A 133,987-nucleotide genomic window follows, 5' to 3' on the forward strand; every position below is an offset into this window, starting at 1 on the left:
AAAGCCAGGCAGAGCCCGAATATTAATATATTTCAAAATGAAAAACATTGAAATTCCTTTTAGAAAAACTCTCTCTGTTATTAAACTGTTAATGCGGAGCCTCTTTCCTTTTCTATTATTACCATAGCTTTCGTCATCATCCACCGTAGCTTCGATTAAAAAGAAGCTCCTCTCTCACTTCTATTAGAAGATTCTTCAAATCATAAACAAATAGTTCTAAAAATTGAGTTTCTCAAAACATAAGATATGTATTTGTCTTATGAGACGCAACAATGTTCCGTTGTATAACCTTCTTCGCCTCACTACTTTTTAATTGCATTTTCATCTCTCGATGCTTCACTGCCAATTCAAGTCCGCAGGAGTGGCAAGAGCTGTCCTGCAAACATGTATACCTTTAAAATATAATTATTCAAATCCATCTCAAATTTATTTAAAACTTCTATTTTATTTTTTATACTCCTTCCAAATACAGTCAGTATTAATCTTATATCCAATAATTTGATTACATTTTATATTTATAAATATACTTTGTGGATATAGTGAGTATTATATCCATTAAAACTCATCCATGAAAATAAATTTCAATAATAAAAGTAGATACTCACTTAGAAAACTTATTTGATATATAAATATTTAATAAAATAAAAAATAAAAACTAATAAAATAACTTATTATTGTGAAACAAAAATACTATTAAACAAAAAAATTTGAAAATCTTATTAATCAAATAGAAATTATAAATATAGATAAAATATTAATGTTAAATAAATACTTGCTCCCAACATATATAACAGTCGAATGCTACTCGTACCTCTCACAGGTATTCAAAAAAATTAAATCTGAATTCAATTATATACTTTCTAAACTCATCCTATTAGGACTTGATAGAATAAGGCACCTAAGAATATATGACTTATAGTCATTCGTGCAAATTTGTTTTGTAGATTTTCGCCATTCTAGCATCTTGTGACAACGATAACAATTGAATTTCGACTATGTTTATAACGCAGTGGTATTAAAAAGTCTAAGCAAAGACATTTTTATAATATGAGTGCCAACACATTTAAAATTAACTGGCTCTGCTGGTGAAATATATGTTGGATAAAAAGACTTAAAAGTTGAAACAAGAAAGATAAACAAAAATGGTGCTATGAAGTTGCAAAGTAAAAGCAAGGTATATTAAATTTAAATTTAAAAATTAAAAACTATTTTTTATATAATTTACTAATAAAACATTCACCTACCTGAATCTTGAGTCCGTGATTTACAAATTCTTTGACTAAAGTTTGATTGATTTGGCACTTAAACAGAAGTCATTGAATTGAACTATTTGATGAAAGCAGTTGAAATCTAATCTATTTGATCTCTTCATAGAAGTTCAGGGAGCAAATTGACCTTTTATCCACTTTTATTTGGAATAGTGGAGAACTTTTGATAGGACCCTAACGGCAGAAATGAGGAAAGTTATCTATCTCATTGTTTTATCATGAAATGAAGTTATGGAAAAGGGAGTCGCTCTTAAACAAGTAGATGAGCCATGTGAAAGTGTTTGGATCAATCATGATGCTGCTGGTTACCAGTTGGCAAGAAGAATCTTTTGTTATTATCACCAAAAATCACTTACTTCCTTTACTCTGCTTTTTGAAAACTAAGCTGGGATACAAGCGAGAGAATCCCTTTGCTCTTTTGCATTATATCATTTTATTAATGATTCTTCAAAAAAAAAAAAAATCTCCGTGAGAGTGATATCAGTAATGATCGGTTTGTTAGTCATTCCTGCCATTTTCTCCAAACCTAGTTATATAATAATGATAATAATTCATAAAAAAAAATAGCTTAATTATTAATTAAATTCTAAATTTTATATTTTTTAATAATTATGTTCAATTATTTTAAAAAATTTAAATAAATATTAGATTTTTAATTTATTTTTAAATATAATTTTTAATTATAATTTTTAAAATTTTATAATAAAAAATAATATAACAATTTAATTATACTTACTAATATAAAAATTAACGAGTCAATAAAGATTTTATTACATTTAAATATAAAATATAATAAACTATACATATATGAAATTTTTAATGGTTATATTATTAAGTCTAACATAAAATATTTTTAATAATTCATAGTTACTAAATTGTTATTTTTTTTAGTAAGTATAATAAATGTCTCATATATTAACTTGAAATTTTAAAAATTATTAGAAATAAATTTTAAAAAATAAATATTATATTAAAATTTTAAAATTATTAAATAAAATTATTAAAAATATAAAATTCGCATACAGCCCTTTTTAGCCCAACAAGAGTGACGAGACAGTCACATCCATAGAAGAAAATCGATGTTGGTGAGTGACCTTCAAGGTGATAGACCTACCGCCTATCAGTCATAAGACTCTGAAACCTTTTTAGATGACACGAAAATAGTAAATACTAAAGAATTTCTCATCACTTTTTGATCGGAGAATGTAAAATACGGCCAACCAGCAAGAGAATATCAACAGCAATTTTTACTACGTAGATTATCTTTTGTGATGTCCAAACAAAATATTACTAGTAAAAGAGTTTGTAATTGGACGGTAAGATTGAAATGGGAAGATACATTTAGCAATCCACAAAAAAAGGGCCTAAACTGCAGTCATCAAGTATTCCTCCATTACATCTTAAACAAATATCATAAGCACAAAGAAAAATATCTACCAGGAGAAGTTCAACATATAACCTATACAACCAATCCAGAAAATACAGATCTCCTCACATCCTAAAAGAGGCTAACATAAGGGGAAAGAAGTAACCTAAAAGACCCCGTAGAGAGAGATCTGCAAGATGGATCATCAGAACAAAGGCTAACCAATTTAGCAAGACAAATCCAGTAATATTGGCAGGGCAGGATAGCTCCACTGAAAGTTGAGAAAATTAACATTTGAAGCCATGACAAACGGATAACACTATGATAAGAATCAAGGCAATGATGATACCCAAAACAATCAACTTTATCTTCATATTCTGAATCCACATCTTCCTTCTCATCTTGGTCCCCTGTTGTCTGAAATCCTGAGCCTGCAACATCATATCAGCCCAAACAAATGATATATCACTGTATCAGAGAAGAAACTGCACTCGTGGAAACAAATAGATGATACCCAAACCAAAATGAATGATAATTCCATCTAAGCACTACAGAAATTTGGACTAACCTGGGAACGAAGATTCTCAGTTTTATCCACCAGCAGCTCAATCTTTTCACCACGATCAAGAACCTGCAGAAAAGAAAATTCTTGATAAATATCAGAAAATACTTGTCTTTTTATGGTTAGTGTCGATACTATTACCCACTTCCATGTGGAAACATGCACCTCATAATAACCCAGGTTCTTTTGACCTCCAAACAAACATTTAGAGAAACAAAAGAAAAACCCAGTAGCAGTTCTGTACCTTCTCAATATTTTCCATCATCACACCCTTCACTTCAGAAACCTGAGCCTTCACTTTCGCAAGCTTGCTGATTTCCTCTGGATGATCCACGCAATACTGCATGTGCTCCTTCAGTTTGGACCTATAACATAAACAGATAAGGACAGCATGCTTCAAAAGAAATTCAAATTCGTTTGATTTAATTTGAAAATAAAAAGATGCAAATCTATACCCAAACTCTCTGTTCAGGCCATGGGCTTGAGCAGTTGCAGCTTTCCCTCCACCATATCTCTTGTTAAAGTCTTCTTTAACCCGCTCCAGAAAGGCAATTGGAATTTGTCTTCCGGCAGATTCAACTGCAACCACACAGTAGGCTGCACCAACCAATACAAACCAACAGAGTTAACACAAAGGCTGGTGATCATCAAAAGCAACAAATAAGGCATAACTATTGAACAATGAAGCCTTCACTTCCAGCTCAGAAGAAACAAATTCGCCCTAAGGAAATAACTCGCAAGCCATCCATAAAATGCCCTTGACTATTCAAAAGAACTCTAGCAATTGAGTTGGTCAACCCAAATAGTATTAATGAGAAATAAATAAAATAAAGCATAAAATGACAAAATATATTGCAGGCCAATACTAGCACTCATCATTTATCTTGCCAAACATGTTTGAAGGCATACTCATTACTATCAGGAAAGACATAATCCAAAAAGAGATAATGCAAAGCAAATAAAGTAAGCCATCCAATATAGAGTCATTAAACTGCAATGGCATTGGGATCTCATGTTTCTGTCGATAACTAAAGCTTCCTATGCTATTTTCCATAAATTATTCTTTTTAAAGCTCTGCCATGTGATCAGGAGCGTGAAGAGGTTTATTTACTAAACTTAAAATAGAAAGAGTTTGCATGAAGCATCAGCTTGTAATAGACACTGAGGAGACCAACATTCTCTAACTGAGACTCATGTATATCACCACTCACCTAGCTCACCACACTACAGTTGCTTGACATGAATAATTCATATGACACATAGAACAATAATCTCATAGGTCGTCTATTAGCAACCATCATATACTACATGTTACCAACAATAACACAATAACTCCCTAATTAGCTAAGGGACATATACCAGTCTTTGAAAAAAGACTAGAAAATCGAAAACTGTTCAATGAAGCAATTAAATGATACGTAGATTTGTAGTGTAAACTATCTATTAATCTTGCAAAAGTTTCTAAAATTGACACTAATCAAAACCTTGAATGATTTACAAAAGCAAAAACAACAACAAAGATAACAGTAACAGTTAAATAGAGCATAATTAATATTTCAATCTAATAACATATTATAAACATAAGAAATCAGTAAGAACAATAATATTAATAATCTAAATGCATCAGATTTGATAATTTGTATCGACATAAATAATTAATTTAAAGCAAAAATAACAAATCCGTGTCCAGAAATGAAGCATATCTAAGCCATTAACATTACATTTCTAATAAGAATCACACGGTCAAAACAAAAAGAACGCACAGATCACTGGAAAAAAAGCCAACAAAATCAATAAACCTGCTAAATAGAGATCTAAATAAAAAAAACTAATCAAGCGCACATACACAAAATAATTTCACAAAAATGAAACAAATACCAAGAGTTGATCCAGCTCAGAATTTCAAAACTAAAAACAAACAAAAAAGAAAGAAACTTACTGAAGCCGTTCTCAACGAGGTAATTGAAGGTATGACCATCGCAATTGTAGGTAAATTTGTTGTTAGAAGCAGGTAATTTCTGGAGACATTGAGATGCGATGCTTGTGAAATTACCAGTAAACTCTGTATATTCAGCAAGAATCACCGTGCCTCTTGCCACAAAACTGTAGATCAACGATTGTTGCCCCATCTCCTTCTCTTTATATATCTATATACGTGTATATATATAAAACCCTAACCCTAAAAACCAATCAGATAGAAAAATCAAAACAAAGAAAAAGAGAGAGAATCGATGAGATCGGAGAAGATAAATATTAAACGTTAATTTATTTTCCTCTCTATTCTTTTTTCCTTTCTTCTCTTTCTTTCTTTCCTGTGTTGTATTCGTGTTCTGGTACTGCGTGTTGGTTAAAAATTCGTTCCGTTTTATTTAACTTATTTATTTATTGAGTTATATAAAACAATGGAGGAAATTTGTGGAAAGAAAGAGGGACTTACCCGGAAAAAACAGAAGTGTAGAATGGATGAAAGAGAGAGAGGGGACATAGAAATTGAAAGGAGAGAAAGAGAGTTATAGAGGAAGAAATGTATAAATAACAATTTTGTAAGATGCGGCTGCTCTCACGCGGTATTTTTCTTTTGAAACTTTTTCTCTCTTTCTTTTTTTCAGATTGAGAGAGTTTTTCAAATTGGAAGTTTCTATTTTAGTTATTTTGATTCTTAGTCCACCGCTTGACATATAAATACATATCGTGTGAATTATTTTTATTATTTTATTTATCTGGGATGTGCCCTGCCCATCACGAGTTAACAAAGTTTTTGAGGCTAATTTGTGCTTGAACGTTGGTTTATATGTGACTCGATTGACCGGTTGAGCCGTTGATAAAAATTGGGACTTAGACGGATATATTTAAACTCTAATGGAGATACATCCAAATATATACGTGTATACAACAATTAATTCAGATGTTTTAGTTTTTACGTAAAGAATATAAAATTTTATTTAAATTGGGTCATGCCCAGCTGAAAATTAGATCTAAATTGGATAAATTGAATTCTCTTTTATTTATATTGTATGTTTAGAAATAAACTTATAGAATATCTCTAAAAGTATTAAAATTATATCACATAGTCAAATAAAGACTTTCTGATCGATTATAACAAGATTTTGGCTGAATTAACAAGATGATGAATTTTAGTATATGATTATAAAATAATCAATTGTAAGTGTGAAAATTTTAGCTTGTTTTTAGGCTAATCCCACATGTGTTTTTTTTTTTTTTTTAATTTGTTTCACTTCGTTCCTATCCATCTATTATATTTTTAATAATTCATAAGTTTCTATTTTATAATAATTAAATCTTAATTGACAGATGATGCAAAATTGATAAAGAGCCATTAAATAATTTTCATATATTTATAATATGCTAAAACTATTTTTATTATCACCAAGGCAGATTAGCAGTTGAAGCATGTCTGGAATTGGATTCAGTTAATGTCAAAGTTTGTATATAAAACCATGCGGTACAAGTTCGTGAGAGTTACCATTTGGTAATGGATGATATTAGGGGTGCACAAAAATTAATTAAATCGATCAAACCGATTTGATCTAATTTAATTTAAACCAAAAATTATAGTTTAAATTGTGTAATGATTTGTTATGGTTTTAAAATCTTTATAAACTGAGATTTTAATTTGATTTTAGTTATAAAAAAAATCTAATTAAACCGAATAATAAAATAAAACTATGTTATTTTTTAGATAATATATACTATGGTCTAATAATTTCTAATTTATTTATACTATAAATTCTTTAACTACCTACCACTCTCTAAAAAAATTATTTTCATTCTAACTCAATTCATCGCTTGTGATTCATCATATTAATAAAACATGTGTTAATTGATTTCTTTTAGATACTTTTTATTGCATAGTTATTAATCTATTGTATTGAACAATTGATATTATGTTATTTTGATTTTTATTGATTATTTATGTTAATGTTTATTAAATTTATATGATATTTTCAAATATTTCAATTATATATCTATTATTTTTATCAAACCGACCAAACCGATTATTCAAAACAAATTCAAATATCTTTAATTTAGATATATTTTATTATTATTTGATTTGATTAAGAGTTAAAATAGTTTAAAATCGATTTTATTAGTTTGGTTAACAATATTTACTTTAAACCGACTAAACAAAACAGAAACATAAACATTCATAAATGATACTCATATGGAAATAAGGATTCAAGTCGGATTTTGGTTTTCGAAATAAGTGACAGGACTAAGACTCATTTGATAAATGATTATAGTTGAGATTATTGAAAGTTAAAAAAAAAAAAAAGAGTATTGATAGGTTCTTTAAAATGAAGAAACATCGAAAATTCATTTTATATAAAAATAAGTAATTATGTTTTTTATTGATGATAATAATAATAATAATAATAATAATAATAATAATTACAGATACAATTTTTATATAAATAATTGTAGCAACAAAAGTATAAAATAACTTTAATTTGCATGACAAAGCATTACTAGAAAAATATGCTTTGAAAGCATTCCTAGAGGTTTTTAATGTTGATTGGTGCCAACATTTTAATTGTTTCTTTTTTTCTCTAAATAGGTGCAACGTAAAAAAGAAAAAGAAAAAAAGAACACGTGCTAACGTGGATAAAGCTTACTTTTAATAATTTTGAAAGCCATTTTCTCGATACTTTTTCTGTATATAAAAGAAAAACCATCATTCTTTCAGAAAAAAGAAAACCATCACAATAAAAGTTGAATAGAAGAATTAACACTTTAAAAATATATAAATAAATAAATAACTTTTGAAAAAGAAAGTCATTGGGCATGCCTATTTGATAACGCTGGTCATACATTAATTGTCCCCCAATATATATTTTGAGTATCATTGTTTCAGGCTATGTTTGTTTGAAATAATAGGGATTTGAATTTTAAAAATAATATAATTTAGGAACAAAATAAGAGAGAAATGTAATTAGGTTTTGACTTTGAGACCAGCAGTTTTGAAGGAAGAATATGCAGAAAGCGTTGACATTGATAAGATTTTAAAAATGTATTATTGTGTTTTTAATGAAAATGACTAACAATTTTTTAATAATGTACTTCAATTTAAAGGGAAAATAAAAGTAAATATGCAATTGAAGTTTCTTTTTTTAATATAACAACTAAAGAGGTAAGAAATTGTTTAAGGATACTAATTTTAGATGAGAATTTCAAAAATGTTATTTAAAAAAAATCATATTATTTAATAAAAATATAATAAAATCAAGTCGAGTCGAGTCAAATCAAATTTTAAAAAATTTAAATTTGAGTTCGATTCTAAATAAATATGCTTAAATTTGAGTTGAGCTTTGAAAAGCTTAAACTTGAACTTAAACTCAAACTTATTCAAATAGAGTGAGCCTAATTGAGTTTAAGTAATAAATTTAATTTTTAAACAATTTTGATATATGAACTATTTTATTATTAAGTTAATTAAATTATTTTATAACTATCAATATATATATATGATTATTAATATTTATATAAAATTATATATTTTTAAAGTATCTCTAATATATAAATATTATAAAAAATAATTAATTCATAAAATATAAATATAAAAATCTTATATTAATTACATATAAATTTGTATTGAAATTAAAATATTTTATTAAATATTATATATTATGATGGAATTAAATTAACATCTATCTATATTTAATTTAATGAATAAGACTTTTATATATTTATATTGAAGTTGTGAGCTGAGCTTTTATTTTTGCACACTATAATTAATTTTTCTAAAAAAATAAACTCCAAATTTGATTAGACTCGCAAGACGGCTCGACTGAATTTTATAGAGCTCAAGCTCTGCTCATCAAGCTACGCAAGTAAATTGAGCTCAAGCATAATTTGATTAATATTAAAGTCATTTCGAATATTTTATGGGTGATTCAAATAGCTCATGAGTTGGCTCAACTCAATTACATCATACTTTTAATAAATTTTATAAAAAAAATAAATCATATAATTCATAATCATATAGTTCATACTCATACGAAACCTAATTAAATATATATTATCGTAATTAATTATAAAAAATAAATTAAATTGGCACCATTTTTCGAGGGTCATTAGAAAAGAAATTAATATATTTAATTAGATAAAAAAATAAATTTTAAATATTTAACAATATCTAATCAAAAATTAATATTTTTAGAATATTGTCGAATCCAAAAAAGCTCTTATGACTTTCTGTATTCAATCAAATAATAAATAATAAATTATTTTTCAAAAGTATGTTGAGAAAAAATAATTCTGCAAAGAGAAATAGAAGCAACCTAAGAAACAATTTTTTTTCTTTTTTCTTTATCAAGTATAATAGTATAGCTATTTATTTATACACAATAATTTTTTATCTTATTTTACTTTCTAAGATTTTATTGGACAATAGAATATAATTAATATTCTATAATTGATAAACATGAAAAAAAAAAAACAACCACTGGCATATTAGAAGACTTAATAATAATTGAATTACTAAAAGAGAGGAATATAATATTAACAGAAAGTTTAAACACTCAAGCTTAATTTTAGTTATTTATTGAGCATTATTCTATTTTTTTGTTTTGAAAGAATTCTTTTATTTTATAAATAATAAAACTACGTACAATGACTTTGTTTTTAAATATCAAAAATCAAACTGTAAGAAATAACTTCGTTTCTAAAATAATATATTAATTTTAAGTAAAAGTTTACTCTTGATAGGAAATTATTTTCTATGAACTACTTCTTTGGAATCCCCCTAAACTAAGAAAAATGTAGAAAATGTTGATTCTAGAAAATATTGTTTTCTTTTGGCACTTAATATTTAATATCCCAACAGTGAATAATCCGAGGGCAGTGTTGGAACCAGAAACTTACTTTTGCCGCGTTTTTCCTTCATTTTTTCCCGCCAAAAATACAGATCCCTCGCCGATCTTCCTCTCACTCAATCCCGCCTAACACACTGATCCATCGCTAATCAAAACACCGAATAGTAGACATGGATATGGACATCCCTGATCCAGAAGAGCTCGAATGGCTCGAATCCAACTCTCATTTCCAAGAAGAAGACCATTCCGATTATAATTCCTATCCTTACCCGCCCGATGAAGACCTCAAACCACAACAACAACAAGAATCACCTCCTCACTCACCTTCATCACCACCACCACGTAAGCGTCTCCGATCTGACGGTCCTGGTTCACCTATTCATGAAAACATTGATAGTATCGCATCTGATGAGAAACGAAGTAAAATCGACGATGTCGAACAAGAGGTTGACGAGGACTGGCTCCGATACTCACCACCGCCGCCGCCGCCGCCGCAGGAGGTGGAGAGAATGGAAGTTGCTGTGGAGGAGAAGATTATATCAAAATACATATCTGAGATTGACGGTGATTTTATTCCAATTACGGCGCCTAGTGGTGGTGATAGGGTTTATGCTAAGATATGTAGAGTCGAGACTGAAGAGAGATTAAAGAAATTGGATATGAAATCGCAATCAAATGGTATATAATAATTTAGCTTTAGGCCTTGTTCGGAGTGCAAGATTTTAATTGATGTGAATTTGCAAAATCATCTCACTTTTGGCATGATTTCATTTCTTTGTAATTTTTTTTCCTTTAAGTTGAAAGAAATGAATTCTAGCAACTATAAGCTCTCCAAACAGAATACTTGACAAAATTAGAAACATTGATTCTAGTATTTAGACTTTCCTAACACAATCTTACTAAATAAATAAATTCTCTTTGCAGGTCTCATCTCGGAGCCTGTCAATGTTCTTTTGCAAAGAATGGAGCAAGAGGCTTTCACCAAGGTAATATTGCATATCTAGTCTTCCTAAAATTGTGTTGATCAACCGTAGCATGTTATCTCTATGTGTATGTTTGTAATATAGGTCCATGTTTGCAAAGGTGCATAAAATGTGGTAAGTTTTAAACATAAGGATCGTATTTTGCTCTTTGGGTTTAGGAGCTTTATGTTAGTATAGTTTACTGATCCAGTAAATTAAGTCATGTAATGTGAAACGATATCTTATCATATATTAACTCATTATGGGCATGTGATAATAATCATCAAAACCAAGTTTACTGTTTTATGGTTTTCAGTTACCTGAGGTGTCCAATCTCCTTTATCAGAAGATTCTTGCTAGTGATGAACCAAAGAAAATAACCTCATTAACCAATATATGGTTTTGTAGACGATCTGATATTATATGATTATTGCCTGTTTATGAGTTTATTATGTGGGTGCTTTGCTTCTTTCGCGTGGTATCAAATGGTATAGATGAAAAACTGGTGATTTTCTGGGATGCTTGTAATTCGGTTGAGTATGCCTAATGTATAATCCTTTTCTAGATCAATGAAAAGGCCCATATTATATGATTCTCACCCATTGGTTTTGTGGTGCTGAAGGCCTTGCATGCTAGTTCTGAAGGTCAAGCTGATGTGGTTCTTACTGGAACAGAAATGATGCATGAACAACTTTGGGTGGATAAATATGCTCCAAATTCATTTACTGAGCTACTTAGTGACGAACAGACAAATCGTGAGGTATAAAATAAACTTTGGAAAGATGGTCTTCTGAGAATGCAATAGTTGTGAGGTCAAAGTTTCTTTGAACATTTATTTATTTTTTTTTTAATTTTATTTTGCTTAAATGGTAGATGACTGATCTGTTGCAGGTCCTCCTATGGTTGAAACAATGGGATTCTTGTGTTTTTGGATCTGAAATCAGGAGTACGTCAGATGACATTCTATCTTCTTTGAGACGCCATTCAACTGTTTCTCAGCATCAAAAACTTTCTCATTCAAATTTCCCTAGAAGGATAAAAGGTCATGGATGGACTAATGGGAATTTTAGGCATTCCAACAGTTTGGACAATGAAAACAGTAATGTGAAAGGAATTCAGGACTTATGGAGCAAGAAGTCCAGGCTTACTGGTCCACCAGAACAGAAGGTTAGAGAAGGATTGTTCAAAACAGAAATTGGGGTTTAAAAATGTGATTAAGTTCATAAATATACGTGTGTGTATATGCCGCTTTGCATGCATTTATAACGTGCATAGATGTGCAAGTTGATGAATTTTAAATTTGAGATTAGTGAAGATTTCGACATAAATATCCTTTGGGTTTTCATGGTTTTCAAGATTGTTATTTATTACTTCATCGCTCTCTTTTGTGGATTTGTTGTGAATCAGTGTGCAAGTGTTAACCAATTAGATTTTCTTAAGCTAGTTCCAGCAAGAGTTGCTGTCAATGCTTATCATCTTTGTAGTGCAAAACTGCAAAACCATGATGGTCAAACAGAAATCAAGCTACAAATGTTAAGGCTAAAAAATTTGAATCTTCTCTAGTAATACCAGCACCAATCATCATGTGGGTCTTGCAAATTTTGCTGCCTTTTCCTTTCCTTCTTTCTTTTTCTCTTTTTTTGTGGGGTCAGGGGGTTAGCTGATAAACCATTTTGGCATTTGCAGAAGCTAGTAAGCATTTAAAATTTTGTTTCATAATAACTAAAGTCTAAAGTCTAAATCATGTGGAGTTATAGTTGTATTTCCTTGTTATTTGTTTATTGTTAATTTGTAACCAACTTTTGGAAGTGAAAAATATCAGTGACTGAGTCTTATGAATATTTCAGATCCTTTTACTTTGTGGGCCCCCAGGTCTTGGAAAGACCACTCTCGCACATGTAGCTGCTAAGCATTGCGGATATCGAGTTGTGGAGGTTTTGTTTTACTTATAAGTCATACTTGGATATGTAAGCACAAACACACACACACAGATCTTGATTGCTTAAGGCCATATATTCTGGGCTTTCAATTGTTATGGAAGTTTCTTCACCTTTTTATTACCTATAATTCAACACGTTTGTCTAATTTAACAGCTGCTTTTATATTCTTACTTAGTGTTTGGATCTGTGCAGGTTAATGCAAGTGATGATAGGTCCTCGTCTACAATTGAAGCTAAAATCCTTGATGTGGTTCAGATGAATTCTATAATGGCCGACTCCAGGCCCAAATGTTTGGTCAGTTATGTTTTTCTTAAGCTTTTCCACCTTTCCTAAAATTGGACCTGGATGACTAATTAATATATGTTTATTAGGTGATTGATGAAATAGATGGAGCTCTTGGTGATGGCAAAGGTGCTGTGGAGGTTATTCTAAAGATGGTATATTCGTGATGTCTTCTTGTTTTATAAAGTGTACTTGGAGCTGTGCTTGCCATTTTTTTCCTCTATGGATTAATTGCATTGCTTAATATAAATGTACTTCTTCTGCCTTCAGTGTCCTTGTTTGTACACTTTGCTCTTTTAGAATTTGCTTGTCAAATTGATTGCACCAGGACCATTCATATTGTTTTCCTCTTTGGTTAATAGTTAAGTGTCAGGTCAACTCATTTCTTGTACTTCTGCAGAAAATTCTTCATGAAGCATATGTTGCGTTAGTACTGTCTCCAGAAGCATCTTTTGCATCTGCTTTAGCTCTCAGTTCTCTTTAAAGATATTGAAAGGACTTAAGGATCATACAATTCAGCATCTTGGCAGAAATTCCTTGTTGATTTTTATCCCTGTGCTTAATCATCACTTCTGTAACATAGTTTTTCTAGAGGTCCCATTAATGTTAGCTCTGAGGATTTTATCATCTATAATATCAGTCATTTTGATATAGGTTTCTGCTGAAAGAAAGTCAAATACTGGGAAGGAAAATGTTGCTAAAGGAGATCAATCAGGAAAGATATCTGCAAAAAAGGGGCGGAAGACAGTGTCACTTTCAAGACCTGTAAGTTTGGATTTGTACATGATTTATTTGGTAATATCTGTATTTTCCTTTTGTTCCTTTTATAAGCTATGATATTAAGTTGGCTGTCTTTGCAGGTGATTTGCATATGCAATGATCTGTATGCACCCGTCTTGAGACCATTACGCCAGGTAGCAAAGTAAGTCCTAGTATAACTGTTCCATTCTTTTGCTAAATTCTATAAGGTCATTCTATGCAAGTCTAGTTCTCTTAAATTCTCTGAACATAGGACAATTGAAAGTGTATTATCCCGGAATGGAAATAACATATTTAGTAATTTAACCATAAACTCTTTACCTGAGCTGAAAGGCGAGCTTTATATTAAATCTCTTTTAAGTTATGGTTTTGGTCAAAACATAGCTGGGACATATTATACCTGTGCCATACAAGGTGATTTCACATGGATATTGGATGCAAATACTATCTGTTTTGTGTGTTTCTTTTCATGATTTCTATTATTTATTTTTGATTTAAGGTTCTTAAGATTATTTTGCTAATGAGTGATTTCTCTTATAACAGGGTTCATATATTTGTTCAACCAACAGTTAGTCGTGTGGTAAACAGGTGATATTTGTATTTAATGAAATTTTTCTGCAACATTTTTAAGTTTGCTCATTATTTTCTACCAGTACTTTAGCCTTTGATGTTCAATCATTATATCCGAAAACGTGTCATTATAGGCTCAAATTTATTTGTAAGAAGGAGGGAATGAAAGTGAGTTCCATCGCCCTCACTGCTCTGGCAGATTACGCTGGTGAGTTATATTTCCTTCTATTGAGAGTTTTTGATTAAAATATGAACCTTAGATGTTTCATATTTACATTACTTTTGAATTTAGATATGCTTCTTGCATTTATATAAGTTTTCTGACTCCAGCTAAGTACCTTCAATGTAAATTCTTAGTCAGTTCATAATATGAATTTCCCACGGTATATTCTTGGCTATATTTTCTTTTTAACCTGCTCGTCTACTTTGTTTTAATTTCTTAGAATGTGATATACGCTCATGCTTGAATACCCTCCAGTTTCTCCACAATAAGAAGCAGTCTCTTCATATGGTAAGCCTTTGGTGTGATAATATTGATGTAATCTGTTTTTTGCTTCAACAAACACCCTCCAGTTTCCCAAAGATATCCTTGAGGAAGTTTAGGCCTTTGTAATGACACTCATAGCAGTCATTCCCACTATTTATCTGTTTGTTCCCCCACCCTCCGAACTGTGATTACATATGCTTTTGCTCGACTGACAATAGCCCAATTTTGCTGGTCGCTCAGTTGGAGATTGGATCTCAGGTGGTTGGTCAAAAGGATATGTCTAAAAATGTTTTTGATATCTGGAAAGAGGTAATGTCAAAAATTATATTCCACTAAATGTCTTTCTTCACCATTGACACTAAATGTCTTCACCATTGACACTAAATGTCTTCACCATTGACTCATTTCCAGCATCTCAATATGTGAGCCTGCTGTTCTATCTGCAGATTTTCCAAAAGAAAAAAATGAAGCGGGAAAGAAAATCCAGTACTGGCAGCTTGTCCCATGAATTTAACTTCTTGCACTCCCTTGTATCCAATCGGTAACTAATTCTTGTGGAGATCATATGTTCTTCCCAAGTTTATGTCCTGGCTTTCTAGCTCACTTGGTCTATGAATATGCAGGGGTGATTATGATGTGGTTTTTGATGGTATTCATGAGAACATCTTGCAACTCCAATATCATGATCCACTGATGCAAAAGACAGTATGTCTTAACTGCATTTATACAACTATATTTTAGCTAATTCTGTCACTACAACAAGATGTTTAACTATGCTATTTGCAGGTCAAGTGCTTCAATAGTCTCGGAGTTTCTGATCTAATAAACCAATATATTATGCGTACCCAGCAGATGCGTCTTTATGGTACATATGTGTGACAGCCTTTTCTTTCTGGAATACTCTCTGAAAGTTGAAAGCATTGAAGTAATTAGTTTCCTTTACCTTTCCTTATCTTTTTTTTTTAAGCAGCTTATCAGCCTCCTCTTGCAATAATTGTGCACCATCTTGTTGCTCAAGTTCAAAAACCAAATATTGAGTGGCCAAAGTCTTATCAAAGGTATTTCTGATTCAACTTTTGACTTAGCTAGAACTTGTTGCCAAATATGGCAAACTCACTTTTCCTTGATATCATTCTGTGTAAACCTTCAGATACCGAACAATGTTGATGGAAAAGACAGACATTTTGAGGTCTTGGCGAAGCAAAATTCCACCATTCATTTCAAGACATTTGTCAATTGAGTCCCTCGTAGAAGATTCAATTTCGCCTTTATTACATATTCTGTCACCTTCAACTCTTAGGCCGGTAATTTGTTTGCATCTCCCTTTAGTTTGGTATGCAATTTATATATTTGCATTTTATACATGTCTTATGTTTATGATTAAGCTCTAGAAAAAAAGAAATAGAAAGTAGTAATACTGTACTAGTGTTTTAATAAGTTACGGTCCTGGAAAACAATTCAATGTTTATAAGGGGGAAAGACGCCAATTTTAAGGACATCTGCTTCTGACGCAAAAAAAATTGTCTGAGCTTATCAATCCAATCTTCTAAACTTCACCGTCACTTAATAGTATTTGGGTTTGGTCAACTGCTAAAATTGTAGGTCTTGCTGAGTGAATGGTGTGATGTGCTTTCGTTGCCCTCGCTGCTTCCATAATTAATGTGAATAACAACAATGAAACATATTATAAGTCCCACACCATGAAACTATTCCTGTTATTACTTTACTACTACTGTTATTATTCCACGTTTTGCTCATTTCTACTTGTGTTCTATCTCCTTTTTTCTCCCAAGGACAATTTTTATTTGGTTATATCTGCGATCTCATCATGTTTAAATTTTCTTTTTTCTTAATCTCAGGTGGCATTTCATTTACTATCAGAAAAAGAGAAGAATGGTCTGGCTCAGTTAGTGAGCACTATGGTATCTTATTCTGTAACATACAAGAACATGAAACCCAATCCTCTTTCCTCTACACAGGAATTTGAAGCAGCTTTAGATGCCTCAGCACTTTCCTTTGATCCTCCCATTTGCGACTTCATTAAGGTGTGTAGACTTCCATTAAATTTGGTTAAAGAAAAGATTTTTATCAACTGAATTTTACCGAGCCTCTTTTAATAATTTTTAAATTAAGCTGAGTAAATAAGAAAGCTGATCAAACGTTTCAGTTTGGTTTCTGTTACTGATTAAAAATTACATAATTCATGTATTGTTGATGAAAAGCTTAAATTTTTTTAACATCCGCAGGGATCAATTTTATGGTTTCTTTTTTCCATTTGGTAGTTTTTCAAATTGCAAACTGACAACTGAGAATTTTATAATAGTAACCAAACTGACTTGAAAACTGAATTACATCTCTTCAATTCAGCTTTTCAGTTACAACTGAATTATGCTTACCCCTAATTGTTTTGCTATCTCACATTCTTGCTTGTATTATCTTTCTGGAAATAAACAGGGCTATAACTCTGCTCATTATGTACTTCCCTTAGCAGTGAAACAAGTTCTTGTTCATGAGGTGAGTAATATAGCTTATAATGCTTTATCTTCATATTCTTGGTTTTCTGATGAATCATTCTATATCTAAAAATCACAGGAAAAATGCCCAAGTTTGTCTCTTCTCTAGATGGTTATAACTAAGTCGTGGATCTCATTTTTTTTCTTAGTACCACTAGATTCATCTGCAACAAATTTTCAATTATGGCAGCTGTACAGGTTGTTTCACATTTTAGGGTTTCTATTGAAGGCAAGTGTTCTTAAATGGAGCAAAAAACTAAGAGTAAGAAAGCATTTAATTTAACTTAATGTGGATAAAGGAAAATCTTCATATGGGTGTACCTCCGTTAAATACATTCAATATAAATATTTTTACCAAATAGCCCCTAAACTTGTGGTCAACAGTCAAATATATCCAATTTAAATTTCTTAAAAGTAAAATAATATTAGATCTTTAAATTTTAATTTAATTATAAAAATTAAAAATAATATTTATTATATTAATTTACTGATACAATATATAGTGATATACTATACAAGAGCGTGTTTGATAAAATTTAAAATTCGAATTTAATTTACCTAAAAATGATAAGTTATGAGCCATTTATTAAGAAAGTTAGAATTTGATTTATTTAATTTTTAAAAAATTAAAATTTGACTTATTTAATTTTTAAAAAGTTAAAATTTGACTTATTTAATACTTGTCATTTTTGCGTCAATTAAATTTAAAATTTAAAATTTTTTAAATACGCATTACTAGATAAGTATTAGTAAATTAATGAAATAAATATTATTTTTAATTTTATAATTTAATTAAAATCTAACTTTTTTTAAAATTTTTTAAATTAGATGTATTTGACCTTTCGACATAAGTTCAGGGGCTATTTGTTGAAAAAGTTTAAATTATGTGTATTTGACTCTTGGATTTAAGTTTAGGGGCTATTTTCTGAAAAGTTTAAATTTAACGTATTAGACTATTGGGCATAAGTTAAGGGGGCAAATTGACTCTCTGTCCACATATTATGTGTAGCTTACTGTACATGTGCTAGGTGGGTGTTTGTCGCACATACCATTGAGCGATGCTACCGTTGCACAACTGAACTGTTGTTGCCTATACGTACAATTAATAAATTAGAAAGCCATAATTGATGTCTAGTCAGGTGATATACTTGCGAATATAGGAACTGTATACAAATATAGCAATAAGATACTCTGAGGTTAAACTCTCAAGCAGTCGTAGTATCAAATTCTTAACCAACTTATCGATCACCAAATAAAACAATCACTACAAAAATTAACCTAAATACTCTGAACCGAGCATTGGGTCTTGTTAAAAAATGAATTAAACTAAATTAAGAGATTAAGAATTAAAATGCTAAGCAAATAAAGTTTACGAGTTTAATCCTATATAAGTGCTATAGGTATTTAGCTTCACTACTCACCTTGTACTAATCGTTGGCTTAGGAAATTAAGTAAAACATTAAGAATGCAATGTGATTACAAAACTTAATTATCCAACCTACTGAATCAATTATTGGATTCAATTTAATATTAAGTTAAATTGTAGATGATGGCTCTAATAATTCAACCTTAATGATTTTCATCTCAAGCATAAATTTCAGTTGTCAATCAATAATTAACATCTGAAATTAAAGAGTAGATAAAGTAACCATACATATTATGAAAATTAAAAAATAAAAACTTTAAAATAATGAATGTTATTTTTCCAAAAATTCTTGAACAATTATGATCTTCAGGTCCTAAAACCTTGAATAGTAGACAATGCAAGCAATGAATGTATAAATGAATTACAACCAATTGAGGGGAAAACCAAATTTTGTATTTTGTTCTTGATTTGGAAATCTCGTCACACCATGCAACAGACACCAGAATTGACATTCGAAGCATGTTTATTTGTGATCTTGGTTAGTCGGACCTGTTTAAAGCAATTGCATTTTCTCTATCCCTCTACAAAATCTGCTCTGCTTGATGTGCTTCATACTGAACCTTTTAAAATAAATCCAATTTTCAGGTTGAGAAGGAAAAGATACTGCAAGTAAGCAGATCTGCGCATTTAACAGATGGGGGCAGTAAAGAGAACCTCGACTTAGCAAACGGAAAGCATAGCAAGTTACAGTCTGCTAATGACTCTACATCTTTATCTGCTTCTAAAATTGAAACCAGAAATAACTTGTTAAATCGACACCAATGTAAAACTGGTGACTCAACAAAGCCATCAAACTTGGATTTCAGTAAAAGTTCCACATCCAGCATGAAACTAAAATCCCCAGGAAATTCAAAGCCTTGTACTGGCTCCACCAGCTTCTTCGACAGGTAAACATCTGTTTATTTGTGCTATCATTTTCAGTGTTCACTTTTAGGATAATGTACTAGCGTATAACATGCCAGGTTACTTGGCAATTAGTAACATGTTGCAAGCTCTCCCCTTTAGTGTCTAATCTATATGTCTTTACTGTCAAACCAGGTTCAGGAAAGTGAGTAGTAAAAGTTCCCCAAACACAGACATTGCCGTACAGAAGACGACCACCTTAGAAAGAGATTTACGTCCTCTGCTTTTTAAGTTTAATGAGGTGAGCTAGTCATGAGACTTCAATTATCTTTTAAACAATTATTAGCATGATGATGGTTATATTCATCTACACGACCGCCATAGATGATGATTGAGCAGATAATGCAAGTACTGTGGCTATATATAGAAAGAACTCACTTTTGATATCCTAGAAAATCCTTTTTAATAATTACAAATATTGAACGTCTTATGAATCACTCCAACTTGTTCATCTTTAGTATCAAGTACAAAAAGATGCTAGTTTCTTGAGATGGCACTATGTACTTGAGGAAATAAATCCATCCAGCCTGCCTATATGCTTAGTTATCCTTCAAGGGGTCTAACCTAATCATATTCATAATAAGAATACAAACTTTACTTGTTGCATGTGCACTCTGAAAAATAGGTTGAAACGTCCAGATTTCGTTGTAAACGTTATCCAAAGAAGAATGTTTTAGCATTCCGTCTTGCTGGAACCTTGTTATTGTAACTATTGAGACAACTAGAAAATTTGGGTATTGACATATTGTCATTGTTTAGTATCATGGGCTATTGTTTCGAGCTATTATTATTGAAAAAAAAAAAAACATCAGTAATTGTCCTATCAGTTACCATCATAAATTTCATTGCAGATTTGGTTATGGCGGCTCTTCAACGAAGATATGTGGAAAATTCGGATCCATGCTGACTAATACTAACTTCCTTATCTACTTGTGTATGCAGGGTTTTACAAACGCTGTAAAAAGGCCTGTCCGAATGCGCGAGTTCCTGCTATAATTAATATTTGATTATTCACTGCTTGGAACACTGGCAGTGCCATTTGTTCATAGCAGCACAAAAGTTCATATGTTTATATTCACAATTTTTTAATATTCTTAAAACCTTATCTTGCATTTGAAAAGGAAGCCACAGATATATAATTTTAGGGGTCCGGAGAAGAGAGAGAACCAATTGTCCGATGCTGCATATGTTCTCAACTGGCAAATACATGAAATGATTCCAGTGTACTTGTCATAGTGTCTCAGTGAAAGATGGGTGGTTCATTACGTGTCTAGAATACAAGTATTTTCACTGTTTATATCCTGGGAGCCAAAGCACAACCCATAATTTACACTAAAAAAAGAAATTTTGTAGGATATAAAATCTGATAGTGCCTTGAGATCAATTTCTAGTTCCTGGTAACTATACTTGAAGATTTCCACCGGAAGAACTCGAACTATCAGTAGGGGGATCAATTGATATCATGAGCAAAGACACTGTAATCGAGAGAATACCTGCCCAGACATATATAATAGTTGGCACTCTTCCTCTCCTCCCTAATAACCCTTTAATAAAAGGGTACATGTGAGCCAATACCCAGAAGCTGAAAAAGCATCCTCCAATTAGCTTACCCCATTGTGGTATAACACTGTATATTGTCCTCGACACCCCAATAACAATGGCAATGATATTACAAAGTATGATTGCTAGAGGCATTATGAAGAGACTAGTCCATTTGACCATATATAAATCAGCAAAAGCATCATCCTCGTCTTCTCCTGCAGACTTTGAGGTTAACTTGAAAGAAATCTCAATACCAGCTATTACCTTTAGAAGCCCTTGTAGCACAGCAACAAAGTGGGCGCTAGTGCCTCCAATTGCCCAAAACTGCTCATTTCTCCACCACTCCTCTAACCCTATTCCTGACCATTTTACTTCAAGTAGGGAGATGAGAGTTAGTGTTACCGTAATGATCAGAAGGTAAGAAAGGAAAGCAATATTGAGGGATGAAACAATGAAGTGTCCTGAGATGAGGGAAAGTGCTGGTAGGAAGCAGTAGGTCACCAAGAAGAAGGAAGTGAAAGGGTACATGCCAACATTGAGATAGGCAATACGTTGTAGGAACTTTAGGCGCCGGCTTGCAAGAAAGGCATTGTTCTTGGAGAAAAATATTTCGACTGAGCCAGTGGCCCATCTAAGCACCTGGTGAAGACGATCAGTAAGATTGATCGGTGCTGAGCCGCGGAAGGCATCTCTCTTTGTTATGCAGTATATAGACCGCCACCCTCGGTTGTGCATCCTGTATCCCGTCACCACATCTTCTGTGACTGAACCATAAATCCAGCCTATCTTTTCCCCCCATTCTGTCTTGTCCTCATACCTGTGTTCCATAGTAATAAATAGCTATTCTTGAGTTTTTGTAAATTTCATGGATAATTTTTCTTTTTATTCAAATAATTTCAAGAACCCTTCATGCAAGTTTGAATCATAATTTTGTATTTCACAAAAACTGATAAAATAATATGGATGTGATTAATGATCGTACAGATTTGAGTAAAGGAAAATTACTGAGATATTACCAGCAGGAGATGACAGCAACTGCCTCTGCAACAGTGGGTGCATCAAGTGGAGGACGGGGCACGAGCAGTGCACCAGGAGGCCTCCCATTCTTAACTGAAACATGATCGGCAAGCGGTCGTCCTTGGTATTCAGCTACGGCTATGGACTCATTGAACATAACTGAGTTCCCAAACTTCTTTGGCAGGTTCAAGTCAGGATGCGAGGTCAGGGGCTGTGTTTCTGAGTCGTCATCAGATTGAGCCTGAAGTCTAGAAGCCTTCGCCTTTTCTTGGCCGAATATTCCTGAATACTCATTTGCTCTTGGGGGAAGGAACCCATATAGTGCATATCTCCTAAACATGCACCCAGTTCCTACATAAACTGGACCTTGAAGACCATCAAGTGCTCGCATACTTCCTGTTTGTTGCAAGAGAGTGTTCAACATAAGAGCCAAATGGATATTGTTAAGTGCCAGCACGTAAAAATTTAAGGGGATCATGGAACCTTAATTTTCAGCATTACCATCAAAGAAGACAAAGTTATGATTGGCATATCTATCTGACGGATCAATCCCTTCAAATCTTTGTGGAAATTGGATGTAGCAAATACGATCACCACCTCTATCCATCATAAAGCACATACCCTCCCGTATAGCTTGACAATTATAGATGTAATGATCACAATCCAAATTGAGTATAAATGGTCCATTGGACAATATAGCTGAAGCTCTAACCATGGCGTTCATGGCTCCTGCTTTCTTGTTATGGTCATAACCAGGCCTCTTTTCTCGTGAGACATATGCAAACATTGGTATCCTGATATCAACCCCTGTAAAATCCAACTTCTTCTCATCAGGATGGCCCAGCACTGGGTCACTTTCCGGGACCTTACTCATTATCTGCATAGTAATAGCTTCACATATCAAGAATTATTAACAGAATCTGACAAGTAGCATAGTAAAGCAAAAACTTAAAGCATCAAAAGGGATTCGTAGTGGACATAGTGGAAGATACGATTAAATGCTGAAATTTTATATAGGTTGTTAGCACATGCGGATTGAATCATCACATCCTTTAAGCATATATGCAACAAGAACCAAGTGTGATCACCTGCAAGATGCCAGCATGATCTCCCTTTGCATGATCAGCTGTAGGATTTAGCCAAGTGCCAGGCCAGTGGGTGCCATCAGCCATCCAACTAGCCTTGGGGACAGTGACACCCTCTGCTGGCAACATGCCACCATTCTTCTCGCGGGCTAGTGATTTCTCCTTTTTCTCCTCCTTTTTGTTATACGAATCGCTTCGCCTACGTATAGTTTCAGGAAGACCATTAATCCTCACCTTGAACTCATCATACTCCCTCTTGATCCAGCGACGGTCCTTGACAAAATCAGGCCGTTTCTTGTTCTTGGTAGGATCAGTTTTCAGGTTGAAATAACTATCAGGATTTCTTGGCTCGATGTCGTGTTTTCTACAAAATGGCACCCAAACCTAATCATAAAAGCAAATAATGCATTTGTTATACGATCTGGCTACAGTAATTCAATAGCTGAAGGCATTTCACAAGAATGGTTACAATTACTTCTCGACGAGAAATTGAGATCCACCATTAAAGAATATCTCACTGAATGGTAAAAGGAGAATCTGCGCTTTGCAAATTTTCTCTCCAAATCATTTCCTTTTCAATAACTGTTCTCATCTTCACATTCATGAATGCGAGAGGAGATTTCACTGGTATACCGAGTATATTAAGAAAAACTGTTTGCATAAATTTGATAGTCAAGAATGTAATAAAACCTCAGCAAAGCGTACGGCCTCAGCCATGGCCTCAAAGGTGAGTATGGCGCCACCGTCATCAGAAATGTAACCTGAGACCTTCTCCACCGGGTAGTCAACTGCAAGGATTGACAAAATGGTGTTGGCAGTGACCAATGGAGGTTCCTTCTCAGGGTCGGCGGTGGATATGAAGATGTCAACACCGGGAAGGTCTGACCTGGCAGTTGGGTTGGAAGGAGAAGGCTTTTCGAACTTGTCGCGAAGAGCAGCTAGATCAGTGGCTCGGTTGATAGGATTGAGCTTAGGGAGAATGTCTAGTATCCATGAGAATGCAAACCAAATCTCACAAACAATGGATATCCCCCATAGCCACATTGCATCTCTGTTAGGATTTTGGACCCGCCATGCTAGGAAGAAAGAGAGAACTACCATACGGATGACAATGAGTATCCTGTTGATAGAAAATTTTATGTTTGCAAAACCAGAGTCTAATTTCAGCTTTCTACTTCTTGATACGCAACATAAATAACAAGAAAGTCCTTATCTTTTCAAACTTCATAATCAGTACATCAATAGTTCAATCATTATATTATAGTTTAACCATAAAAAACAACAACTTTTTATTATGACTAAATATTACAGTCGTCAGGAGTTGAACCTCTTACCTTTGTACTACAAGACAAACACTTGAATGTTGACTATCAATATAATGACTATCATTTGACTTGGTATGCTACTGAACATCAAAAATAAACTTTTTGCATGACTAAATAATGTATTCTAGATTTGCCAAAAGTTTCAAATTCATCAGAAATGCAAAAAACACATCAACCTTTATGGTAAAAGAGAACTTGCGTTCATGCATAAAGGTGTACAAATGTACCTGTAAGGGCTGAGAATAGCTGATGAGACCTTAACCTTTCTAGTAAGCGGCTTCCAAGGTTTATCCATAAAATCTGACATACTCAATCCTGTGTCGGGACCATACGTGTCTTCTTCTGTCCAGTATGCATTTCCAACCCCATATGTTCCTTTTGTCTCAAACAACCACCTGTTATGATCAAAATCCTGCGTTTGGCTCCTCAACAACATTGATTTATTATTTGATTTCATTATTGACATTCTCCGTTCCAATTTCGAGCTATTATTGCCACCATCGTCGCTACCATTACCACCATAATTACCTTCCTCTTCTCCTATCCTTCTGCTCATTCGCTGTGACGCAGTCTCAGGCCCAAACCGACTGGTTCCTCCGTAAGCGCTGGGCCCATCAGGTTTATTATCTGAAGAGGGTCCTGCAGGCTGGTTATCAGGCGTAGGAGGCATCATAACGGTATAATTGATATAGTCATTTTGACCTGAAAATTCATTTGACATATCTAAATCATCGTCCCGTGACAAGCTCATAATCCTGCCGCTGGACGTTCTACGAGCAAACTTCACAGCCTGAGGTGGCCTGCCGGCACTCGATGATTGCGATGATAATGATTTTTCTTTTGGTCTTGATGATGAGGTTGCCATGCTAATGCTGCTGTTCTTGCGTTTTCTTCAGAAAAATCATTTATTTTCTTGAAAAACAAAAAAGAAAAATATGGTGGCAATGGAAGGTAATTTCTTTTTGGGTTACACGAAGGGAAGAACAAAAAAATAAAAATAAAAGGGGGGATTAGAGAGAGATAGTTTGAAGAAAGAAAGGCCAAATTGAGTTGATAGGTTCAATGGTGTGAAATTTAATTCCTATTATTAGTTTTACTGCAGCGGATTTTACGTACGCCCTTATTTTAAAGCTTAGCCTTTCCTCTCTCTCTCTCTCTCTTTGCATTAGTCTCTGTGGACTAATTGATCAGTTACAACTTTCAAATATAACATGAACAGCACAGAGTGCTAATCTTATACAGCATGCCATTTTTTCCAAAGAAAATGTTGCCTGGAAATTAGCATTACTCTTCAAGACTTGGAAGCAGCAACTTGGACTTGGCTCTAGGGGTGAGCACAGTGAAAAACACTGAACCCACACCAATAATTTGGTTTTGTTTGATTTGTATATTTTAAACAAAATTTAGTTTATTGGGCTCGGTTTGATTACAAGTATAGAAAAAAAAGGTTTAACTGAATTTTTAACTTTTAATAAAATAAAAATATATTACTAAATTTAATTTATTGAATATTCTTTATGTAACCTTTTATTCGATTCAGTTTAATTTTTTTTTTATAAATTTAATTTATTTGATTTGATTTATCTGATTCAATATTTATTCCACATCTATAAATTTTTTAACATATTTGATAGGTTTTATTTAATTTGATCCAAACCCGTTCAATGCTCACTCTTAATTGGTTGAATTAAAAAAGAGGTACATCTACCTAAAAACTTCTCTTTTAGCATTAACATCATCATCAATATATATTGCCTTAGAGCTACCATGGTATAATGCAACTAATTTTGAGATTAACACCATCAATAGTATTCTAATCAGTCATTAGTATATTTCTCGTATTTAATAATATATTTAAAATTTATTAACTCATAATATATTATTTAACTGTTAAATCGATATTATTAAATTAATAAATTTCTCATCGCCTTCTATTAATTAAATAAAAAAATTAAAAATTATTAAATTTTAAATTTACATTATCAAACATAAGAAATACAATAACGGTAGTTGATCAAAATCATTGATAGTTGAATCCTTCTTAAAAATTAAAATTTTCACACAATCAACTATAAAATAGTTTTTTTTATAATAGTCTATAATTTGAAATATAGAATATTACAATTTTAAGATTTAATTAGCTTTAAAATATAATTAAATTTTTTAAGTAAAAACAACCAATACTTTATCAATAAGAAAATGCACCACTAATGTTTTCTTTTTCAATTTTCAATAAATTGCAACAGCAAAGTAATTTCTCAAGTTTTTTTAGGCAACCAAATCATATATCAACAACAATGCATAGTCGTAGCGCGAAAACTTGAAATGAAAAAAGATTCAAATATTCAGGCGCGAAAACTCATGAAACGAAAACATGAAAACTAAAATGTTTACCGACCAAAATGGAAAATCAGAAAAAGTTTTCTGCAAAAAGAATTGCAAAATGAAATCGAAGCATAATGAAATTAGGGTTTTAGGTCAGCGCTCTATTCCTCTTTCCTTTTTTTCTGGATCATCTTCAAATCTGTAAGTAACTCAACCCTAATCCTAATTTATATTTTATTTTTGATTTTTTCTTTCGTGACTTAATTTTTTTTGTATGAAATTAGAGGTAAGGATTCAAAGGATGATGTGTTAAAAGAAGGTACATGGAAAAATTCCAGCATTTCATTCTCTGATTTCCTTGACCAGAAGCTGCATACCGATCATGTAGTTAACAAAACTGTTAAGGTAATTTTCTTTTTTAATTTGTTAGGTTAGCTAGACTTCACTATGAGGTTTTTGATTGGCATTGTAAAACAGCAGTAATTTGATTATTTTTGTGCTTCGTAATTCTTCTTGGAGACCATAGAGGGATTTCTTCTGTTTGTTTTATGATTGTTATGCACTTATGGATGCTTAGTTATTTGTTGCATGTAGCTTGTATTCACCTATTGCCCCCTGTTTGGCTATAAAGAGACTACAAGTTAACTGTATTTAGCTCGCTTTAGTTTGAGGTTTTATGCTCTTTGGGTGTTAAAGAATGGAGGAAACTTTAAAGATAAGAAAATGATAACACTCTTCTTCTTCGTCTTAACAAAAAATTTACAATGGGACATGCATTGATTTTAATTTGTTTGGATAGAAGTATTTGATTTGTTGCAATTTACAATGTGCATTATGAAGATAAGGGATTAATTCTTGACAGGGGAAGTCAAGGCCTTTTAAGTCACCTCTGGGTTCTAGAGATGATTGTGGGTCTATTAATCACTTGATTGGGACTAGAAAAGTAGAAGAAGTAGAAAAGAATTCTGCTATTGATCAAGTGGTATTTGAGCAGTTCAAGCCAACTAGTGCAGAGAAAGGAGATAATAATATAGGTTCAGGTGATGGTGGTGATGGTGGTGATGTTGAACATGCAACTTCTGGCACAGCAGTGGGTGTAGACTTGTCTCTTGTTGATAAAATAGGAAGTTCTAACTCAAATAATGAGCATGTTACAAGAAAAAGGAGGAACCCCTTTGAAGGTATCTTATATCCTGGACAATAAATTTGAACTGTAATTAGTCTCTTTAACACTTATTTCTAATTGATATTTTACCTTCTCTTTGATGTAAGCATACAGTAAAATGTTATTTTCTCTATATTCGCCTGCATAATAAACAAAGCTTTTTCTATGCATTGTATGATAAGTTTGTTTGAGCTGTTTGCGAAAATCAAATTTGGTTGACAAGCATAAATATTAGCTTAGATGGAAATGCGCCTTCTATAGCTTCTTATGGTTACTGTTTATGAACTTTACGTGTTACTTTTGGCTAGATGGTGATAGTAAACATACAACTCGAAAGCATTTATTAGTTCTAGGAGATGATCCAGAATCCAGGCAAAAAGCAGGGAGAAAGAGGTTCCTTGGCAACAAAAAAACAAGATCTTCATTTAATCATTGTACGTATTTTTTTTTCTTTAAGTAGGAAAAAATGCAAAAGGTTCCTATTTCGTCACAATCAGTGGAATCCTAAATTTGTTAATTATATGTGCAAGCTTATGCATTTTCTTTATCTTTAACCAGAGATTTTGCTTCTTCTTTGCTTGCAGATGGAAATGGTTGTGGCTGGTGGGATTGTGACATGGAAGGTGTTGACACTGAAGAAGTGGGCTTGGGTGATGTTTGGGAAGGAGTGGGCTCTACAACATTTGGAGTCATAGACTGGCACTAAGTTCAGTCTTTTTTTCTTTTTTTTCTTTTTTGATGGTATGTTTATATAATACTTCTTTTGTTTGGGATGCTCTTCACTCATGGTATGGTGAACTCATTAATGTTGTCTATCCCTCTTATCAGCATGTTAGTCTGCTAGCAGCCAACCATCCCAATGATCTAACAGCTTCTCATAATGCTTTTGAATATAGTTAATAGGAAAAAAAATTTAGTCCAAAAGAAAGAAAACACTGCAAATGCAAATCATATGGTTGTAATATGTTGGGGGCAATGCCATATGTAAAAGGGTAATAGCGTTTGCTTGTGGAGAAGTTGATACCATTTCTTCCACTGCTAATTAATGCATTAAAATATGGATGATGATGAACTTGCGTTTCGTCATCAACTTCATCATTTTGACAAAATAGATGATGAAAATTGCTATTGCTTTGTGTTGTGGTGGAGTTAATACCATTTCCTCCATTACTACAATTTATGTTTGATGATGATAATGATGGTTGATGAGTTTGCTTTCCCTCATCAACTGCTTCATCAGAGCCAGCCTGTTTAGTATTGTGGAAAACGTAATTTTTTGTATGTTTGTTGGAAAAAGATGATAGAAAAAACGGAAAAAAACGTTGGTGGGGTGAGAGAGGCTCGAACTCTCGACCTCAGGATAACTCAGAAGCTATGAGACCTACGCGCTAGCCAACTGCGCCACCACCCCATGACGTTTTTCAGCTCTGAAAAATATATATCACTGAGAAATCTTTGCTACTTGAAATAAATGTTATTCTTATCTTTTAGTCTCAATTTAGAGTTAATATCATTATGCCAATTATTAATCTAAAAAATTCGACCATAATGTTGGGACAAAACTTGTACAAAAATAGTTATTCTTTAACAATATATAGAAAGAAAAGGAAAGAAAACTAAAATACACACTTAATACGATCACTATATTATTTTCATCACATCCGCACAAATATTTAAAAGGATTCTCACTTGATGAATATTAAGATTGAAAGTTGTGATATTCTTTTGAGTTACCGTGTGAAAAATCAACGACTGAGATTAATTCAACATGTGGAACCATGAAAAGTCTTTATTTTCTAGGTGTCTTCTTTGTTTTGACTAAAGACTCTTAATTACTTTTGTTTGTCACACTTTGACAAAATAAAAGCCAGAAAGGGTCCCTAACTAACACTTTTGGTCTAATGGAACATTTCATGAAAGTGGATATTTATTTCCTATTGACTGCAAAACCAAAAATAAAAATAATAATGACATGCATTTTAGAATTAGAATTTATAGATTCTTGAAGACAACACAAACCCATTCTAGAAAGACAGTTTAATTAATCAAACTTTAATCTAATTTGTTTTTTTTTTTCTTTCTTTCTTTTAGTAGAATATAAGAATCAACTTCCCAAATAGGTCCTTTTTCTTTTTTTAATATTAAATTACCAATTGAAAGTGATGCATTGCAGAAAGGGAATGGATGGGAGACGTAGAGAAATGGTAGATAACAAAATTGTATACATGACTTATTAACATATTCCTTTCCTAATATTATTGGGAAGAATTAGATTCTCATATCCAACTTATGAATAACTTTAAATTTTTTAAGGTATAAAATAATATATAAATTAATTAAAAAAATATACATTAAGAAAAATTACGTAAATTCTTTTTATAAATTTTTTTTTTCTTTTAATTTATTAGGGGCTTAAGTGTAACGGATTCATTCTTTTCTTATAAATACATCTCAATTATTAATTTCCTAATATTGACAATAGAAAAATTCAAATTAGTGATCTTCTTTTTTCTTTATATAATTTCATAAACTCGAAAATTTCTTTAATGTCCTTTGTTTCTCTTAATCATGAAAATTATGCGGTCGCCGAGTAAAATATAATATCGTGAATGGCCTTTTTCTTTTTGTAGCTTTTTATTACTCAGGTAGTGGATGAAACAGCAGCTCATTTTACGGCCATGAGTTGCAGCCAATAGGTAAGTGCCATTTGGGGCACACGACGTCCACATATTAACCCTCTTTCGCAGACTCGAGATCGATAAAATCATAATCCATAATGGATTTACAAGTTTTTGTAAGATTGAATATTTTTAGCATTACCGTTGAGTTTTGAGGAGCCTAAACCAGTCATTTTTAATTTTCAATTCCGTCCCTGTTTAACAAATTTAGATCCTGCGGGTCCTTTTGCTTTTCATATTTTTATCGTCAAATACAATTAAATAATGCATATTAATTACAAATTATGACTCTCAATTTCAATCTTACAAAAACTGTAATTGGTCTTCTTTTTCAAGAAAAAACAATTGATCTTGTATAATAGGGGTGAATATGGATTGGTTACTCACAAAAATTCTTGACCATTCACTTTTTATTTTTCTCTTTTATTCTCTTAACCAAAAACTTAAATTAAATATTTGGTTAACCTAATTAGGTTAATCAAAAATTAATTATTTACCACATATAAATTTAGTTCTACGATCTTCTTACTAACTGATGAAAATTTAATATTTTTAAATATTATTTAAAAATATATATATATATAATGTAAATATCTAAAATTACTTTTAAAATATTATATACAATTACATAAAAATTAAATTTTATCTATATATATACGACAGTAAATAATTTTATTAAAGATATAATTGATCAAATTAACTATAAGTTTTTAAAATTAACAACCACAAACTGAACTTAACTAAATTTTTTAAATACGAAAATAAAAACTGAATAGACCAATTCAGTTAATATGTTTTTTCAATTTGATTTTCATTAGTTTGTTGATCGATTCGGCGGCTTATGTGATTTTCTTTTGACCCGATACACACGCAGGCAACATGGTTCAGGAAAGGGAATCCCACTTTGCTTTATTTGGGTGCAACCAATAATAAGATCACTGACAGTGGCTGTTAGATAAAAGAGGAGTCGAAAAAGGACTGGCCGCAGTAGACAAAATTATGCAGTTAGCCAAAATAGCAGGGTTACATGTTATCCACTGTACTTTCCCTCTTCCTTAACGGGCCTTGTCGACACAGCAGCTCACGCGGCTACATTACCTTCCTCTTTCGTCGGTCGCTCCTGCACGAGGAGTCCAACTTGGGGACTGGCGGTGAAATATTAATTAATTTCCTATACAGTAATGCTCGACAGCGTCGTCCTGGTGCAGTCCACTACACAATAATAGGAAATAAAAACGACTCAATTATGGAATAGTCTTATTAATATTTTCCCATATCATATCCTTGAATATTAAGGGGCATTGACCTCTTCTGTTTGGTCTAACTTTACCTTTCATATACAAATTTCCATCATAGCAATATAAAGCATTGCTAAACCAATTTATAATATGTATAATGTTTTGTGATAATAGTTGATTTTACTGTAAATAAACTTGATCACTTTTTCAAAATATAGATAAATCTATTATGAATTTCTTTTTCTTACTTTTAAATTAGTCTCTTGCTATTAATATTTAAGTATAATTATCTAATTTAAATATAAGTAGAGATTATTAAAAAAATTGGATGATTATATGCATAGATCTAACATGAGTACTGTATTAATAATAACCAAATATGGTTTGATCAGCCACTTGTAAAAATTAGAAGTGCCGAAATTATATTTTAATTTTTTATGGTCTTAACATTAATAAAAATTTATTAATAACATTAATATGGAAATTGGGAGCAGCCAATACAACTAGTAATATTAACCTTTTCTTTTTATTTATCCTAAAACAAAGTTGACCAATTCCAAACGAAAAATCAAAAATACATAATAATGTTTTAAAAAGTGAATTAGTGACAAATTAAAAGTAAACAAAGAGGAAAACCACAATTATGCATCATCATCATCACTAACAATTGTAGTAAACCACAAATAATAACCATCTCCCACCTGATGCATCTCTCTCTCTCTCTCATATTCTGAAACTTCTTTTTCCTTTTCTTTTTTACTCTTTTTAGAAGTTCGAGTTACGCACCACCTGGCAATCGCAGAGACGGAGTTGCTGGCGAAGTAAGGTCCAGGCGGCTGATCCTCTACTCGCCACGACACAGCAACCGCCATGACGCCCTTTGAATTTTCCATTTTTTATCCAATCAGAATCCTTCAACTTATTTTTTCATCATTCAAACTTTTCTAGCTACTTTTTTATTAATTTCCCGAACTCCGAGAATTTTGATCCTATAATTCACCGATTCGGTGCAGCTCTCCATTGATTAGATTGATTAAGTTGAGAAAGAGAAAGAGAAAGAGACGGAGATAGAGAGAGAAGATCTTTGAAGGAAAGTTAGTCTTGGCTTTTGGTGCACACTTTTACTGTCGTTGTTTGGAGTTTAAGGAAGTGTTTGGTTTGCTTGCTTTTATTAGCTTTTAAGAAGAAGAAGAAGAAGAAGAAGAAGAAGAAGAAGAAAGGAATTTTGAACATATAACTTTGTAGCGGAAGCAATAGAGAAACAGAGAGATGGTAACAAGTAATTTGTTTCACTGTAGAAAGAATTCATGGCCGCCTGAAGAGTATATCAGCAGAACCACCTTGCAATTAGTAAGTTCTCTTGCTCTTATGTTATTTATCTCTGTTTGGTTGCCGAGTTGAGTGCTTTTTTAATCATTATATTTAAGTTAATCTGGAGGAACTTTAGCTCTTTATTTGAATCGATCTTGTCATGGATTAGAACTTGTTCGTTTCTATTTTTTTAAATGATGTGCTGCAGCTTTTGAAATATCTAGAGCTGTTTAGCATGATTTGGAGTTCACTTGACTGACAAGAACTAGATTCATACAGGTTCAAATTGTTTTTTTTTTTTCTTTTTCCAATTCTTAGACTTCTTTTATAAGACAATGCAAGTGGTAAATTCTTTTCTTTATCGATATGGCTTGGCATAATGAAACTTTTCTTGGATTTTCAGAGTAAAACCAGGTTATAGTTTTGTTTCACATTAAACTTAAAATTTCATGTGGTACTATAACGTATTAAATATTGAGATATTCTGTTGTCTTAAGTTAAGCTTCCGCGATGGCATCAGTTTGATATCTTCTTCAAGTTTATTTTGATTAGGTGCATACTTTTAGAAGATTACTGGAAGATGTTTGAAAATAGATATATGATCTAAACATCCTCTAGGAAATCTTGGGTTGGTAGGTAGTGCTAGTGCATTATGTGTGGGATTATTATTGTACCTCTGAAATGGTCACTTGATTTTAGCTAAACAATGTTGTCTTGATTTTAGTCTATTTACCCAAACATTTATTTAGTTATTTTTTATTTTCCTGTTTTGTAGTTTGATTTTGATAGTGCTGCCCCGCCAAAACATGCATGGAGAAGGAGATTAAACAGTCATGCCAATATTCTTAAAGAATTCAGTGTTACATTTACAGAAGCAATAAAAATGGTGAGATTCTTGACAGGACTCTTATGTGAGTTTTGAGAGACGAGTTATCCACATTCCTGGTGCATGGTTTCCCCTTTCAACTGTTTCCTGCCTCGCTTCTTACTCTCTAACTTTGGAATTGAAAAATTAGGTCCGATTGGGCATAAGATTATGGTCATATGTCAGAGAAGAGGCATCTCATGGAAGGGTAATTCTCTCAATTTTTCTTATTACAATAGTTGTTTTTTTTTTTCCATACCTTATGATATGCATTCAAGATTAGCAGCATTACTAAAACTTCACTTGTCCTGATATATAGAAAGCACCTATAGATCCCTTCACGAGGGAAAGTTGCAAGCCATCAGCTTCTCAGGGTGTTCCACTTGGAGGAATGGGGTATGCAAAGGGTCAAAATGCATTACTTCTGTGCTTTCTATTTTTATCTAGTTTATCTCTCAGATATTGTCATTATTTCTTTGAAATGCAGAAGCGGGAGCATATCCAGAGGTTTTAGAGGCGAGTTTAGGCAGTGGCAAATTGTACCTAGCATATGTGAAGTTTCACCTGTGATGGCTAATCAGTTCTCAGTAAGCCCTACAGTCGAACCTACTATCTGCTTTGCTGTATTCTTTTCTGTTTATTTGGTACACTTGTATCTGTTTCAGCAGCAGTGTTATTTATGAGTGCTCAGTAATGGAGCCAGAAATTTAGTCCAGGTGGGGCCAATGCTAACTTCATCGTCATATCAAAGGATATGAAGAAGGGTAACCCTATCATATATAAAAATTAAATATTTTGGGAACCAAAAGTAAAATTATACAGGGCAAAAATCAAAATTCTGAAAGCTTGGAGGGGCCATACCGACCCCAACTCCCCCATTAGCTCTGTGATCGGGTTTTCTCACTGTTTTAACTGTTTGCACACAACTAGTTTTCAACTTATCTTTTCTTCAACTTTTAGCTATATGGATTGAGGGCATTTGCTCTCTTTTCTTTTAACCTAGAAAGTTAAGGAACTAAAAGGAATTTCACCATCTCTTTTTAGTCCACATGGAAAATTGGTAGCGGTACAACCTGTAAAATCTTGTCAGAAAATTCAATTATTTTTCAACATCTAGGATCTTTGTTAATATATAAATCTCGTACTGATTTATTCCCTTGCTAGTTGCTACATATCCTTCTCAGAAAAATATGCTTATGAAGGCTTTCCAATTTTTGTTGCTGGTTAAGTACAAATCTCACCAAACATGACTTCACAGATGATAATCTGATTAACCCTTGTTTGGCACTGCAGATTTTTATTTCTCGAGATGGAGGGACCAAAAAGTACGCATCAGTTTTGGCTCCTGGCCAGCATGAAGGGTTAGGGTAAGATCAAGAATTTGTAAAGCTTTGCGACTGTTTTCATGAAGGAAGTCATATGTTTGCACTATTGTGTTTTTTGAACCTTGAAATTTATAGAATTGGGAATAGAGGAGATTCATACCTTAAATTTTGGTCTAATGTTCTCACAGGAAAGATGGTGATCAGGGTATATCATCATGGGGCTGGAACTTAAGTGGTCAGCATTCTACATATCATGCTTTATTTCCTAGGGCATGGACGATATATGATGGTATTATTCTAGTTCACTCTTATCTGTTATTAGAAAAATAATGCATTCCCCTTGAAGTTTTGTTGTAATGGTGGTACTCTTGCCTTCTAGGTGAACCGGACCCTGAACTGAAAATCTCTTGTAGGCAGATATCGCCATTCATCCCGCATAATTATAGAGACAGCAGTCTTCCTACTGCTGTTTTTGTATATACGGTATATTCATATAACTTCTGGGGTCATATTCGCTTAATAACATGGATCTTTATAATCTAAAGTAAGAGATGTAAGCTACTAATTGAAGCATGAGGTGTGCAAATATTGTTACAGGACTTGGACCTGAAACGAGGTCATACAATCGTCTCACTTTATGCTTGAAGTATTATTATTTACATCTACGTACTCTCTGATTTTAATCTTTTTGTATGAAAAATGATGATTTGAAGTTGCTTGGATAACAAGTTCAGTTTCTTCTGTTCGAGTTACTCGGAGTTTAGAGTAGGGAATTGAGAGTTTTAAGTTCCCACCATACTGAATGATGAAATATATCAATGGATAACGTTGATGGAAGTAATGTGGAGGATTTGATTCTACTAGTGAACAGAAGTTGTTCACCTAACAAACATGGTATAAAGTTAAACAATGAAACATCTTTTAGTTGATATATAAGTTTTTGGTTTATTACTCAAATCAGAAACAACAGTTTTTTCTTTTTATCTTGCTCAGCTGTAGAATTTTAAGTTTGGAACTAATTGAAGGAAGAGATTGTAGATTTTTATTGGTTCAATTTCTTATCATTGATATTGTAATGCTGATCTCATTATAGGAATAATTGTTTTTGTTACTTGAAGTCCTATCAAAGTTGTATCAATTTAGGACTTTACCAGGACATATGGGTTGAGAGTTATTATTTAATCTCTGCACTCATCTAGGACAAGGATGCAGCATTGTGCAATTGAAAAACTTATTTCACAGAGAGCTAAAACTATATGATCACATTGCATCATACACTTGATAATAATTGATCTATGCATATTCGTAGGCATATGATTTATGAAACCTTTATTTTCCTCATCATATTGAGGCCTTTTTCTTTTCTACTGTAGTTGGTAAACAGTGGGAAGGAGAGAGCAAAAGTTAGCCTTCTCTTTACCTGGGCGGTAAGTGTTTTTCATTTGACTGAATCACATTAAGCTGTTCTGGCAATTTATAGACATCACAAGTGTTGTATTATTCATGCAGAATTCAATTGGAGGAGTCTCGCATTTGTCAGGAGACCATGTGAACGAACCATTCATGTTAGTTTTTTTCGTACCTGAACTTTGTCTCTCATATTTGTGCATATTCTCAAACATATATTGAGTCATTCTAATTTCTTTTGACAGAGGTGAAGATGGAGTCTCTGGAGTGCTACTACATCACAAGCAAGTGATCAAACCTTAATAGCTATTTAATGATGGTTGGTTTGCATATTTCTCTTGGTTGTTCTGATGTTTTAGAGGATGAAAACGAATTAAATTCTCCACCCTCCATTTTATTATTTAAAAAAGAAAAGGAGAGGTATTTATAAGAAAAGATGGAGACAAGACAAAACTTTCAGTAGAGATACTACATACAGTGGTAATGAAATTGAAAAATAAGATTAAAAATTATATATCTTTGCCAAAGTCAACGGAGATGATTTCTACAACATGGGCTTAAAAAGGGGGAAAAAGGCTTAAAATGGTCTAATCATCTTCTTGATGGAGTTAAATGCAAATGTCAATTTTCTTCTTTTTCTTTGTGGGGGGTGTTCTGGGGAAGGAAGTTGGGGGATTGTTGGGGTTGGTTGTTGTATGTTGTGAATTCATAGGCCAAATATTTTAACAGCTGCCACACTGATAATTGAGAGCATAATAGCAAAATTGGGGAAAATGACAGTTATAACATCTCTTAGTTTAAAAGTAAAATAGAAGAGCTTCTCCATTTAAACTTTATACGATAGTTCTGAACCTAGGCCATAGCAACAACCACTTGGTGCACTTCTATTTTGTTATCAAGGAGGAAAAAGACCTCATGGGAAGCTAAAAAGACCTCATGGAAAGTTAAGTCGAAATGAGACATAATGTGAAAGTAGGAGCAAAGAGGCCCGTGTTAGTGAACGTTGCTAGTTTGGGTTAAAGGTTAGATGAGTTGTGTCGTATTTGATTATTCTTGGAATTTTGGTTTCTTTTAGCGCTCATCTTAATTTTCCCATTATGTGTCTCGAACTATGCTCTATTAAGTTTTCAATTATAAGATATTTGTCAATTATCTCAGCATTTTCACTTCAATATTCTCTTAAAAATATCCGGCTTTTTCTTCATTTTCTCTAATTTTATTTTTAAAAGAAATATGGTTTCTTATGGCAACTGATAATGCTTGAGAATATAAGCAATATCAACATGGTCAGAGTGCTAATCTACCTTTCAATTTTCTATTTCACAGAATTAACCTTATAGATACAGTAGGTCATGTTGTACATGTACAAATACTTCAGAATTGACATCATTCAAGAAGTGGTTGTTCTATTACTTTCCCCACAATCATGAAAACTAAGATGATTGGATTGCACAGTCACACTAGACTCGATATTACCTTTTTGGCATACAATTGGCCTGAATTTACCTATGGGCTATTGCCTTTATATGTTCTTATTCCTATTCAGAAAGCCAATTCAGATCTATCCACTTTAAGTTTCATCATTTGTTGTCTGCAACTTGGATTTCAGAGATGTCGCCTTCTATCAAAATTTTCTTGATAAAGGTGATTTGTTTAGATGGTCCGGTTGAGTTTTTTTTTTTTTTATTGATGCAGTTTTACAGTTTTCCACTTCTGTGACAGTACTCTCTTGCTCTCTGAATATGTCCTAAAAGGTTTAGTGCATGATTGCTTGAATATTTGTCTTTTTCTTAAACCTTGGTGGTAGTTTTGACCATTGGCACAGGCATCATAAGTTCGTCTTTAGGATATCCATGTGGCCGCAAACAATTAACCCTTCGCTTTGGACCTCTTACTCAATAAATGGATTTTTGTTTCCACTTTGCATGTCTAATCAACTATCTTTGATATTGCAGAATTAATTCCCTGGATATTAACTGTACAACTGGATTTGAAGCTTTTCTAACAATAATTACAATGTTTTAGGACTGCAAAGGGTAACCCTCCAGTTACTTTTGCAATTGCTGCATGTGAAACTCAGAATGTAAGTGTGACTGTTCTACCATCCTTTGGGCTTTCTGAGGAAAGTCATATCACAGCAAAAGATATGTGGAGTAAGATGGTGCAGGTAATAAATCCTTTTAGTTTTATAGATAAAATATTACATGTATTATTCTGCATAGTCAAGCTTTAGTTTAGTTTGAGTTGGATATCAAAGAGAATACGCAAAGCTTGAACAAGGCAAAACTCACTTGGCTTTACCCATTTGAATGTCTGGAGTGATTTAGGTACTCCTGAAAATCATTAGCAATAGTATTGTTCCTGAGCTTCTTTTAGCATTATATTGTGTCGTTCCAATGTCCATCACCATGGACATCAACTGCCTGTAAAAGAATCAATTTAGTCCTTTACTGCATCATAAAAAATGAAAGTCTTGATCTTAACTAATTTCTTGCATCTGAAGGATGGACAATTTGACCGGGAGAACTTTGATTGCGGACCAACCATGCCTTCATCACCTGGAGAGACACTTTGTGCTGCAGTTTCTGCTTCCGCATGGGTGGAACCTCACGGAAAGTGTACTGTTGCATTCGCTCTTTCATGGTCATCGCCAAAGATAAAGTTTTCCAAGGGAAGCACATACCATAGGTAAATCTATGACAAACCTTTTTTCTTTTTCATGTTCTTCAGTGCCTGTTTAATTGTTGTTTATTGAAGAATTTCAATTTCAAACTTCATGATTCAGTATCAGAAGTTTCATGTTTTTGCTAAAAAGACCAAAACAATATTATGCAATGAACCCTAAAGAGTGAATAGATAGAGAACGACTGCCATGGTAGACACTTGCCTTTTTTCCTAGACACCAATTTGAGCCTATATACTGTCAAAAAGAATGTTTGGTAATTATGAGTAGGATGCTCTGGCTTTACATTTTGGTATTCTAGGTATTGATTTTTCTAAAAACTCCCTCAGCTTTAGCCTTAAATATACTTAGTTCTGATTTTTCAAAATCAATAATTTTTTTTCTTTTTTTTTTGTCTCTGGAATTTGGCAAAAATTGTTTGTATATGCACACATATATGCGTAATGGATCATACCTTGGGCCTTTTGTTTCCTGATCATTTAATATGGATTAAATATTGCTAGCAATATCTTAGTAATAATGGGTGAAAATCCTCATGCAATTATCTTTATCAAGGTGTTCAACCTGATGGCAGCGGTTTTTGGATATTGTTCCCTTTGTTGCAGGCGGTACACAAAATTTTATGGCACTTCTGAAAGAGCAGCTCAGAATTTGGTGCATGATGCACTGAAGAGTATGTTCTTATGTTTTTGATTCGTCTGTTTTTCGTCAACACTTATTTATCATTCTGCATCAAGAGTTAATTAGTTTCAGCAAACTTTGTTGAATCTTATTCTTTAAGATTCCACTGTTTCTTTCTTTTTGTGTTAGCATTTCCAGAATTTCTGTTTTTAAGAACACTAAACTCTAAATCTGAATCAGATTACAAGTGGTGGGAGGAAGAAATTGAGAAATGGCAAAATCCTATACTTAAGGATGAAAGGCTACCAGAATGGTAATTCTTTTGGCACCTGTGACATTTGTAACCAACATTTTTGTCTGGAATCTTAATGGACTTGTTGCATAAAAAAACTGCCTTATTGAGAGGATGGAAAAATTATTCACCTAAATATTGAATTTATCTCTTGTTAAGTATTATAGAATAAAGAAGATAGTTGTAAATATGAACGGGGGCATTATTTCTTTAATAGCAGAGACAATGTTTCCAGTTGCCACAATAGAAAAATTAGCTTCAAGGAATATCAAAGCCACTTGGATGACTTCCATGGCTATTTCTTTTCTAGTGCTTAGATTCGGATGATTTCCATGGCTATTTCTTTTCTAGTGCTTAGATTCTAATGGCAATTCAAGCTATTTGATATTTTGGGCAAATATGCCTTCTATTGGATCTTAATCATTCTGAATCCCATGCTTAATATTTGCAGGTACAAGTTCACATTGTTTAATGAGCTATATTTTTTGGTTGCTGGTGGGACCGTCTGGATTGGTACTTATCTGTCTTATTGCAAGTCCTTTCCTATATTGATAAAATACTGGGGGATTGAGGGTTCTTACAATTTTATACATGGACAAAGTTTATTTAATAATTCATTCTATTATTAGATCACTGTACAAGTCATAACACAACCTAACCAAAGCATGAAGATTTAAGCTGTAGTTGCTCTTTTTCTACAGACTCTTCCTTACTGACTGAAGATATGAGAGAGAGCCATAATCAGTCAAAAGAAAAGGAAACCATGAATGTCGATGTAATTGAAGTTCAAGTGAGCCGTCCAAAAGGTGCAGAAAAACAAATTGCAACCAATGGTTACAATGTGGCAACTATTGGACTCGAGGAAAAAGATGGAGCATCAAATGGAAACTATCCAAGCAAAGACGAATTACCAGTATCTCATGAGAATGGACATCTCAACCACTCTTTGAAGCTGTCCCCTTTGATGGAATGGCAAAATAACAGTGACGATGTTGGTCGGTTTCTTTACTTGGAAGGAGTTGAGTATATAATGTGGTGCACATATGATGTTCACTTCTATGCATCTTTTGCTCTTCTTGAGTTGTTTCCAAAAATCGAACTCAATATTCAACGAGACTTTGCTAAAGCTGTGCTATCTGAGGATGGGAGAAAAGTAAAGTTTCTGGCAGAGGGTAATGTTGGAATCCGTAAGGTCAGAGGAGCTGTCCCCCATGATCTTGGGACGCATGATCCATGGAATGAAATGAATGCATACAATATACATGATACGAGCAAGTGGAAGGATCTGAATCCAAAATTTGTGCTCCAGGTGTATAGAGACTTTGCTGCAACACAGGACATGTCCTTTGGAGTTGATGTCTGGCCTGCAGTTCGTTCTGCCATGGAATACATGGAACAATTTGATAGGGACGGGGATGCTCTGATTGAAAATGATGGATTCCCAGATCAAACTTATGATGCCTGGACAGTTCATGGTGTAAGTGCTTACTGTGGTTGTCTATGGCTTGCAGCGCTTGAAGCTGCTGCTGCTATGGCCCTTCAAGTAGGTGACAAATACTTTGCTGAATTATGCAGAAGCAAGTTTGTGAAGGCAAAATCAGCATTTGAAGCAAAACTATGGAATGGTTCATATTTCAATTATGACAGTGGATCAAGTAGTAACAGCAAATCTATACAAGCAGATCAATTGGCTGGACAATGGTATGTTGCATCTTCAGGCTTGCCTCCACTTTTTGATGATTCCAAAATCAAGAGTACTCTTCAAAAGATATATGACTTCAATGTGATGAAAGTTCGAGGAGGCAGGATGGGTGCTGTAAACGGAATGCATCCCAATGGAAAAGTGGATGAAACATGTATGCAGTCACGTGAAATATGGACTGGTGTGACCTATGCTGTAGCAGCTACCATGATTCTTGCTGGAATGGAGGATAAGGCATTCGCGGCTGCTGAAGGTATTTTCCTTGCAGGCTGGTCAGAGGACGGCTATGGGTAAGTTCCTACCACAGGAGCATAAAATATTTGTCATATAGATCTATTAATAGAGATTCATCATATTCTTATGTGTTTGATAGTTCTGTGTGCTACATTCATTTTTCTTCCATCTTGGATATTGAAGTTACTGAAACTTGTGTAAACCCCCCACCTCCCTCTTCCAATTTATGATCAAAAGCAACCGTGGCATGAAACAGCTCTGTTGTTGTCAGTCCTACCTGAACATTGGAAGATGAGCCAAGTCGTCTTCCTCGGAGCAGTTCTCATAATGGACAATTTCAATTATATATCTCTTATGTTGCGTGTTGTATTTGAAATTACATCCTCTCCTCTCCTTCCTGAATGGAGATTTTGAATATATATATATATATATATATATATATCTCACATATTCTTTTGTGTGTGTATGTATTTATATTTGAAAGGTCCACAGATACTGTGTTCTAGGATATTGACTTAAATTTTCAGTAGTTTTTGACAATAACTCGTTGATCATCCTTCTGTGACAATTACAGATACTGGTTCCAGACGCCCGAGGGATGGACCACTGATGGGCACTTTCGTTCGCTTATTTACATGAGGCCGCTTGCAATTTGGGGCATGCAGTGGGCCTTATCACTCCCTAAGGCAATTCTCGAGGCCCCAAAGATCAATATAATGGACAGACTTCTCCTGTCTCCTAGCACAAGATTTTCGCTTCATGATTCGGGAGTCAGAAAGATTGCTACTAAAGCCAAGTGCTTCGGAAACTCTGTGTTCCACTGTGCATGCTAATGACAATTGCAACTTCCCTCATCTTTCTGAAAGAAAAAGTTCACGAAATCTCTTATTAACTTCCTGTGTACACTTCCAGAAGAAGAAAGCTGGGAGAGGTTTGAGAGAAATCTCTCTTTCCGAAGGCCGGCCGGGCCATTTGTAATTTAGTTGCATAGGTAAGTTCTTTTCTTTTGGTTCCCGTTTCTTTTTGTTCCTCCAATAGGAGGATCTGTTGTACAATTCTTTCTATTACCATCATCTCCTCAATTTTCATATTGTTTCCCAACAGTCTGAATACTCCACTCGTGTATAGGATCTTAAGCTCCAGCTTGAAAGAATGAGTGACCATTTGTATACTAGTTGCCAGAGTGTGGGAGGCTGGCGCCTTGTACTTCAAATATATAGTAACATTCAGACGTTCCCGAGAACAGAAGCTTTTAAAAATACGTGGCTGTTTGAGGAAGTTCTTGATTTTATACAATTTTCTGAACACAATAGCTTATTTTCAAGGGCGGTTCACATATGTATCAAGTCAAAAATAATAGACTATATATTTTTCTTGAACAATTAAAACTGAAGTATTTACTATATTAGACGGATAGAAAATGAATGCTGTACCAGGTTAATCATTGGTCGGGTCTGCTCAGGTTTAATGACATTTGATAAAGACACGAGGGTGGACCCAACAGCTGAAAGACTGTAATTGAGGATGGCTGTCACTTGGTTCTGGTTCGCTCATCAAAGAGTTAACCAGTAGGCTTGTGATTAATGACCCATCGCAAGAAATTGCGTCACACCTGGACTTCCTCCTCTTTCGTAATTTTCCCCTGGGGACAGCTAAAAGCTGGGAGTCAGATCTCTTGTGGTCCTTTTCTCGGTTTTTTCTACTTGTCGAAGGGTGATATTATTACCATCAGACAAAAACAGGTGGGGAATCCAAAACAAAAACCAGAATACAACATTTGCTAGTAGATTAGTAATATGCTTAAAACCTCATAAATATTTAGGTTTAATGTCATGTTTAGTTTGAATTTATAAAAAAAAATTATTTTATTTAAAAAAAAAATATTAAAAAAATAATTAAGTTGAAAGAAATATCTTGACGTAAAGAAAGTATCAATGCAGTTTACTTTTAGAAATTTTATTTATTTTTTTTAGATTTATTTTAATTATAACTAATTTCACACAAATCTAATTACATAAAATACTAAATTAATTTTTATTTTATTTTAAACATATAAATTTTTAATTTATAAATTAATTCCATAACTATTATGGATCTCAAATAATAAATTTTTTTCCAAATAAAGTGTGAAAAACAGCAAATAAATTACCATTATATTCTTTTCAAGTATCATTAAATATTTAAGAATCGGAGTAGATTTCAGCTCATATAAATTGCTATGATTGAATTAGTTTGTAAGACATATGTTAATACAAAATTAAGTTTCTGGCTGTTCAGCATTTTAGGCACTTATTTGTTAATTATCTTCTTTAAATTTATGGTGTTTAAATAAAATAGAAAGAACCGAATCCGGTAATTAAATTAATTATTGTTTTTGTTGTACACTTTTAGAATTGATTATTTCAATATCAGTATATGATTGTGACCAACATCTAGGGGTCAGCCCGTCTATGTTGACCGCCTATAAAGGAAAGTTAGGTACTTGCCAAATGAGATTTCCCCCATTCCTTGGTTAAGGGATGTGGCCCTTCTCTGTCCGCATTTGTCACCCGTTTAAAGCTACGGTACACAGCATAGTTATCTCCAAAACCATAAGTTCCTCTCTTCTTCTTCTTCCAAATAATTACAAGAATCGCGAGTTAGAAAATAAAAGAATTAGAAAAAACGATTCACTTTTGGTTAGCCGTCAGAAGCTGTAAGCTGTAAGATAAAATTAGCTAATCTCTTGCAGTTCTCTAAAATCATGATTAATTATCACAAAACTTAATTAATGAAACTTTTTAATATAATTTCATGCATCCTAATCTAATTTTATAATTAATGTTAATATTTGATTGAAATTATCTAAATTTGAGAAAAATTAAAAATAAAATTAAAAAGAAATATTTTAATATTATGAGATATATCAACTATTTAATGTTGACTTTATTCAAAAAATTTATTTATTTATTTATTAGAATTTAGTTTAGTTATAATCGATTTTATACAAATTCGATTATATAGAATTTTAAATTAACTTTCACTTAATTTAGAATACATAAAATTTAAATTTATAAATAAATTTTAACTAAACATAACATAAAAAAATTATACAAATAATTTATGTTGAATTTTACTAGCATAAAATGTATACATCTCTTGAAAATAAATATATATCTGGTCTAAGATGTATATATGTATATTTTTGAATATGTTAGTAAAGAGGTGAAATATTTTAGATAAATGTTGCCTGAATGAATGTGGTCCTCATCATGGACTATATGCAAAAAGGGCATTAATACATCTTGTGTTATTTTTTTGAAAAAAGAAAAATCTTGTCGTTATTTATAGTAAATTAAATGATAAAATACTAAAATTTATGAAAAATTAAAATAAAATAAAAGTCAATGTTTATAGTCCTCGTACAGATGGAAAAACGTCGAGCCATCATTTTATTTCTAGGATTATTCTCCGGCTGCTACTGGTACTATATTTGTTAGTTAGATCAATATTACGTATAATTCTATAATATTTTTTATTGACATTATAGAAATATTAAAATATTTATTATTCATTTAATGATCAATATAATATGTGTAAATTATTTGTATGTAATTAATTAACGAAATATCATATTCTAAACTTGTAACTCCACGTCAATTATTAGTTAAGCATGCACTTGATTGACTTAATTTTATTTTCAAATAACAATATATTATTAATTCTTTTTGACATTATATATATTTACTATAGCTTATAATTTTGTTAGGAGATATAATAATATGGACATACAATTAAATCACATTTAGTTTACAGAAAAGATCTTTAAATTAAAAAAATGGCTCACACATCAGTACTTTTTTCTCTTTTTTTCCACCTCATCATGCGTATTATAACTATAACGTGTACCATGGCCATTAAAAATTGAACCGACCTTCAAAATATGCAACTAAGTTTTAACACATATAATATCTTTAATAATATAGCTAACCTATGTTATTTATAGGTAATTCACTGATTTACCTGCATGTAGAAAAAGATAGTAGGTTGCAAGAAAGGGTCTGAATTGGTTATCTATGAATATAAAACTTATATATTCTAAAATTTTTATTTTATATTAGTAAATTAATATATCTTTTAATATTAAAATATTCTTTTTAATTTTAATTTTTTAATAATTTTTTAAATGAATTAATTTTTTAAAATTTTTAACAAAATATGGCATTAGTCTTTTTCAACTCTCCTTAATAGATTTATGCCTTTGAGGAAAAAAAAAAAAAAAAAAAAGGAAAAGGATAGTAGGGAAATGAGGATATAAACTATCGATGAAAGGTCACTCAGTGTATTAGTAATAAGGAGCTGCTGCTTCGGTTTGGTCTTCTTTATACGGAGTGTGAAGTATGAAGTGTCAAAGCTGAAACATAACACAAATTAAGAAAGCTCCAAAACCCGAATCCTCTAATTAACGTAAGTGCGCAATCCACATTCTTTCTTCATTTTTTTATCCTTACCTTTCCTCTGAACAATCCATTTCAGTTTTTCTGTGGATCACCTGGTCTCGTATTAATCTTATATCATTATAATTCACCATATAAACCCTAAGCCCAGGTCCAGCTACTCGATCTCCAGAGTAGGAAAGTAGTTTACTCAAAAGGTGTGATCCGTGTTTGCATCCCGAGAAAGTGCAGGAAAATCAATCATTTCTTCCTTCTTTCTTTTTTTACAAAAAAAAACTTTATTTTCAATTCGTTTGACTGTCTGTTAGTGGCGGCTGTTTGATTTGTTTATGAATATATAGTATTATATAATATATGATTATATGTTGTTCGGTTGTTTGTGGAGGTTAATTTGCACGTTAATATATTATCGTGCATTTACGTCTGTTTGATTCGTCCTTAATCATTGTTTGTCTTTTAATTAAGCGACATAAGATCAGAATATCTACGTATTTATTATAACCATTATTAAAACCGTTCGGTGATAGATTTGTGGTTTTTATTTGGATTTCAGTTATAATTTCTGTTTAGAATCAATCATGGCAAGGAAGATGCTTATTGATGGGGAGCTGAATCAATCAAATGAGCAAGAGGCACAATTTGATTTTGATTTGTTTGTAATAGGAGCTGGAAGTGGCGGTGTTCGTGCTTCTAGATTTTCTGCCAATTATGGAGCTAAGGTGTATTATCCTCTCTTCATTTAGTGAATTTGAAAAGAAAAAAAAAAGAACTACAGAAGAAAATATTTGAATTTGTTGAAATCTAATTTATGTTTGCTAGATATTTAGGCAATGATTATGAATTTCTAATTGCTTGTACTACATCGAAATATTTGTACTTATATATTCTTATATTTCATCTTGTTTCACTTTTGTTCTTTGTACTCAAATGTATGTTTCTTGACAACCTAATTTCCACTGTGATCAATCTTTTCTCTTTATCTTTTTCTTAGAAAAAAAAAAAAATTATGTCTGGATTCTTCACTTAGGAGAGAACAATGCGCTGAAATGTGCAAGTCCTTATGTACTCGTACTTTTGATAGAGTAAAAACATTTTTGTCCAACAGTAGAATTATGTTAAAATAAAACGTGAATTCTTGGTGGTTGTAGCTTATCCTTTGTTGCCTTATGATTATGCTTTCACTGTTTAATGCAATGTGTTCATTTTGATGGTTAATTGTCCATTAATTGTTTTCTTGTTATGTTTCAAGGTTGGGATTTGTGAACTTCCTTTTAATCCAATCAGTTCAGATTCAGATGGAGGAGTTGGTGGAACGTAAGTTCAACGAACTCATGCTTCATGAAAAAAAATTGCCAATGGGCTAAATACAGTTTTTAGAGTAAGATAGAAAAAAATGGCAGGTGAGATTTGAGTCATGAGACATGCTGCTGCTACTTTATCAGATAGTATTGTTGGTTGGATATTAAATAGTCAAGGTTCTTAGTGGATGTTAATTTAATCATGGTTTTTATTATAGTTAAATTATCTTCTCACAATCTTTGATGTTTTTGCTTTTTGTTTCTGTAGTTGTGTTCTTCGTGGTTGTGTTCCTAAGAAAATCTTAGTGTATGGAGCGTCTTTTGGAGGTGACATCGAGGTGAGAATATCAAATTAATTAATAATCACATGCTTGAATCTGCTGAATGTTTAGTTGAAAGTCTTAGTAGATAGCCTTTTGTTTTAGCATTCCTTGAAATATTACTAATATTCTTGTGTGAAGTTTGAGTTGGGTGTGTGTGTACTTCTTTTTTTTTTTTTTCATTTAAGTTGGTAAAATGATTGTTGATGTTTAATGGTTTAATAAATGTACGGTGTTGATTTTGCAGGATGCCAGGAACTTTGGTTGGGACATAAATGAAAAAGTGGAATTTAACTGGAAAAAGCTGTTGCAGAAGAAGGTACGCAGACTACTTAGTTCAGGATTTTATTTGTGTTGATTGTTTCTAATCTTGTATGATCCCTTCCAATGTTACCTTTTTCATGTGCCAACTGATTCTGGAAGAAAATCAATTGAAAAATGAGTGACAATTGTTTGATGAAGAAAAAGTGCTTTGTTTGTTCTCTTTCATTGTGGTCCATTTGTTTTCCTAGAGGAGTTGCAAGTGATCCTGCAGGATCTTTGCTCCCTAAACATCCAATCCACTTGTATTCAATTCCCCTTTGATGCTTAAAATGTAGAAGGGAAAGATGAATTCTTTTCATTCAATTCTTTCTTCTTGATCCAAATGAAATCTTAAGTGTAAAGGGGTTGGCTAGGTATTTATACTTCCTGTTCAGCTAGGTCCTGCTAATGAACTAAAATGGCTTAGTGATTGTTTTATTGTTTTTTTATATCCTGATTATGTGTTCTTTTTTTCAAAATTTCAGACTGATGAGATTACCAGATTAAATGGCATTTACAAGCGGTTACTGTCTAATTCTGGGGTTAAACTTTTTGAAGGAGAGGGAAAGATTGTTGGTCCGAATGAAGTTGAGCTGACACAGCTGGATGGCACCAAATTGAGCTACTCAGCAAAGCACATATTGATAGCAACTGGAAGTAGAGCACAGCGTCCTGCTATTCCTGGGCATGTTGGTTTCCTGGTTCTCTTCATGTGTGATTGATCATTGATGCATGATAAGTTTTATAGATGACTGTGGCAACCAAATTTTAAATGGTTCCTTGTTTTGTCTCTTCAATTTATTGTTGTGATCTATCTTATTGTCTCATTTCTCTGGTTTTTGTTAATATTTTATGAGACTTTTACCTAAATGCTAGTTTCGTACTTGCATATCTTTTTAACTTGAATTGGTAAAATATTAAAAGGATAGCAACTAATAGGCTCTAGGCTCTTATGAAGTGTGTGCAAAACTAATCATTGTATTCAATACATTTCTAATTTGTGATGTTTAAGATTTATTTATTTTGAATTTTCAATTTTTCTTGCTTACTTGCCTTGTTGGTTACCTTGATCATTAAGGAGCTGGCTATAACCTCTGATGAGGCATTGAGTCTGGAAGATATGCCTAAGCGTGCTGTGGTGCTTGGTGGAGGGTAAGATCAACCTCTAGAGCTGTTTTCTATTAAGTTTTGATTGTGTAGCATATCTGGATTTACAGCTGATTATTTCCTCTTTCTGTATAGGTACATTGCTGTCGAGTTTGCTTCAATATGGCGTGGTATGGGTGCTACTGTTGACCTCGTTTTCAGAAAGGAGCTTCCATTAAGGTTGTAATTAAGGCTTTAATGTTCTGTTGCTAGTTGCTACTTTAAATGTCCAAGGTGCTTGATCTTCAAAAGTTAGCTCTTTGCTAAGTCTTGTCTGTCATGTATTGTTTTGTAATTTCAAGTCTTATTTGATTAATAATTGAGAGGTAATGTTAAAGAACCTCAAATTTTTTGTTTTTTTATGAGTGCATGGTGTGATTGGACATCTAGAAGTTTGAATCCAATAATTTCATTACTTGAGATGTTGACAGGAGGGGTGAAAGTTGCTTTTAGCTAGTGAGCTTGAGTTCTCATTTGACTGCTTATCAAGAGCACTTAATCCTTGTATACCTTTTTTTTTGGTTCCATTTGGGCTGTTACAGTTACAGATAAGGACCACCGCATAACTGTAAGCCTTTGATAATAGTGAAACATGATGGAGATTGAATAACTGTGGGTATACTCTGAACTTACATCATGGATAGTTGTCCACACATCATATTATGTTGACTGAAGATACATATTTTCTGATTTCCATCACTTAAACCCTTCTAAACCCCATACCTATTTGGTTTTATCTTGACAACATGTGCTTCCAGTTGCCTTTGTATGAGAGTTGGAAGCTAGAAATTTCTTTCTTTTTTTTTTTTTTTGTTTAATGTGTGCTTAAGTATGTTTCTTATCCAATTTTGCTACTTGTTGCAAGCAAGGAGTTTTCTCTGGCATTCTTTAACTTCACTTTAATGTCTTACTCAGATGGATTTCTCATGTCAAACTGTATGCAATTATCTATGCAGGGGTTTTGATGATGAAATGAGGGCAGTGGTTGCTAGAAATCTGGAAGGCCGGGGAATCAATTTGCATCCCAGGACCAATTTGACACAGGTATTATTATTTTCTGGGATTTTTCAATGCCACTTGCACAGTTTTTTCTTTTTCATATTTGTTTTATCTCTATTTTCTTTGATTATTTATCTGATTTCTAATCAACCTTGCACTAATCATGGTAATACAGTTGACGAAAACTGAGAATGGCATAAAAGTTCTTACAGATCATGGAGAAGAGTTCATGGCAGATGTTGTGCTCTTTGCCACCGGTAATTATAATTGCTATTAGATTGTGTTGATCTCCAAGGTTGTTACGACTTACAACTAGCATTTTATGCAATCTTGTGAATATTTTCTTTTGTCTATGCTTTGTGTGAAATCATGTTTTGAGATTGTACTGCGGATCCCTCTCCCTCCCTCCCTCCCCCCCCCCCCGGGGCATTGGCGGACATTTCAATATTTCACTCTCTTGTTTTTCTTCTTTTTTTCCCCACCCTCTGACTGTCCTTTACCCCCTTATTTGACCTCCCCTCTTCTTCTTTTTTCTTTTCTTTTTCTCTCTTGATTTATTAATCTCCTTGAACTCTTTTTCTTCAAGTATCTATTTGTCCACTTTCGCTTTTCTTGTACCGTTGATCAAAAAGACGAAAAAGAAGTGACCTAGCCCTCACAGATCTCATACCCTCCTCCCTCTTCCATGTTTCAGGGCAGAACATTGGGATTTGCAGATTCTCAGATCTAGAGACAGATTTTTATGGAGCTCCAGTTGAATTCACTATTTATATGTTAATTTTCTAAAATCAACATATTTGTTACTCCACATAATATTTTGCTACTGGATTTCCTCATTATATAATCATCTCTCTTTGTTTGTCCTTACTAACTTTGCTGTTATATATGGTCTTATAGTGTTCTTTATTTGTTGCAGGTCGGGCACCTGTTACAAAGAGGTTAAATTTGGAAGCTGTAGGTGTGGAGCTTGACCATGCAGGAGCTATCAAGGTTAATTGCTGTATCTGCTGTTATGTTTTATTTTTTGTATTAATGATTGAGTGCACAAATGAATGTAAAAATTTCAATTGGTCATTAGTGGTCACTTATTTTATCTTTTGCTGTCTTTGTTATAACTTGTAACTGAATGCAGAAACGACAGATGTAAATTTGAAATCAGTTTCCATCTGTCATGATCTTCAATGTAGATGGATTGTGCCCTTGTAGGTGATAATGTTGGGGTGTCTCTTGATTTCACAGACAATAAAAGAAACTAATTTTATTTTCATTAATCCATTGATTGAGGTGTTGAACTCAAAACTCTGCATTTCTGTGGCGAAACTCAGGTCTCTAGAAAAGGCTTATGCATGTGTTAACCCTGAATACTCTATTCTGCGTACCAGTGGTAGTGAAAACAAGAAATCATCCATCTGAATGGCAACTGTGTGCTTGGTGTGACAATGATGGTTATTTTTAATGGATTTTTTTTCTTACTATTACTAGTTATTGTGCCCCATAGTGGCATAGTAACCTTGCACCTGCACATTCTTTACATCTCTAAAGGTTATAACATCTTTTGTCTCATTCACTTGTTCAGGTCGATGAGTATTCACGCACCAATATACCTAGTATATGGGCTATTGGTGATGTCACAAACCGAATGAATCTCACCCCTGTAGCTTTAATGGAGGGAACGTGCTTTGCAGTAGGTGTTTCATGGAGAACTCATTTCATTTCCTTGAATTTGTTTTTCTTCATGCTGCCATCTCCAGGAATTTAAAGTATGATTTTTAATGTTTTTACTTTTTGACTGCCTGCAGAAAACTGTCTTTGGTGGGGAATCTTGCAAACCAGACTATACCAATGTACCATGTGCTGTATTTTGGTAACAGTTTCTCTTCTTTTGGAGCAAAGGGGTTTCTTTAAATATCTTATGAAAATTGACTAATTGCATTGGTTAAGGTGTTCATACTGAAACTGGATGAGTCGCCATAATGACTACAACTGGAGAACTTCTTCACGGGATCCAGTATAATGGTGTTCCTATGCATTGATTGGTTCATATTTGGTACTTGCATCAGAATTTGACATTACGTTGCATTCATGTGGCCTTCTGCTCAATTATGAGCTTCCATCTCTGCATCCTTTCCAAAGTCTTATAAACCTTGTTTCTGGTACCATGGTGAGCAATGAGAGGAAAATCTCTAAAAGAGAATGCACCTAGTGTGTCGTGATAAATATCTTTTACAGCCACCCAGTCTAGAAAAAAAGCGTGCCACTTTTGGCAGTGTCTGCTGTGGATTGAACAAAAGAAAACACCTATTCCTCTATTATTTATTACCAATTCCTTCATGATTCCGTAGTGAAATTGAATGAAAAGGTAATCAGCTCTGTGTATTGTACTGCCTGGGTGCTGCCCCACTTCTACTATCTTGCTCTCTCTTGCCATTGCATTTCAGGGATCTACTGAACCTTTATAGCCTGGGGTACTGGTCAGTACTATTGATTCACTGAAACAAAGAACCTCAAGATTTCAAATTTATCTAATCATTTAGGCATCTTAAAAAACCTGCGCACCTAGAAACTCTTCCGAGGGCAGAGGCTACTTTACAGCTCAAGTGTGCAGTCTTTTGGCAATAAATTTCTAAGGTCAAATTGAAGAGATGGCTGAAACTTTTATCGTTTGACTAACTTCCATTAAAGATATAGATTGATTTGTTGAAGTTGATTAATAACATCTTTTCAATTACTTGCAATCAGTTAATTGGTTTTTGGATGAATTGTTTTCTAGTTTTTGAAGATGAATTGTTTTCTAGTTTCTCAGGCTGAAGTATTAAAAAAAGAGGTTATGAGGAATTTCTGCTTTTCCATTCTTGTCATGTTGGGCAACTCATTTTTCCATGTTGATGTTTCCCTTCTCTCCATAGTTTGTTGATGCCTCTGGTTATGTTAGGACTCCAGGGCTATACTCGATACGAATTGTTACTTTGTTAGTGTTATTTGATAGCCATTACAAACGTATTGCTTTCAGCTATATAAATTCGTATTCGTGAAAGTTTGAAGACCATAAACATTAATGCTTCTGTTGGTTATCATTAATGAATGAATGACATGTAATTTGATGCTTTACAGCATTCCTCCTATGTCCGTAGTAGGCCTCAGTGAAGAGCAGGCAATAGAGCAAGCAAATGGTGATATATTGGTCTTCACGTCATCCTTTAATCCTATGAAGAATACTATTTCAGCGTATGTGCTGTGATTTTAATTTTTTATTTTCACTAATTATGTTATTACACTATGAAAGAATGGCTTACCATCGATTTGGAACTTGGGAATATGTTGCATATAAGATAAGCATGAAGAAACAGATCTGAGTCATTTCGAAATGTAAGGTGGCTAGCTTTGAAGTCTGATTTTTGTCTCTGGAGATGTTCTGAATCTCTGGGGAAATGTATTAACATGTTATCCATTTGTCGACAACATATCTATGTTGGGCAATTATAGAATATTACTGCTTCAGTTAATTTTCTGAGGTCCCATCCTTTATTAAATCTTATATGTTACATGCGTATCTTAGAGCTCTTGGTTCTCAAAGCATTTTCTATTTGCTTTATCTTTTGCTTCTAGACGGCAAGAGAAGACAGTGATGAAGCTTGTTGTCGATGCCGAGACGGATAAAGTTCTTGGAGTTTCTATGTGTGGGCCAGATGCTCCTGAAGTTGTACAGGTAGTTTTTTCTTTCTTTTTTAATTGTGAATTGTTGTTTCTGATAAAATTAAATTTCTTGTCTGCACAACTTCCTTTTGGGCCTTTTTCAAAATTTTCAGAATAAGAAGCTTAAAACTGGGGGTGAGCCTATTGCCTCATCAAACATTTGCTAGTATTTGTTATAAAATGGAACAGTTTATAGCTTCAATTTCTAGTTTAGAGTTGAGCTTTTCACTTTATTTAGCTTTTAGATCAGATCTGCCCTTGGAATTCCACGTATACAACATCATGGAATCACCTGGCACAGCATCTTAATAAAAATTTTGGATTACCATAAAGATAAGGAAAAAGAAAATGTCTGAGACTCCAGCCCCCTTGATATCAATTGTCTTGCGATAATTTCTTATTTTAGCAGGTTCAGTTTTCAATAATTGTTTTGTATTCTTTGCAGGGAATGGCTGTCGCACTGAAATGTGGAGCAACAAAGGCCCAGTTTGACAGCACGGTAAGCATTTCTGTTTTAGAGCCATCTGATGGGTTAAAGCAAGATAATGAGTTATTCACAATTTTCTCGAGGAATTTAATGCTCCCTCGGTTGAATTTTTGCCATCTATTTCGGCACTTTCTCCCAAACCCCCTATTGCGTATTACTGAGAAGGGTTTTATTTATTTATTTATTTTCTTTTGGGGTTGGGGGGGGGGGGAACAGGTGGGCATTCACCCTTCTGCCGCCGAAGAATTTGTGACAATGCGCTCGCTCACCAGGCGTGTTAATGCCGGTAACAAACCGAAGACAAATCTCTGAAATATCAGCGAGAGATTCCAAAGTATGCTTACAGTGGCTAAATATGAACCCTTAGGGATTTATTTCTCTTTTATCAACAGGAAAAGGAAAAAAAAAAAAAAAAAGCGCAGATTAATTAAAGAGCTGAAGATGAGTCTCCAATAAAATGTTTTAATATAATCAGCGGTAGTTAGAATGCTGCTGGAAACTTTGTAATTTGTTTCTTTGATTAGTATTTTATATCTTTTGAACTGGTATCCAATATCCTTCCTGATGAGTTCAGCCATATTTTATAACGGGTGCTCGAGTTATAAGTTGTTGGCATATTCTAAGAAGGGCCTCGACTAGTGCTACCTAAGTTGTTGGCATATTCTTTGTGTGACGAGAAATTTCTGTTTTTCCCATCAGTTGTAGAATAGATTGCCAGGAGTTTTGCAATGATTTCTTGCCTCTTTTAAAAAAGAATAAATAAATTCCAGTTCGTTTCAACTATTGTTCTTTCAGGTTTCAGGCCGCAAAACGGGTTCATGATTGTTCCCTCTTTTCAAGTAAATAAAATTCCTGTCATATGAAATAAATTGCATTGCTGTATTATACTTGAGATATTCTCAAGTGGCAAGGCGAGAATATTTTCTCGTGAGGAGAGGAAGTCTCCACTAGGCGAGTTATGAGTTATCACCTTTACAATGAAATAATAATCCACTCTACACTGCAGTCCTCAGTCTAGGCCTCTATTGGATAATATAAAAAGAAAAAGAAAACAAATAATAGAATGATGCAATATTTTTTCATCCCAATTGACTCGGGAAGAGAAGAAGAATGCAAGATGTCTAGTGCAAGGATGGTTAGTTACAGGATCATTATTGTTTCTCTAAACTAGTTAAAACGTACAACGGCTTACAAGATAACAATACAAGAAGACAATGTGATCATACTCTACAAATGCCTTTCCCGATCTACTAGTTGATAACATTACGTTTACCATGTTTAGTTAGTAACCCCGAACTTTTATGGGAAGCACAAATGCAACCTTGTTGATAATTAAGGCCTATTTACGAGCATAGTTCATCCACAAAATCTGTCAGATAATCAGGTGAGGTTAATGCTGACCATTGCACTGATCAATCCAAGAAAATGGATGGAAAAGCATCTCAATGTGCCATAGGACCAAAAAGAAAAATGAATGAATAAGATAGTTAACTGAATTAGCTTGCTGTTATAGTATAGGTTAGCTGATAAATATGCTTGAAATAACTGGTTTCTTGAGCTCCTTATTTTTAGGACTGTAATTTATTTTAGACCTCTTGTTATATGATCTGAGAAAAAATTATATACGATAACATATGAATATATATACCATCGTACCTATATCAAAGTTTTCCCTTCGCATACATCACATGTCGTGTATCCAAGGCCTTCACAGTATGGACACTTCATTCCCTCACCTACCCATTCCAAGAACTGCATTACAACAGTAACTCAATTGTGAGACCTATATCCAGGAGAACGCTGGAATTACAACTATAAAACTCAATGCCTATTTAGGAAGAAGATTAGAGATACAATTAATAAAAATTGTAATACCTGGGGCTCAATGTTTGGTTCGCCTGTTCCATCGCATTCTGCAAAAAGTAAAGATTAACTGGCAGTAAATAAAATTGTGGAGAGAAACTAAAGGTCTATATATTGCCCATGGTAACCAGATACGCGAACAAAGCAATTGTGATATTTCAGGATCATACAACAAGCATGAGAAACCTATTACAACCTTCATGGCGTCCATCCATGGTCACACATAACCAATGTTTGGCATCTAAAACTTCTGGACATTCACACAACTCAAACTAGTTATATCATAAACCAATGTACAGCTTGCACTGCTGTATTGCCATCATTTCAAGAATACTTAAAATGGTATATACGAGCTCCCAAAGAGTTTTAAACATTTAGAACCTGAAACCTAGCTAAGAGGTGTTTAGTGAGTGCACTTCTTTGTTGTGATTCTACAAGTCTTACTCTCAAAAGTTGCAAGACTTGCAGTTCATTTGTGACACGAGAAAAAGAGAATTCAAGATTTCATAATGATGGAGAAAGACATTCTCATGATTCGCATCATATTGTTGATGGTACCACCTTTATCAGATTTATGAAGGCAATAGCATGTTTGTCCAGATTATGTAATGCATGATAGGAAGTGTGGACCCCTTTTCCCAATTTTTAGTCAGATATTTCCTATATTGCTAGCCAGTCGAAACATTTGCAACTCATAAAATATTATCTTTGACTTCATACAACATGTTAACAGCAATGAGGTAAGGAAAATGAGAACAGGAAGTTTTAAAGTGAAAAGAACACAAGGTTAACAGCATGAAGATGGTTGATTTAGATTTTAAATTATCTTGGCTACGAAAAATAAACAGAACTCCAATTCTAGTTTGTCATGCATGGTCGGATAGAAAATTAATAAACTGAGCTCTATCTTTGGTTTCTTCTATTCATGAACTGCTAAACTAGCTAGCTGCAATTACCTGTGCACAGTAGACGGCCCTCCCCACGACAGGAAAGGCACTTTGTCATAGAATCCTTTGGTTTGCTTACACCAACTTGTTTGTCTTTGCTGACAAGCCTAGAGGGCTCTTCCCACCGATTCTCCCCAAGGAGAAACACCCGCTGTTGCGATCCCTTAACTTCTGTGACACCATCTTTCACAATTTTCTGTTGTGTTTCTGATATTTCTGTTATAGAAGCAACTGCAGCTCCATTGGCACTTTCCTAATAAACAGCATATTTCAAGTAAGCAAGCAAATTGTCTTCAAGAATTTGTGGAAATATTAGAAGGTGCTTTACATAATAAAATGAAGCAATTATTGACAAGCCACTCTCTTTTTGTTTTATTTCTTTAAAAAAGAAACTATTTGTCTTAATGGAAATGTAAAGATAATTGCTAGAACTTGAAAAGAAAAAATTAATAGAATGGCTGATTATGTAGTGCAATAGATAGCTATATGGGCACGGGAGGATCATATATAAATTGATGGATCCTAAACAAACTTTTCTGTACTGCTTTTTCGAGGTATCATATGTCACGCTAGGTAACCTGCTATAATGCAATATCAGCTTTACTAAGACTTTGTATACACAGTGTGAAGGTACTTGCCAAGTATAGACACGAGTGATCATGTGAATTATGAGATGAACAAGAAAAAAGAAAAAGGAAGTGATTTGAGCATACCTTTTGAGAAACAGTGAGAGAGCTTTCTTTCTGATCTATACTAATGGTTGATCCAGTAACCTTATTTTGCTGCCCCACGTATAACCTTTCAAGAAGTTCAGCAGTCATTATCCCATCTTCTGGGGCACCCAAACTTGCCTGTCAAACTTTTCTTTTAGTTGTATGTTTTATTAATAAGGTATTTACCCGAATATTTTTAGCAAGGCCAGGAAATTATTGAATTTAACTTTATTTGGTTGAAAAATAATAAATTAACTTCATAAATTTATGTTTTATTTTATTTATATTTAAATTTTTAATCAATTATTTATCCTATAGTTTATATCCAAGTGTTAGAGCTTAATCTGCAGCATCGAGCAGGTCAACTTACTAATATATATATATAACACTTCAAAATCCTAAGATAAGATTCTCTGATAGAAGCATAATGCAAAATTCAACATTTACTTGCCAAGTCTTCACTGCACGCTCAGTCCCACTTGAAAAACTGGAAAATTCCATGTCTTCCTCACCCGAGTAAAATCCCAAATTCAGCAATGCTTCCTGCAAAAATCGACATATTCACAGAAGACAAAGAATAGTTAATTGGACAATAATTAACACAAATACTACAGCAGTAGAGCAAAAGCTAAAAGAAAAGAAGAGAATTAGAGAGAAGGGGAGAGAAACTAAAAGATAGAAAGACAAAGAGAGAAGAGAAGAAGGTACCTCATTATAGAATATATACAATTAAATAGCTTATATGTCAAGAATTCATTTGAGGGTAGATTTCGCATTACATTTTAACCGAATACACTAAAATTTAAAACAAAACTCTATAACGATATATAAAATTAATTTATACATAGTTTATTTTATTGAAAAGCCAATCTAAACTCCCCATCCTCACCATTTTCCACTCTCTCACTCTGTTTCTTTTTCTTTGAAAAAAAAAATAGCAATCATTAAATTAATAGTCTATGGTCTAAGCATTATACTCGTCTCTTTAACTGGATAATATATAATTAATACTTATCTCTTAGATACTAAGATTAACAAATAAAAAAAAATTAAAGTAGAACACATTGCATACACAAAATTCATTTAAATACATATACAGTGACTAGACCTGCATCTCTCGCACTTCATCTCCTTCGCTTCCTTTTCTCAACGTTATCCTCCTCTTCTCCTCCTTTTTCAGAACCCCAATTACTTCTTTAACTTCTTCTACTTTCTCCTCCACCGCAATCGGATTCGGATCCGGATTTGAACTCGAAGTCGACCCGCTCTCCGCAATCCGATTTTTCTCATTCAAAACCTGCAACAAAGCCCTAACACTTGCGATATTCTCAGGCACTAAATCCACTTCTTGAACCGAAATTCTTTGTTCTAAGGCTTTAATTTGTAGCTTCAACGATTGAATCTCGTGAAGCAGCGACTCGCGCTCGCGGAGCCAGCGTTGCTCTTCCCGGAGCCACCGCTGTTCCTCTCGGAGCCACCTTTGTTCTTCGCGGAGCCAGAGGAAATCTTTACTGTCTGAAGGAGAAGGAGTGTTCGGGAGAGAGGAAGAGAAGCAAAGATGTGATTTGGAGAAAGAGAGTGAGAACGGCAGGTAGTGTTTGTAACGACGGAGGGAAACTGGAGGAGGATTTAAGGGGAGAGGAATTGAACAATACATTTGAGAGAACGATTTGAAGAAATGACGGGAAAAGATTGGAAAGGATTCAAATGAGGAAGAAAATAAAGAAATTCAACCGCGGGAAGATAAAACATATTCGCTAGAAGATATTTTGTTTTTGGGTTCACGAGTGAGTGGGCTTCTTTTTAAATATTGAGGATACGAGTTGGGTTTCAGGTTGGACCTTATTATTCTATGGCCTTCTTTTATTTTATTTTTATATTTCTTTAAAATAAAATTATATTATGTGTTTTTAAATTGTAAGTTGGTGGGTCCATTTTGAATTTAATTTTATTTGCTTTATTTAGTTGATTTTAAGTAAAGTACTAAATGAATAAATCAAATGAGAGACTTGTCTGGATTTAATTTTCCTTTCCATGTATTGCTATAGCCCTGAACTTTTCTGTTTTATTTTATTAAAATTTTAATTTATTTTATTAAACCATTGTATTTGTGCGACTTTTGTTTGTTCTACTGATCCCTTGTATTTTTATTTTTTACTTTTATTAAAGATCGTTAAATTTTCAATACAAGCAGAAATAAAATAAAATTAAAAAGTCAAAAGCTTAAAAAATATATATTTTTTTTCTACTATATTTGCACTATACATGAAAAAATGATTTTAATTTATAGAAATAGCTCTTGATATAGTAAAGTACATATATTGGCAACTAAATCATGCCTTAAGATTTATTTACCTATTTAGAAAAATCAATTTAAATAAAATCAACCATCATTTTGACTTAATTATAATATGAGGTAATTTAGCCAATCAATAAATATATGTATAGAGAGAAAATTCAGCTGGAGGTTTAAAGAGGATATGAATGATGAAGAGGAAAGTCTGTTCTGTATTTGTTCTCCTTGTGTTGGTCTTCTCCATCAAAATTAGATGTTCGTCTTTGCACCGCAGCCAATTCCCTGACTCTTTTTTATTTGGCACTGCAACTTCTGCTTTTCAGGTATAATATTCTCAGAAAAACGATTCACTACACTTGCGTTGCTTCATCAGTTGGAATGGTATCATCCTTTTAATCAAATGAATATGTGATTATGACCTTAATTATATTAATCCTACTTCCTAAAAGTATTAGGTAGATAATAAAGTCGTTCTATATCAACATGATTCATGATAAAGTGTAATTCCTACAATCTTTTTCTTCCCGCTATCATGTAATAACCATATTTCTAGCAAAAAAATAACATACAATTATAGAAAGATAGATTAGTATTTTATATTTTCTTGATAAATTTAATTAAATATGCATGTCAAAATAAGACACTATAATTAGAAATGAGAGAGTAATTTATACAGACCAGTTTAGCACTTCTTTCTTTTCTCTCTTCTCTTGCAATATTAATTCACATTATAATAGCAACATAATTCTCCAAAAATCAAAATCCATTTTCTTCTGCATAATAACTGAAGTTACTTGACAATATATGCAAACACTTTTTAGTTGGCATATCAATTCATTGATTTTATTAGTTGACTCGGGCAATATGATTCAGGAGAAAACACCGATAATTTTGGACTTTTCTTTTTATAACTACCCAGGTTGAAGGAGCATCTAAAGAAGGCAGTAAAGGTCTCAGCAATTGGGATGTATATTCCCACATACCAGGTAGGCATGTTTAAGGTAAATATGTGAAGAAAAGGGCCATGCTTAGCATTAAACTATTCCTCAACATTGACATCTTTGTAGCTCCTATAAAAATAGTTATAATACATGGCTTCCCTCTATGACTTCCTTTTGTTTCACCTTAAGTATAGTGTACATATAGATCAAATTAAGTTCAAAACTGTGAGAACTGAAGTGTGATACAATCTAAAATATCAGAGACTAAATTGCAATAAAACTTTCAATGAAGTGTATGGAAAATTAATTCTTTTTCTCCTTTTCTTCAGTGGTATTGCTAAACACATGCAAATACAAATACTAATTGACTAGTATATATTGTTATCAGGAAAAATCATGGACGGAAGCAATGCTGATGATCACTATAATTTATACATGGTATAATTCAGATTTTTTTTTCTAGGGCTTTCTCAGCTAATAACTAACTAATACCCAGTATATCTCAGGTCGGACATACACTCATTGAATTAACTGTTTATGCGATATAATTATAAACAAATTTTCAACACTTTCTTTAAAGATAATTATTATTTTATATCTTGAATTGAGGTTTTGGTATCACTAACAAAAGACAGTGAAATGGAAATTTTCTCATAGAGTGTAATCTATAAATTACAGGAAGACATAGAGTTAATGCACTCCCTTGGGGTGAATTCATACAGATTCTCGATCTCCTGGTCCAGAGTCCTTCCAAGTATATACTGTTAAACTTTTCTTCCATTAAAAGAAATTTAACTTTAAGGCATTCCTTGTTCTTTGATTAATATTATTTTAAGATGTTCATTCTATATGCTTCTCAATGCCAGAGGGTAGATTTGGTGAGGTCAATTCAGAAGGAATTAAATTCTACAACAGCCTCATTGCTGCTCTTTTGCTCAAAGGTAAAAAAGCTTACATGCTTTGTTACTTTGAATTTTTCTTCTTCTTTTTTTGTTTGCTAAAATATTTTCGTCTCCCATTACATAGGCATACAGCCATTTGTCACCTTGAACCATTTCGAAATTCCTCAAGAACTAGAAGATCGATACGGCTCCTGGTTGAGTTCTAAAATACAGTAAGTCGATTCATTGCAGTTAGTTTCTGAGTGATCATTGGTGATGTAATTGTCCCTGAATCAGATATTGCATCATATAGGGAAGATTTTGGTTACTTTGCAGAGCTGTGCTTCAAAGCTTTTGGTGATAGGGTAAAGTATTGGTTAACCCTCAACGAGCCTAACATTATGGCTCAATATGGATACTATAATGGGTTACATCCGCCTAGCCGGTGCTCTTACCCGGCAGGTGAATGTGAAGCTGGAGATTCTGAGTTAGAACCTTATATTGCTGCTCATAACATGATCCTGTCACATGCTACAGCAACTGAAATTTACAAGAAGAAATATCAGGTACACAGATTGAGGAGTGCATGACTGCATATATTATTATATATATATGTATATATGGAAAGAAATTGAAATTGCATTTGTCTTTGTATATGGCCTTTGATTAGGAGAAACAAGGAGGCAAGATGGGCATAGCATTGAACGCCTACTGGTATGAGCCACTAAAAGATGTTCCGGCAGATCGTTTGGCCGCCCAAAGAGCTCTAGCTTTCTGTATTGCTTGGTAATTAGTTAGCCTTCCAAGGTTTACACTTATAAATATGTCGTTATTACATGATATATATTTTCGTAAATTACTTGGGATGCCATTGTTTTGCTTTAAAGGTTTATCGATCCTTTTATGTTCGGTGAGTATCCACCTGAGATGCGACAACTAGTAGGTCTAAGGTTACCCACATTTTAATCAAAGGACAAGAAGAAACTGGAGAACAAACTGGATTTTATTGGAATCAATCATTATACCACCGTATATGCAAAGGATTGTATGTTTTCACCATGTGATTCTAGTAGCACTATAATTGCTGATTGCTTAGCCTCTATAACCGGAGAAAAGGATGGAAAATACATCGGAGAGCCGGTAAGATGCAACTCTCAACTCGAAGGCGAAAATCTCCATTTTAACTCCTATACGTAGACCAAAAAAGCAAGCTAAAACTAGAAATGTAACAACAGGATGATAATAGTAATTAACGTTGCTCCAAAATTTGTTTCACTCTCGGCAGACTCCAATGCCTACATTCTATGTTGTTCCCAGTGGCATGGAGAAGACGGTCATGTACTTCAAAGACAGATACAATAACACACCCATGTTCATTACAGAGAATGGTATGACCTACGGAATTACCCAACTCCATTTCCGAGTTAATAATGTATGCTACTTGCAGGATATGCACAATCTAGTGGTGATAATATTGAAGATAAGCTCAACGACACAAGAAGGGTAGAGTACATGCAGGGTTACCTCTCTTCTCTAGCTGCTGCACTCAGGTAGATTCCTTTGTTTATTCATATTCTTGAAAATCCTTTGGGTTTTCAGATGAACTTGAATCTTCTTACATAGGTCGATCATGACGATAATTTTGACTCCCGTTACAGGGATGGAGCAGAGGTGAGGGGCTACTTTACATGGTCTCTAATAGACAACTTTGAATGGTCTCTAGGGTATTCAATATGCTTCGGCTTATATCACGTGGACCGCAGAACACTGCAGAGAACCCCCAAAAGAATCTGCAAAATGGTTTCAGCAATTCCTGAAGAATGAAGCTAACTGCCTCCGTTTGCCCAAGAACGGCGGCCGAGAATCCCAGAATTTACAATCCTTGCATAGCTATTAACAGGATATATTTATATTTATTTAAGTTGTTCCTTTACAGCTTGGGAATGACATGTCGCTATACCATATATACAGCAATAATATACTCGTTTAGGAAATGTTCTGCCCTTCAGTTACTTTCATATCCAAAATGGCTTGTTTTCCATCACTGCTCCACATAGTTAAAACTCGCTAGTTATCTTTGTCTAGACTATTAGAAAAATCCCGTCAAACCGACCATCCAGCAACATCGTAGCGTCCTGTATGAGGCTGTATACGGATGAATCATTGTTAGATATTAATGGGTTCGTCTGGAGCTGTGGATTGATTGTCCATAAAGGTATCTACCAATCACCAGAATCGATAGACGGAGTCCCCCCTGCTAATCGCTAGAAAAGAAGGTCAATGAGCCAATGGACTCTTTGTCCAAATGGGTTCTTCGAGACCAAGTTAGATACCAACGGACTGAAATGAAAAGTAAAAACGTAATTCATGATTGTTGGTGATAATGGCTTGGTAAGAGAAAAACATTTCTTTTTGTTACAATCACCTAATAGCTAGAAACGCTTGGCTGCCTAGATTCTTATAATATCATTGGAAGAATTTTACATTATTTTAAAAAAATTTCCGACCTATCTAAAATTTAGGTGACTTTTGGCTCATAGATCGAGCATTACATCTTGAGGTGTATGTACCAACTCTTAGTTCCTAATCTTGATCTACAATCTTTGATCAAAGGTCATTCTATCGCATTTAGATACTATTCAAGAATTGGAGCGTTTGGGATCCCAATCCATGACCTCACTACGCAGTGAATTCAGTGGCTCAAGCAAAAGCCGCACAGTCAAGGACTGCTCCTCCTTTACGTTGTCAGCAGAGAACTTGCAAATGGAAATGATAATTATATGTTCACGCATCAGTTAGAAATTCAACAATCTCAGTAGCTTTCTTTATTCAAATGTTCCAAGACCACATAGACAGCTGAAAATGAGAATTTGAATTAACTACAAATACACAACAATATAAAAGCATTTTATTTAACAAATGCACATTATGACAGTCCACTAAATCGCCATCTATGAAATTGTTGCATAACAGGTCTTTTCTTTCACATTTCATTGCCCCACGCCCCAAAGTAGATTACCAAAAACAAAAGGGCCGTGCATCAACCAGTAAACTTTCCCATACTCTTTGGTTAAGCAGCTACCAATGCTCAAATAGCGCGCACCTGATTAGCCCAAGCAACCTACTCGATATCACACAATAATCAAGGAACGGGCTTTGCTATAAATACCCATTGGTAATAATAAAATAAAATAAAAAATCTACAAACAACCATTCACAAAAGACCCAATGCATCCTGCATCCCCTCTAGCAGTAGAAACATTCATCAACTCAGCTTTAGTCAAGCTTCACATTAGAGTACAGAAGGGTGTCCCTTGTGAGTGGCATGTTGAGCAGCAAGTATATCTGCAGCCAAAGGGATTGAAAAATAAGAAATAGGTGTTTATTTTTCCAACCATTACGAATTAATCCAAAAAATAAAGATAAATCCCTCAAAAGGTGTGTACAAACCGATAACAAAGATGAGAAACCATACATATAAGCAATTACAAAACCATAAAAGCAAATTATTTGATAACTAAAGATGCCATCTTAGTGCAAATCAACATGTAACCAACTCTAACTATATTTTTAATAAGATTTGATTCGACATTTTTCTGTTGAATCTAACTATCCATGCTGCCACATATTATATGATCTAAGCCAATGGGGGAGAACATATAAATAATATTAAACTTATGTATATCGTTGACACGTATAGGACCATAGTTTGCATGTCTTATCCAAATGCATTATGATGTGAGTGATTCCAATCTTATAATAATGGACTATAACCTCATTGCACCGCACAAGGCATTAACAATATGAAGGGAACAAAATTTCCCATGCCAATTTTGTCAGAGAACGAACATCTTCATGTGAAGGCAATTAAAGTTGATACATGGCAAGATCGCTTGCTCTAACTAGCATTAAGGTTCGTTATATTGTTCCGACAATCACTAAGCTAATTACAACCACATGATTGTGTCTCCAATACCCTCCAATTAATTCGTTGTTCCACTTTCCTAACATGGTTAGACATAAAACAACAGTTGTCTCAATGCAACTGAATGTTTAATGTAAACAACACCGAGCTCTTCATACTTCAGAAAAATATAATAACATTAGAAGATGGATGATAGTGATAATATGAGCAAGTAATAAATGTCTAAAATAAGTACCTTTCCATGTCTGCTGTTTTTAAGGGGAAAGAGTGAAGAAAGATTAAATAAAGTGCCACATATTTCATAATTAGATAATCTTACCCCTATTAGAGTAGAAATAAGAAGAATAAGTCCTGTCAACCAAGCAAGGGTCTTCCTAACCAAGGCAACTTCCATAATGGCTGTGTCGGTTGCATTTGATCCTTCTGCCTCTGCCAACCAACGCGCAGATGGCCAAGAAGTAAACATCACATTCAACAATTTTTCTGATTCCAAAGTGGATCTTTCATTAGAGATAATAACTCCAACAATTTGACCTGCCAGTTACCATTGCCAGAGTTGACAAACAGCATTAAGAATTTCAGCTTAAGCACTAGGATGAGAGGCAGTGATTACTAAAAAATAAAAACATATTTTTATCGTAAATATTGGCTCAACTAGTGAAGAAATAATTCTGCTCCGAATTAACATTATTACAAAATACATCACAAAACGCAAGTCAAGTTTTACTCCACACACTAGCATTAATGAAAGTCCATATAACCGTGAAGCAGCAAGAGAGAGAGTCTATAGAGTTTTCAACAAATGCATACCAGATCAGTTAAACTATGTTAGTGTTTTAATTTAAATTGGAATGTTTTAGCTTACAAATAAAATCATGCGGTCTTTCCTGAAAGCAAGACAACCAACCTTTGTATGCCACTTGGAATGAATCAACCATTTTAGACAATGTAGCAACCAATAACTCCAGCCCTTGCTGCACAACTTCACGGCCATATTGCTCTTGCAAAGCCTATAGTATAAGAAATAGTAAGTGAAAAGCTCAATGCATGCAAATGGATAACATCTTCATAGTTTGACAGAGAGAAAAAGGTTATCCATTTCCAAACTTTAATTAGGAAAAAAAAAAAAAAAAGAAGAAGAAAACACTACTAGTACAAATCTAACATACCAAATTATATATATTAACAATGAGATGCAATAAGGACCTGTAGACTATAAAATTTTTCCAATCTAATAAGTAATATAGTTTCTCTAAACTCATAAAACAAAATGAAAGACAATGTCATCACCTTAATGCCATGAAAATGACCCATTATTAACTCTGCAGGTCCATGAATAGCCTGTGAAAGATCTTCATGCAGTTCTATTGCTCTTTTACTATTGTGGAACAAAGTAAGGAGACTTTCTATGAATTCCCGGTCTGCTTTCTGCAGACAATAAAAATTTTAATTCTCCCAATAATATTCAGAGAATTACAAAACCAAGGGTTCAATCCCAAAAACAGCGAAGCTATAAGTAATAACAAACAAGAAACCTTTGACATGTGAAGTTTCAAATTGGCACCACTGGCCAAGGGGATTATCAACTCTCCATTTAGTGATTCCAAGCCATTGACAATGTACGATCCACCCAACCAAGATACCTACATAAATAAATTGCATTAAAGTCATGTTTACAGAAAATATGGTAAATAACTTAGAAGAAACTAGCACCAAGCACATGAGAAATAACACAGGGCAATATGAGTTGAGACTAACCAAATCACTTAATTCCTTGTCAGTGAAATCTCCTAATTTTTCATCTAAAGAAATCACAGAGACTTCTTCACCTGTACGAGATCTCATTTGACAAACAAACGATTATGAGAAATCATACTCATATACAAGTTACCTATGAACTGACTACTCAAGTCTACAGAAGGGCAAGTACCAGGAAGTTCAATTTGAGCTTTATCTGAATCAAGAGCAAATTTTCTTTTAAAAGCATTACTGGACATGACATTTTCTGAAGCCACCAAATCTGCATGTAAAAAGATTTTCAAAAAAAATGAGTGAATAATAAGTGCAGAAAACAAATTGAAGACACATGTGGTACACCTTAGAATTGGACCGAGAATGAGTAATGAAATGTATATTGAAATAAATTCCTAGATTCAAGAGATCCTATTCTTACACTTTTTGCAATAACTAAATTTGATTGTATATTTAGATAGAAATAACAAACAGAAATATAGATTAGATGTTTATTCCTACTAAATTCAAACTGTTCAAATATAAGAATGTAATTGAAAGAATTGAACTGCTCCAAGAATTGCATTCCATCCCCAATTTTAAAGGGCACCAAACATGCCATAAAAGAGAACGGATTACAACTCATTTCAAAGTTAAGAGCACTGACCATTTACGCCAGTGACTTCCAACAAGAAAACGGCGCCAGGTCTATCAAATGGATTGGGCATAAGAACCTCATTTAACTGCAAAACACAATAAATGAACAAAACTCTCTCAAAATCTAAAACTTCAAGAAACTAAAAATGCAAAAAAGCTATAGCCTATAACATTTTAATTCAATACCTTAGATGAACCAGCAGCTGATAGCGTGACAGGCGGTGCAAAACCAAGCAAGACAGACACAGCAGCACCAACTTCCACAGGCGTCATTAAGCGAGACTGAAAAATTAATTTTTTCCTAATGTTATCAACAATTGGCAAAATGGATCTATTCATTGCTAAATTTGGATTAAATAAATTAAATTAACCTGAACAACGTCGTTGCGAAGATATTGGTGAGAATTTCCATCGATGAAAAGAATTGATCCAGTTCTTTCTTTAGCCTGGATGACATAATTGAATCAAATCAATTTAAGTCAAAAAAAAAATTTATCAAAATTTAAGTAAAACAGATATGTGATTAAGAAGTGTACCGAAGCTAGTGAACAGAAAAGAGAAGATAGGATAAGAAGATTGAAAACGCTGCGTATTTGAAAATCCATCGTCTCCACAGATACACGGGGAGAGAGGGAGAGATCTGTGTTTTCTGGACAGAGAGACGATATAATGGAGAGGACGAGTCGAAGTTTCGTTAGTCTCCCGTGCAGGGATAGATGCGTCGTCGTTTATGTATAGTTTGAAACGACGTTGTTTTGTGTGGCTGTGAAACTGTGGACTTGGTTTTTTCTTTGGATGTATTCTTCTTAGGTTAGGGAACAAAGATCAATAGGTCTATTGGGCCGTGTTTATACGTATAAGCTCAACTGAGAAACAGATGTCTTTGCTTGATTGGGAAAATTTCATCTAAGTCCCTGATCTAAGCCTATTTTAGATTACGATCCTCATATTTCAATTTCTATCACGACACTATCTATATATTAATTTTAGTACCACTAAACATCCTTTTAACTATAATCCTCTAAAATATGATACTATACCACATTATTATGAATCTTTTAAACTCAAACAAAAATTAAATATATGCCAAGCTATGATGTCACATTATATTTGCAGAATTTTTCTCAAAGTTAAGCAATAATATTAAAATTAAATTATAAGTGTTTTTTTGACTATAGTGAGAAATACTTCTAACATTAGAAACTATAGATGAAATTAATCCTTATTCGATTTTACATCCTTTAAAAGTATATTTTAAGTTGTTCATCATAAAATAAGATGGATTTATTGTCATCTAAGGTTAATTATTATAAGATATAATTTATTTTGTTAAAAACAAAATGCCCATAGAGAAATATATAAAAGTAGATCCATCAATATTACCTTATTTCTTTAAGTAGAATTTGAAAGAATTGAAATAAACTCGATTGCATGTGAAAAACATGATATATTTACCTAGTATATTGGAACGAAAAATATTAAAATTTCTTTTTATTCACAATTAAAATTAAAAAAAGAATTCAGTATTAGCCCGTTAAAATTGAATTCCAAATTTTCTTTCACAAAAAAATAAGCCATATTTGAAGTATTGAACTAAGAAAATGTGCAATGGATTTGGTCATATTCTTTTCAAATTAAAAAAAAAAAAATCAATTGTGAATATATTATTTATATAGTCAAGCAAATTGCAAACCAAAAGCATATTCAATACCTCACTTCTAAGAATTGATTAATTAATTAGTGGTCTTAATAATGGTAAAAATGATGTCATGCACAGAAAATATGTGCTAAGCGCAAAGCACTTGTTCAAGAAAATGCCCAAACATCAAACAAAGGAAATTGACAAGCATTATCAATAAAGCTGATAAATAGTCCTAAAAAGAGCACAAAAGGCAAGGAAAATTAATTTATAGGATCCTCTAGCTGTATCCCTTTTGCCCTACCATTTTCACTTGCTTTCAAATGTCCTCTCCCGAGAAACTTCTCACCATATATTGACCTATACATATATTTTATATGCTTAAAACCTTTCTGTAAAAGATTTCCAGACTTTTGCCAGGAATCACGCAGATTAGTTAGTGGCCTTAAGATATGTCATTTAATTTCACATTAATCCCAGCTTTGCAGTTTGATCAGGCTGCTCATTTATAAGATTTGCATTTTTAGATGAATTTAATCAGGCAATTAGAATAATTCGGTACCTTAGTTTAATAGTAAAGTGAGACTATTTTAAGACTGGTGTGATTATGTGGCTAACAAAGTTTTAATCCTTCTTTTTGCCAATAGATAGATTTTAGAATCCATAGAGATTGAAATAGCCAAAACTTTAATTTTAATTTTTAAATGAGATTTGTAGGCCAACTAATGACCTACCCAATCGTAGTGTACTCTAGAATAGAAAAACAAACACAAAGCTAAAGGCCCAAAAATTATAAAGTTCATCCATAATTAAAACAAGAAACCCTAATTTATCAACACATTATAAAGTTCATCCAAAGATTATACAGTCTTTGCAGCCGTCGCAGCCACCGGCATATTTTGGACTCTATAACACATAATCATAAATACCCTTTATCTCTAATGGATCTTTTAAGCTTTAAAATTCTTGTTCTTCATTGATTTTCAATAAATCTAAAAAAAGTTTAATTTTTTTTGCATATTTACTAGTTAAAAGATAATGTTCTCAATTATGATTTTATAAATGACTCTGGATTTACTTCTTCGATTGCCTAACTTCATTTTTAATTAATGAAATAATTTAAGTGTTAATATGATTAAATTTTAAGGATCGTTTGATTTTGAGACAGAAAGAGTGCATCTCTAGGGTGAAATTCAACGAGGATAAAAGGCGTTTGCTCAAGAAAAATCCATGTTTGTTGTCGTATGTGTGCGTCTTTACGTGGAAAATAAGTTGCTCTTTGCCATGCATGCGAAGGATTTTCTTTTCATTGCTATTCTTTCGGCCAATATATTAGGATGCAAATCCTGATAAGTCAGCAGTCACCGCAGCCCGCAGACAATAAAGGTAGAGATATATATGAATATATATATATATAGAGAGAGAGAGAGACAGATGCTTTTCTTAGGCCGCAATCACATTGAGCTTAAAAGCTAGCCCAATTGTTATTATGTTTTTAGAATTGAATTCACATTGTCCAATCAAAATCTTAAGTCAGATTTGTAATCTTAGAGATGATTCTGTGTTGCTGAATTCTAACTTATTAAGGCTTTAACCAGTTACACTTCAATTATTATGATCTCATTTGTTTTGGTTGTCAATCATCACTTTTATTTTCTGGATTCATTTATGGCATAGTACAATTTTATGATAAAAAAAATTTGTGCCATAGTTACTTTAATAAATTATATAAATCATTTACTCCATCAGTAAAACTAAATAAATTACTCTATCAGTGTAATTTTTACCGATATAGGTTTTTTTGTTGATGTGGAATTTTTTTTATTAATATAATATTAAATAATTGAAATATATTTAGATTATTTAATATCAAAAAGTATATATTAATTGTTTTTTTTTTATGGGTACTCTTGCATAAGTGAGTATTTATTTTCAGTTATTTTGTAGAATAGGTTTATAAAGGAAGTGGGGACCCATAAATCAGATCATGGAGACAAGTCCTGAAATTTTCACAAGTAAAGAGAAGTGTAGTGATATTAAGCTTTAATTTACTTTTCAGTGTGGTTCTGTTTCTTTATTTCAAATTTTATATAACACCACCTGTTATTCTTAATTTCTTGAGTAATAACCAAAGCCACACATCTCTTTACCTCTTTGATTGCCCAGCCATCCAGATGGAATGATCATTATGCTTTTCATACCATGACCCCATACTGACCTTCTTTATTAATCTTACAAGAATTAGCTAGAGTTGCCTTCATTTCATTATTGAAAATCTCTAACCAAATTAAACTCTTATTTCAGTATTTTGAGATTGTAATTTAGGTGAATTTTCACTTTTATAATAAATTTAAAAAAAATTATACTTTGTTATGGAGTCCACGGTCGGTTAGTTCTTTTATAAATTATAAAAGATAATATTAAAATCTATAATTAATTTTATTTTTTCTAGACAAGGTCTTCACAGACATACATTATTAATCCAGCTGAATCTTGAAGCCGGTTTTTCTTTAATCACATAATTATTGATAATATTTTGGTCCTTATATTAATTATTTTATAATTTAAACTCACTTGAAATTTACTAGCAACAAGAAGGGTAATAATGGAATCACGAAAGAACGTGACAGCACATTTATACCAACCTTATTATATATGACTTCTTAATGCATCAAACAAAGAAGCCTTGAATTTTAGAACCTCCTTGTACCATATCTGCAAGATATAGCTAGCTAGCTACAACTTTATTTTCTTTAATTAATTACCTTTTTTCTTTTTTCTTTTTACATTTATTTTGTCTAGCCAGTCCCTTTTGGTTTGATTTGGTGTTTAACTGGTTCATGGATATTGATCCCTTCTGGAGTACTGGGGGGTGGTTTATAGAAATTACTGGTTCAACTTTCATGGCACCAGCTGTTCCTGAAACCTCATCGTCGACAAGATCACAAGCTACGTTGCTGTTTCTTGGCCTTTTTCTCTTCTTGGTTGTTCCTCTTCTTGCTCGTCCTCTTGATTTCCCTAAGAGATTCATGGCTTCAACTGCAGAATTGCATCCTCAACAAACAAAGCATACACATCCTTCTTCTGCTGCTGCTGTTAGCACCGCTACAATTTCTGGTTCTTCTTCAGGACAACAGTTTAAAGCAGCTGCACATGAAGTACCTAGCGGTCCAAACCCTGAATCCAACTAGTAAGCAAGAAAAAAAAAATGAAGGGTCTGGTTCAATGTTCAATTTCACAATCATCACCTTTTCTGGCCAATGTCATAATCATTAATTATCCCCATCATCATTCTCTCTCTATATATATATATGTCAGCCAAAGACATCAATGAGTTTCCCTTTATCATCATCATCATTATCTTTTTGCCTAGCTAGCTAGCTAGCATGCATGTGAATAGCAAGTAACACTTCATTTCTTTCTTGATGTGTGCAAGTATGTATCTTGATATGCCATTTAAGTGTAAGACATTTTCAAAGCAGCAAGAATAAGTTATATTTGTATATACTAAATATTCATACATCTATAAGTCAGTCTTTGCCTTTTCTTTTTTTCCTTTTCCTTTATGCTTTCCAGTGCTTTTCGGATGCATAATTAAATTTATTTAAGATTTTGCTAGTTGCTAAAAAATAACCTGCAATGTCGTTATATTATAGTCTCCTTCAGCAGGATGGTGTGCCTTGAACAATAATGGCAGACTCGATTACCAATTGAAGTACCTAAAGTATAATTAGCTTGAGCAGATTAGTGGGTGTAACTGTAAAGTAAGTGTGAAGAGATGAATGGTGTCAGGTCAGTGGTGAAGAGTGAGCAAGCAGTACATTTTGGTTCTATGCCTATGACAGTATTACTATTGAAGCGAAGAGATTATTTGATTTCTAATTTTCTTTTGCATTTGTCTGGATTAAGACACGAAGCACGAGGAAGCTGACACCAAAAAAAATAAAAAAGTCATAAGATACGATTTGATATAATCATAAAAGGAGAAACGACAATGATTGGGGCTCACCCATATATTGTTCAATCGCACTCAATATAATACACATACATTTACACTCACTTTTTCTCTGCCAGCAAAAGCGCAAACTCAATTATTTCCCTGATTACTGTTATAGCTTAAGACTACATTTGATTCTTGACCAATATCTGTTGCGGGTGAGAGCTGTGATTTTCGTTACAAATTTGGATCAGTGAATTTTAGGCTCCCAACTCTAAAACTGTAATATCGATTAGAATGGCTTTTGTTGTGGAGAAGAAAAGTGGGAGGGAGACACCCGAAGGCTAAGGCTGAGCCACTGAAAAATGGCTTTGAGGGAGATCCCAGGCCAGCAAAATAGATAATGCTGGTAGCCAATGAAGCATTATTACTGCATGTATCAGACATAAAATAAATGCAATTGAAGTCGAGTCATGAGATCGGTTTTCAACTGTCAGGGGTATATTTATTTTGAGTCCTAACCCATGTGTGTGTACAATATATATATATATACACACAGTAGGTGAGAGCTTTTAATTTTGTGTTGTTGCAGAAGCTGCTTTTATCTCTTCCATTATGATTTATTTATCACTTCTATTTTGGTACAATTTTGTCTCCTCTTTTATTCTTAAGGTTGAATATGGTTTGAATATTTTTTTCATTCCAAAGACCATGAGCCCATCAGGATAAGGTGTAGTAGACAAGTAAAAACATAAATCCTGAAAAAGCCATTCGGTACACCAAAATGGACATGCAGTTACTTGGATGTCGCGAATTACAAGCTTAAAAAACAAGCACACTCTTAAGAAAATAAAAAATACACATTACATGAAGAATATGTCAATTAGGATGTCTTAAATAAATTTTTTTCAATTGCTTAGTAAATATATATTCGGGAAAGAGGCTGCTGCTCCATTTCGCGAGTCATATAGCTAATGAATGCACCCTGAGCAGAGTATCACCCTTTTTTTTTTACTTATTGTTTCTGCTGCTAAACAGGTTAAATTTAGTGGCCACCGCCACCCCCAGCTCCAAACCCACCTCCACCGCCAAATCCAGCACCACCACCGCCACCAAAGCCTCCTCCAAATCCACCACCTCCACCCCCACCTACACCGCCACCGATACCTCCACCTTTGCCAAAACCTCCACCAGCCCCAAAGCCTCCTCCAGCACCACCTCCTCCACCAAATCCACCACCGCCACCAGCACCGCCTCCGCCTCCTCCTCCTCCACCACCTCCTGCCCCACCACCAAAGCCACCTCCTGCACCCCCGCCTACGCCACCACCTAAGCCTCCTCCACCTCCCCCACCAAGTCCACCTCCTCCTCCTCCACCACCTAGGCCCCCGCCATGTCCACCTCCTAAACCTCCACCAGCTCCCCCTCCTAGTCCACCACCACCCCCCAGACCACCACCATGTCCACCGCCTAGACCACCACCACCTCCTAAGCCTCCACCATGCCCGATGCCACCACCTAGACCTCCCCCATGCCCAATGCCACCACCTAGACCACCACCATGTCCACCTCCTAAACCACCACCAGCACCTAGACCGCCACCATGTCCACCGCCTAAACCACCACCACCACCTAGACCGCCACCATGCCCAATGCCGCCACCTAGACCGCCACCATGCCCAATGCCACCACCTAGACCTCCACCAGTTCCTCCACCTCCACCTAGACCTCCACCAGCTCCTCCACCTAAACCTCCACCTCCTCCTAGACCTCCACCAGCTCCACCTCCAAAACCTCCACCTGCGCCACCTCCTAAACCCCCACCTCCCCCTAATCCACCACCAGCTCCACCACCAAAACCACCTCCTGCACCACCGCCTATACCACCACCACCACCAAAACCGCCGCCAGCACCACCTCCAATACCACCACCACCAAACCTACCATGTCTAAACCCTTTCTTATAAATACCACGCCCCAAGCCTCCTCCTAAAGGACGATGAAAGAACAAATGCTTATCATCTTTATCATCAACACTAACATGATCATCCGCCAATACTAAAACATTGAAAAAGAAATTCCACAACAACAGAGAACCCACAATACAACGAGCATGAACACCCATTATAAGAAGCTAAACTGCGCTTACCTGTTCTGCAACGAGAGTGTGCATGATATATTTATAACTAGAATTCGCTTCAAAAAAAAAAAAAGCTCAGCTGTCACGTCTGCAAGAGTAAATGAGGCTCATCTGCCTCTAGACAATAAATTTATTGGTCCAACTGTCCTCCCCCAACAATCCCATGCACACAGGTTTTTGAAATGATGGCACTATCTATCACATGTCATATTAAAATTGCACTTGCAGGAGATTAAAGTTTTGACTTTTATTAGGGTTTCTTTGAAACCTGTTATCATGTAGTAATTATAGTGTTTTTTAATAATCCAAAAGATGGAGTCAAATTGCACTGCATTAGTTGGTTCAGTCTTGAAGATGAGGCTGAAAACTCTCCAAAAAAGGCTAAATGATAATGTGATATCATTTATCATTTAATGGCACTTTGACCTCTTCTCATTGCCATTGAGAGATCAGCGACTAAACTAGCTGGCTATACCTATAAGTGCATGCCCAGCCACAATCAGATACTTTTCTTTTTCCAACTTGCGTTGTCTTTCATACATCGAAAAATGTTGCTGTGGTCGATTAATTATTCATCATCCTTATTATTATATTATTATTATGACTTAATACATGTATAAACACCTGTATTTATAAAAATTAGTTAGATAGCACCTTGTACTTTATATTTGACCTATTAGACACTTAAATTCGATAAATTTCTAGTACTTAAACACCTATAGTTTTGAAGATAAGAATTGATATACACATCATTCAATCGAGTTGACACATAAGTTTAAATTAGTGACATGATGGACACCTCATGTTGTATGTAATCTTTTCTCCCAAATTTATCTCCCCCCTCCAACTAACCTCTCAAAATTTCTCCTAATTTTAAAATAAAATCCCTAATAAATTTTGTCAATATCCTTCGGTTTTCATTATCTTTATCTTTATCTTTTTACTTGCTAACTCTTTTTTATCATTATCTTTTTAATCATTACTTTTCATTGATTTTTTTATTTTCTCTAAATTCATTTATTTTTCTTCTTTTTATTTCCTCTTCTATTTGCCAAATTCATCAACCATTAGCACTACCAAAGTAAATGTGTGATCTGTCATTGTTTTGGCCGTGGAATCAACAAAGAAACCACAACAACTCTCTTGTAAAATGGTGCTGGTTGTCACAGTTATTATATCATCATCGAATAACAGTGACAGCAATGTACTTAAAAATTGAAAATATTTTTCAAGAATGGCTCTCCCCCTATCCATGGCAAAGTGACATTTAGATCTAGATTCATATTCAGAACTCAATGTAAAAATATCACTGGATTTATACCCAGAAGTCAAAGTGACATTTGCATTTGCCTTTGTTTTTGTTACTGTTCTTATTACGTAATTTTTTTCTAAATTTTTTTTAAATTATATAACTCATTTTTCGCTAATACTAATTTTTTTTATGTTGGATTTTCAATTTTTATGAAAAATAAACGAACAGAAAATAATTGCAAAATATAAAAAGTCTTTTGAGAAAAAAGGTGTTTGATAGGTCAAATTCAATGTATAGGGTGTTATATGACTAATTCTTATAAATACAAGTTTCTTTGTATGTATGTATGTATGTATGTATGTATATATGTATGTATGTATGTATTATTATTATTATTATTATTATTATTATTATTATTATTATTATTATATTTTTGGCATTTTGAAGATCAATTGTCTTGTGTTTTAAACTATATATATTAATGATTTTCACACGTAGATAGTGATGATATATGATATTTAATTTCAGTATTTTAATGCTAATTTATATCAATATAAATAATATATTCATAATAAATTCTTATTCAAGTTTAAAGCATACTAATTATGTTAAGTTATAAATATAGTTAACATATTAATTAATAATTTTAAAAGATAAAAAAATATTAGAAATCTTACTGCAAAAAATTCTAAGATATTAGAGAGCTTATTAGATAAAACTCCAAAATATTAGATTTTATTATGATATTTAATTATGTAATTTGTCAAATCTTTATTTTGTTTATTAAATTTATTAGTAATTAAATTTTATACATCCAGATTTATATAAAGATGCAATTTAATTTTTACAAATTACAATCAAATTATAGATGACTGATAAATTTAGTAGCTCATAAGTTTGCCGCACATCCATGTTATTTTATGGAGCGTCTGCGCTAGCCTTGCTTTTGAGTTTATATATTTTCATCTTTAGAGATTCTTATTTAGGCTTGATATATATATTACAGCTAATAGCAGAGTAATACATTTTTATAAGTATTTTATATTTTAGTATTAGATAATTGACATATATTTCATCATTTAAAACTAATGAATATGTGTCAATCATCTATCAGTTCGGTGTATAAGTAGGAACATATATCAAGTTTTTTCTTTATATCTTCTCATTTTTATGCGGTTATTAAAGAGAGAAAATGCAACATCATAGAAATCAAGTTTCAAAACTTTCTCTTGATAACTTATTTTAATATTTTCTATTTAGTTGGTTAGTTGCTGTCGTAAATAATTAAACTGGGCTCCGAAAAAGTGGCCCCTCCGTCGCAATATTTGAGCCTTATCGAGAAATTTTGAACTGAGATTTGGTGGGTGCACCAGTACCAATCAGCGCAATACATGGGCCACGCGCGATGGGCCCGTAACAAGCCATCTTAATGGACCCTTTTTATCAGATAAAGTAAATTAATCCGTTTGAGCACATGACTTGCTCATCAATATATGTATATTAAAAATGTTTAATTATTAAATAAAACCTGTAATTTAAATTTGTTTGAGGGGGAAATATAATGTCGTACATGTTCCAAAGAATCTGAAAAAAATAGAATTACGAATCCAATATTTCTGAAGAAGTTAAAATAAAAATATAAAGAAAATTATAAAGAGCTTAAATTTTTTTTAGAACCCTTAAATTCCACCATTAATGTTGAGTGGCATGCTTCGTGTTTATTTGAAAATGGAAATGTAATTTTAATTACTTAACACCTTGAATGGTTTATCCTATATTTATGGGGATTCCATAAATGTTTCATTTTATAAAAGGAAAAAGTTTGAAATTATTAGAATTTTTTAGAGATTGAATGTAGTTCATGATCTAATATGTATGAAATAAAAACTTCATTATCGATCACGAGAATTTTTATAAATTTTTTTTATTTGCTTCTCTTCGATAGAATTTTATGTTTTCTGAATGGATCCTAATTTAATAATTTGAATTTACAAATATTCACATCTGAATTATAATTTAACTTTTATTGTATGAGCCTAGTATATTTAAGGCGAGATTTATTAATGGCAAAAGGTATTATTTTATTAATATTTGTATAATGGATATGAAATATTATAATTTAAATTACTATTTTAAATTCGACTAAAGTAGTAGTTAAATAAATGAGTGACGAGCCAGCTAATACATTTGAGGTCAGATTCAATTAAAATCAAAATGACTAGAATTAGCTATATAATTATTTGGGACTTTATCTTTATAAATTTATTTGTATTTTTTATTTTCCAGTAATGTGGGATCCTTGACACTCCCTCAGATGCAATTGAAATTTAATTTTGATGAAAAGTTGTCACTTTTGAAACTAAATTTATTCCCGTAAAACTTGAAATTTAATTGGAACACAATAACAACATTGAATCAAGTTGGTGGAATTAAATATCCGAATGAAGATTTAAAAAATTAAAAAATCGAGTTAGACCTATTATGAAATTTAAATTATTTAATTAATGCGAGAGTTATACGAATGAGTTAGTATAGAGCTCAACTAATAAAATTGAGTTTGAGTTTAACCAAAATCAAAATAACTAGAATCAGAAACTTAATTAGTTGGACATTATATCTTTTTAAATTATTTGTATTGTTGATATTTTTTTAGGGATTAGATCTTTACCATGAAATATGCTCAAAATAAACCTAACCCTATTAATAATCTAACATCCATTTAGATTGCGCCACATACGTAATGATCAATTGTGCGCATCAATCATACGTTCCTATAAATATCAACCCCAGTTCTTAAAACAAGGCTTGGTTCATCCCTTCCATTTTGAAAGAACTGGATTTTAAATTAATTGTGAATTAGATCATCTTCAACTCTAATAAAAAAGAATTTCCAGCTAATACTATTAGGAGGAAATTTACATCTGCCACCCCAAATATGATTTAAAAAACTATGCCTAATTTTCCATGTCCTACGTGGATTTTAAATTGCTAGCATTGAATGCCCTAATTTTATAGTCTAAAAGCTAAACGCAAGCCATTCTAAAAATGAGAAAAATTAAAATTATTAATCACGAAAAAAATATAATAAGTGTATTTTAATTATATTTTTTAATATTTTAATTTAAAATAATATTTTAATTAACCAAAACTAATTTTATACTCTCTAAAAAATTATCTACGAACATCTGTCTAGAACTGATTTGTTTATTAAGAAAAATTTAACTGTTAATAAATTTAAAATTTATAAATAAGGTACATTAAATAACCTAGAAACAAATAGAATGGTTAGATCATGCAAAGAAACACAGCAAGTGCAAGCCTAATAGTCATATATGGGACAATTAGCCCAAAATAGGAAATTAGTTGAATAATGGATTCCTGCCTAATTGTGTGTGAGAGAGAATGTGTTGCCAAACCCATTTTTCTTGCATAAAGTATCTATTTAAATTCTTGGCCTTTTATCCATTTTCTGAATATTTTAAAACTTTTATCCTTCCTTATAAAGAAATTCCTAAAAGATTTAAAGAAAATAACCGAAAAATAAAAAGAAAGAAAAAGAAGAAGAAGAAAAAAGAGAAAATTATAGCAAAATAAGCTGTCGCACAGTTTTATTCACCTATTCTGCGATTCATCGTAAGTCCATCTGATGTGGCACAAAAACCCCACGGCCTTTTCTTAATTCCCTTTCGTCCACGTAAACACTCCATGCAGGCCGACGAATCTATTTCTATCATAATCCAACGGCTAGTATTAATCCCGCCCTTAGCTTTCGCCTCTGCACGTCGCTTAAACCGAAGAAACCCTTCAGTCCCTAACTTCCGAACCTTAGCTTCGGTTCTCCAAACCTCAGGCTCGGATCTAGCTCCTCTTTCTTCCTTTCTTGCTCTCTGTTAGAAAAATAAAATAAAAACAATAAAAATCTTTCTTGCAGCTCACTAATCCCGATTTTCTTTTTTCTTTTTTTTTTTCTTTTTCAATTTTACTCGGTAAAGGAGTTGTGTGTTACTGAAAAAAATCTAGTGTTCTGGATCGTAATCGAAGATTATTGCGTTAAGTATTAAAATTAATATTTTTATTTTGGTGATAAATTCAGAGGCAATGCTTTGATCACAATGGAGATCGCTATTATTGTACGGATTGGAGATTCTGTGTAATGCAGGCTTTTTGATCCATTTTAAATTATTATATCCTGAGGTTTGTTTGTTTAATTTTCTTAATTTTCTTTACTAAAAAATTATTTAATTAATGTAGCTTGATTGAATTGAGTGGGATAAAAATTTTGGATTTTGCAATTGAGTTTGATTGGATTAAATTTGATTGCTTTTTTCCGGAGCAGCTTTGGTTTTATGTTCTTTTCTGGAGCTGAAGCCATGGCTCAGAGTAATTGGGAAGCTGATAAAATGTAGGTGCTTTTTGCTTCTTTTTGAGTTTTTGTACTTGTTGCAATTTACTTATATGTGAAGAAATAAAGTTGAAAACTTTTCATGTTTTATTTTGATGTATGGATAGGCTTGATGTGTACATATATGATTATTTGGTGAAGAAGAAATTACATGCTACTGCAAAGTCTTTTATGACTGAAGGGAAAGTAGCTCCAGATCCAGTAGGTAAATTTTGCACTTGAAAAATATAGTTTTTAGACCACTTTTTGAGTGACGTACTTATAGTTGATATAGAGTTAAAGACATGAAAAATTAATGATGTGACCATTGACAACAATTGCTTTGCTTTGGAATGAAAAGTGAAAATTTGGCTTTTTAAGAAAAAACAAAAATTGCAGATTTTTCTTGATTGGCCACTTAAATATAATGTATAATACTATCTCAAATATGCAGCAATTGATGCTCCTGGAGGGTTCCTTTTTGAATGGTGGTCTGTCTTTTGGGACATTTTTATTGCAAGGACAAACGAGAAGCATTCAGAAGCTGCTGCAGCATATATAGAGGTGGCTTTTTAAGATGTGAAATTCTATTTTTTTAAGCTTGCTAATTATGTTTCTTGTGTTGATTTTTCCTATTTTCCTTTATTATGATCTTGATGTATAGGCACAACAATTCAAAGCTAAAGAGCAACAACAGCTGCAAATACAGCAGTTGCAGCTAATGCGTCAAGCTCAGTTGCAACGAGGAGGTCCCAATAATCCAACTCTTGGTGGTCCAGTAAATGCTATTGGTTCTGAAGGAATGCTTGGGCAATCAAATGCCAGCGCAATGGCAGCAAAAATGTATGAAGAAAGAATGAAACATTCTAATCCAATGGATTCGGAAACATCACAGCCTCTCCTTGACTCTCGGATGCCTCTACTGAAACAGGCAACAAATCATCCTGGGTAAATTCAGTCATTATCTTTACTAGACAAGTCTTCTCATACTTTCTGTGTGTGCTGACTTTTTTCTACTGACACAGCCAATTGGTTCAAGGAAATTCTGGTAGCATTAGTGCGGCACTGCAACAAATCCAGGCACGAACCCAACAGACTACTGTAACTACCTGGACAAGATGTTACAAGATTTGGTGCTACTTTCTCTATTATCTTTATATGGTTGGTGATTGCTTTGCATTTGCAGGACATCAAGAGTGAAGTGAACTTGGGTGCTGCGCAAAGATCTTTGCCTATGGATCCTTCTTCCATTTATGGCCAAGGAATCATGCAGTCAAAACCTGGAATAGGAAATGCAGGTATGATACATATTATTCCTCTAGTGGAGAATAAGAATTTTAGACAAGGATATGGTGATATGCCTTAATAATGAAACTTCGGTGAAGTGATGTCTGCTTTCTTTCCTATTCCTCAATTGCTAAGTCTTTAGGCATCTATATTTCAAGAATAAAATTGTACAACTAATTTCTTTTTATTTAAATATAAATTAGATAAAGCTTGAGAACATCAACCTCCTTGGATTCTTACTATTTTCCCAATGAGTTGTTCTTCAACAAAAAACTCTGTATATGTTAGATGCTTATTTCAAAAGACCTATGTGATTTGGTATATTAAGAAAAGCAGTCCTTCTGTAAAACTGAAAAGCAAAAGTAAATGCTTGCCTGAGTAGCTTGTGCCTTGGTTCTAGGTAAAGATTGTAATTTAACATAATGTGTAGGATGACAATATGGTAAGGTAGAAAGGCCTTCAGTATATAATGCATGCAGTTGCGCAATGTTTCAGTTTCTTCATGTTCTAATTGGCATTTTCAACTAGTAATTGAGACATTAAAGCACTAGGTTGCACAAGTCACAGTAGAGGAAAAAACTTCTTTCATCAATTGAAGGCATGTAAATGATTAGAACTCGACTTGGATGTCTCAAGGTCATGTTCTTCTGTTTAGTTGTATTGGTCTAACCAAATGAGAAATGATGTTTCCAGTTTGGCCTTGCTTCAGTACATGTGCTGGTGCTGAAATATCTATGCTAGAGAACGGTGTATGACTAACTAATTCTTTTTTATTCTTTTCTTTGTGTTTACTTATTAAGTTGGCTTTCCTTCCAAAACTCTAGAAACAAATGTGCACAGTTGTTGTTTCTTGATTTGTAAGGTTTGGCATCTTTCCGTTTAATATTTTTTAATTACTTGTTCCATAATTTTCAGGATTGAACCCTGGAGTCAGCAGTCTTCCATTAAAGGGGTGGCCCTTGACAGTAAGTTATATGCTGAAAGTGATTTGCTTCTGGGAATTCATTTGCTCATTACCAACTCTATTGTCATATTAATTAGGTTATTGATCAAATTCGACCAAGTTTGGGAGCACAAGTTCAAAGGCCTCTTTTGCATGGTGCAAATCAATTTCAGCTTTTGCCACAGCAACAGCAACAGCTTTTGGCCCAGGTTCAAGCACAAGGCAATCTTGCTAACTCGCCAATCTATGGAGATATGGATCCACGAAAGTTTAGAGGATTGCCTAGAGGCACTTTGCAAGCCAAAGATGGCCAACCAACTGCAAATGATGGATCTATTGGTTCTCCAATGCAATCTACATCATCTAAGGTAAGATTTCGTTCTTGAATCCATCAAAAAAGTCGTGACCCTTGATGATACCTGTACTCTCTCTTTTTTTAAAGTCGTGACCCTTTTTTTTAATCTTTTATCCGAGTTAATAGTTCTTAAAGTTTATTCTGCTAATTTTTCTTAAGCAGATGAATGTGCCACAGATGCAACAGTCATCCTCTCAACAACAAGATCCTATGCAGTCGCAGCAACCGCAGGTTTTGCATCTTAAATTGACAAAATTAAATGAAACTTAATTATATTTATCCCTTGCTACATATATGTATGAAGTTCTTCATTAATTAGTGGCAATCTGTACTCTCTCTTTTTTTAAATCTTTTAATATATTGCAAATAGTAAATAATCCTTGCTTGTTTATGGTGTAACAGAATAATCGGAAAAGGAAAGGTCCTACATCTTCTGGTCCTGCTAATAGTACTGGTACAGGAAACACTGTAGGCCCTTCTAATTCTCAACCATCAACTCCTTCAACTCATACTCCTGGTGAGGGAATTTCTACGGCAGGCAATGTGCAGCATGTCAATAGCATGCCAAAAGGCATGATGATGTATGGTACTGATGGAACAGGAACTCTTGCATCATCAACAAACCAATTGGTATGCGCTCTTACCAAATGTATCAGCGAAATAGTCTATAAGACTGAAGGAGACATAAAAGACAATGCTTAGTACCCATGACAACCACGTCCGCTTATGTAGTATATAATTAAAGTTTCAGGATTGACAGAATAATGTCCTACTTCTGATACTTACTTTCTGAAACAATTTTTTAAATTATAGCCACATTTCTTTCCAGTATCTATATGGAGGCCATCTTGTAGTCCGTTTTCTAATTAAAAATGGTATTATTTATCGATCTTTAATTACTGGACCATTTGTATTACTGATAATATTGATTTTATTCTTAGTTGTTACTTCACCTTTTCATGCAGATTGTAATTTAAATGCATTGGTTCTAAATGTGTATCTACCATTATACTTGCATTATAGTATTCCCCCTGAGTCTCCACCCAAAAACTGGCCCTTATCAGTCACTTCCAATATCGGCTTCCAACTTTGTATTTCATTGCAGGAAGACATTGAACATTTTGGAGACGTAGGCTCCTTGGATGATAATGTTGAATCTTTTCTCTCACATGATGATGGAGATGGAAGGGATTTGTTCAGCACGTTGAAAAGGAATCCTTCTGAACATGCAGCAGAAGCTTCCAAGGGTAAGTGCTGTTCCAATCTTCCTGTGATTGTATTTTTTTCAAAATGCTATAGTGAGATCTATGTTTTCTCCATCTCAGGTTTCTCCTTCAATGAAGTTGGCTCTATACGTAAAAGCAATGGTAAAGTTGTTTGCTGCCATTTCTCTACAGATGGGAAGTTATTGGCCAGTGCTGGGCATGACAAGAAGGTATAATGCATTAACAAAATATCAATTTATGCTAAGAAAGATCATGGTAAAAATTGATAACTTTGCTGTTGAATTTACTCACATAAATTTGAAATCTGAATTGCAAACTTAATAAACCACCTATTATGTGGTTCTGAAGATCTTATAACACCTAATCATCCAATCACTGAAACATTGCATTTATGATGGGATAATTCGTTTAGGGATAATGATGTCGGGAGTTCTAAAAGTTTTCTGCTTTTAGAATGAAGTATTAAAAGAACCTTTTATTTACCGTTAAGTATTGAAAGTTTATAAAATGACCTCAGTTAGTCCTAGTTTATTAAACCTATTGGTACTTGATTACACTGCCATTTTGCAACTCTTTTCCACATCGGAATGCCACTTAAGAATTAAAAGAAGTATCAAATTTTAAAGTTATTTTCTTTTTCTCTTTCATTTTGATGACCTTTCATCCATCTATTTTTCTCTCTTCCCCCCTCTTGTGTTTTTGTTCTTCTTTATCTTATTCAAATCAATTCCTAAAGATTTTTGAAATTCTCATCAAATTCTAACAACATATAGCAATGAGATTTCAATAGCAAAAAATGAACAACAATGCAACATTTTGTAGAATGAAAGTAAAGAAAGAATTGAAAGCTACAGATAAATGATTTCCATTTAATGAAGCAAACTACACAAACTCCAAACCACACAAAATCATTTGGACCCATTCAGAACTATAATTAAAAGAACACCTATAATCGTAATTCAAATCTCATCTCAAACTTCTAACACAACAACATTCAATAACAATAATAATGATACCCAACTACAAAATTCGAAGTCAACATATCTCCAATTTTCAAACAAGCATAGAGAAATTGAGATGAAGCTGGAATTCACAAAGGTATCTTGTTTGTCAATTGGAGTACAAAGTCACCCTGCAGTGATGATGAGGACTCTTGGCATTCTAGTTGTGACAATGGTGGTTGTGGTGTTATTGGTCACTTGAATACAATGAAAATGAAGGATTTTTGTGGTTGTTGGTTACTTTTTATAGTTTGGTTTTTCGGTTTATGAATTCTAAAGGATTGATGACTAATTGCGTAACATTAAGGATTTTGATGATTGAAAGATTAAAGTAATAGATGCAAGGACTGGTTTTCTTTTGCATGTTTTATCAACTATAATTGTGACAAAGCAGAAACGAAAGCAAGGAAAAAGAAAGAAAGAAAGAAAGAAAGAAGAAAGAGGAATAAGGGTATGGTATTAAAAGTAATTTGGTTAAGATAGTGGAAGGTAAGTTATGGTTCCCAATGTCAATGTGGCAGCTGAGATATGAGTTGGAGGCTGAGGTGTAAAGCTTTCCTAAAGAAAGAGTGTCACGTCATCGAGTTTTGTTAGGTTTGAAGACTAGGACTAGTGGAGGCCATTTTCAAAACTTGACCACAAAAAATTTTCATCTAGAGCTTATTTTAAGGAATGCTGAACTATTGGGAATCCTGAAGTTATTATCCTATTCTTTATGGAATACGAGCATTGGTTTTACAAGAAACTTGAATAATTTAATTAAGAACTGATTGAATGTGATATTGTTTACTTAATTTAATACGAGCATTGGTGCTACATGTAATATTACTCTTATGAGAACAGCATGAATAAAGTTTGTCATCACCTACAAATATTTTTTCTGTAAATTAACAAAAAGAGAACCATGCTTTTTATTGTCACAAAATCCCTGGGCAAGTTCTTTCTTTGTTAGAAGGGGAAAAAAGAAGTAAGAAAATGACATGTGAACTATGGATAATCAAATTTGTTGATAAGTGATGATGTGGATGCGTTTGTTTTCATGTCAGTAGGTTGTTCTTTGGAACATGGAAACTCTGCAAACAGAATGCACTCCTGAAGAACACAACCACATAATTACTGACGTTCGTTTCAGACCAAGTACAACTCAGTTGGCAACATCTTCATTTGATACAAGTGTTCGACTCTGGGATGCTGCAGAAGTAAATTTTCTTACATATGTAGTTCTTCTGAAATTAGTTTCGATCTATGTTTCAAGACTCCTGATTCCACTCTTTTGTTTATTTGTTATACTCATTGAAAGAACACCATCTTTTATGCATTTGAAAGATACAAAAAGTAGTCGGCATAAATTATTTGGTGTTGGTCAAACACCAAACATCTTTTACTATCTCGTTCTCCATAACAAAGGCAGTAAATATAGCTTATCTTTTGCAGCCAAGATATTCTTTGCAGACATATACTGGGCATACCTCACATGTAATGTCTCTTGACTTCCACCCCAAGAAGAATGACCTTTTCTGCTCGTGTGATGGTAACAATGAAATACGGTTCTGGAACATCAATCAGTATTCTTGCACCCGCATATCCAAGGCTAGCCTTTAGACTCTATTCTAACCTGTGTTGTTCTTAAGAAGTTTTATGTTGATTTTCTAATGGAATTGAATTCTTTTCCAAACCTAAATCTCATTTATTTGGTCGAGCAGGGAGGTATTGCGCAAGTAAGGTTTCAGCCAAGGATTGGACATCTACTAGCTGCAGCAGCAGAGAATGTTGTATCCATCTTTGATGTTGAGACTGACAGGCAAACGCATTCGTTACAGGTATCAGCATTAAATTTGAATGTCGCAAGCAAGAAAGCTCCATCTAAAAGACAAATAGTTTTAATGTATTAGCTTGTAAACAGAGACCTGTTGATTTTCAGGGTCACTCCACTGAGGTACACTCTGTCTGTTGGGATGTAAATGGAGATTACTTAGCCTCTGTCAGTCAAGAGTCTGTCCGAGTCTGGTCACTGGCCTCAGGAGAATGCATTCATGAACTTAGTTCCAGCGGAAATAAGTTCCATTCTTGTGTTTTCCACCCAAGCTATTCCACTCTTTTGGTCATAGGAGGCTACCAGGTGATATTTGCTTTTCTATGGTGCTCTGTAAATATATTTGCATTAGGATATTTCATGCATATATGAGCATTCCATTTGTTACGATGTTGCTTTTGAAATGAGCTTATTATGCTTCTATTTTTGCTCAAATGGGTGAAAATTGTTCCATTTTTAAGGTCATCATGAAGCAATTTTATTTATAACATAAATTAAAGTTATGCATTTGCATCTTAAAGAGAAAAATAAGTTGTTGCCTTCAATGGTATGCACAATGCCCATTGATGAGAAAATTTTGAAATTTAATATGATATGTAACTTGAAATTCTATAAATTCGAAATACTATTGATATTGTTTCTCATTTTTTCTTGATTATTATTCTCATCAAGTCACTGGAACTCTGGAACATGGCTGAGAACAAGTGTATGACGATTCCTGCTCATGAGTGTGTAATATCAGCTTTAGCACAATCACCGGTTACAGGAATGGTTGCATCTGCAAGTCATGATAAATGCGTGAAGATATGGAAATAAGTGATGCCAGTTATGAAGTCTTTGTAGCCCCTTATATTCTCAGGCTCATAGTTTCTTAAGAAAGCAGAAAAGTAAAAAGAAAAACAATAAAGATGAAAGTCCATTTATATGTTTGATCTGAATTCCTTTTAACTTGCATTATTTCCTTTGCCTTCATATGTAATAAGGGGCGATAGGTTCTCTTAGCAGCAGGGTGCAATTTGATCGTGTTGTATCTTGTGATAATTAAACAAGAGGTACATAGAATGTCCAAGACATTGGGAGTATACTTTGTTTTGAGTCGCTTATAAAGATGATGTGATTTACAAATATTTTTGAAATATTAGCCTTTTTAAGTACTAGTTAAAACATTTGTTTATGTGACAATTTTAATGCCACAATAACTTGAATGAGAAATCATTCTTAGAATAGCTTTATTTTTATGTGAGAATTAGGAAGTTTTGAACTAGTCTTTTTTTTTTTTTGGGTCTCATTTACTATTGTTAATATTAATGGAAGTTAAAAGTTTATCATATTGGGGAGAGCAAGGGGCTGTTTGTGTAATACAAGCCATTGGCAAACCTCATTATACCTCACATATTGCAATTATTTTTTGTTCAGATAAATTCAAACCCTTAATATACTTTGATTAGGTAAAAGTATTGCTATTATCTAACTAATAATATTTATATTTTATTTTATTAATTAATTATATACATCTACAGACTGATAAATATTCTTCTGAAAAAAAAGAAATCAATAAAATATGATAATCATGCCTCTTTCCTTCGAGAAGCAAGCGCGGTATGAAATGCCTTATCTAAGTTGGGCTAGGCCCATTTCATGACCCATTTAGTTGTTTCTACTAGACTGAGGAACTTACGAGAAAGAAGGCAGAGTACAGGAGACGAAAGAAAAAAAAAAATGGCAGCAGGAAGATTAAGCAACGTGGCGTCACGGATCATGGGAGGGAACGGCGTCGTTAGCCGTTCAATCGGTTCCTCTCTTCGCCTTCGCTCCGGCATGGGCCTCCCCGTCGGTAAACATATCGTCCCTGACAAGCCGGTCCGTGCATATTATCTATTTTTCAAGTTATTGACCCTTAAATCCCTAGGAGGAAACGCTTTGTTTTTATTTATTTATTTATTTTTGTTAATTCTATGCTTCAGCTTCCAGTAAACGAAGAACTAGTTTGGGACAACGGGACTCCGTTTCCTGAACCTTGTATTGATCGCATTGCCGATACAGTTGGAAAGGTAGTAATAATTAATTTTGAAGATTCAATTTGTTTGATTTTATGATTTTGCCGGGGTCAAATTTGTAATTTGGTTTTTTCCTTCGTTAATAGTATGAGGCATTGGCTTGGTTGTGTGGAGGTCTAAGCTTTTTTGCTTCACTTGGGCTTTTAGCTGTGTGGAATGACAAAGCATCTAAGATACCTTATGTAAGCTAATCTGCTTCTGCTTATTTATTTATTTATTTATTTATTTATTTTTCTTTTATTTGTCACATGCTTTAATTTACGATAATGTAGTAACTATAACTTTCTGAACATGAGAATTGAGTAAAATAGAATTCAATTTACTAGATTTCTTTCATTTTTTTAGACTTCCAAACAAGGGGATAAAGCAAATTGCTTTGTTGTAATTATGGTATCAGTTGATAAAACATTATATAAACAATTTGAGTTGATAAACATGTTATGAACTGTACTTTGATATAATTTTGACATTGTATATTGCTTTATTGAAGATCTTTTGGTTGTATGTCTGCTTTTATTATCTTATGGTATTGGTGACTGAGTTCTGTTGTTTACTGGAATACTAGCATCTTGTTCTTTGAACTTCTTCCAGAAAAAAAATAAAAAAGGTTTCATGAACTTTGCTTTTGGTGCAACTATGGACAAGTTTAATTTTTTGGTCAGTATTCATTCCATTCTTATTTTGTTAAATTGAATAGGAACGATGTGATGAGCGGCAAATCCATAACTGAATTTCAGGATCATTGTTGAATTTCTTGTAGCAATTTTACTTTCTGCATTTAGTGATCCAGTGTGAGATGTGGTGAAAGATTGAAATAAAATTAACCGAGTTTCATCTAGTTGATACTGAAATTTAAAATCCAGACAATAATGTACTAATAAATGATGGACTCCTCTTGTTGGCACTTGATTGTCATTCATTAACCTCGGTTATATCTTTTGAAAAGGTTTCTCATCCCTTGGTTTCTTCCATATCTTCTTATGCAACTGTTAGCATGTGCCGTACATATTTTCCCCTGTGGTTTTGAATTTTTCTATTGGAGAATAAAATGCTACATATGATTCTAATTTTATTTCAACTGCTATGTCTGTTGAGGAAGTTTTATCATTAACGGAGCTTGTAAATCCTTTCATGCCACAGTCAGAAATATATGCTCATCCTGGGTAACCTTAACCCCATCTTTTAAGAGAAATTGGCACTGGATTATTGTCCTTAGTAGATTTTTCAGAATGGATATTTTTATTGCTTATCCTACCAATTTCCAGCAAAGGTATCTGTAGTATTCTGCAGTTCCTTATATCCTTTGTATATGTTGAACATATTTGTTCTTCTTTCATTTTTTTCATTTTGGTCTTTTCTTTTTAAAGTTAAAATCAAACCATTTCTAATGTGCTTATTATTGTATGCTTTACTTTTGGTGGAAGTTACGGAAACAAGAAAAGGAAGTATTGCTAAATTCCTTTTTCTTTTAGATGCATACATTTATCGTTGCTTTTGAGACTGCTGTTTGGCTGGAAAAGAGAGTCCTATAACAAGTTTCTGTTGTAATTAAGATCCTTGATTTTAAGATGTTTCAATTTGAACCTTGGACAATTTAAAAATCTCAAGTTGAATCATGGGAGTGTTTTTCTTTTGTTACTTCTTTCAACTTGTCTTTTCGTCTAACAAAATTGACTTGAATTTTGCACATAAGAAGCTTGATTTGATATATAGTGTATGCATGAAACTGGTTTAGCGTTATGTAAGAACTCCTGAATAAGAAGCATAGAGTCTCAAAATTATTCAGCTTAATTTGATACACGAAAGTGGTTTAACGTTATGCAAGAACTCTTTTGAAGCAATTATAGGTCTGTCGTTGAATAATTTGGACTGTGTAAAGTTGCTTATAGTGAGAAATCTTTTTGACACAGCAGTCATAAAAGTTTAATGAAGTACTTGGTAAGAAGTTCGGGAACGAAAATTATCAAAATTTGATCTGAGAACTGAAATTCTCGCATTGTTCAAGGTTTGATCTGTAATGGTTCATGATTCCCCTTTGCTGCAGAGTTTAATCTCTATCTCTAAAACATGGGTGCTTCTTGTATATTATTGAGTAATGAGGTTATTTATCTTCTTCTTGCGCCGTAATACTGGAGCTGAGCTCAATAATGAAGTCTTAGCTAGCCATGCATAACATTTATCATTCTTGATTACTCCTGAACTTTACCTCAGGTGCCAAAAGTGTATCCGTATGACAACCTGCGGGCGGAGCTCGGCGGAGAACCTTAGGTTCATATTTGGTGCAAGCAATGAATTGTATCATTACCATTTTTCACATTCGTTTCCTTTTTGGTTCATCTGGCTGGTTTTGGGATCCCAAAAATAATTACTGTATGCTTTTGAAAAAGTCTGATTACTAGAACCTTCTGTATGACATTTTCTGTGAGTTGCTTATGCCAGTTTGGGAAGATAAAATTGGTTGTTTACTTGGTGTTTATTCTTTTCCTTTTAAATACAAATAGTAGATCTAAAAGATATTGAGAGTTTATATATTTTAACTTGTATTATTATGAATTTACTTTTTAAATTTTTTTTTGAAAAAGATATGGAATTATATTTATAAGATACTGATAGGATATAATTTTAAATAATTTTAATTTGTATTAATATGAAATTATTCAAATGAGATAAAATTATTATTTTTATTTTATATCTTATATTTGATATATGCGAATTGAATAACATTGTTTATTTTTTTTTATAGTAACTGGTGTATTTTGATAATACAAAAATGTGTGTTTTAAAAAAATATATCAAATATAGTTTAAAATATATAAAATTAAAATTAAAATAAAATTTTAAAAAATATTTAATAATAAAAAATATATATATTAAAAGAATACTAATAAAATATTAAAAAAATAATATAATGCAGTTTCAAAAATACCATATAAATAAAATTTTAAAAAAATAATTATAAGAAAAGTGAATGTAAAAATAAAAATTTGGGCGCTCTTTTCTGTAGTTCTGTAAAGATTCTATTTAGTTTAGGTAGGATCATTTTCATAGTATTCTAAATTAACTTTTATTTTAATTAAATATATAATTTTTATATTTATAATTTTATAAATTTTAATCAAACAGAGTATAATTTTAAAAAAATTTATCCATTTTTCTGTTTTTTAATGTGGTTACTAAGTAAGTAGCCCCCTGGTTGGATGGGTATAAAGCTCTGATACAATTTTCTGTGTTTTTCTTTAACATAAAAGTTAATTCAGGTCCACCTTATCATATCAATAATATCTTAAAAGTAAAAAAGTTTAATCATAAAACGGAATTAACATAATTTCCCCTCTCCGTAAGTTACAAATATAATGATAAAAGTTTTAAATTTCATATGGTTGTTTAGTTTAGATCATCAAAATACTTTAAAATGTAACTTCTAGCAAAAAAGAAAAAAGAAAAGAAAAGCAAGAACACAACTTGTCGGGCAAAATAATAGTTCGAGAAAGAGTCAATTTGCCTTTTGGTCTGTGCCAAAGAACCAAACACATCCAAATTTGTAGCAAATTCAATCCGTTTACCACAAGAGAGTGACTCTTTTCTTTATTCCTTAGCTCCCTTTTCTTGTTCTTCTCTCTTTTCCCCCACTTTCTCTTCTTTTTCATCTTCTTCATCTCTCTTTTCCTTCCAGTTTTCTTCATTGAAATTAAAGATATTATTAGCTTCAGTTCATAATTTTTCTTCTTCTTTGCAGATTATTCATGACTTTCATGGCATTGATGATTTTTTTCTTTCAATTGATAAAATGTTTGAACAGCAATATCATTGTCTGTAACTATCACACTTGGAATTAATGATCAATATATGTACCCATAAAGCTGTTTTCATTTTTCTAACCTAACAATTACATTCCATGCAATTACACTTCAAATTACTTGGGTGTCTATGCTTTCTTTTATTTCGTCATAATTGATGAATCTTAGCCATTATCATCTATTTACAAATTTATATATATATTTTTTATGAGTATCATTCTGCTCCAATTACATGGAGCGGTAAAGGTGTATTATGGTGTTGATGGGGTATGGTGGCAGTAATACGCCTGAATTCTTTACCCATTTAAAGAAATAAGTATAAATTGGGTCCAAGAAAAAAACATATATATATTTAGTATTTGATCACTCAATTCTTTTGACTCATTTAAAAGCATAGTAATGTTAATAGTGGATGGCTGTATTTGTGAGGATGGTGGATGAATGGCCGGTAAAAATAATAAATAGTAAAAAAATAAAGATGAGAAATAAATTTATTTTCTAAGATTTAATTTAAATATAAATATTTTAAAAGAATAAATATGTTAAATAAAAAATTATAATCTAGTCTTTATCTAAATCGTTTCGCTCAAATCATGTGAGAATTAGGGGGGCTATTCGGCTCTAATATAAGAGCTGTGGGTTTATTTACAAAATAGTACAAATTGGTTTGATCACTTAGCATAAGGTCAGTGGGATAAAATTGATCCTTTATTTATTAATAATGGATGCTTTATGCAGGGTTTAAGTAGCATTTTTGTCTTGAATTTGTAAGCCAAAGTCCAATAAACTCTAAATTAAATATCATGCCCAAATTGTCCATCACATTTGACAATTTAGGCAATTCACCCCTTACTGCAACTTTAGCAATTTGTGTGTAAACATGCGCTTATTAATTAAAAAATTATAAATAAACAATTTTATAATAGTTAAAAAGTATTAAAATAAAAAATAAACTAAGATTTTTCTTAATTCTTTTCTTCTCTTTAAGATCTCTTCTTTTCTAAAATGATAAAATCAAGGCTAATCCTTCACCACCAAGCAAGCCATGAATGGATCCATTGAAGTATGAGGGTCCAATCACACGAGCTAGAAGCAAGAGATGCAAGGCTGTCTTGTGTTCTTTCATGGTCCACGTGATAGACAAGATGCATTCAAGAAGCAATAGAAGATCAAGATTCAACTTTGATTAATTGTATTTCATTCATGGATTAAAGCCCAACGTGAAGACATGAAGATCGGATCTTAGTTATGTTGAATTCAAGCCCAAACGTAAAGCCCAAGTCCAAGGTTGAATATTCAAAGTCAAAATCCAAATTAAAATATGAGTCTTCTTTTAACAAGTCCAATTCATAAAAGGAGTTTACTACTCTTTTACTTCAAGTTTTGTTTATTTAAGAGTCTTGGCCGCATATCCTAGTCATTCTAGGATTAGGATTATTTAAACTCTATAAATAAAACTATGTAATTTTGTAAAAGCATACATATAAATCTTTGATTGAATAAAAACCTTGTTTTTGCTTAAAGAGTTTCTTTGAGTGTTCTTGAGATTAAAGCTTATTGTTTAGGTTTTGATTTCACTTCTACCTTAATTTAATTCTATTAACTTGTTAGTTTCTAGAATTAATTAAGTTCATCTCATTATAGTTATTGATCTTATTTCTTTATAAATAAGGGTGATAGTTCCGCAAATAACTTTTGGCAAACCTTATAAGTATCGATCTTGGCGTGTAATCTTCTCTTCCATAGAAGATTTACATCATTTGGTATCAGAGCTAGCTTACAAGGTTTGATTACGTATCCTATTTGTTATCTTCATTGTTCTTCTACTCACATACTCTTTTGTTTGGTTAAAGTCTTCAAGACGTTCTAGATAAATTGATTTGTGATATCTTTATTTTGTTATTTCGTTTCCTTTAATTTGCTTGATCAAAATCTTCGAGACGTTTCAATCAAATTAAGCTCTATGTGTTTTGTTCTTGTTTGGTTATAAAAAAAAATTATGTGTGGATTTGAATTATTGATCCGAAGTAAGGCTTAAAAAAAGAAAAAAGAAAGAAAAAGTATAGAAAGCAAGATTTGGAGCTAATTCAAAAAAAAGATTGACTTGGTCAAGGTCAAAATCCAAAGAAAATCATATTTAAAGATATCACATAACCTTCTCTTTTCAATTCCTTTTCCTATTCTACTTTTCCTTAATTGTTTCCTATTCGGTTTCTTATATTCTTCTTTATCTTCCCGTTATTCTTTATTTCTTCTACTTCCATCTTTATTCTTAATTCGTTATTTTATTCTCCTTTTCCTCTAATTCATCTTTAGCTTAATTAATTTATGTTCTAGCTTGTTAATTGTGTTTTATTAAGTTGGTTGTGATTTTAACTTTTACAATTTGAGTTAATTTTGAAGGGCACAAAGACAAACTCTTTCTTTGATTGAGTGCAAACACGTGAGGGAGAAACCAATCTTCTTGAAACCATGTATAATCTGTCTTCTTCCAAAGATTCTGATCATAGAATTCCAGATATGAGAGCATTCATGGAAGCTATAAACTCTAAAACTGAACGACAAAGGCTTGATAACGAAAATAGGTATGCTGAAATGATGGATGAACTAATAAAAATTAAATCTGAATCGAGAGGTATGAGCTTTCGAGATGAGGAAAGTATGTCTAGAGCGAGGAGAGGAACGTGGAGAGATGAAGAGGAATGGGAAGATAGAACTGAAACTCACCATGGAAAAAATAAGGTAGATTCAAACTTGGGTAGTATTAAGCTTACAATTCCTTCCTTCCAAGGTAAGAGTGATCCTGAGTTGTATCTGAAGTGGGAAAAGAAGGTTGAGAGAGTATTTGAATGCCATAATTATAGTGAGGAGAAGAAAGTAAAACTGGCCGTAGTTGAATTTACCCATTATGCCGCAATTTGGTGGGATCAACTAGTGAGTAATAGGCGTAGGAATGGTGAGGGGGAGATCCAAACATGGGCTGAAGTGAAACGAATAATGAGAAAACACTTTGTTCCTTCTCATTACTATAGAGAGTTGTACAATAAGCTACAAAGTTTGGTACAAGAGGGAAAAATCATAGAGGAGTATTATCAAGAGATGGAGATTGCTTTGATTAGGGCCAATATAAAAGAGGATAGGGAGGCTACTATGGCTCGATTTTCGCATGGTTTTTTAACAAAGATATTGCTAATCTTATTGAATTGCAACATTATATAGAACTGGAGGACATACTACACATGGCAATCAAGATAGAGCGGCAATTGAAGCAAAAGAGCAAGAACTCCTCTTCAACAAATTCTAATTGGAAATCCAATTAGAAAGGTGCAAATTCTGCCTAAAATAAAGGAAATGAAGTATCTAAAGATAATAAAGCCGAAACAAAGAGGGATCAAAGCAATAAAAGCCGAACTCAAGAAGGCAAGCCCAAAAGGATCCAATGTTCAAATGTCTAGGCTATGAACATATCTCTTCTCAATGTCCGAACAAACGCATTTTAGCATTAAAAGGAGGCGAATTGGTGTATGCTAGTGAAGAAGAAAGTGGAGCTGAAAGTGATGAAGATTCAATGCCCGAATTGGAAGATTGCTATTCCGATGATGGAGCTAAGCAAGAGGGGCATTTAGGTGAGCTATGTGGAGTCGCTATTAGATCCTTGAACGTGCAACAAGGGGCTGATGATGAAAGCCAAAGAGAGAACATCTTCCATACACGCTGTTTGGTAAGAAAAACTCCTTGTGTTTTAATTATTGATAGTGGTAGTTGCACTAATGTTGCTAGCACAATGATGGTGGATCGGTTGAAACTTCCAACAACTAAACATCCAAAACCATATATTCTTCAATGGTTGAATGATTCGGGAGGTATCAAGGTTACAAAGTAAGTTAGGGTGGCGTTTGGTGTGCAAAAGTTCCAAGATGAAGTATTGTGTGATGTGATCCCAATGCAAGCTTGTCATATACTTTTGGGAAGACCATGGTTGTTTGACAGAGATGTCATCTATAAGGGGCGTTCAAATTGCTATTGTCTTACACTTCACAACAAACTTTATACTCTTACACCTTTAAGTCCAAAGATTGTTAATGAAGACCAACGTATAATGAGACTTAAAATTACTGCCTATGGAAAAGAAAAAGAAAGAGAGAGAGAGAGTGCACGTGAAAAAAAAGGCGTACAAGCAAAAGGAGAGCTGTGTGGAAAACCATGAGGGGTGTGAGAAAAGAAAGGAAAAAGGAGAGAAAGAGAGTTTGCGCAAAAAGAAAACATTAAGTTGTGAGGCGCAAGAAAAAGGTGAGTTGATTCCAAAAAATAAAAGTGAGCTTTGTGGCAAGAGAGAGAGATGTGAGAAAAGCTTTAATGTCACAAAAACAAATACTTGTGCTTGTTTTCAAAGAAAGTTTTCTGACCACTAACGATCTTAATGTTTCTTTGCCTTCAAGTTTCAAGTCTCTTTTGCAGGAGTTTGAAGACTTGTTTCCCGACGAAATTCCAAATGGGTTACCACCCATTCGTGGAATTGAGCACCAAATTGACTTTGTACCCGGTTCTACCATACCCAATAGGCCGGCATATAGAGCAAATCCCGAGGAAACCAAAGAACTACAACGCCAAGTGGAAGAACTTCTTAATAAAGGTTATGTTAGGGAAAGTTTAAGTCCATGTGTTGTTCCTATTATACTTGTCCCTAAGAAAGATGGTTCTTGGCGTATGTGTTTGGATTGCCATGCAATTAACAAAATAACTATTAAATATCATCATCCTATACCTAGGTTAGATGATATGCTTGATGAGTTGCATGGGGCTGTTGTTTTCACTAAGATTGATATAAAAAGAGGTTATTATCAAATTAGAATGAAAGATGGTGATGAATGAAAAATAACATTCAAAGCTAAATTTGGTTTATATAAGTGGTTAGTCATGCCGTTTGGTTTAACTAATGCACCTAGTACATTCATGAGATTAATAAATCATGTTTTGCATGCTTATATAGGCAGGTTTGTGGTTGTCTATTTTGATGATATACTTATTTATAGCAGGTCTTATGATGAACATGCAAAGCACGTGCGTTTAGTTCTTGAAACTTTACGCAAAGAAGTTTTGTTTGCTAACCTCAAGAAGTGCAATTTTTGCACAAACAAACTTGTTTTTCTTGGTTTTGTTGTTAATGCAAAAGGAATTAAGGTTGATGAAGAAAAGGTGAAGGCAATCAAAGACTGGCCGATTCCCACAAATGCAAGTGAAGTTCAAAGTTTTCATGGACTAGCAAGCTTCTATAGGAGTTTTGTGAAAGATTTTAGTACTATTACCGCACCATTGAATGAATTAGTGAAGAAAGATGTGAAGTTTAATTGGGGAGAAGCACAACAATCAGCGTTTGACTTGCTCAAACAAAGACTTACTTTTTCTCCTATTCTATCTCTTCCTAATTTTGATAAAACTTTTGAGATTGATACATTACTTGCTGCCCAAAGAGTTCGTGATCCATACCGATCATGAATCCTTGAAGTACTTAAAGGGTCAAAACAAGCTGAATAGAAGACATGCTAAATGGAGTGAGTTCATTGAAGTATTCCCTTATGTCATCAAGTACAAGCAATGTAAAGATAACATAGTGGCCGATGCTTTATCTAGAAGGTATGATTTAATTGCTTTTTTAGATGCCAAATTACTAGGTTTTGAACAAATAAAAGACTTATATCATGATGATAGTAATTTCGGCCAAGTGTATAAGGCATGTGAACAAGGTGTGTTTGATAAGTATTATAGGCATGATGGTTTTCTTTTCTTTGAAAAATGTTTATGCATTCCTTCTTGTTCTATGCGTGATTTACTTGTGAAAGAAGCACATGAGGGTAGTTTGATGGGACACTTTGGTGTTCAAAAGACTTTAGATGTATTGCATGATCATTTTTATTGGCCCTGCATGGAAAAGGATGTTTTGCAATTTTGTGCAAATTGTATTTTGTGCAAACATGCTAAGTCTAAGCTTCAACCACATAGTTTGTATATGCCTCTCCCTATACCTAGTTCACCTTGGGTTGATATTTCTATGGATTTTGTACTTGGATTACCTAGAACTAGGCATGGGCATGATATTATATTTGTTGTTGTTGATAGGTTTTCAAAGATGGCACATTTTATAGCTTGTAAGAAAACTAATGATGCACAACATATTGCTGACCTATTCTTTAGAGAGGTAGTGCGTTTACATGGTATGCCACGCACCTTAGTTAGTGATAGGGATGCTAAGTTTTTGAGCTACTTTTGGAAGACTTTATGGAGTAAGTTAGGTACACGCTTGTTATTTTCAACAACTTGTCACCCACAAACCAATGGTCAAACTAAAGTAGTAAATAGAACACTATCACAACTACTACGCACCATGGTAAAACACAACATTAAGAGTTGGGAAGATTGCTTGCCACATATAGAATTTTCTTATAATAGAACCATGCATTCTTCAACTAAATTATGCCAATTTGAGATTATCTATGGGTTTGTACCTTTGAGTCCGTTAGATTTGATTGCTTTGTCTTTAAAGGAACAAACTAACCTTGATGGCAAGAAAAAGGCCGAATATGTGCTTAAATTGCATGAATAGGTTCGAGCTAATCTAGAGCGCAAGAATGAAGCAAATGCTAAACACACCAACAAAGGAAGAAAAGAGGTAATCTTGAAACCCGGAGATTGGGTGTGGATATACATGTACAAAGAAAGAATCCCAAACCAAAGAAAAAGCAAGTTGATGCCAAGGGGATATGAACCTTTTCAAGTGTTGGAACGCATCAACAATAATGCTTACAAGATTGACTTACCCGGTGAGTATGGAGTTAGTGCTACATTCAATGTTGCTGATTTATCTCCATTTTCTTTTCATGAAGGTCTTGATTCGAGGACGAATCCTTTCGAGGAGGGAGGGGATGATAAAATCAAGGCTAATCCTTCACCACCAAGCAAGCCACGAATGGATCCATTGAAGTATGATGGTCCAATCACACGAGCTAGAAGCAAGAGATTCAAGGCTGCCTTGTGTTCTTTCATGGTCCACGTGATAGACAAGATGCATTCAAGAAGCAAGGTTAGCGAGTTGGACTTAGAAGATCAAGATTCAACTTTGATTAATTGTATTTCATTCATAGATTAAAGCCCAACGTGAAGACATGAAGATCAGATATTATTTATGTTGAATTCAAGCCCAAACGTAAAGCCCAAGTCCAAGGTTGAATATTCAAAGTCAAAATCCAAATTACAATAGGAGTCTTCTTTTAACAAGTTCAAGTCATAATAGGAGTTTACTACTATTTTACTTCAAGTTTTGTTTATTTAGGAGTCTTGGCCGCATATCCTAGTCATTCTAGGATTAGGATTATTTAAACTCTATAAATAGAGCTATATAATTCTACAAAAGCATACATATAAATCTTTGATTGAATAAAAACCTTGTTTTTGCTTAAAGAGTTTCTTTGAGTGTTCTTGAGATTAAAGCTTATTGTTTAGGTTTTGATTTCACTTCTACCTTAATTTAATTCTATTAACTTGTTAGTTTCTAGGATTAATTAAGTTCATCTCATTATAGCTATTAATCTTATTTCTTTATAAATAAGGGTTATAGTTCCGCAAATAACTTTTGGTAAACCTTATAAGTATCGATCTTGGCGTGTAATCTTCTCTTCCATAGAAGGTTTACATCATAAAATCCTTCAAAAACTCAAACTGCAACTTAAAAGAAAAACACAACATTAAAAAACATTGTCGCCGTCACCATCACCATTGCGCAAAAGTGGTTGCCATCGCCTAGAAGCCATCGTCGTTGCCATCACTCGGGAACACATCAGTCACCTCGCCTCGCCATACCCATAACATACTATACCCATTGCCTCGCCATACCCATAACATACTATACCCATTGCCTCGCCATACCCATATTCGCCATCTTATAAAAACACTTCGTCGGTGGATCTAAGTGGTGGTTGTGTTGTTTGCTTGGATTTGGAGATCAGAGGTAGCAGGTTTATGAGTTTGAGGTTTTTTTATGTTTAAATCAAAAATTACATTGAAAATCTTAAGATTGTATATGAGGATTTGTTGTATTTTGGATGAGTGATGGCTGTTGGGTTTTGTTCTTTTGCTGCACTTTTAAAATAATGTCGCCGCTTATTCGATTGGCCCCATACTGCTACTTCTTAATGATGTTTTGTTCTTTTGCCCATCAACTTCTTTTTGTGATCAATTTCTTCACCGATGAATTTATTTAGCCTATCACAATTCTTTTTTAATTCATTATATTAGAACTTTTCATTAAATTTGCATATAAAAAGACCTTTAGTTAAAGAATGAAAAGGAAAATGAAAAAAAAAAGATAGTTTTAAATTTCTATATTTTTCTTAATACGGTTTCACTTTTTCACTGATGTGTATGTGATGTACTTGCATAAAATTAGAGTAAACTAGCAATTTTATAAAATATGCGGGTTAAATGGGCCATGATTTTCAATTTCGAGTTAATTGAACTTAGCTTATAAGTTCAAGGGTCAAATTGCTACTTAAACCTTTACCGCAGCCATAAAAATTAAAGTAACATGAAGGTCATATTAGAAGGTAAATCCTATCATCATCAAAGAGCTGTTAAATTACTTATACGTGTGGCTCGCCTATTTTGAAAAAATATTGAGTTTAATTGATGATTTTTACCTATAATTAAAATAAAAAAAAATCGTCAACTTAATATATAATTTTTTGTTTCAACCAAAACATATATTTTCCTTCTCTAATATTAAAAAGTTAACTTTTTTATTTTTTATGAATTTTTATTTTACATACACTCTTATTTTTTAAATTTATAATTTTTATAATTTTATTGGCTTTTGATTTTAATCTTCCAATGCTTAAACTTTTTATAAATCTCATAATTTTAAAAACATATTCATATTCATTTGAAATGACATTTAAATTTTATACAATCACATAAATTGCTTGCAAAAACAGTAGTAAAAGTATTAAAAAATCTATAGTTTAAATTTTATAGATTTTGTTAACTTCTTGATTATAAGCTATAATTAATGAATTTCTGTTATATATTTGATGAATTTCAAGTTACATATTGATGAACCTGTTGTTAGTAAATGATGAGCTTGATAATTACAATTTACGAATAATAAATTTATACTATAAAACTATATTATAAATTTAATGAATTTCAAATGATATTTTAATGAACGTGTTGTTTGTAGATAATGGATCTGTTCATTATTAACCCATGAATACTTATTTATTTGCATGCATATATGACGTGTTCGTTATGTAAAACATTTATATTCACTTGTTAATAATATAAGGTTTATTGTACTACAAAATGAAACAATTTCATTTCAAACATAAATTTATTTTTAAAATTATGAATAATATAGTGAATCTGTAGTTCATATATAATGAAACTGCAATGATTCTTTAATGAACTTATTGTTTATAGATAATGAACTCTTCATTATAACTCATAAATACTGATTTATTTTTATGCACATATGATATATTTATTATGTAAAACTTGTATATTCATCTTTTAGTGATATAAAGTTCATTGTACTACAAAATGAACCTATTCCATTTCAAAAATAAACTTATTTTCAAAATTATAAATAACATGATAAACTTGTAGTTCATATATAATGAACCCCAAGTAATATTTTAATGAACCTATTGTTTGTAAATAATAAACTCGTTCATTATAACTCATGAAAACTGATTTATTTTTATACACATATGGCATGTTCATTATGTAAAACTTTTATATTTATTTGTTAATAATATAAGATTCATTGTACTATAAAATGAACCTATTCTATTTTAAAAATAATTTTTTTAAAACTATAAACAATACGATGAACCTATAGTTTATATATAATGAACCTCAAGTGATACTTTAATAAATTTGTTGTTTGTAGATAATGAACCCGTCCATTATAACTCATGAATACTGATTCATTTTTACGCACATATGGCATGTTCACTTATAAATCTCTTATATTTATCTGTTAATGAAATAAGATTCATTATACTATAAAATGAACCTATTCTATTTTATTTTTTTTAAAATTATGAACAACATGATGAACTTGTATTTCATATATAATGAACCTCAAGTGATATTTTAATAAACTTATTATTTGTAAATAATAAACTCATTCATTATAACTCATGAATACTGATTCATTTTTATGCATATATGACATGTTCATTATATAAAATCTTTATATTTATTTGTTAATAATATAAGATTAATTGTACTACAAAATGAACTTATTCCATTTAAAACATATTTTTTTTAAAACTATAAACAACACGATAAACCTATAGTTCATATATAATGAACCTCAAGTGATACTTTAATGAACCTGTTGTTTGTAGATAATGAATCCCTCCATTATAACTAATGAATACTGATTTATTTTTATACACATATGACATGTTCACTACATAAAACTTTTATATTTATCTGTTAATGATATAAGGTTCATTATACTACAAAATGATCTTATTTTATTTTAAAAATATTTTTCTTAAAAAAATTATGAACAACATGATGAACTTATAGTTCATATATAATAAACATCGAATGATACTTTAATAAACATGTTGTTTATAGACAATGAACCTGTTCATTATAACCCATGAATACTGATTTATTTTTATGTATATGTGAGATTTTCATCATGTAAAATTTTTATATTCATATGTTAGTAATATAAAATTTATTGTACTACGAAATGAACCTATTTCATTTTAAAAATAAATTTATTTTCAAAATTGTGAATAATATAATGAATTTGTAATTCATATATAATGAACATATAATTCATATATAATGAATCTCAATGTTTTACATAGTAAATCTATTATTTTTTAACAATGAAACCGTTATCATATTTAAAAAAAAAAAGATTAAAACTTATAAAATATGATTTGAATGTCTAAAGAATAGAAAGGAAATGAAGAATTTTAGCTTGATGAAAATAAATTTTTAAAATATGTAATAATATGCATAATCCATGTATGAGAATAAAAAAAACAGTAATATTATACAACAGACAAAAAAAAAAATAACTTATAAAATCTAATATAAATTTTATATAATAAAGAATTGGAGATGAATAAAATAAAATAAAATCAAATAATTGAAAAAAAGTTGCGATTCTATTTTAAATCTATAATAATAAATAAATATTATATTTAAAAATAAAACTCTTTAATATATGTATTTTAAAATCCAACTATCTAAATCTAACTTGATTTGGTACCCCGGGCGGGTACAGGATATAATTTACCTCAACCTCAATCAATATTTCCCCACCCGAGAGACTGCTAAAAATGAAACCATTTCCCCAATATTAAGTTTTCTGCAACTTGTGGCTCTTTTATAAGCCATTTTCGCTCCACTCTCTCTCTCAATTGAGAATATGGAATCAGAACTCAACAAGCCATTGAAACAAGGAAAAGAAGATGATGGTGATAAAAAGCAAGAAGTAGAGGAATTCTCTGAGGAGTTTCAATGTTGCATTTGCTTGTAAAGTTCTTTTCCTCTCTCAGTGTTTATATATAACCCTTGTTTCTGTTGTAATATTATACATGGGTTTAGATGCTTGCTGAGGTTCTCTTTCTATTTGATTGACTTGACTGGAAAAATCTTGAAATCAATGTCGATTGTCTAAGAAACTTGACAACTTTGAATCTTTAATATTTCCTCAATCTCATATTTTTGTTTCGATTGAGTTTGCAGCTCTAATCATTGCTTTGGTCAGTTTTGTTAAAACCTTTATAGAATTAGGAGCATTAGTAGGGTTTAATGCCAGTCAATTTCTGATTAGATGTTGTCCAGTTTATCTTATGATGATTCATGATGGCGTTATTTTGCAAAAGATTATGTTCTTTTTAATTCTTTTTCCTTGTCGGATATTTTGGTCCAAATCTGTTTTTACGAGAACTATACAAATTTGAAAATATGAATCTGGAATGAGAGGATGTGAGGGTTAAGAGACTGAAAGATTTTGTCAGATTACGATTAGCAACCAAATCTATTACTACTGGCATCAGTTATATTCATGATAGATATCTGGGTTAGAATCAAATTTATATTTTACTATTTCTTGGACCTCTGTCTTTTGAGGACACTTGATCCTTATGATCTTTTGAATTTAAAGTAAGATTGTGGAACTCTGACTGTGTGGTTATGCTGCATGCGGGCAATATAGCTATTTATATGTTCCAAATATGGAGTGCGACTCCAATCACATTTTGAAGAAATTGGAATGAGGGAGAGTTACTTCAAGAAGCAGTTCGGCGATATCACAAGACCTCGTAATTATCCTATAGAAGAATTAGCATGTTGAACACTTGATAATTTAACACTCATTTCCATATATTTCCGAATACTCATATAGGCAATTGTTAAAGATTTCACCTATATATTTCTGTAATTGCAGAATACTTGGGGAGTTATGCAACTTTAACAGGAATTACTGTGTAGCTTTTATTATCATTATTGTTCAGTCTAGTTGTTTAAGAATAGACAGATCATGGCTAAATGCTTAGTCACTATTAGATCTATTGAGAGCCGTGTTTAGCTTTAGGGAATTTCTGGATGGTTTTTTATATTATTGAGCAGCATTTGTTATTTTTTCTCTTTTTCTTTGGGTGCATAACACATTAAGAGGGATTTCCGTTTTGGTTTCAGGGACCTACTTTACAAGCCAGTCGTATTAGGTAAGGATGCCAAATCTTGAAGTGCATGCTTGTGTGAAATCTTACCTCAATAAAGCAATTTATTTCCCATCTCTGTAGCCTGTGGCCATCTTTCGTGCTTTTGGTGCATCTTCAATGCCATGAATTTCTGGCATGAATCCAACTGTCCAGTTTGCCGGCACCCATATAATCATTTCCCTAATGTGTGTCGATTGCTGCATTTCTTGCTTTTGAAGATGTACCCTATTGCCTATAAGAGAAGGGAAAAACAAGTGGGAGGTAAAATATCTTCTGTCCTCTTTTTTTCTTTTGTGCTTCATGGTTTCTGTGACATCCCATTGTCAACACCTAAAGGATAGCTTTTTATCGTTAACGCTGGGCCAAACCTGATACCTATTTGGCTTATAATAAGTTTTTGGACTTCTTTTTGTTTTTGAATACGATTGATCCTCAGTACTTTTATCACTTGGCTGTACAGAAGAAGAAAAGCAAATGGGCCACTTTTCACCTCAGTTTGATCACCATGTGTTTGGATCACATTCTAATCAAGATGTAGATGTCCCAAACAAATCAGTGCTCTCTCCCACTGATGTTATGGCACAGGATTATTCTGATGATTGTTTTTCTAGGCAAACAAAATCATCCTCATTGCCAAATTCACTAGAAGCTACTAAGCATATTAATGATACTATAGATGCTACACCTTCAACATTATACAGGAGCTCTGAGGGCAGTGGAAGTACGGCTACTGAAAAATGCAGCCTTACTGGGGAAGAGCTTGAAGACAGAACTCTGAAACAATGTTCTGTGTCTGTCTCTGATTTGCAGTGTGCTGAATGCAAGAATTTGCTCTTTCGACCTCTCGTTCTTAATTGTGGACATGGTAACCTCTAATAACTTGTGTTGAGAACCTAAAACAGAAGAAATGGATTAATATCGTCTTATAACTGATTCTAATTTCTTTTATATGCAGTATATTGTGAAACATGTATATGTACCCCCATGGCAGAAACTCCTAGGTGCGGAATTTGCCAAAGCTTGCATCCAAATGGGTTTCCCGGCATTTGTTTACTTCTTGAGCAATTCTTGGAGAAGCATTTTCCTAAAATATATGCAAAGAGACGAGAAGGTTTACTCAAACAAACTGATTGTCTTGCTGCAAAGAGACAAGAAGGTTTACTTAAATGAATTTCTGTGCAAGATTTTCTTCCTTGGCTTTAATTTCAGCAACTAATTTTTACTAGAGCATTTTCTGCTGTTAAAAACTGAATAAGTAGAAAATGTTTGAATACCAAAATCAAAGTTGCACCACTTGCTAAATTTTAAATAAAGGTTAATTTTAGAGTATCTCTAATAAAATAATTGTATTAAATAAATGTAGTTGTTATTTAGGCTAGAGCATGAAATATATGAAATATCAATATAATTTCTAAAATATTCATTCTCAAAATGCTTGGAGGTAATTAGGACTTGCACCAGCCTTTCATTATATAACAAGGTGAAGTGCATAATCTAGGTTGAGTAGAGTAACCAATAGGCCAGACATTATAGCATTACCTTCATAATTTCATCCTGCCTTCATTGGATTTTCCTTAAAACTCTATCTCTGTGTCCCAGTAGACACCCGTGGGCTGCTAGCTTATCCATTAGATTTTAAGCTGGCTTTCAGGTCCTTGCAGATAGCATTTGCATAAGTACTGCTCTTGAGCATTTTTAATCTGTCTTTGATATTTTATTTATTTTTCATGTATGCCTCTTACGCCGGAAGAAACCTCATTTCAGGTTCAACACAAGTTCAACATCAAGCTAAACGGTCCTCAATGTTTCCTAGTTCAATCTTCTCATCATGGTTGTTTGGCAATGGGCCGAAGGTTCATTATGCAGTTGGGTGTGATTCTTGTGGGGTAATGTTATCGTTACCTTTTGTTCCTTTTAATTTATACTGTAGGTTGAAATACAAAGAAACTTTTATATCTAACTTTAAGATATATAATTCATATTTGGTGTCATGTGGGGATCACTTGTTAATTGTTAGTTTAGTGTAGACAAATCCCTGCCTCTTTGAAATTGCAACTAATGTTATTTTTATTCAATTATGTTGTTTTGTTGTTTGATTAAAAACGTAAATGAAAACCTTGCACATTTTTGCCAATTATGGCCACTTTAAAATTTATCAATGAGGTCCCTGAATACTTTGAAAATGGTTGCCATTGTAGCCTGGGAACAGGCCTCTCTCTTCAAGCATGTGACTTGCTGAATTGGACATTAAGTATGAAGTTTAATTTGAAGAGTGGTCACAATTGAAAACAGACATAAAATTTTGACCAATTTGGTTATTTACCCTATTTTAAATGTTAGTTTGTGTTATATTTTTGGTTTAATGACTTGAAAAGGAAAAGAGAGTGATTACATTCTTGACAACTCTGCTCAGCAAATTTTTATTTTGTTAATACAGATATTAGGTACTTGAAACCTTAACCTGCAGGTAAGTTGCTTTCTTTCCCAGATTATGTGAAGGGAGAGTTCAGTATCAAAAGAGAGGAATGAAGGAACGATGAGAGGAAAATAGGAAGGAAACGATTGTATTGTTCAATGCTTGGAGAATAAATCTACTAGGCACATTGCAATTTTGTCCCACTGTAATTAGCTAAAAATTGTGCAAACATAAGTTGAAAATTGATCTATTAAGAATCATTTTCTTTTGGTTACACTGAATACCTTATTCTAGTCAAGACTGTAGATGGTATGATACATTGCTCATATAAACTTATCTAGTAATTGTTTATTTATTTTGATGTTGAAATTGATCTTCTAAGAATTGTAATCTTCTGGTGATGCAGTTAATACACTCCCGTTGCAGCTGTTCATTTACTTACTGTTGACTAATGTGAATTGATAACATTTTTTGAACTTCTATTACAGATGTCCCCAATAATTGGAGAGAGGTATAAATGCAAAGACTGCATGGAGAAGATGGGCTTTGACCTATGTGAAGCTTGCTATAATAAGCCCTGGGCAATATCAGGCCGGTTTAATCAGCAGCATAAACCAGAACATACATTTGAGAATGTGCCGCCAGGCCTGCCGCAATTGGGTCTCAGGCTGAGTTCTGAAAATGAAGATGGCTTTAATGATCCAGAAGATGAAGAAGATTTTGTTGCTCCGATGCTCCTACATGATGCAGTACATGGTTCTAATGATGTGGATGTTGTTTCTCCTGCGTTGGTTCAAGAACAAGAAGACGGTTCAAATGATGTGGAAGTTGTTTGTCCGGCCGCGGATCAAGAAGACGATGCCAACAATTCATCTGGTTTGACAGGAGCATTTTGAGATGGTATGTACCAATACAACATTTAGTAACCCATGAATGGCTATTAACAGATATGCAGGCTATTATGCTAATTGAAAGTCAATACAAATTTGAGATTAAAATCACCTTTTATCGTTTACGTGATTGGAAAACTGTGCAATGCTTATAAATATATATTACTTTGAGATTAGTGAAACAGAAAACAGATCACGTGTAGGATAACGCAGTAGGCACTGGAGCAAGAGCAACATATTGTTGCATGTTTGAGCTGCCTTTTACTTTATTCTCACGGCAATGTCCCTCGAGTCACAAATATTGGTAGAAATTTATTATTTTATATTTATACAAAATTTAAGGAAGAGGGGGGAATTATACATGTAAAATTGATTTCGGGCCACTTGTGCGTGTCGGTTTGAAATAGTTCTTGACTATCGTGTATATGTATCAGTGTGTTCATTTTATTTGTGATTAGGCACTTTTATGGTCTAAATTGGGATTAGTGGAAAGATTAGGAACAAAACCTCGTTTAATCACGTGTAGATGTACGTCATGTGTGTGCTTTTTTATTTATTTATTTTTTTTATATTATATATATATTTAAAATTTGATCACATGTAAAAACACATTTAACAATGACTTATTTTGTTTCTTTCTTAACTATCATCACTTCTCCAAATAGAGTGCCAATATTTTATTCACTATGCACCTTTTAATTTAATTTTTTTATGATAAAACATTATTATAAATCTTATAATTTTAAGTCGTGTCCTACAATTTATTTCATAAATATTTGTCCATCAAAAAAGACTACTTTCTCCTTTCCTTTTTCAGGGAACATGAAAATAGAGGAAAGGGCTACTTTGACTTTTATTATGGCCAACCTTACAATCGAATCTCCTAGGATTAGGTATTTTTCCTACCATCATATATATATATATATATATATGTATATTAAAAAACAGTTTATAAAAAATCTAAAAAAAATTAATATATCAAATTAAAAAAAAATTCAACCTCTTTGTTTAACTAGCAATAATAATCATAAAATCACCTTTAAGGAAAAGCCGTGTCAAGTCTAATATAAAAAGAATTGTAATTTTAGGAACAAATACATTTAAACATGGCAAATATGATACTTATATGATAATATTTTTATTTTAAAAATACTTTTATATTATATATATATATATATTTAATATTATTAATTAATGCAGTTTATTTTTATTTTATATATTTACGTGTACTTATTTAACCAAGAAATGGAACAGATCATCCAAGTGTGCTACTGTATACACAGTAATCGCGCATCTCCAAAGCTCAGGCCTCATAAAACCATTTTATGAAACTTTAAGGGTAGGCAAAGAGTGAAACCCACGTCGACAGAAGGAGCGTGGGGATTAAAATTAGAAATCGATAGTGATGATGATGACGACGCGTTGCAGCGTTTTGTTTGTTTGTTTGTTTGTTAATCAATTCATGTAATTATGTTGAGGAAAAAAAAGGAAGAAATAATAATAATAATAAATAAACAAAAGGGACCCTTCTTCTTTGCATTCACACATTTGGGTTTTTCCTTTTTCTGGCCATTTTTATGATTTTTTTGCTCTCGTTGAATTCGAGGTTCCCTTTACTTTCTTTTATATTTGAAAATAGAACTATTTTTGTGAACATTTATCTTATAATCCCAGTGATGCCTCACGCATCTCCAATTCAATTCACTATTTCCGTTTTAAGAATGATTAGTATTAATTGAAATTCATTAATTTGTTAATTTATAAATATAATTTTATATATATTCATTAAAAAATGTCATCTAGATAAATATTCTAAATGATAATCACTAAGTAATTATATTTTACCTAATTAAATAAAGAATTATATGTTTTGTTACATAAATAAAAAGTTAGATTAGCTTTAATTAATTAACAAATGAAATAGATAAGATAATTATAGGGAAGGGTTGGCGCATGTGCGTGTATAGGGCCCAGGCCAAAAGAGTTTTCAGATTCCCTCTGTCTGTAAGATAAAAAAAAGGATTAAACCACTCATATTTATATTTTTATTTTTATTTATCAAACAATTCAGTCAAGAAGAAAAACAAACAAAGATTCAGCAAGCGTGGGTCCCAGTTTGCTTCTTCAGTGCGGCTGTTGACGTGGCATTCTGCTATGTTTGTTTAGGTGGATGAAAATAATAAAAGGATGGAAGAAAGTCGAAATGAAGGAAGGACAATGGAAATTAATGATGAGAAGAGAGGATGGAAAACCTTCCATTTTAGTAATTTATGCATTTCACAATAAAACCAAATAAAGGCCATTTTATATTCAAAGATTATGGGGGTAAAAAGGTAATTTTATGGAGGATTCATTCTTTACGAGCCTTTATACCATGTATTGAATGAGGTGCTTCCTTCCTCTCTAACTTCTGCCGCCAACCAAACAATGGAAAAGGACCTTTCTCTTATAATCTTTTCCTCCTCCTTTTTACTCCCTCCCAACCAAACACATTGTTCGTTTTGAAACAGAGCAACAGATTCCTTCCATTTAGGCGTATTCTTCTCTTTTCCTTTTTTTTTTTTTTTTTTTTACTTAATTACCAATTAATCATGTATTTTAAATGTTTTATTAGTTATAACACGTCTATTTAATTTATATTTTTTAATTTTAAATATTTTTATTAAAATAAGAAATTTGGCTAAATTAGATATCAAAAAATAATACTGACAAGAGAAGACAGGACGGAGTAAAAATTTATACTTATTTATAAACAAGAAAATTAAAATTGGAATTAATTAAAAGTCCTACAGCCTGGAGCGATATCCCTTAAAGCTCTTCATGCCAGTTGCATCTTTCACGATAATATATATTAGTTCATCTGCAGGTTTTCGACGCTTGTTCGCTCTTCATCATCCTCTCTGATTGCGCTACTTGCAAATAATCGTGGTGGACACCGGTGCTTACTCTAGCCTTCTTTACTGTCGTCCACTTGCCGCAGCATCAACGAGAAGGTACAAAATGTTTTGGCTTAATTACTCAATTGATCATGTATTTCAGGCTTTTTATCAAATACAGCATGCTTATTAAGTTTAATTTTCTTTTCATTTTAATAAGAGCTTAAATAGTTTTATCAGAACAATCGCTAAATTAGATATCATCAGAACAGTATTGACAAAGCAAGACGCAGTAAAAATTAATATTTAAGAAAAGTTAAAATAAAAATTAATTAAAAGCCATGTAAACCGGAGTGATACTCCTTAAAGCTCTCCATACTAGTTCCACTGTTCGCAATATAATATATGATTGCAAACGACCGTCTTTCCAACAGTTGTTCGCTCGCCATCGTCCTCTTTAGTTGCCCTGCTCGCGGACAATTATGGCGGACACTGGTGCTTTCTCTAGCTTTCATTACTGCCGTCCGCTTGCCGCAAATTAACGAAAAGGTAAAAAAATATTAGGTGCGCAGTTTTTTGGATTGAAGGTAAATGTAATTATGGTAATATGGGGAGGTTTTTGCATTTTTGGAATTGGGGTTTGACTGTCCCTCCTTAAAGGTCTGTTTATTTTTCTATTTTGTTCATCAAGATTGCATTTTAAATGACACAAATTGAATAAGATTGACTAAAAGAATTGAGTTTTTTTAGAAACAAAAATTTGAATCGGAATGTAAATTTAAAGATAAACTTTGAAAATTTAGATAGTTAAATTATTCTATTAGTGGTTAAACTTGTTGGATTTTGTCACGTAAGCATTTTCATTTTCCTTTTTCCTAGAAAGCAATCTCCATGTTTTGAGTTTGGCAAGATTGTTAATTTTGATAAAAATGTTTTAATCTATCATTAAATTTGACAAATTCATAATAACATGTTATATTTGATGACAAAGAAGTTCAAAATACATATTAATTAAGCAATTAGCCCGAATTGTTTTCAAAATTAGCCTATTTTTCTCTTTTATATAACTCCTCTATTATTGTATTTTTTCTATTTCATATAGATTTTCAATTTTTAACTGCATGTCATTCTTTTATATTCTATTTTATTAAACAAAATAGAAATGTGAATTTTAGTTGGAGTTTGATTAATGATAGTAATAATAATTAACGAGAAAAATAAGGACATTTAATAGATTATTATGCCTTTGAATCTAAAAGTAATAAATTTGAATTACTTCAACACAAGTCCACCAAGCCTTTCCTAGAGAAGAGATGTATAATTCATTCACATTTGCAAAAGAAGAAGGGGGAAGAATAAGCAAAACATAAAAGTTACTATCAAGAGAAAGTAAAAACAACTTTAATCAAATTGGTCCTTTGAAAACAAAGAAGCTATTATGTATATATATTCTGTTGTATTGCAGCAATGTTAATTTTGTCCATTCATACAAGAAAAACAAAAACCAAAAAAAAAAAAAAAAAATAGGGAAAAGAAAAACAACAGGAAGAAAGTAACATTGTATCAAGTTATGTTATGGTGTTGACAGAAAGGAAAGTTGTTTTTGTAATTTTCTTTAAAAACCTGTCAAATTACTTTAATATTAATGTAGAACAATATATATATACATATACGGTTTTGCTAGAATATGCAATAATAAAATTACTCTGTTAGTAAACAATGCAGAGAAGAGTAGTAACATTGATGCACAATAAACTCAGGAAAAACCTTGAAACAGTAGAAGCTAACTTGAGAAGGGCGAAAGAAAGGAAATAAATAATCGAGCAAATCTAGCTCTCACATGAGCTTGTTCTATGTTATTACATTTATTTTCTTTCAATTATATTTAAAGATTATTTATATATAAATTCTTTTATTTGATCTATTATCTATATATTTTTTTATTTTATATTTTAAATATTCTTATTCTAGTCAGTTCAATCTGTTGATGTTAAATTATTATTTATATTGAAATAAATCGAAATTGTTAAAGAGTTGGTCAATGATGATATGCACATAACAATATTATATAATTTGAATCTTTCTTTTGTGGAATTTATTATATTAAAATTAATGTTTTCTAAAAACACATTTTTTAATTTTTTTTTAAAATTTATCCTGCAGTTATTTTATCCAAAAATAATTAAAAATATAAAAAATTAATCAAAATCGTAATTTAAAAATAAAATAAAATTAACACAGTAAAAATAAAATAAAAATTATCATTTTGATAAAAAAAATAGATATATTTTATTTTTTTCTATAAACAAGTAATATAATAACAAGCTGTGTCACGGGTTGAACTCCAAAGTCCAAACATTAAATTATATTAAATATTAATATGGTTTAGGTGCATGTAGGGAAGTTGTTGGACAACTGAATGTTCATACTTTTAACTGAGCATAACATAGGAAATTTTATTATTTTCCAAGTCTTATTGCATGAGTGAGACTATTTCTGTCTAGAGCATTTGCCTAATTTGCTGTGGCAGTGGGTTCAACCAGGTTAATACTTAATGTAATTATTTGTAAAAGAGACAACAATTTTCTTTCTATATAGAGATAATGGTTGTCTTTTTCTTTAAGGCAAAAAAAAAAAAAAAATCAATCTCTGCATTTAAAAAAATTTAATATATATATATGTAATTCTGAGATCACAATGCGACCAAGAGGCTATATGTATGTGAAGAAGGAGGAGGAGGTACAGTCCTCAATCACAAATGATCTCATTCTCCTTTTTCCTTTGAAAATTATTTTCAAGTTATTAATTTGAGAAAATAGGCAATTCTGGGCCAAGCAAAAAGGGGAATTTTGTAGTACCAAATTATTGTAATAAGTAAAGAAAAGCAATGGGTGCATTAACCCATGAAAGGTGGTATCTTTCACAATTAACCATTTGAAGAACAATGTGTTTTGTGTAGGGAGGGAGATGCAGAAGCTCATGGCTTACTAAATAAGTCTTTTCCCCTTGCTTTTTGTTTTTATTTATCGCACTATTTTATTTTTTTGGCCTCATCACTACAATAATTCAGTGACTTCCTTATCTGATATACTGCCACCAGGGTTTTACTTTTATTGAAGTCACAAAGAAAGATTGTGTACACACAGCAAAGAAGGAGGGGACACTGAACAAACAGTGAGACAGCAGGCCTTTCTAACAGTGCTCAGTCTCTATTCATGCCCCTGTTTTACCCAGCATTTTGCCATGCAACTATCCACCCCACATTATCTTTAATTTTGTAATTCACTGCTTATTTGTACACATCATTTTTCAAGAAAAAAAATAATATATTTAACTGCTTCATAGTTAAAAGTACAATTTTATTACTTATAAAAACAATTTTACAGAAACTAATTTTAATTAGATTAATTAAATTGTATAGCTTAATTGTGAAATGTAAATAAAAATAAAATAATCCTATTGTATTTTATTTTATTGAAAATAGATCAGAAGAATACGCGTAAGAGGAGTGTGCTGTCAACAAGAGAATAATGGGAAGGCGCGTGTCAAACAAATTCTGCAGAGAATGGGGTGGGGTGATCAGGTCTTTTTTATCTTTCAAAATAAAATAAAATTCGAAACATATAAAAGTCCAAATTTTCAATAATTTGGACAAAATAAAATAATCAAAATGCACTTTCCACCTGGCCACTTGTAAAGGGTATCCAATGACTTGGCCCGGCCGTCTTATTAAGTTCTTAACATCTCGCCTTCCGCTCATCTCGCGATATAATAGCAGTACTCCGTTTCTTTCTTTTCTTTCTTATTTACCATTCAAGTTTAGAATTTCTTGGAAGTAAAATTTATTTACTATTTTTCAAGCCAAATTTGGTGGCTATTTTTGCGAAGGTAATTTAATTTTATGGGAATAATAAAAAATAATACATAGTTTATTCTCATATTAATTAGTTAGTTTTAGCTTAATAATAAGATCATAAAATTCAGAATTAAAGTTGAAGTCCAATCCCATGGTAAAAAGGGTTTTTTAAACAAATGGAACTATAGATAAAGATTATTATTTTATGAAATATTATTAGAATAATTAGTGTATAAAATGAGCTGCATTGATGGTAACTACCGCATAGTAATTTATGTGAGTAGTCAAGTTCATTCAAAACACTACATTTATTTGAGAGAAAAGATGTACAACTGCTTGATAATGATAACTCTTAAAAATTATATATTAACTTTAATTTAAAACTTCTTAATTAAATTTAATTCTTTGAAAGCAGCACTCTGTTGGAAAAGAAAAACACAATATTTTTAAAATTATAATTATTATATTAAAATTAAAATCTTTTATTAGATTTTATGTTTCGTTATTATTATTTAATTAAATTATAAAAAATATATATTTTATTGTTAAAAGAAATAATAGTTACGTCAAAATTTAGTATTAGAAAAGTGAATATAGTTGCCATATAAAGATTATTTTAATATATAATATTTGTAAAACTAGCTTAATAGGTATACTTTCTTTTTTAAGAAACTAGTTAGAGTTTAATTTATTTAAATGTATTTTAAGCAGGGCATAAGTAATATAAAATTTTAACTCTAATAATTTTTATATTTTAAAAATTTTTATTTAAAATGATCGAGTTAAAATTAAAAAAAAATCAGCTCCATAAGAAATGACTTATTTATATATATTTGATTTAGATTGTAAATTAATATATTATTAATAATTTAATATAATGAGTGGTCTTTGATTGAATTGGATATTTAATTTTTGCAAATTTATGTAAAAGAGAAAAAAGAACAGTAAGAGAAGGTGGTTAAAAGAAAAGAAGAAGCAGGGAAAATGAAAGAGAAAATGGGAAAGTAGAGGGAAGGGTAAAACAGAGAGCCTGAACCTGAAGGCCCGCACCGCACCGCACCTTGGAAACTTTCCCTTTTCTCTCTCTTTTTCTTAACGCTGCACACAAAACTTGGCAACTACAAATACAAACCCACCCTCTCCTTTTCTCTCTTTCACTCTCTCTCTAACCAACAACTGCTAAAACCACCTTTCTTACATCTCTCTCTCTCCATGACCAGAGATCAATGGGTAAATACATAAGGAAGGCCAAAACGACATCCGAGGTTGCCGTCATGGACCTCTCTTTCGGTGTCCGTACCCGCGCCAAAACCCTAGCTCTCCAGCGTCAGCGCCAGCGCCAGCGTCAACGCCAGCCTCCTCCTCCTCCTCCTCCTCATCCGCCGTCTCCGCCAAGTTCCGCTGGTGGATATCTCCAGCTCCGTAGCCGCCGCCTTGTTAAAAAGCCGCCGATTCTTGTACATGTTTCTAAACGCCAAAAAGATGGCCACAGCAGCAACAGCAATAAAGTAGGTCTTAACCCTAATAACAGTAATAATAACAACTCTAATTCTATTTCTTCTTCTAAGTCCGGTTCCAGAGTCCGAGTTAGCCCCGGGTCGGGTCCAAAGGAGGAGTTCGCTGGTAGTGGTAATAGAGAAGAGGAGATTGTAGAGAAAAACAAGTCTTGTGCCGATGATAATAACAACAACAATGAGAGTAAGGATTTGGGTGTTGAAGAGGCTTCTTTTGGAGAAAATGTGTTGGATATTGAAGGTAGAGAAAGGTTAGTGTGTTTTTTCTGCTTTTACCTTTTACTCTTTTTTTTTTCTTTAAATTAGATTTTAAATTTTGGGTCTCTTTTTTCCTTTCTATTATGTGGTTTTTGTATTCTAATAGTTACTCTTTTTATTTTCTGAAAAATTGATGATATTATGTTTTCTTATCGATTTGGGGATATGGGTATCTTGTGTTGTTTTTTCTTTTTCATGCTCGATTGAGTTTTTCCTTTTTTGAAGTTTTTGTATGGTTGGTGGCTAAGAAACTGAAGTTTATTCAGCAACACAGGGGTTTCTATTTCTTTTTTATTTTTTATACATTTTTTTTGGGGGGTGGGGAATTTGGTTTCTGAGAAAAGAGGAACGTAGCACAGCCTTTTTGAGGTTTTCTTTCCTAAGTTTTATTTTTATGAAAGATCACATCAAATTGGGAATTTATTCCATTTATGTTTCTAATAAAGTTTCTGACACAATTTCAAAAATCCTCTGCATTTCTTATACATAATATCTTCACAAAAGTGAAAGCTTTGCTTTTTGTCTTCAATTGTGATCCTTCTTTCTTTTTCTTTTTCTCGTGTATATGTTTTGCTTTGTGGTCTGTTCTTTGGCTGGAAAAATTGTAAGTTTTCGAAATTTTTTCACCCTGTACCTCTATGGACTCCTCACATTTTAAACAAAATCCTTCCTGTTTGTTTTGACCTAACTGAAATTTCACCCAAATTTTCGCATCTTCTAGGAATTTATTTTTACCTCCTTTATTAAATTGCTTATTTTCCAAGTATAAAATATTACGTTCTTAAGTTTTTCTAGTCCATCACTTTTAGTCACAAGAGATGTTTCTTTATGATTTGTTAGTTGAATTGATAGCTTAAGCGTGAGTTATAATTTTGAGTTCTTTCCACTTCTATTTAAATACTGGGTTTTTTTTTTTTTTCCCTTTCTGATATTGTTAATGATGTTGAATTTTTAGGCAATGCTTTTACCTTTATTCTGTAAGTTCTGTTTTTCTCTGTTTACGATGTGCTTTCTTGCTTGAGCTGTTGTTCTTTTCAAAATTTGATTTTTCAATTTCCATTGCAGGTTATGTATTGTCTTGTTTGCTTCTGTCCTGCTTCTGCACTTGAAAATGTTGGATGAATTTTTGTAATTTCTTCTGTAACTTCCACTCCATGTCCAAATGAATATACTTTTGTTTTTTCACTTAATTGCTTTAGGTTCCTTTTTTGTTTGGAAAATGTTGAAAATGTCATTATATCTGGTCCCCTGAAATAGGATACTTGCATACTTTTGATTGTTATTTCTAGAGCATTGGTGGTACTATGAAGGTAATATATGGAAGAGTGTGCGTTTGTGTTTATACTAAGATATGTCTTTTATCTTTAGGTGGTCTTTTAGGAAGCCCAGTGCATTATTGATCACTAGAAAGAAGGTTTTCTATTGGCTTTGTTTCATTTGATGCCTCTGCATTCCTTCAACATAATTAATTAGTGTACTTGTGGTTAGTTTTGCGAAGATTTAATAGCAAAAAATGCATTCTTGTACGTTACTCATTGTTTATCTCTCGGAAGGGAAAACTTTTTGGTTGAAGCATGCCGAGGTGAAAGAAAGTCTTTGTTTGGAACTTAATTAGGTTTTTATTTTTTATTTTCCCCAGTGTTACTGCTGTTAAAATGGGAAAAAAGGGTCTCGCTGCTTCTGCTTTTCTTTGGCATACGATTATTTCTTGTGCTTTATGTGCTTTTGAGTGTATGTGGACTGTATTCTACTCAGCAATGAACAGTAGGCATGGTGATAATAGCAGTGCAAGTTCTTAATGTACCTAAAAAATTTGAGAGTTTTAAGTTTTGGCTGCTATTCACCAAGTGATCCTTTCATGTTCTTGTTTGCGGGAGCTTGGTATTTACCATCCTTGCTGCAGATTACAGTTATGTGGTGTGAGATGTGTACTGTCGATCTATTAGATCTTATTGTTTCATCAACTACTTGGGTTACCTTGTATACTTCTGAGCCATGTTTGTCTTTTATGTTGACAGTAGCACTAGGGAATCAACTCCTTGCAGTTTGATACGGGACCCAGAGAGCATAAGAACCCCTGGTTCAACTACTAGACCCAGCTCAACTGAACCTAACCGGACCTCCATGCGTAGGCACATCCCAACAGCACATGAAATGGATGAATTCTTTACTGGAGCTGAAGAAGAGCAGCAGAAACGATTTATTGAGAAGTATATTTTTCATTCATTTACTCAGTTTTTGTTCCAAGTTTTCGAGTCATCTTGCTTGAGATATTCCAACTGCAAATTTACCTCTCATTATCTCTAGTAACAATGTGGATGTTTCTTTTGCAGGTATAACTTTGACCCTGTTAATGACAAGCCACTTGCAGGACGATATGAATGGGCAAAGTTGGATCCTTAGAAGACATTAATGTTCCATCAGAACTTCTTTTCCTGCAATTTCTTGGTTGATCTTGAGCTTAGGGTATCTTCTGGAGTGGCAGGAATTTAGTTTTAGTTCTTCTAATGGTGATGGTGTTATTTCCATTTTCCATCACCTTTCTTTTACTTGTAAAGAAAGAAGTAGAATTATCAAAATTGTGTAGACTAATGGTCTGTAACATAACAGGGGGTTAGAGTTACACAACAAATACAAATCAAAGTCCTTTGTCTAACAGATCATCTGGAGAGGGGAAGGGAAAGGGAAGGATGGGGTCTAAGGTAGTGTTAGGGTTAGGGTTAGGCTGCAGTCAATTAGGTCAGTCTTATCTGGTACAGAAATTTTCTAGATTTCCTTTTTGTACTGTATTTTCCTCCCCTTCTTTTGTCAATACTTGTACTGATGGAACTCTTTATAAAGAACTCCTCGGAATAAAGATGACCCATTTTCCTCTCTTCGACTTTTGTCTTTTCCTCTCTCGTCTACTGTTTAAATTTTTATTTTCCATGTGAGACAGACAGTGCATGTTTAGATGACGCAGCCCATCGCTGGTCTGAGCCAAACATCGGTCACGATGGACTAGTTCTTTTAACCTTATTATGCGAGAAAAGAATGGTTGGTGGCAGTTGTGGTAGGGTACCCCTTTTGGTGTTTAAATTGTTATGTAGAAGCATCTTGCTATCTTCATCAGCATCAAATTGCACTTTCTTTGTCTGCAACTTTTAAACTTGGGAGATGGACGGAAGCCGGAAAAAGTGGAAAGTTCTTGTCTGGAGTTGTTAACAAACTGAAATTTCAGAGTTGTTTCGTTAACAGAAGGGACATATCTTCGAATCTGAACATTTTTTCTGTTTATGTTTCTATTTCGGCGATGAAAATGTCTATGGAATCTTATAAAAAAAAAAAAAGAAATAAGAAAAGGTTTTAAGTCGAAACTTGAGACCCGAAACCATGATTTTTTTTTTTTTTTCTCTTTTCTTCGCATTTTGGACCTTTTCAGTTCAGTTATAGAGTGGGATAAATTACCAAACCGTTTTGCATTTGGAAAACTATGGTCTGAAACAGTATATCAAATAACAATCAGTTAGTGTACAAAATTGATAGCATTAGCTGAACATGATGAATCATTTTGGTCACTCCTGATGTGGAAAAATAATACGAATTTAGCTGAAAATGGTGAATCATTTGTCGTCCTAATGGTGATATATTGTCACTCCCATCTCGTGTAAACCTGAGACAATCTTCTCCACCCAGTAAGTAATGATGGGGCTATTGGCGGTTAAGGAATATAATTGTGGTGGTTATAGTGGTGGTCGATAGTGGGTGCTGCTAATATTGGTTGAGATTTAGAGAATCTTCAATTTCCAATGAAGCTCTTTTCTATTACCAATTCTTTCAAACCTTGGAATGAAGAAATCTTTACCAAATGTTTTTCAAGTGAGCCTTAATTGCTTGTTTGCCAATAATAGACCTGCAATGAGGAAACTACCCATACACATGCAGATACGGTTTTGACTGTTATTTATAAACAAGCACTTACTACTAATCCAACTAACGGCAGGTTTATGCTTTCTGAAGAGGAAGTGCTGGTGCCCACATTTTTAATGCTAAATTCCTCTTGTGATGATAATAGTTGACAGATTGGAGAAGTTGACCTATCACACACCCCTCTCCCTTCTCTTCTTTTAGAATCGAACTATTTATCCCATTTTCGTCTATTATAGAAAAAGAAAGTGATGTTCAAACTTGAGCCCTCCGTCCGAACTGGTCCAATCACCCTTCTCATGGTTATCTCTTGTTAATGATATTGTTGCTCATAGAGGTTGATTAGTCATTCTTTGGTTAATTGCTCATAACTGTCAACTGCAATTACTTCTCAATAAAGAAAAGAAAAAGAAATAGATAATCCCTGGACAGGCAATCTCTCTGTCTCTGAAAGCATTTCGGACTATATAGACTTTATGAGGCCTGCCAATTACTATAAGGTTTATTCTATCCTATCAATCATTAGATAGTAACACAGGATTAAACTATTGAAAATAACCCATTTAAACTTATAGTTTACTGAAAATATTCAAGTTTGTTGGATCTCTTGTGTGTGATTTTATGTTCGATGACTATGACAAGTTAACAACAGATTAAAAAAAAAAAAAGTAATAATACATATGCATATAAACTATGCTTTCGGACCGTCCAAAAGATAATAATCATTTGAAGTATGCATGAAACATAAGCTTTTGATGAGAAAGAAAATAGATTGAGCATATATGATCCAGCGCAGCAAGCACATGGATTATTACTGTTTCATCTTATGGTTGGCAGTCACAGGCACAAAAGAGAACATTTGGTGGTAGAAGTTCCACATTACAAAGTAGGAGAGAAGCTTTGTAATGGATGGCAGACATTGGAGTGATGGATGTTTCCATTGGTATAAAGACATGTCTTTTTATACGTTTGAAACTGTACTTAACCATGGTACAGTGGTCCTGGAAAACTTTTTATGCATTGATGATTTCATGACAGCACCTTCTTCTGATGGCCTCTTTCTCAACTCTCAACAGCAGTCAAGGAATTGATAAATGCAAAAATCTACAAATGAAAAAGGAAAAAGAGAAAGAGAAAGAAGGAGAATTACATAATTTTGCAACATGCAATAATATTATATATGTGGGTCCATTATTCAATCAAAGCATACCAAACATGTCTTCTGGTTTGTCTTCATGTAGTGCTCCTCAAGGGTTTGCTATTGCAAGGTGTGATTTCATGAAAATTATGTTTTTCTTATTCATTTTAGATTCAGTGCCATCAATGTAATAGATAATTAACCTCTAGAAATAATACAAATTACTGTTTAACTTTTTGTTTTAATTTAATACAATCAAAGCAACCTACAAATTCAAGGGTAATTTTATTATTATTATTTTTCATTCGAATAAATGAATCAGTAACTAAGAAAACTAGTCCTATACGAGAATGTTATTAACGACATTGTTATTTGCCCATTAATAATTATTTTTTTTAAATAAAAAATAAATAAATTTAAGGACGAATTCAAAATTGACGGATTAAAAACCCACTTAGAAATTAAATTAATTAAGTAGAGAGTGACAATCTCTAAATTAAAGTTTTTTTTTTTTTTCCAATGATTGAACTGAAACTCCAATTGCAACTAACTGGACATCAAGTGGGAAGCTTTATAATTGCTAAGGATATATGTAGAAAATGCAATGGTGTGAGACAAAAGACTGAGAAAGTCTAGGGGAAGACAGAATGAGAATCAAAGTCGAGCCAAGGGAATTTATATAAAAATTAACTATATATGGATTAATATTCTAACCACTTGGCTATCGCGAGTGACTAGACAACCATCAATAAATACATTTCTCAACTTGACTTAAGTTTTGAATTTAAATTAAGTTAGTTTGCGTGGAAGGAACAATCCTGAAGGGAAGTATTAGTTTGCAATGGAAATTGGGTCACGTCAAAATGAACAATAAAAGGCCTTAAATAATACAACTTCACCAGGCTCAAATTATATGGCCCATACTGCACCCGTGCTTTGGGCTTATTCTGATGCGAGTGCATTTATCATTGATTGAGATATTCATGGTGCATTTTGAGAAAAATGTGATTTAGATTAGGTAATATCCAATTAAGCCTTATAAAACTACCTACATCACTTGGTACAATAATAATTTTTATGTTTTTCATTCACTCTGGGCATTTTAGAAAAATCATCTATCCCTTGGTTTAAAAAATAATAATAATAATAATTTTTAAAATTTATTTAAAATATAAATAAAAATAAAAATTGAAAATACATTTTTCCAAATTCAATCTCAAACTCAATTCTTTTAAATATTATATTTTGGAAAAAATTGAACAACTGTGCGGCCACGATTAGTTTAAAATTGGGCGAGCTGTTACAGGGAAACTAAAAATTGCAAAAGTAAATTTGTTCCTTTTGTTATCTTTTTGCTACATGGGTTGGGTTTGGAATTTTCTTGACTTGTCCCCTAAGTCTAAATAATATTCAATAGTATAAATATTAATAATAATACAACAAATTAAAATAAAAGAAAAACTCTGTTTCTCCTTCATTTACTCGACGCAGGCACTCTCTTTTCCATTTTCACTCTTCAAATTACAGATAATAAATCTTTAGCTTCTCCTCTTTCTTTTCTCTCTTTTTTTTTTTTTTTTCCCGACCGAGACCAATGGCGGCGGCGATGGTGAGCTCCGCCGGAGCTTTGCTTGCGATGCTTAACGAGGATCTCCCACAACTGAAACGTCACGCGCTTACTAACCTTAATCGATTCGTCGATCAATTTTGGCCTGAGATCTCAACCAGTGTGCCTCAGATGTAATTTATTTTATGTTTACTCATCTTTTTATTCTTTAGTTAGGGATTTTGAGTTACTTTTTAATCTTTTGTGGGTTTAGGGTTTTTCTCGATTTTGATCTGAGAAATTGGGGCTGTAGAGTAGAGTTTAAAATTGCCTCTCATAACGTTCTTTTAAAGTACTAGATGCTTCCCGTACGTAACTTTCGTGTTGTTTTATTTATTTTTTTTGTACTCAGTTACTGATAATTTTAAATAAATTATTTTGAATTGCTTGTCTTGCGCAACTTACTGTTGGTTCTAATTAGCTTGTAACTGATAATATGTGGATAAGTGCTTCTTGGCAATGTGATAATACAATGTAGATTCTAGGGGTTTTTGTTCGTCAATGCAATTTCCTTAGCTTTTTATACCAGTTCATATTCTTGGACTCGCATGAGTTTTGATAATTGTGTTATCTAATTGTGCTTTGAAAATCTTTGTTGTTTAAAATTTCATTCTTTAAATGTATGAATTCTTTTGTCATGCAGAGAGAGTTTATATGAAGATGAGCAGTTTGACCAGGATCAGAGACAACTTGCCGCGTTGGTTGTTTCCAAGGTTATAACTAACTTCTTTTCATTTTTGACTCCTCCACTTCTATCTTTCCTGGAGAAAAGGAGGAAATACAGAGAGATGTATTGGAGTATTTCTAAATAAACAGTCTCGTGTTGATCTTATTAGGATTCAACCAGAGTATTAGAGGAACACGTCTCTTTGTTGTACATACATATGATATTTTCTGGTTTCTCTCTGAAATAAGCTATTCAATTTTAGGATTTTACCAATGAAATGCATGTCAGATGAGATGCAAGACATGTAACTTTGTTGGCGAACATTTTAGCAATCACTTAATTTAAAAGCAGTGACAAACTTGTGTATGATATGTCCCTAAAGATTTCCCCTTTAGAACCTATGCATTTCACCTACTACTCATTATATATCCAACAATGTTTAGCATTGGTGAAAGAATTGAGAAAGAGGAAACAGAGTGGCACTGTCTAAAGGGGTTTCCCTTGGATTTAAATATTTGTCACCAAATCCATTTTGTTTAGTGATAGTTTTTTTTCCAAACTTCAGTGCTTGAAAAGGAGTATAGATTTGTGAGATATCTTGGCTTCTCACTGCATTAGACAATGTCATCAACTTCGTTTTTTTTTCCTTTAGGTTTTCTGTTACCTGGGTGATCTAGATGATTCCTTATCATATGCCCTTGGAGCTGGTCGTCTTTTTGATGTTACAGAGGACTCTGATTATGTTCATACTCTTCTCGGTAAGCATGCTCATCAACCTGCAATTTCTTTGATCATGAAACATAAAATACAATTGTTTTAGCTGCATTTACCCATGAAGAAAAAGGGAATTTACTAACTTAATGGGATTTATCAACTACTATCATTTGGTTTCTTCATGTTATAGATCCTACAAAACATTAATCATTTTTTATGTGTGAGGTTGTTGATGCATTCCTGGTTGGCTCAATTGACTCTTCTTTTTTAATCTCTCTGTCTCTGTTCCTATTATCAGCTAAGGCTATAGATGAGTATGCAAGTCGTAAGACAAAGGCAGCTGAATCAAATACTGAGACAGCAAATGTGGACCCTAGGCTTGAGGAAATTGTGGAGAGAATGCTGGATAAGTATGTGAATACCAATTTGTCTGATTTGATATTTTTCTGCAGTTTTGTTTCTTAATGTTCCTTCATATAGGTGTATCGAGGAAGGGAAAACCCAACAAGCCATGGGAATTGCAATTGAATGTAGAAGATTGGACAAACTTAAGCAAGCAATAACAGAGAGTGCTAATGTTCATTCGACTCTGTCATATTGCATAAATGTTTCTAATGCTTATGTCAGTAGTAGAGAATATCGGTGTGAGGTAAGGAGGTTATATGCTAGTCATTATTTGTGTTGTTACTATTCTTTTTGTTTGGAAAATGCTATCATTAATCTTTATGTCATGGTGGCCTGCATTAAAGTAATTGTACCTTTGCTTGTTTACAATTACCTCGAGCAATGGACTTCATGGAGTTCTTTAATATCTATCAAGATCACAATGACAATTAAGTGATGATCTTTTGGATTTACTGTAGGTGTTCCGTCTTCTGGTTAATGTTTATGAAACACTGCCTTCTCCTGATTATTTGAATATATGTCAATGTCTCATGTTCTTGGATGAGCCTGAACGTGTAGCAAGCATATTGGAAAAACTTCTACGCTCTGAAAATAAGGAGGATGTTTTGCGTGCATTTCAAATCGCTTTTGACCTTGTGGAGAATGAGCACCAGGCTTTTCTATTAAATGTTAGAGATCGCCTTCCAGCCCCTAAGTCTCAAAATTTGGAGTCAACTCAGCCAAAATCTAGCAATCCAGAACCTGCTCAAAATGAAAATGCTGCTGCTCCAGAGGATGTTCAAATGACAGAAGGAGCTTCAGCTTCAACTGTTGTGCATGAGATAGATCCAAAGGAAGCGACCTACGCTGAGAATCTGGCAAAAATCAAGGGAATTTTGTCTGGAGAGACATCAATAAAGTTAACTCTACAATTTTTATACAGTCATAATAAGTAAGGAAGATGTTTCTATACCATTTTTTTGATTATTTAAATTGAGAAACTATTGTATGCTTGCAAAGTAATTGTTGTTTCTTGGAGGAATAGTGAGGACTTGCAACTAATGCATTATGATCTTTTGTAGATCGGATCTTCTTATTCTGAAAACAATCAAGCAGTCTGTTGAGATGAGGAATAGCGTTTGTCACAGTGCTACTATTTATGCTAATGCAATTATGCATGCTGGAACAACTGTGGATACATTCCTTAGGGACAATCTAGTAAGTAGTGGATCCTGATAGCCTTCTATTCTTTGTTCTCTTAAAACTTTTGTGCTTTTCTGTTCTTTTAGTTATGCTTATGTCTGTTAGTTTTACTTAATTGTTTTTGTCTTATACGCATATATCAGGATTGGTTGAGTAGGGCCACTAATTGGGCCAAGTTTAGTGCTACAGCAGGGCTTGGTGTTATCCACAGAGGTCACCTGCAGCAGGGAAGGGCGCTAATGAGACCTTATTTGCCCCAGGGTGGATCTGGTGGCGGAGGTAGTCCGTACTCAGAAGGTGGTGCTCTTTACGCACTAGGTCTCATCCATGCAAACCATGGTGAGGGCATCAAACAATTCCTTCGTGATAGCCTACGTAGCACTAATGTAGAGGTGCGCTTACTTACTGGATCTAGTGAACTTTGTTTTTAAACCAAGAGTGTAGACATGTTTCTGAGATTCATATTGGACTACTTTATGTAGGTTATTCAACATGGGGCCTGCTTAGGTCTAGGTTTGGCAGCTCTAGGAACTGCTGATGAAGAAATCTATGATGACATCAAAAGTGCTTTGTACACTGATAGTGCCGTTGCTGGTGAAGCTGCTGGTATTAGTATGGGTTTGCTTATGGTTGGAACTGCAAGCGAGAAGGCCAGTGAAATGCTTACTTATGCTCATGAGACGCAGCATGAGAAGATTATTAGGTAAAGTTAGGTTTCTTATTTTATGCATCTGGCTGAGCCTTCAGCTTGAAACTTTGCTTTATTATAATGTTGTCATATGTTGCAGGGGATTAGCATTGGGGATAGCCCTCACAGTTTATGGAAGAGAAGAAGAAGCAGACACACTGATTGAGCAGATGACTCGGGATCAGGACCCTATACTTCGTTATGGTGGCATGTATGCATTGGCATTGGCCTACAGGGGAACAGCAAACAATAAGGCCATCCGCCAGCTGCTGCACTTTGCTGTATCAGATGTGAGTGATGATGTCAGGAGGACTGCTGTTCTTGCACTTGGATTTGTCCTGTACAATGACCCGGAGCAGGTTGGTTCTTGTCTCTTCCATTTTTTTTGACCACGGTCCGGTATATGCTCTTCTTGTTTTAATTATAATAATGGTTGGTGAAATTTCACTGCTTATGATTAGCTATAGCTGTTTCCTTGTTTTTCTGTTGTTTGTCAGATTTTACCTTGATCTGTTATCATTTTTCCTTTTTCTGCTTTATGTTTCCTACTTAATATTTATGATGATGTGAATTCTGGTAAATCTCACTGCACCCTCCCATTGCAGACCCCTCGAATTGTCTCCCTGCTGTCTGAGTCCTACAACCCACATGTACGTTATGGCGCAGCTCTTGCTGTAGGCATTTCCTGCGCAGGCACTGGCTTGAGTGAGGCTATATCATTGCTGGAACCTCTGACATCAGATGTTGTTGATTTTGTTCGTCAAGGTGCCCTCATTGCAATGGCTATGGTTATGGTGCAGATGAATGAGGCCAGTGACTCTCGTGTTGGAACCTTCAGGTAGTATTATTCTCGCGGTTTTCTTTATTCTGTTTTAACTTGAAATCAATATGGGTGTCTAATGCATTTATTACCCTATTACTTATTACCCTAATGCTGTTTCTTTATGCCTCTTATTTCAGGCGACAATTGGAAAAGATAATCCTTGATAAGCATGAAGACACTATGAGCAAGATGGGTGCAATCCTTGCTTCAGGAATACTTGATGCTGGTGGAAGGAATGTGACAATAAAATTGCTCTCTAAGACAAAACATGATAAAGTCACTGCAGTTGTTGGACTAGCCGTTTTTAGCCAGTTTTGGTATTGGTATCCTCTCATTTATTTCATAAGCTTGTCATTCTCACCCACCGCTTTTATTGGGCTCAATTATGACTTAAATGTTCCAAAATTTGAGTTCATATCAAATGCAAAACCATCTTTATTTGAGTATCCAAAGCCAACCACTGTGCCCACCACTACATCTGCTGTGAAACTTCCTACTGCTGTACTGTCAACATCAGCAAAGGCCAAATCTAGGGCCAAGAAAGATGCAGAACAGAAAGCTAATGCTGAAAAGGCAGCTGGGGCAGAGTCTTCATCTGCTGCAACAAATACTGGGAAAGAGAAATCCTCTATTGAGAAGGATGGGGATGCCATGCAGGTAAATATCACTTGCTATGGTTTCTAAACTTATGCTTTTGCCTATTGTATTTACTTTTAGACTCCTGTTTCATAATGTCTTTTGAAAGACTACTGAAAGATGCTAGCATTATGATTTTGTTTTGGTCACGAGTAGAACTCTACAACTGATCAGATTGGTTTGCTTACTGTACGTTACATCTGTTGGTAGGTTGATAGCCAGCCAGAGAAGAAAGCAGAGCCAGAACCTTCCTTTGAGATATTGACTAACCCAGCAAGAGTGGTTCCTGCCCAGGAGAAGTTTATAAAATTGAAGGAAGATAGCAGATATGAACCTGTGAAGCTGGCAGCTTCAGGGTTTGTCCTCCTGAAAGACTTGAAACCAACTGAACCAGAGGTGCTTTCACTCACTGATGCACCTTCCTCAACAGTGTCACCTGCTGGCGGTTCAGCTGCAGGACAGCAGGGTTCTGCATCATCAATGGCTGTTGATGAGGAACCCCAACCACCTCAGCCCTTCGAGTACACCTCGTGATTTGGGTCGCAGTGAGTTTGAAACGATATTCAGTCAGAAATCACAGTGCTTTTAACTCGAGGAAAGTAAAAAGTCAGATGTGCTTAAGAAACCACTTAAAGCTTGGGTGGATATGACCCGGACGGAAGGCGAGAGTGCTGGCATTTCAAAGTTTCCTTATCTTCAGCGCTCGATGTTGTTGAGTAGCACAATTTTTTTTAGGTACTTGTATGTCACCTGATGGATGGGTGTTTAGATGTTGGGGAATGAAATATTAGTTCATTTTGAAGTGGTCGATATACATTTTTAATTTGCTGTCATTACTGTGTTTATCTGATTGTTCCCATTCATCTGCACGAATTGCAGTTAAAGCTTCCACTTTTTTATGCGATTCTTTTCCCAGCGTTATGGTTAACCTGCTTGCATTGCATCCGCGTTTGTTTATTTACTGTTCTCTCTGCACTTTGCTCAACAATTACATACATTGATAATATCGGCTTTTATTTTGTTTTTTTCTTTTCTCTTTTCTCTCTCTCTCTTTCTCTATATATATATATATGTTATATTTGAAATGGTGTTTCAATTCTCTAGAATTCCTTCGAAGTAAAAAAGGTTAATTAGGTAAGCTTCCCGAAAATGAATGCAAAGGCAAAACTCACTTGCATCATGTGATCTCTCTCTACTTTTTCTCTTGCCGCCTTTTCTTCATTCAGACATCGAAATGGCTACCAATTCCTCGAAGAATAAGAAAAAACAAAGGGATGTCATCTTCTTCAACTACAATTAGTTTTCCATTGTTCTTTTCATACGCATATATGCGCGCCTGTGTAGTTTTCTTTCGTCATTTATAATTTCAGAATTAGATTTAGGCATTGATATGTTTTCATTCGCAGTTCTTTTATTAAATATGCTATCACTGTTCATCTAAATTACGTACGCAAAAACTATATAACAAGAATAATAAAATAATTTATGATATATATATTACTTTAATTACCTCTATTCGTAAATTTCATTATTGATGCGATTTCATATCTTTACATATTAAATTTAAAATTTTTTTTTTTTTTTAAATTACACCTAATATTTATTTCTCATTCAGCATTTGAGTAACTTCAACCAATTAATATTATTAGTATTTAAGATATATTTAAATTTTATTTGAAAAGGTTTATCTTTCAATTTAGTTATCAATCGTAAAAACATATGTTTTATAACTTAATTTATGCTCAAAACTTAAATATTTTATTGAAACTGAGCTTCATTTCCTTAATATATATATATTAATAACATAAACTGCTTTGATATTAAAGTGTAAACATAATAATGTGAAACCATATCAATAGTTAGTATGTTTGATAATAAAATATTTTCGAAATAAACCACAAAGTAATTAATTTTCTATAAAATAAATTAGAAGTCTCTTTTTAGAAACAAGTGATAGATATTCAACTTCTTAGTTTCCTACTCAAAGCCAATTGACAAACATTGAGTGAACAAAATCATTTTATCTTGTTATTGTGCAGTATCGATGGCTTCGACCCCTTGAAGAAGCTGTCGTCGTCTTCGACTCTTTGGATAATAGTGAATTATTTGAAATGGTACCTACGGACAGATCTTTTTGATAATTTTAAATATATATCTTTTACTATATAAGAAAAACATATATATTTATAAATTATGATAAAGACATCTATCAAAAGTTTTTAGATTTAATAATCTTCACTGCAATTAGATAAACATGTTCATGGTAAAAGGCATCTCTTCAGAAAATAGAATAAAATTAGTTTTTTTATTTATCCTAGGGAAGGAGCTATGATTTAAATTTAGACATTATTAGAATTGTCACATGATGATGAGAAAAAGGTTACCACTTAGGAGGAAAGTCACATGCATGCATGCAAGATGAAGATGAAGATGAAGATGAAGATGAAGGTGAAGGTCATGGATATGTAATCAAGAATCCTAAATATTTCAAAGTTGAAAATGATAAAATG

The 133,987-nt window shown here is 33.0% G+C and overlaps 16 protein-coding genes, 1 long non-coding RNA gene and 1 other non-coding gene across 30 annotated transcripts; 12 read left to right on the forward strand and 6 right to left on the reverse strand.

Annotated features, from left to right (window-relative positions):
- Positions 1-2,590: 2,590 nt before the first annotated feature.
- Positions 2,591-5,828, reverse strand: LOC8280693 (vesicle-associated membrane protein 721). 2 transcript variants are annotated; one of them, XM_002518079.4, is made up of 6 exons: positions 5,634-5,820; positions 5,136-5,375; positions 3,652-3,793; positions 3,441-3,561; positions 3,203-3,265; positions 2,591-3,065 (listed from the first exon to the last, which is right to left on the reverse strand). In XM_002518079.4, the coding sequence occupies exons 2-6, from the start codon at positions 5,323-5,325 to the stop codon at positions 2,922-2,924; spliced, it is 660 nt and encodes a 219-aa protein (XP_002518125.1). In that variant the 5' UTR covers positions 5,326-5,375; positions 5,634-5,820; the 3' UTR covers positions 2,591-2,921. The 2 variants fall into 2 exon arrangements, with proteins under 2 accessions (XP_002518125.1, XP_048235433.1); XM_048379476.1 differs by having other exon boundaries at positions 3,441-3,793; positions 5,634-5,828.
- Positions 5,829-10,033: 4,205 nt separating this feature from the next.
- LOC8280692 (chromosome transmission fidelity protein 18 homolog) lies at positions 10,034-21,097 on the forward strand. Of its 4 annotated transcripts, none has more exons than XM_048379463.1 (23): positions 10,034-10,707; positions 10,954-11,015; positions 11,614-11,751; positions 11,883-12,158; positions 12,839-12,925; positions 13,124-13,225; positions 13,303-13,368; positions 13,868-13,978; positions 14,074-14,135; positions 14,516-14,560; positions 14,677-14,750; positions 14,986-15,053; positions 15,270-15,338; positions 15,476-15,570; positions 15,653-15,734; positions 15,816-15,894; positions 15,997-16,087; positions 16,180-16,333; positions 16,889-17,074; positions 17,484-17,543; positions 19,554-19,855; positions 20,007-20,112; positions 20,723-20,853. In XM_048379463.1, exons 1-23 carry the CDS (start codon positions 10,200-10,202, stop codon positions 20,780-20,782), a joined length of 2,883 nt encoding a protein of 960 aa, XP_048235420.1. In that variant the 5' UTR covers positions 10,034-10,199; the 3' UTR covers positions 20,783-20,853. The 4 variants fall into 4 exon arrangements, with proteins under 4 accessions (XP_048235420.1, XP_048235422.1, XP_048235421.1 ...); XM_048379465.1 differs by having other exon boundaries at positions 10,035-10,707; positions 20,814-21,097; XM_048379464.1 differs by having other exon boundaries at positions 10,035-10,707; positions 16,000-16,087.
- Positions 21,034-26,182, reverse strand: LOC8280690 (cellulose synthase-like protein D1). Its single transcript, XM_002518076.4, has 6 exons — positions 25,068-26,182; positions 24,206-24,635; positions 23,519-23,899; positions 22,932-23,307; positions 22,430-22,826; positions 21,034-22,230 (listed from the first exon to the last, which is right to left on the reverse strand). Exons 1-6 carry the CDS (start codon positions 25,703-25,705, stop codon positions 21,273-21,275), a joined length of 3,180 nt encoding a protein of 1,059 aa, XP_002518122.1. The 5' UTR covers positions 25,706-26,182; the 3' UTR covers positions 21,034-21,272.
- Positions 26,183-27,125: 943 nt separating this feature from the next.
- Positions 27,126-29,145, forward strand: LOC8258021. Its single transcript, XM_002518075.4, has 5 exons — positions 27,126-27,366; positions 27,450-27,570; positions 28,028-28,346; positions 28,639-28,764; positions 28,915-29,145. Exons 1-5 carry the CDS (start codon positions 27,215-27,217, stop codon positions 29,034-29,036), a joined length of 840 nt encoding a protein of 279 aa, XP_002518121.3. The 5' UTR covers positions 27,126-27,214; the 3' UTR covers positions 29,037-29,145.
- Positions 29,146-29,656: 511 nt separating this feature from the next.
- On the reverse strand, positions 29,657-29,741 carry TRNAM-CAU. The gene is given in 2 exon segments: positions 29,657-29,692; positions 29,704-29,741. It is a non-coding gene; the product is annotated as a tRNA-Met (tRNA).
- Positions 29,742-32,901: 3,160 nt separating this feature from the next.
- LOC8280687 (non-lysosomal glucosylceramidase) lies at positions 32,902-43,929 on the forward strand. The gene is made up of 18 exons (XM_002518073.4): positions 32,902-33,596; positions 34,333-34,443; positions 34,574-34,630; positions 34,742-34,818; positions 34,910-35,009; positions 35,716-35,789; positions 35,936-36,036; positions 36,127-36,230; positions 37,121-37,174; positions 37,257-37,312; positions 37,400-37,438; positions 39,180-39,321; positions 39,658-39,842; positions 40,443-40,510; positions 40,699-40,771; positions 41,202-41,263; positions 41,452-42,742; positions 43,261-43,929. Exons 1-18 carry the CDS (start codon positions 33,516-33,518, stop codon positions 43,517-43,519), a joined length of 2,934 nt encoding a protein of 977 aa, XP_002518119.2. The 5' UTR covers positions 32,902-33,515; the 3' UTR covers positions 43,520-43,929.
- A 2,998-nt stretch (positions 43,930-46,927) lies between these two features.
- Positions 46,928-55,916, forward strand: LOC8280686 (glutathione reductase, cytosolic). Of its 2 annotated transcripts, none has more exons than XM_002518072.4 (17): positions 46,928-47,132; positions 47,676-47,841; positions 48,372-48,436; positions 48,689-48,758; positions 48,988-49,059; positions 49,529-49,732; positions 50,122-50,195; positions 50,286-50,369; positions 51,146-51,233; positions 51,364-51,445; positions 52,105-52,178; positions 52,765-52,872; positions 52,988-53,052; positions 54,300-54,413; positions 54,795-54,894; positions 55,327-55,380; positions 55,585-55,916. In XM_002518072.4, exons 2-17 carry the CDS (start codon positions 47,701-47,703, stop codon positions 55,678-55,680), a joined length of 1,491 nt encoding a protein of 496 aa, XP_002518118.1. In that variant the 5' UTR covers positions 46,928-47,132; positions 47,676-47,700; the 3' UTR covers positions 55,681-55,916. The 2 variants fall into 2 exon arrangements, with proteins under 2 accessions (XP_002518118.1, XP_015574091.1); XM_015718605.3 differs by lacking the exon at positions 46,928-47,132 and adding an exon at positions 47,159-47,319.
- A 508-nt stretch (positions 55,917-56,424) lies between these two features.
- LOC8280685 (protein disulfide isomerase pTAC5, chloroplastic) lies at positions 56,425-60,657 on the reverse strand. The gene is made up of 7 exons (XM_002518071.4): positions 60,000-60,657; positions 59,339-59,434; positions 58,892-59,029; positions 58,188-58,431; positions 57,244-57,281; positions 57,025-57,120; positions 56,425-56,737 (listed from the first exon to the last, which is right to left on the reverse strand). The coding sequence occupies exons 1-6, from the start codon at positions 60,546-60,548 to the stop codon at positions 57,025-57,027; spliced, it is 1,161 nt and encodes a 386-aa protein (XP_002518117.2). The 5' UTR covers positions 60,549-60,657; the 3' UTR covers positions 56,425-56,737.
- A 37-nt stretch (positions 60,658-60,694) lies between these two features.
- On the forward strand, positions 60,695-65,043 carry LOC8280684 (beta-glucosidase 18-like). Its single transcript, XM_025157154.2, is given in 13 exon segments — positions 60,695-61,510; positions 62,107-62,173; positions 62,517-62,566; positions 62,807-62,882; positions 62,995-63,069; positions 63,155-63,242; positions 63,323-63,575; positions 63,680-63,795; positions 63,897-64,149; positions 64,295-64,397; positions 64,457-64,559; positions 64,668-64,788; positions 64,790-65,043. Coding segments are annotated over 13 exon segments (1,557 nt in total). The 5' UTR covers positions 60,695-61,375; the 3' UTR covers positions 64,907-65,043.
- A 761-nt stretch (positions 65,044-65,804) lies between these two features.
- LOC8280683 lies at positions 65,805-70,120 on the reverse strand. The gene is made up of 11 exons (XM_002518069.4): positions 69,859-70,120; positions 69,694-69,768; positions 69,509-69,604; positions 69,333-69,408; positions 68,865-68,954; positions 68,693-68,763; positions 68,470-68,577; positions 68,225-68,362; positions 67,842-67,944; positions 67,254-67,468; positions 65,805-66,354 (listed from the first exon to the last, which is right to left on the reverse strand). Exons 1-11 carry the CDS (start codon positions 69,925-69,927, stop codon positions 66,286-66,288), a joined length of 1,110 nt encoding a protein of 369 aa, XP_002518115.1. The 5' UTR covers positions 69,928-70,120; the 3' UTR covers positions 65,805-66,285.
- Positions 70,121-73,628: 3,508 nt separating this feature from the next.
- LOC8280682 (CLAVATA3/ESR (CLE)-related protein TDIF) lies at positions 73,629-74,511 on the forward strand. The gene has a single exon (XM_002518068.4). It carries the CDS (start codon positions 73,802-73,804, stop codon positions 74,150-74,152), a length of 351 nt encoding a protein of 116 aa, XP_002518114.1. The 5' UTR covers positions 73,629-73,801; the 3' UTR covers positions 74,153-74,511.
- A 1,162-nt stretch (positions 74,512-75,673) lies between these two features.
- LOC112534677 (glycine-rich cell wall structural protein-like) lies at positions 75,674-77,291 on the reverse strand. Its single transcript, XM_025157165.2, has one exon. It carries the CDS (start codon positions 77,021-77,023, stop codon positions 75,944-75,946), a length of 1,080 nt encoding a protein of 359 aa, XP_025012933.2. The 5' UTR covers positions 77,024-77,291; the 3' UTR covers positions 75,674-75,943.
- Positions 77,292-82,177: 4,886 nt separating this feature from the next.
- Positions 82,178-93,818, forward strand: LOC8280681 (transcriptional corepressor LEUNIG_HOMOLOG). 3 transcript variants are annotated; one of them, XM_015718615.3, is made up of 21 exons: positions 82,178-82,484; positions 82,627-82,692; positions 82,800-82,897; positions 83,126-83,235; positions 83,336-83,619; positions 83,697-83,751; positions 83,858-83,969; positions 84,874-84,923; positions 85,000-85,269; positions 85,419-85,487; positions 85,659-85,886; positions 86,362-86,503; positions 86,582-86,691; positions 88,533-88,682; positions 88,918-89,073; positions 89,187-89,303; positions 89,405-89,602; positions 89,969-91,156; positions 91,261-91,347; positions 91,440-91,535; positions 93,565-93,818. In XM_015718615.3, exons 2-18 carry the CDS (start codon positions 82,637-82,639, stop codon positions 90,110-90,112), a joined length of 2,349 nt encoding a protein of 782 aa, XP_015574101.1. In that variant the 5' UTR covers positions 82,178-82,484; positions 82,627-82,636; the 3' UTR covers positions 90,113-91,156; positions 91,261-91,347; positions 91,440-91,535; positions 93,565-93,818. The 3 variants fall into 3 exon arrangements, with proteins under 3 accessions (XP_015574101.1, XP_015574100.1, XP_048235068.1); XM_015718614.3 differs by having other exon boundaries at positions 82,179-82,484; positions 83,697-83,772; XM_048379111.1 differs by lacking the exon at positions 82,800-82,897 and having other exon boundaries at positions 82,180-82,484; positions 83,697-83,772.
- Positions 91,016-91,544, forward strand: LOC8280680 (NADH dehydrogenase [ubiquinone] 1 beta subcomplex subunit 8, mitochondrial). The gene is made up of 3 exons (XM_048379286.1): positions 91,016-91,156; positions 91,261-91,347; positions 91,440-91,544. Exons 1-3 carry the CDS (start codon positions 91,016-91,018, stop codon positions 91,542-91,544), a joined length of 333 nt encoding a protein of 110 aa, XP_048235243.1.
- Positions 93,819-106,342: 12,524 nt separating the features above from the next.
- On the forward strand, positions 106,343-111,319 carry LOC8280679 (E3 ubiquitin-protein ligase PRT1). The gene is made up of 7 exons (XM_002518065.4): positions 106,343-106,709; positions 107,877-107,905; positions 107,984-108,163; positions 108,363-108,767; positions 108,858-109,058; positions 109,667-109,788; positions 110,807-111,319. The coding sequence occupies exons 1-7, from the start codon at positions 106,603-106,605 to the stop codon at positions 111,212-111,214; spliced, it is 1,452 nt and encodes a 483-aa protein (XP_002518111.2). The 5' UTR covers positions 106,343-106,602; the 3' UTR covers positions 111,215-111,319.
- Positions 111,320-113,095: 1,776 nt separating this feature from the next.
- Positions 113,096-117,435, forward strand: LOC107261181. Of its 3 annotated transcripts, none has more exons than XR_003078961.2 (3): positions 113,321-114,201; positions 114,519-114,633; positions 117,044-117,435. It is a non-coding gene; the product is annotated as an uncharacterized LOC107261181 (long non-coding RNA). The 3 variants fall into 3 exon arrangements; XR_001535163.3 differs by having other exon boundaries at positions 113,349-114,201; positions 117,185-117,435; XR_007217332.1 differs by lacking the exon at positions 117,044-117,435 and having other exon boundaries at positions 113,096-114,201; positions 114,519-115,626.
- A 1,518-nt stretch (positions 117,436-118,953) lies between these two features.
- LOC8280678 (cyclin-dependent kinase inhibitor 4) lies at positions 118,954-122,587 on the forward strand. 4 transcript variants are annotated; one of them, XM_048379229.1, is made up of 4 exons: positions 118,954-119,705; positions 120,778-120,840; positions 121,731-121,922; positions 122,046-122,587. In XM_048379229.1, exons 1-4 carry the CDS (start codon positions 119,167-119,169, stop codon positions 122,113-122,115), a joined length of 864 nt encoding a protein of 287 aa, XP_048235186.1. In that variant the 5' UTR covers positions 118,954-119,166; the 3' UTR covers positions 122,116-122,587. The 4 variants fall into 4 exon arrangements, with proteins under 4 accessions (XP_048235186.1, XP_048235187.1, XP_015574099.1 ...); XM_048379230.1 differs by having other exon boundaries at positions 118,955-119,705; positions 121,734-121,922; XM_015718613.3 differs by lacking the exon at positions 120,778-120,840 and having other exon boundaries at positions 118,957-119,705; positions 121,734-121,922.
- Positions 122,588-126,209: 3,622 nt separating this feature from the next.
- Positions 126,210-132,405, forward strand: LOC8280677 (26S proteasome non-ATPase regulatory subunit 1 homolog A). Its single transcript, XM_002518063.4, has 13 exons — positions 126,210-126,496; positions 127,006-127,075; positions 127,682-127,787; positions 128,042-128,153; positions 128,224-128,392; positions 128,607-129,079; positions 129,210-129,345; positions 129,474-129,722; positions 129,813-130,033; positions 130,119-130,377; positions 130,624-130,856; positions 130,979-131,498; positions 131,688-132,405. The coding sequence occupies exons 1-13, from the start codon at positions 126,351-126,353 to the stop codon at positions 132,009-132,011; spliced, it is 3,018 nt and encodes a 1,005-aa protein (XP_002518109.3). The 5' UTR covers positions 126,210-126,350; the 3' UTR covers positions 132,012-132,405.
- Positions 132,406-133,987: the final 1,582 nt, after the last annotated feature.

Source organism: Ricinus communis, chromosome 9, assembly GCF_019578655.1.
Source record: "Ricinus communis isolate WT05 ecotype wild-type chromosome 9, ASM1957865v1, whole genome shotgun sequence".
Classification (NCBI taxonomy): Eukaryota; Viridiplantae; Streptophyta; class Magnoliopsida; order Malpighiales; family Euphorbiaceae; genus Ricinus; species Ricinus communis.

Coding starts and splice junctions, on each gene's coding strand:
- LOC8280686 (XM_002518072.4), top strand. CDS start 47,701: ATGGCAAGGAAGATGCTTATTGATGGGGAGCTGAATCAATCAAATGAG. Junction 49,060..49,528: donor AAAAGCTGTTGCAGAAGAAG/GTACGCAGACTA, acceptor TCAAAATTTCAG/ACTGATGAGATTACCAGATT. Junction 50,196..50,285: donor GCTGTGGTGCTTGGTGGAGG/GTAAGATCAACC, acceptor CTTTCTGTATAG/GTACATTGCTGTCGAGTTTG.
- LOC8280678 (XM_048379229.1), top strand. CDS start 119,167: ATGGGTAAATACATAAGGAAGGCCAAAACGACATCCGAGGTTGCCGTC. Junction 119,706..120,777: donor GATATTGAAGGTAGAGAAAG/GTTAGTGTGTTT, acceptor TTTCCATTGCAG/GTTATGTATTGTCTTGTTTG. Junction 120,841..121,730: donor AAAATGTTGGATGAATTTTT/GTAATTTCTTCT, acceptor TTATGTTGACAG/TAGCACTAGGGAATCAACTC.
- LOC8280693 (XM_048379476.1), bottom strand. CDS start 5,325: ATGGGGCAACAATCGTTGATCTACAGTTTTGTGGCAAGAGGCACGGTG. Junction 3,266..3,440: donor TGATGGAAAATATTGAGAAG/GTACAGAACTGC, acceptor TCTTTTCTGCAG/GTTCTTGATCGTGGTGAAAA. Junction 3,066..3,202: donor CTGAGAATCTTCGTTCCCAG/GTTAGTCCAAAT, acceptor ATGATGTTGCAG/GCTCAGGATTTCAGACAACA.
- LOC8280679 (XM_002518065.4), top strand. CDS start 106,603: ATGGAATCAGAACTCAACAAGCCATTGAAACAAGGAAAAGAAGATGAT. Junction 107,906..107,983: donor TTACAAGCCAGTCGTATTAG/GTAAGGATGCCA, acceptor CCATCTCTGTAG/CCTGTGGCCATCTTTCGTGC. Junction 109,789..110,806: donor TTGGGTGTGATTCTTGTGGG/GTAATGTTATCG, acceptor CTTCTATTACAG/ATGTCCCCAATAATTGGAGA.
- LOC8280682 (XM_002518068.4), top strand. CDS start 73,802: ATGGATATTGATCCCTTCTGGAGTACTGGGGGGTGGTTTATAGAAATT.
- LOC8280692 (XM_048379463.1), top strand. CDS start 10,200: ATGGATATGGACATCCCTGATCCAGAAGAGCTCGAATGGCTCGAATCC. Junction 15,054..15,269: donor AGAAGCAGTCTCTTCATATG/GTAAGCCTTTGG, acceptor CTGGTCGCTCAG/TTGGAGATTGGATCTCAGGT. Junction 15,895..15,996: donor CCAGCAGATGCGTCTTTATG/GTACATATGTGT, acceptor TTTTTTTTTAAG/CAGCTTATCAGCCTCCTCTT.
- LOC8280685 (XM_002518071.4), bottom strand. CDS start 60,548: ATGTATTGTTCAATTCCTCTCCCCTTAAATCCTCCTCCAGTTTCCCTC. Junction 59,435..59,999: donor ATGAAGTGCGAGAGATGCAG/GTCTAGTCACTG, acceptor CGATTTTTGCAG/GAAGCATTGCTGAATTTGGG. Junction 57,121..57,243: donor AACCAAACATTGAGCCCCAG/GTATTACAATTT, acceptor GTTGTAATGCAG/TTCTTGGAATGGGTAGGTGA.
- LOC8280681 (XM_015718614.3), top strand. CDS start 82,637: ATGTTCTTTTCTGGAGCTGAAGCCATGGCTCAGAGTAATTGGGAAGCT. Junction 83,620..83,696: donor CAGGCAACAAATCATCCTGG/GTAAATTCAGTC, acceptor CTACTGACACAG/CCAATTGGTTCAAGGAAATT. Junction 89,603..89,968: donor TGGTCATAGGAGGCTACCAG/GTGATATTTGCT, acceptor ATTCTCATCAAG/TCACTGGAACTCTGGAACAT.
- LOC8258021 (XM_002518075.4), top strand. CDS start 27,215: ATGAAAACTAAAATGTTTACCGACCAAAATGGAAAATCAGAAAAAGTT. Junction 27,367..27,449: donor TCTGGATCATCTTCAAATCT/GTAAGTAACTCA, acceptor GTATGAAATTAG/AGGTAAGGATTCAAAGGATG. Junction 27,571..28,027: donor TAGTTAACAAAACTGTTAAG/GTAATTTTCTTT, acceptor AATTCTTGACAG/GGGAAGTCAAGGCCTTTTAA.
- LOC8280687 (XM_002518073.4), top strand. CDS start 33,516: ATGGTAACAAGTAATTTGTTTCACTGTAGAAAGAATTCATGGCCGCCT. Junction 36,037..36,126: donor GGCATGGACGATATATGATG/GTATTATTCTAG, acceptor CTTGCCTTCTAG/GTGAACCGGACCCTGAACTG. Junction 40,511..40,698: donor GGTGCATGATGCACTGAAGA/GTATGTTCTTAT, acceptor AATCTGAATCAG/ATTACAAGTGGTGGGAGGAA.
- LOC8280677 (XM_002518063.4), top strand. CDS start 126,351: ATGGCGGCGGCGATGGTGAGCTCCGCCGGAGCTTTGCTTGCGATGCTT. Junction 127,076..127,681: donor CCGCGTTGGTTGTTTCCAAG/GTTATAACTAAC, acceptor TTTTTCCTTTAG/GTTTTCTGTTACCTGGGTGA. Junction 129,723..129,812: donor TACGTAGCACTAATGTAGAG/GTGCGCTTACTT, acceptor TACTTTATGTAG/GTTATTCAACATGGGGCCTG.
- LOC8280680 (XM_048379286.1), top strand. CDS start 91,016: ATGGCAGCAGGAAGATTAAGCAACGTGGCGTCACGGATCATGGGAGGG. Junction 91,157..91,260: donor ATATCGTCCCTGACAAGCCG/GTCCGTGCATAT, acceptor TCTATGCTTCAG/CTTCCAGTAAACGAAGAACT. Junction 91,348..91,439: donor TTGCCGATACAGTTGGAAAG/GTAGTAATAATT, acceptor CTTCGTTAATAG/TATGAGGCATTGGCTTGGTT.
- LOC112534677 (XM_025157165.2), bottom strand. CDS start 77,023: ATGGGTGTTCATGCTCGTTGTATTGTGGGTTCTCTGTTGTTGTGGAAT.
- LOC8280683 (XM_002518069.4), bottom strand. CDS start 69,927: ATGGATTTTCAAATACGCAGCGTTTTCAATCTTCTTATCCTATCTTCT. Junction 69,605..69,693: donor TTCGCAACGACGTTGTTCAG/GTTAATTTAATT, acceptor TTAATTTTTCAG/TCTCGCTTAATGACGCCTGT. Junction 68,764..68,864: donor AGCTCAAATTGAACTTCCTG/GTACTTGCCCTT, acceptor GATCTCGTACAG/GTGAAGAAGTCTCTGTGATT.
- LOC8280690 (XM_002518076.4), bottom strand. CDS start 25,705: ATGGCAACCTCATCATCAAGACCAAAAGAAAAATCATTATCATCGCAA. Junction 22,827..22,931: donor TAACTTTGTCTTCTTTGATG/GTAATGCTGAAA, acceptor TGCAACAAACAG/GAAGTATGCGAGCACTTGAT. Junction 22,231..22,429: donor GTTGCTGTCATCTCCTGCTG/GTAATATCTCAG, acceptor TATGGAACACAG/GTATGAGGACAAGACAGAAT.